The 118,308-nt window shown below is 51.3% G+C and overlaps 36 protein-coding genes across 36 annotated transcripts; 18 read left to right on the top strand and 18 right to left on the bottom strand.

The window, feature by feature from the left end:
- Nucleotides 1-8,506: 8,506 nt before the first annotated feature.
- Nucleotides 8,507-13,108, top strand: VPS10 (vacuolar protein sorting/targeting protein PEP1; the record flags this gene model as incomplete). The annotated part of the gene is made up of 4 exons (XM_049355811.1): nt 8,507-8,953; nt 9,003-9,193; nt 9,241-12,435; nt 12,487-13,108. The coding sequence occupies 4 exons, from the start codon at nt 8,507-8,509 to the stop codon at nt 13,106-13,108; spliced, it is 4,455 nt and encodes a 1,484-aa protein (XP_049209840.1).
- A 2,665-nt stretch (nt 13,109-15,773) lies between these two features.
- J4E79_006942 (uncharacterized protein) lies at nt 15,774-17,180 on the top strand (the record flags this gene model as incomplete). Its single annotated transcript, XM_049355810.1, has 1 exon — nt 15,774-17,180. The coding sequence occupies one exon, from the start codon at nt 15,774-15,776 to the stop codon at nt 17,178-17,180; it is 1,407 nt and encodes a 468-aa protein (XP_049209839.1).
- Nucleotides 17,181-19,315: 2,135 nt separating this feature from the next.
- J4E79_006941 (uncharacterized protein) lies at nt 19,316-21,174 on the top strand (the record flags this gene model as incomplete). The annotated part of the gene is made up of 3 exons (XM_049355809.1): nt 19,316-19,890; nt 19,946-20,686; nt 20,742-21,174. The coding sequence occupies 3 exons, from the start codon at nt 19,316-19,318 to the stop codon at nt 21,172-21,174; spliced, it is 1,749 nt and encodes a 582-aa protein (XP_049209838.1).
- Nucleotides 21,175-24,920: 3,746 nt separating this feature from the next.
- SDH1_2 (succinate dehydrogenase flavoprotein subunit) lies at nt 24,921-27,181 on the bottom strand (the record flags this gene model as incomplete). Its single annotated transcript, XM_049355808.1, has 4 exons — nt 24,921-26,364; nt 26,413-26,577; nt 26,635-26,927; nt 27,140-27,181. The coding sequence occupies 4 exons, from the start codon at nt 27,179-27,181 to the stop codon at nt 24,921-24,923; spliced, it is 1,944 nt and encodes a 647-aa protein (XP_049209837.1).
- A 1,290-nt stretch (nt 27,182-28,471) lies between these two features.
- On the bottom strand, nt 28,472-29,808 carry RPL3 (60S ribosomal protein L3; the record flags this gene model as incomplete). Its single annotated transcript, XM_049355807.1, has 4 exons — nt 28,472-28,727; nt 28,776-29,449; nt 29,502-29,658; nt 29,717-29,808. 4 exons carry the CDS (start codon nt 29,806-29,808, stop codon nt 28,472-28,474), a joined length of 1,179 nt encoding a protein of 392 aa, XP_049209836.1.
- A 531-nt stretch (nt 29,809-30,339) lies between these two features.
- Nucleotides 30,340-32,129, top strand: PAB1_2 (Protein phosphatase PP2A regulatory subunit B; the record flags this gene model as incomplete). The annotated part of the gene is made up of 6 exons (XM_049355806.1): nt 30,340-30,383; nt 30,492-30,532; nt 30,600-30,706; nt 30,760-31,411; nt 31,462-32,057; nt 32,106-32,129. 6 exons carry the CDS (start codon nt 30,340-30,342, stop codon nt 32,127-32,129), a joined length of 1,464 nt encoding a protein of 487 aa, XP_049209835.1.
- Nucleotides 32,130-33,353: 1,224 nt separating this feature from the next.
- Nucleotides 33,354-34,202, top strand: J4E79_006937 (uncharacterized protein; the record flags this gene model as incomplete). The annotated part of the gene is made up of 2 exons (XM_049355805.1): nt 33,354-33,545; nt 33,597-34,202. The coding sequence occupies 2 exons, from the start codon at nt 33,354-33,356 to the stop codon at nt 34,200-34,202; spliced, it is 798 nt and encodes a 265-aa protein (XP_049209834.1).
- A 594-nt stretch (nt 34,203-34,796) lies between these two features.
- Nucleotides 34,797-37,271, top strand: J4E79_006936 (uncharacterized protein; the record flags this gene model as incomplete). Its single annotated transcript, XM_049355804.1, has 3 exons — nt 34,797-35,066; nt 35,130-36,762; nt 36,856-37,271. 3 exons carry the CDS (start codon nt 34,797-34,799, stop codon nt 37,269-37,271), a joined length of 2,319 nt encoding a protein of 772 aa, XP_049209833.1.
- A 621-nt stretch (nt 37,272-37,892) lies between these two features.
- Nucleotides 37,893-39,886, bottom strand: J4E79_006935 (uncharacterized protein; the record flags this gene model as incomplete). Its single annotated transcript, XM_049355803.1, has 2 exons — nt 37,893-39,650; nt 39,716-39,886. The coding sequence occupies 2 exons, from the start codon at nt 39,884-39,886 to the stop codon at nt 37,893-37,895; spliced, it is 1,929 nt and encodes a 642-aa protein (XP_049209832.1).
- Nucleotides 39,887-40,439: 553 nt separating this feature from the next.
- On the bottom strand, nt 40,440-41,571 carry J4E79_006934 (uncharacterized protein; the record flags this gene model as incomplete). Its single annotated transcript, XM_049355802.1, has 3 exons — nt 40,440-40,899; nt 40,949-41,443; nt 41,555-41,571. The coding sequence occupies 3 exons, from the start codon at nt 41,569-41,571 to the stop codon at nt 40,440-40,442; spliced, it is 972 nt and encodes a 323-aa protein (XP_049209831.1).
- A 684-nt stretch (nt 41,572-42,255) lies between these two features.
- ADA1 (putative zinc finger protein) lies at nt 42,256-45,608 on the top strand (the record flags this gene model as incomplete). Its single annotated transcript, XM_049355801.1, has 4 exons — nt 42,256-42,265; nt 42,322-43,853; nt 43,899-45,019; nt 45,074-45,608. The coding sequence occupies 4 exons, from the start codon at nt 42,256-42,258 to the stop codon at nt 45,606-45,608; spliced, it is 3,198 nt and encodes a 1,065-aa protein (XP_049209830.1).
- Nucleotides 45,609-47,036: 1,428 nt separating this feature from the next.
- Nucleotides 47,037-48,773, top strand: J4E79_006932 (uncharacterized protein; the record flags this gene model as incomplete). The annotated part of the gene is made up of 3 exons (XM_049355800.1): nt 47,037-47,303; nt 47,366-48,462; nt 48,511-48,773. Coding segments are annotated over 3 exons (1,627 nt in total), but the record flags the coding sequence as incomplete, so codon positions are not given.
- A 1,798-nt stretch (nt 48,774-50,571) lies between these two features.
- Nucleotides 50,572-52,194, top strand: J4E79_006931 (uncharacterized protein; the record flags this gene model as incomplete). The annotated part of the gene is made up of 2 exons (XM_049355799.1): nt 50,572-50,645; nt 50,808-52,194. The coding sequence occupies 2 exons, from the start codon at nt 50,572-50,574 to the stop codon at nt 52,192-52,194; spliced, it is 1,461 nt and encodes a 486-aa protein (XP_049209828.1).
- A 2,383-nt stretch (nt 52,195-54,577) lies between these two features.
- On the bottom strand, nt 54,578-56,428 carry CCT4 (T-complex protein 1 subunit delta; the record flags this gene model as incomplete). The annotated part of the gene is made up of 6 exons (XM_049355798.1): nt 54,578-55,183; nt 55,231-56,067; nt 56,115-56,144; nt 56,197-56,219; nt 56,275-56,326; nt 56,375-56,428. The coding sequence occupies 6 exons, from the start codon at nt 56,426-56,428 to the stop codon at nt 54,578-54,580; spliced, it is 1,602 nt and encodes a 533-aa protein (XP_049209827.1).
- Nucleotides 56,429-56,751: 323 nt separating this feature from the next.
- On the top strand, nt 56,752-58,220 carry RPT1 (26S proteasome regulatory subunit 7; the record flags this gene model as incomplete). Its single annotated transcript, XM_049355797.1, has 4 exons — nt 56,752-56,846; nt 56,899-57,013; nt 57,060-58,060; nt 58,112-58,220. 4 exons carry the CDS (start codon nt 56,752-56,754, stop codon nt 58,218-58,220), a joined length of 1,320 nt encoding a protein of 439 aa, XP_049209826.1.
- Nucleotides 58,221-58,599: 379 nt separating this feature from the next.
- J4E79_006928 (uncharacterized protein) lies at nt 58,600-59,748 on the bottom strand (the record flags this gene model as incomplete). Its single annotated transcript, XM_049355796.1, has 1 exon — nt 58,600-59,748. One exon carries the CDS (start codon nt 59,746-59,748, stop codon nt 58,600-58,602), a length of 1,149 nt encoding a protein of 382 aa, XP_049209825.1.
- Nucleotides 59,749-60,548: 800 nt separating this feature from the next.
- J4E79_006927 (uncharacterized protein) lies at nt 60,549-61,590 on the top strand (the record flags this gene model as incomplete). Its single annotated transcript, XM_049355795.1, has 2 exons — nt 60,549-61,388; nt 61,447-61,590. The coding sequence occupies 2 exons, from the start codon at nt 60,549-60,551 to the stop codon at nt 61,588-61,590; spliced, it is 984 nt and encodes a 327-aa protein (XP_049209824.1).
- A 438-nt stretch (nt 61,591-62,028) lies between these two features.
- J4E79_006926 (uncharacterized protein) lies at nt 62,029-65,281 on the bottom strand (the record flags this gene model as incomplete). Its single annotated transcript, XM_049355794.1, has 2 exons — nt 62,029-64,519; nt 64,977-65,281. 2 exons carry the CDS (start codon nt 65,279-65,281, stop codon nt 62,029-62,031), a joined length of 2,796 nt encoding a protein of 931 aa, XP_049209823.1.
- A 1,274-nt stretch (nt 65,282-66,555) lies between these two features.
- Nucleotides 66,556-68,994, bottom strand: J4E79_006925 (uncharacterized protein; the record flags this gene model as incomplete). The annotated part of the gene is made up of 1 exon (XM_049355793.1): nt 66,556-68,994. One exon carries the CDS (start codon nt 68,992-68,994, stop codon nt 66,556-66,558), a length of 2,439 nt encoding a protein of 812 aa, XP_049209822.1.
- A 684-nt stretch (nt 68,995-69,678) lies between these two features.
- Nucleotides 69,679-70,392, top strand: J4E79_006924 (uncharacterized protein; the record flags this gene model as incomplete). Its single annotated transcript, XM_049355792.1, has 2 exons — nt 69,679-69,755; nt 69,816-70,392. 2 exons carry the CDS (start codon nt 69,679-69,681, stop codon nt 70,390-70,392), a joined length of 654 nt encoding a protein of 217 aa, XP_049209821.1.
- Nucleotides 70,393-70,814: 422 nt separating this feature from the next.
- J4E79_006923 (uncharacterized protein) lies at nt 70,815-72,037 on the bottom strand (the record flags this gene model as incomplete). Its single annotated transcript, XM_049355791.1, has 3 exons — nt 70,815-71,081; nt 71,496-71,882; nt 71,933-72,037. 3 exons carry the CDS (start codon nt 72,035-72,037, stop codon nt 70,815-70,817), a joined length of 759 nt encoding a protein of 252 aa, XP_049209820.1.
- Nucleotides 72,038-73,214: 1,177 nt separating this feature from the next.
- J4E79_006922 (uncharacterized protein) lies at nt 73,215-75,902 on the top strand (the record flags this gene model as incomplete). Its single annotated transcript, XM_049355790.1, has 1 exon — nt 73,215-75,902. The coding sequence occupies one exon, from the start codon at nt 73,215-73,217 to the stop codon at nt 75,900-75,902; it is 2,688 nt and encodes an 895-aa protein (XP_049209819.1).
- A 382-nt stretch (nt 75,903-76,284) lies between these two features.
- Nucleotides 76,285-76,739, top strand: LSM2 (U6 snRNA-associated Sm-like protein LSm2; the record flags this gene model as incomplete). Its single annotated transcript, XM_049355789.1, has 3 exons — nt 76,285-76,298; nt 76,353-76,500; nt 76,605-76,739. The coding sequence occupies 3 exons, from the start codon at nt 76,285-76,287 to the stop codon at nt 76,737-76,739; spliced, it is 297 nt and encodes a 98-aa protein (XP_049209818.1).
- A 1,874-nt stretch (nt 76,740-78,613) lies between these two features.
- Nucleotides 78,614-79,111, bottom strand: J4E79_006920 (uncharacterized protein; the record flags this gene model as incomplete). The annotated part of the gene is made up of 1 exon (XM_049355788.1): nt 78,614-79,111. The coding sequence occupies one exon, from the start codon at nt 79,109-79,111 to the stop codon at nt 78,614-78,616; it is 498 nt and encodes a 165-aa protein (XP_049209817.1).
- A 2,024-nt stretch (nt 79,112-81,135) lies between these two features.
- J4E79_006919 (uncharacterized protein) lies at nt 81,136-81,791 on the bottom strand (the record flags this gene model as incomplete). Its single annotated transcript, XM_049355787.1, has 2 exons — nt 81,136-81,503; nt 81,563-81,791. The coding sequence occupies 2 exons, from the start codon at nt 81,789-81,791 to the stop codon at nt 81,136-81,138; spliced, it is 597 nt and encodes a 198-aa protein (XP_049209816.1).
- Nucleotides 81,792-84,783: 2,992 nt separating this feature from the next.
- Nucleotides 84,784-87,790, top strand: J4E79_006918 (uncharacterized protein; the record flags this gene model as incomplete). Its single annotated transcript, XM_049355786.1, has 8 exons — nt 84,784-84,886; nt 84,943-84,987; nt 85,036-85,560; nt 85,610-85,942; nt 85,992-86,273; nt 86,320-86,873; nt 86,921-87,393; nt 87,445-87,790. 8 exons carry the CDS (start codon nt 84,784-84,786, stop codon nt 87,788-87,790), a joined length of 2,661 nt encoding a protein of 886 aa, XP_049209815.1.
- Nucleotides 87,791-90,642: 2,852 nt separating this feature from the next.
- J4E79_006917 (uncharacterized protein) lies at nt 90,643-92,464 on the bottom strand (the record flags this gene model as incomplete). The annotated part of the gene is made up of 2 exons (XM_049355785.1): nt 90,643-92,235; nt 92,291-92,464. 2 exons carry the CDS (start codon nt 92,462-92,464, stop codon nt 90,643-90,645), a joined length of 1,767 nt encoding a protein of 588 aa, XP_049209814.1.
- A 585-nt stretch (nt 92,465-93,049) lies between these two features.
- J4E79_006916 (uncharacterized protein) lies at nt 93,050-94,556 on the top strand (the record flags this gene model as incomplete). The annotated part of the gene is made up of 2 exons (XM_049355784.1): nt 93,050-93,532; nt 93,582-94,556. The coding sequence occupies 2 exons, from the start codon at nt 93,050-93,052 to the stop codon at nt 94,554-94,556; spliced, it is 1,458 nt and encodes a 485-aa protein (XP_049209813.1).
- Nucleotides 94,557-94,558: 2 nt separating this feature from the next.
- On the bottom strand, nt 94,559-97,290 carry J4E79_006915 (uncharacterized protein; the record flags this gene model as incomplete). Its single annotated transcript, XM_049355783.1, has 2 exons — nt 94,559-96,501; nt 97,257-97,290. The coding sequence occupies 2 exons, from the start codon at nt 97,288-97,290 to the stop codon at nt 94,559-94,561; spliced, it is 1,977 nt and encodes a 658-aa protein (XP_049209812.1).
- Nucleotide 97,291: 1 nt separating this feature from the next.
- J4E79_006914 (uncharacterized protein) lies at nt 97,292-100,374 on the top strand (the record flags this gene model as incomplete). The annotated part of the gene is made up of 5 exons (XM_049355782.1): nt 97,292-97,625; nt 97,678-98,076; nt 98,126-98,427; nt 98,787-99,746; nt 100,072-100,374. The coding sequence occupies 5 exons, from the start codon at nt 97,292-97,294 to the stop codon at nt 100,372-100,374; spliced, it is 2,298 nt and encodes a 765-aa protein (XP_049209811.1).
- A 735-nt stretch (nt 100,375-101,109) lies between these two features.
- Nucleotides 101,110-104,686, bottom strand: J4E79_006913 (uncharacterized protein; the record flags this gene model as incomplete). Its single annotated transcript, XM_049355781.1, has 3 exons — nt 101,110-101,970; nt 102,061-102,071; nt 102,124-104,686. 3 exons carry the CDS (start codon nt 104,684-104,686, stop codon nt 101,110-101,112), a joined length of 3,435 nt encoding a protein of 1,144 aa, XP_049209810.1.
- Nucleotides 104,687-106,151: 1,465 nt separating this feature from the next.
- Nucleotides 106,152-107,147, bottom strand: J4E79_006912 (uncharacterized protein; the record flags this gene model as incomplete). Its single annotated transcript, XM_049355780.1, has 3 exons — nt 106,152-106,435; nt 106,497-106,856; nt 107,144-107,147. The coding sequence occupies 3 exons, from the start codon at nt 107,145-107,147 to the stop codon at nt 106,152-106,154; spliced, it is 648 nt and encodes a 215-aa protein (XP_049209809.1).
- Nucleotides 107,148-107,215: 68 nt separating this feature from the next.
- Nucleotides 107,216-108,309, bottom strand: J4E79_006911 (uncharacterized protein; the record flags this gene model as incomplete). The annotated part of the gene is made up of 2 exons (XM_049355779.1): nt 107,216-107,969; nt 108,020-108,309. The coding sequence occupies 2 exons, from the start codon at nt 108,307-108,309 to the stop codon at nt 107,216-107,218; spliced, it is 1,044 nt and encodes a 347-aa protein (XP_049209808.1).
- A 2,146-nt stretch (nt 108,310-110,455) lies between these two features.
- J4E79_006910 (uncharacterized protein) lies at nt 110,456-111,317 on the top strand (the record flags this gene model as incomplete). The annotated part of the gene is made up of 2 exons (XM_049355778.1): nt 110,456-110,637; nt 110,687-111,317. 2 exons carry the CDS (start codon nt 110,456-110,458, stop codon nt 111,315-111,317), a joined length of 813 nt encoding a protein of 270 aa, XP_049209807.1.
- Nucleotides 111,318-112,476: 1,159 nt separating this feature from the next.
- On the bottom strand, nt 112,477-112,818 carry J4E79_006909 (uncharacterized protein; the record flags this gene model as incomplete). The annotated part of the gene is made up of 2 exons (XM_049355777.1): nt 112,477-112,633; nt 112,763-112,818. 2 exons carry the CDS (start codon nt 112,816-112,818, stop codon nt 112,477-112,479), a joined length of 213 nt encoding a protein of 70 aa, XP_049209806.1.
- Nucleotides 112,819-114,171: 1,353 nt separating this feature from the next.
- On the bottom strand, nt 114,172-117,945 carry J4E79_006908 (uncharacterized protein; the record flags this gene model as incomplete). The annotated part of the gene is made up of 5 exons (XM_049355776.1): nt 114,172-114,197; nt 114,248-116,038; nt 116,181-116,241; nt 116,320-117,636; nt 117,748-117,945. The coding sequence occupies 5 exons, from the start codon at nt 117,943-117,945 to the stop codon at nt 114,172-114,174; spliced, it is 3,393 nt and encodes a 1,130-aa protein (XP_049209805.1).
- Nucleotides 117,946-118,308: the final 363 nt, after the last annotated feature.

Genomic DNA, 118,308 nt, shown 5'->3' with positions numbered 1-118,308 from the left:
ACGCTAGTAAAAGATATACTATCTAGTTAGATATATAGAGGTTAACTCTACTAGAGAGACTAGTTACCTATAGTAAAGTCTAAGTCTCTTCTTAATACTAGTAGCCTATAACTTTAGTAGTAAAAGTAAAAGTAAAGATAGTACGTAGCCTAAGCTTATAATAATTACTATACCTAGATTTTAACCTAAGCTTTAACTATATACTTATACCTAGCTACTATTTAGTATAATCTATTTATAAGTAATTAATCTTAGATATATTATAGTATCTACCTAGCTAATTACTATATAGTCTTACGCTATTAAATAAATCTATAATAAGTAGAAACGTAAGAATAGCAGACGTTACTTAGACTAATTCTAATGTCTCTAGCTCTGCCTCTAATAGTAGAGAAGAGAGTATTCTTAATAGAATAAGTCTTAGTTATAACTTGCTTATGTCTACTACGTCTATTAGACGCTAGAGAATTGCTTTCTTCTCTAACCTAGATATCTATAGTAATCTATAGATTACGCCTAAGACTAGAAGAATATTTAAGGTCTCTATAAGTGTATATATATAGATAAGTCTTAGTTTAGTCTTACTAAATACTTACTAAGTATAGATATAGTATTAGAACTATCTTACTCTCTCTACTACTAGTAAGTCTCTACCTAATTTACTATTTACTTCTACTATATATACGCGCCTAGTAAAGACTTAGTTTAGTCTAGCTAACTAACTTAGGTAGAAGTTAATAGTGTTAAATATTAGTTTATACCTAAGAAGATAATAGACTATATTACTAACTTAAATATTAGTGTTAGTAGTAACCTAGCCTTCTATATTACTAAGGTTATATATATAAAGTTTTAACTAAGATAGAACTTAGCTTACTAGCTATTCTAGATACGTTTTATAAATACTAGAGTAGTAGCCTACTACGTAAAGAAGAAGCACGCCTAGGCTATAAGTTAGACTAATCTTAGTGTTATCTTAGATACTAACGTTACTAGTATCTAAAGACTAGATATACTTAAGCTAAGCTAGCTAAAAGTAAGACTATAGAGCTATACGCTAAAATACTATAGAGTACGTTACTTATATAAGACTTATCTAAGTATAAACTAGTCTAATAGCGCTAGATTACTATAGAGCTATTATTAAGCGCTTAGTAGGTAATTACTTAACTAAACTAGATAAGTTCTTACTTAGTAAACTTCTGCTGTATAAAAGTACAATAAGAGATATATAGGCGCCTACTACCTCTACTTCTACTACCTATATACGTACACACTAACTTTCTACGCCTATAGCTACTAACTAAGGCCTACTAGTTATACCTAATATTAATAAGAAGAATAGTGTATATATACCTAGATAAGTCTTAGTTATATCTTACTAATATATAAAATAACTATAAACGTAGATAAGACTAGAATAAAGCTTAGTATTATAGAGACTAGGTGTAGTAGATACGTAGTTACTACTAGAGGTAAAGCCTAGTTAAAACTTAGTTACATCTTATTTAACTAATAGTATATAGCCTACTCTAACGTTATTGCGCCTATTATAAACTACGTTATAGTTACTCTTCTAGACTCTACTACTATTATTATCTATTACTAAGCTTATATTACACTTTAAAATAAACCTAAGCGTAAGACTAAGAGATAAAGTTATAACTTAGTTATAACTAGTAGTAGTCTATAGACTTTAGTAATCTAATAAGTAGAATCTAAAGTATATAAGAGGCACTCTAAGCTAGTGTTAGTAGTAGAAGTAGAGTTAGCGTAGAAAACTAACTAAGTTTTAACTAATAGTACGCCTAGTATACTATTTTAATATAAAGGCCTTTCTTAATAAGGCTAATATTAGGTTTCTACTTAGTTAGATCTACTTTAAATTAAGATATAAAGTTTAACTTACTCTATTCTTATCTACTAGAAAAGCTTTATAGCTATCTAAGTCTATAATATCTATAACTAAAAGTAGTCTAAGTTATATCTCTAAGTTATACTCTTATATATCTACTAGGCTTGTATTATAAGTATTTACACAATTATTATTATAGCTAACTTAACTAGAACTACTCTTATCTACCTACTCTATATATATAGTAAGCTCTACTAGTTTATTATTACTCTTACCTATTTTATTAGACTATAGAATAAGACTAAGTATAGTCTCTTTAATTAGTAATGCATCTATATTAATAAGTAGGTTAGATATAGTAGAGTCTTTCTAGTAAATTACGTGTATAGTTAGTAGAGTAGGCGTTGTATTAACGTACTATATATCTATAAGTTACTTAAGAGTTAACTAAGACTAGACTTAGTTAGTAATATATCTTATTATCTACGCTATTACTTAGATTATTATTTAGTTTATCTAAAGTGTATAAGTTCTATACTAAAAGCTAGTCTTATCTAAAATAGACTACACTATTCTACAAGAATATAATAGGTATTAGAGTAAGAGGTAACTTACTCTAGTAAGCTACCTTTAAAGCCTTCTTATATTACGCCTAGTAGCTTATTAGAATTAGACTTAGATATGTTACTTGTAGTAGTAATATACGTAGAACCTCTTAGGCTTTTATTACTAATAGTTAACCTTTAGTTTATTTTCTAAGTAGAATTCTCTATACTAGTTAGTATAGAGTAGGTTAATACTAAGAGATAACTAATATACGCCTGTTGTATATATTACACATAAGTTACCTCTATAGAGAATAGTTACTAACTTTAGGTAAGATAACGTAACTATGTATAAACTAAGTATAGTTACCTAGTATAGATATATCTTAGAAGCACTAGCATTATTGCTAATATTTATATTATAGTAACATTAACTTTTTATATACTAGTAAAGACTAGTAATATAATTCTTTCTTAGATTAGACTAAGATTAGTCTTAATCTAGAGAGTATATACCTAGTATAGAAAAGAGTAGAAGTCTAGATAAAGTCTCTCTACTATTAACTAGTAGAAACTCTACAAACGTTAATAAAAATAGAATATTTCTAAGAGTAACCTACGTATATTATTATATAATAAAGAAATTATAGTTAGCGCTATAAGTGCGTTATAGTAGTAGTTAAGTATACTAGTTACGTCTAAGTTAAATTATAAGATAAGAATAGATAATAGCGCGTAACTAACGTAGAGAGAGAGTAGTAAGTTTTAATATTCTACTACTAAGAATTAATAATACTTGTAAATAGAGCTGCTACGTTATAGTCTAGCCTTTTTAAGTTGTAACTAAGTTATAACTTAGCTAAGACTTAGTTATAACTAAGTTATAACTTAGTTATAACTTAGTTGTAACTTAGTTATAACTTAGTTATAACTTAGTTATAACTTAGCTACGCTTTAATTATTAAATTCTATAATTATAGTATAATATAATAAATACTATAAAAGATCTATAAATTAGGCTAGGTCTAGACTCTAACTCTAAATATTAGCTAAGAGATAGAGTTTCTTCTAAGCGTCTTCTAGCTTCTATTACCTTATAGTAGCGTTCTACTCTTATAGCTATATCTTCTACTCTTTTAGTTCTATAGCTATAAGTATTATATTCTACTTAGCTAGTTAGTTTTAACTAAGAATATTCTTAGATACTATATAGTATAAACTTAGTATAGGCTTACGCTATAATAATGTAATAGATAAGGCTCTTACTATAAGTATATTAAAGAGACTATATTTATTAGTAGGTTTAATCTTAGATAGGTCTAAACTAACTTATCTTTTTCTCTACGTAAGTATGCCTCTAATACTTCTATATTAAAGTCTAGTTATAAACTAGGTAAGCTAGGCTATGTTAGCTAATATATATAGTAATAACTAAGACTAATTATACCTGCGCTTATAGCCTATTACTCTAAAGTCTTACTCTTATTTCTATTTATAACCTTAGGTCTATAGACTCTACGTTTGCTATAAACTTAACTAAGTTAAGTCTTAGAATACACTACAACTAGTTAACTACTACTCTACACTATTTAAGGCCTAATAAGTTAATAAAGTCTAAGAACTATAGAACTAGCTTCTAGGCGCTCTTATATTTCTCTTATTATCTAGAATAATACTAAGTCTATTCTAGTTACTTTTCTTTTACTTACGCTTAAGCTTATTCTAGTTATCTATATAGGTTAGTATATAGATAATACTAAGTTAAGACTAAATACTTGCGTATATTTATAATGCTCTTAAGTACCTAGTTATATATTCTAGTTCTACTATATATAGATATAATACTATAGTTGTTATAGGTACTATATATTACTCTATTAGTATAATTCTAGCGTTCTACGCTATGCACTGTGTTAGTTAGGTTATAACTTAGCTAAATCTATATATTTCTACCTTTCTATAGCTTTTAGTAGTAATAGATAGATTCTATATAAGTTAGTTCTTAAATTATTCTACTTACTTGCGTTTGTATTACGTACTATTACTCTATTCTATATCTATAGGTTTATTTAAGATTTAGCTAAGCAAAGACTAAGTGTATATAAAGATTTCTTATTTGTAATCTAACTATAAACCTTACTATTAGTAAACTAGTCTTCTACTATTAGCGCAAGACTCTACTTAGTCTACTCTAGACGTACCTATTATAGTCTAGATAAAATTATTATATATATAAGTAGTTCTATAGTAAAGAAGCTTACACAAGAGCTTATTAAAACTATAAGTATTTTAGTTACTCTAGCTAGTTATTTCTTAGACTTCTCTTATTAGGTGTATATAATAGAATATAATAATATAAGATATATAGTGCTGCTAAGTGTAGCTATCTAGATATACTAACTAGAGATACTTTCTAAACTCTACGCAAGTGTAAGTAGACTTAGATAAATTCTAGTTTATAACTATACCTAGAAGTTACTTTGTATACATATCTATAAGAATAAGTTTAATTCTAGTTTACTTCTTATAAACCTATCTAACTAGAAAGCTATTTCTATCTATTTACTTAAAAGTATTCTTAAAAACTTAGGTGTATGCGTAGGTACTCTCTACGTTAACAAATACGTAATAGAACGTATATACTATATAGTACGTTAGACAGCACTAAGATATAACTTAAGATATATATGCTTATTAGCTCTATCTATAAAACTTAAAAAGATTACCTTTTATATAGATAGATCTTAGCAATATTTAAAACTTATATTAATAAAAATTATCTAATAAGTCTTATTTATAAAAAGAATAAGTTAGAATAAGAAGAAGTAAATAGTAAGAAAATTAGTTCTATTATAGTAGAAGTGTTTAATATACTATAACACGTTAAGCAGTAAATAAACAAGTCTAATCTAAGTATATACTAACGTAATTATTAAGGTTAAGCTTATTTAGGTATTTAAGTTAGACTCTACTAATATATTAATTTATACGTATTATATATAGTAAATCTCTATAAATAATAGCGCGTATTTAATTATAGTTAGCTAGAGATAAGTAGATTTTACTAAGTGTCTTCTTTCTATATTTCTTTAGATAACTCTACAGGCGTAGATTCTCTAGAAATGTTACTACATAGGTTTAGTCTAAGTTATAACCTACGCGCTATAAATTACTTACTTAGATAAAGCTAATTATCTCTAATATTATAAATAATCTTAGCTAGATCTAAAGTAATCTACTTAGATAGCTTTATTAGAGATAGTAGAGAGTAATTATATTTATTATAAAAGACTATAGCTATGTAGAGATGCGTCTCTAAATTATCTAAAATAAATATATAAAAGTAATTATAGTATAGCCTAATCTCTAGATATAATTCTAGAAATAGTAGAAGTAGTTACTTACTTATAAAATATAGATAACTTATACCTATTTAGATTAAACTTAGTTGTATCTAGGTATTATATATAACACTTTTTCTACCTTAACCTAGTCTAGTCTACTATTACACACGTTTCTTAATATAAAGTATTCTAACTATTAGTAAAGTAGTTGCGTAGAAAGAGTATTTCTAAGTATAAACTCTCTAGTAACTTACGTATATAGTGCTAACTACGTTTACTTAGGTTACTAAGGTAGTTTTAATATAGTAAATACTATATTAGTGTATAGGCTAGTAACTATGTATATAAGTATACACTTAGTAACCTCTATATAATACACTAAGTATAGCTAGTAGAAAATGTCTTAAATAAGTCTAAACTTATATAATAATTCTACTTATAATATAAGATAGGCGTATAGGTATTTAGATTATAATTCTTACTATACATAATTTCTTTATAATAGGCCTTAATCTTACCTATATAAGTTTTAGTATACTACTTAGTATAAACTTAGAAGAGACTTAGTGTATAACTTATAAAAAGATATTATACTAAACTATTCTCTTATTATTAAATTAACGCGTCTACTATATTATACTTTGCATATATTTATTATAATAATAGTAAGATAAATCTTAAACCTTAGAACTAAGCTATTTATAAGCCTTTATACTTATATAGTTATATCTATATTTATAGTATTCTATATTACTAAGTAAAGCTACCTTAGTTATAAGTTTCTTCTTAGTATCTTTTACCTTGTTTACATTAGTCTTTTACCTCTACTAATAACTATACTACACTTTCTATAATAATATTAAGTAATAGAAGTTAAGTCTAGGTTAGTTCTCTTACTACTACGTAAGTAAGTATATCTTTATTAGTTTTTATCTTAGAAATATTAATAATATAAGTAATACTAGTCTTACTTATTTATAAGTATATTAGAATAGTTACTATCTATAGTACTATAGTTATAGTAAGAGGTTATATCTAAGTATTATCTTACGTCTACCTAGATAACTAGACTATAGTCTCTCTTCTATCTTTGTATAGAAGTACTTTATTATCTAAATTATACTTATTCTTACTATATTCTAGCCTCTCTTTGTAAGAATGCACTAAACTCTAGATATATTAAAACTTAACTAAGTTATATTTAAGTAGTGTATACTTATATTCTTATTACTAGAGTTAGAGTTATTCTAAAAAGCTATAACTAAATTAGGCTTTAGTTAATTAAGAGCTAAGCTCTTAAACTTAGCGTTTAACTCTTATTTTATATTAGAGTAGGTATAAGATTAGGCTTAGTTAAATTCTATAACACTAGTCTTATAAGACTATATTATATCTAGTGTATTCTTAATATAGTATTACTTAGATAAAGAAGACGTAACTAAGTATAATCTATTACTTTAATAATTCTAAGTAGTAGATAATACGTAAGAAGTTAGAGAATACACGCTACTCTATATAGCTAACCTATCTTAACTAAGCTAAGATAAGTCTTATGCTTAAGCTAAAGTAGTAAGAGACTACGTAAGTGCTACTTAGAAATAAGACTAATTAGAGAAAGGCTAGTTAGAGTTTAGTTAAAACTAAGCTTAATTCTAAAATATAGAAATATATATAGATAATAGAGGTAGTTTTATAACTTAACTAGTAGTAGTTAGAATAGAGAGAGTAGAGCTATAAACTAACTAATACAGCGTAGGCGTTTAGAATATACTTAGTCTTAACTTTATAAACCTAGTATTATATTCTTAAGTAGAGGTAAAATTATAGTTTAGTAAATACTACTAGTTTTCTAATACTAGTAGTGTAGTTATAACTAAGTTATAACTAAGTTATAACTAAGTTATAACTAAGTTATAACCTAGTTATAACTAAGTTATAACTAAGTTATAACTAAGTTGTAACTAAGTTATAACCTAGTTATAACTAAGTTATAACTAAACTTTAAGATAATAATAGCACGTCTATTTATATATTAGAAAATATACTAGGTATACACACTAGATATATATACTACTATATAGGCTACTAAGGCTACTAGTTAAAACTTAGATAACTCTAGTACACGCTTTAAGAAGTGCCTATCTCTAGCTATATAAATAATAGTAGCTTTTAGGCTTATACTTTATTAGCTATAAAATATATACTTTACTACGTGTATATATACATTATAAGAGGCTTAGATATAGTCTAGACTAAGTTATTCTACTATAGTATAGAGTTAGATAGAGTAAGTAGGTTCTAAGATTTATCTAAGACTAGTCTAGTAGAGTACAGACGCTAGTAGCAGAGCTATTCTTAAAATTTTTAAGGATAGCTCTACACACCTTACTTAGCTTTTATCTAAGGACAGCTAACCTAAATGCGAAGGACAGCTGAGCTATAGCGTCCGACGCGCGGGAGGGCTGCTTGTGTACGTATCTGTCCAGTTGGCAGCCCATCATCGCGCAACTGCGCCTCGCAACCCAGAATTCGTTGCATTCCCCTGCATTGTTTCCCAGCCATTTCTACGCTTTCACAGCAACGTTTGCGCGCCGGTTACGCCTACGCCACCACGGCGCATCGACTGTTTCAGACTGCCAAGCGTCATCGGGGCTGCCATTGCATAGCTCTGAGGCTGTGATTGTTCCCGCAGCCAGCTGTTCTCTCGCTTTGCGCATTCACCAGACCCCATCACACACGTTTACCCTCGCCTCTATGCAACCATGAAATACAACAAGGGCCTCCTGCTGCCCGCCCTGCTGGCACTAGCATCCACCGCCGCCGCGAAGAAAGAGGACCCGCTCGTTGCGGTGACGCCATTCAAGAATGACCTCGTCAACCTTATGTACTTTGACGATTCCGGCGTCGCCTTGCTCCAGGAACTCGAGACGGGGAGCATCTGGCGGTCGCAAGATGCCGGCAAGGGCTGGGGCAAGATCGACGAGTTGCGCGGACTGGGCATAATCAAGAGTCCGTATGACAACAAGGTCGCGCTGGTCCTGGGCGAGAAGAAGCATTGGATCACGTACGACCGGGGAGACAACTGGGACAGCTTTGAGACGGAGCTTCCGCCGTCGCCGCAAGTACCGGTCAACTGGCATGCGCAGGACAACAAGAAGATCATGATCCACGAGATTGAGAACTGCTTCACTGCGCCATGTCTTGGACGAGTATGTGTTCTATGCCCTTTGTAGCAATTCAGCGACTGACCCCAACCAGACATACTACACAACCGATGGCTTCAAGTCAGAGCCCAAGGTCCTCGTTGACGACCGCCGCATGTGCCAGTGGGCCAAGGGCGCCGAGCGCTTCCTCGAAGGCAAGGACAAGCACGACGACCGGATACTGTGCATCACAAGAGGCAAATACTCGGACAGGTCAAAGGACTTCAGGCTCCTGATATCCGACGAGTGAGTGGCGACGGGCTAGAACCGCAGGCAACAGCTAACAGGCGCAGTTACTTCAAGAACGAGGAGGAGCCCGTCATGTCCTCCGGCCGGACCGTCCAGGGCATGGCCAACATGGCTGCTGTCAAGGGCTACATCGTCGCCGCCGCCAAAGCCGAGCACTCGAGCGAACTCGCCCTCTACGTAACCCAGGACACCGAGACATGGCACCATGCCCAGTTTGGCGACCACAAGATTGAGGAAAACGCATACACTATCCTCGAATCAACCAACTACAGCATACAGGTCGACGTCACGACTTCCAAGTTCGTCGACATGGGCAACCTCTACACCAGCAATTCAAACGGAACCCACTTCACCAAAAACGTCGAACACACGAACCGCAACGAGGGTGGCTACGTCGACTTCGAGAAGATCGCCAACATACAGGGTGTCGTTCTGGTCAATACTGTGGATAACTGGAAGGAGGTGGAAAGGTCAGGCCGGGGCAAGAAGCTCAAGTCGCGCATCAGTTTTGATGACGGCAGGTCGTTCGAGAAGCTCACAGTCAAGGGCAAGGACACGGAGCTGCACCTACACTCTGTAACCAACCTGCACAACAGCGGGAGGGTCTTTTCGAGCCCAGCACCCGGTATCGTCATGGGCGTTGGAAACACTGGAGAGTACCTGGGCAAGTACACCGACGGCGATCTTTACGTCTCCGATGATGCGGGTCTCACTTGGGAGTTGGCACTTGAGGAGGCGCACAAGTACGAGTTCGGCGACCAGGGCTCCGTTCTAGTAGCCGTGTTTGACGAGGGCGACACCGACGAGATCAGGTACTCATTCAAGCACGGACGAAAGGATACCTGGCAGAAGATCAAGCTTGACTACAAGATCCGCGCACGCGAACTCACGACCCTACCTGACTCGACGAGCTTGAAGTTCATGTTGTACGCATCCAAGAAGAAGAAGGAAGGTGGCGGCCGAGAACATGTCATCATCCACCTCGACTTTACCGATATGATGAAGAAGTGCGGCGACAGCGACTTTGATGACGAATGGTCTGTGCGCAAAGATGCGGACGGTGACCCGAGCTGTGTCATGGGCCACAAGCAGTTATTCCGCAGGCGCAAGTGGGACGCCGAGTGCTTCGTTGGTGAGGTCTTCAAAGACCCTACACCAAGCTTCAAGCCATGCGATTGTGACATGTACAGGGACTACGAATGCGACTTCGGTTTCACGCCCACTGGAGAAGGCAAGGAGAAAAAGTGCGAGCCTGACAACACATTCCGCCTACCGAGCGGCGCTTGTGAGGGTGACGCGAAGACATACAAGGGTAAGTCGGGATGGAGGAAGATACCCGGCGACCAATGCAAGGGCGAAACGGACAGAGACAAGGAAGTTGAGCGCGAATGCGACGACGCAGAGAAGCCACCACCGAAGAGTGATAAGATTACCAGCGAGATCACCAGGTTCAAGGGAGGCGAATTCTTGGAGCAATACTACCTCGAGGGTAACACCCAGAGTGACCCTGAGGGTAATGACCGGGACAAGGACGAAACAGTCGTTATGTTGACCGACGAGCGAACGGCTTACATCACTCACGACCATGGAAAGAAGTGGAAGAAGGCCGTCGATGATGAGGTCGTTCGGATCTATCCTCATCAGTACGACAACAACAGGGTCTACTTCCTAACCGCCGGCAAGAAGTTCTACTACTCTACAGATCGTGGACGTCATGACAGCATCCGCTCTCACCAGGCACCCGTCATGCCCAACAAGGAAAGGCTGCAGATCATGCAGTTCCATCCCAAACAGCAGGATTGGATCATCTGGATGGGCGGAAAGAACTGCGACAAGCTTGGCGACAAAGACTGTCACACTGTAGCCTACGTCTCACAGAAGAATGGTGAAGAGGAAAGCTGGGACCCGCTTGTACCTTATGTCAAGAAGTGCGCCTTCGTATGGCGCGAGGCCGGTCGAAGTGTCAAGGAGGAGCAGGTATTCTGCGAGCAACACACAAACGAGGAGATGAGCGCCCCACTTGAACTCATTTCCAGCGAAGACTGGTTCAAGAAGAAGGATGTCAAGTTCAAGTCTGTTGTAGAATTCGCGACCATGTCCGAGTTCATCGTTGTCGCAACAAAAGCCGATGATGGCACCCTCCACCTGGATGCCAGTCTCGACGCCAACACCTTCGCCGATGCCAAGTTCCCTCCTAAGTTCTTCGACGTTCACCAGACTGCCTACACAGTTCTCGATAGCTCCACTCATGCAGTCTTCCTCCACGTGACAGTCAACCCAGCACAGGATCAGGAGTATGGCTCTATCATCAAGAGCAACAGCAATGGCACGTCTTACGTGATGAGCCTGAGCGCCGTCAACCGGAACACAGAAGGCTATGTCGATTTTGAGAAGATGCAAGGTCTCGAGGGAGTTGCTGTCGCCAACGTCATTGTCAACGTCGATGAGGTCAACAAGGGATCCAAGAAGAAGAAGCAAAGTCGTATCACACACAACGACGGCGCGGACTGGGAAGCTCTGCAAGCACCCGAGAAGGACTCAGAAGGCAAGGCATATGACTGCGACGTTTCGGATAAGAACAAGTGCGGTCTACACATCCATGGATACACCGAACGCGCCGATGCTCGGGAGATGTACTCTTCCCCGACAGCAGTTGGATTGATGCTTGCTGTCGGTAACGTGGGCTCAGAGCTGACCACCTTTGGCGAAGCCAATACGTTCATGACGACCGACGCAGGCATTACCTGGACAGAGATCAAGAAGGGCACCTACGCCTGGGAGTTTGGCGACCAAGGTTCTGTCATCGTCATTGTCCGCCGTGGAGAAGACACAGATCACGTCTACTACTCGCTTGACAGCGGTGCGAAGTGGAACCTATACCAGTTCTCCGATCACAAGATGCGTGTCGAAGCCATTACCACTGTGCCCAGCGACACCTCTTTAAACTTCCTCCTTTGGGGCAAGGATAGCAAGGAACTTGTTGCTGTCAACCTTGACTTCTCCGGTCTACCAGAGTTCAGCAAGCCTTGCGAGCTCGACGAAGAGCATCCCACAAGCGGTGATTATGACCTCTGGACCCCGCAACATCCTCTACAGCAAGAGGAGCCACAATGTCTTTTCGGCCACGTAGCGCAATACCACCGCAAAAAGAGGGACGCTAAATGCAAGAACGGCCAGCGTATCGACAAGATGCACAAGATTGCCCGAAACTGCTCCTGCACCAGACGGGACTTTGAATGGTAATACCCACTTCTCACTTTTAACAGGCGACATGAGTTAACATTCAACAGTGCATACAACTACGAACGCGATGCAAGCGGCGACTGCAAGCCTGTTGCCGGTCTCGAACTCCCTGAAGCCTCAGCCGTATGCAAAGACAAGAACGTGAAAGAGTACTACACGGACGTCCGATTCCGCAAGATCCCCCTCTCTACCTGCGAAGGCGGCCGAGAGCTCGACAAGACGGGTGACGTGCAGCCTTGCCCTGGCTTCGAAGAGGACTTCCAGAAGAAGCACGGCATCGGTGGCTTCTCGCTCTTCTTGGCTATCGTCCTTCCTTTTGCTGCCGCAGGTGGTATCGGATATTATGTGTGGAAGCACTGGGACGGCAAGTTCGGTCGCATCCGCCTCGGCGATGGCAATGGAGGTGGAGCGTTCGACTCGGACCAACCATGGGTCAAGTTTCCCATCGTCGCTGTATCAGGCCTTGTGGCTGTCGTCAGTGCGCTACCCCTACTCGTGGGCAGTGTGTGGCGATGGGCGGCAGGCAGAATGGGTGGCGGAGGTGGCTACGGGGGATACGGCAGGACGTATACTTCTAGAAGCAGTTTTGCGCGTGGCAGGGGTGACTACGCGGTTGTCGATCCCGACGAAGGAGAGCTGCTGGGCGATGAGAGTGACGAGGAAGTATAGAGGTCCTGTTATTAGATGATTAAGATGGACATGGGAGACTTGGTATTGGTCATGGTCATGGTTATGCTAGGTTGGTTGAAACGATGGGTTTGGGGAGGTGCAGGGTACGATAGGATCGAGTTTGTACATTCTTTGTATCAATCGAGCTGTTTGATGGCTATGTAAATGTAACGCGATATTCTCTTTCTAAAAAGACTGCGTGTGTTGTTGTAGTGTCAGCTGAGAGTGTGCAGAGACTCCTGCACAGGCAGAGCTGCATACCCTGCTTTGGCGGGTTCACGGGTGGCTAAAGCTTATCGCTTCGCGTCTGTCATGATGCTGTGCGTCATGAAGAGAGTTTAGTGTGCATCGCGTAGAATTCTCTACCCCAGCCGTTGGGCAGATAGAGTAACGGTGCGGTCTTCCGTGGTGCATCGACAATCTAAAGTCCGACATAGAGCACCCCAACCACGACCATGCTGCTCCACAGTAAAGATCGGAAAATTTGACATTCCCTACCAGTGTTCGCCAGAATCCACATAGTTTCTGCATCGTTGGCTGAGGTAGATTGCATCCTGTAGATCTCCATCTAGTGGCGCGATGGAAACTTCCCCATCCATCTCCAAGCGAGGGATTGGTAGTGTGGTTTCAAGCGCCGCGCCTAATCCCGACTTGTGTGGCCATGATTCAAAGACCAAGCCACGATGCGGCGCACATAGATTGAGGGTCTCAGTGGTCGTCGTCCTGCGACCAGGGCATCCAAACCAATCTGCTGGGCCTTGCTGGACGTGAGGCGCAATTGTTGTCGATGGGCCAAAAGTAGGCCGCGGATCAAACATTGTCATCTTGTTTGTTTCTGACAGCTTTATGCCTCTTTCTTTGACAGGTGAGACTGCTCCTTACAGGTCATGGTTGTTTGTGCCGCAGTTCTTGTTGTTCAGGCTGAAGTAGTCTTGTAATTGGTGGTGCGCGGGTGGTGTTTCTTATGCGTGCTATATCTGACATCTCGAAACAGACCCTCGGGTGGTACGAGTCGAGGACGAAACGTTGGGGAACTGGACGCTGTGTTCAAGGCACTACGGCAAGGGCGCACGTCGTGAAGACGCTTCTGCCAGTACTCGGGGTGTGTGGCTACTGCATGGGACGTAGTTATGCACACAGACGCGGTACAATGTGCAGTGTGAAGAGTCGTCTGTTCCCAGTTACCGGGTGTGTAACGCCATCAGTTCGTACGAGTCCCCTTAATAAACATTGAAACGCCCCATTCGGATATGTGGCTCTGGGTGTTTAGTTTCCGGATGGTGGACGGCTTGACACATTGCGGAGAGAGACCGTTGTGTCGCGTCAAACTATGCACTCTCGACGGTGGCGACTGGATGCAGAGAGAGGAAAAGCCGTTGCGATGCCGAGTGGCTCAGGCATTGACGCGTTCATAGGACGCCACGGCTCTGCTGGCGGTCGTGCATGATCTTTGGACGCGCAGACGGGCCCCTTGGCCGTGCGGACTGTTGTCTGGATTTTCTTGCGTTGAGTGCAGGTTCATGCATCATGTGGGGATTGGCCCTGGGCGCTTGCCTGGTTTGGGTTGTGACGCAGGCCCACGCTGTTTCAGAAGCGGACAGCCAATCAAGCTTGAGTCGGCTAAGGCTGCTCCTTCCCTCTGTGTCAGTCAAACTACCAACGCGGCAGGGGCGAGTGTTTGCATTCAATTTCCGCATCTCCCATTTCAGCAACTCGAAAGCCCGGGAACGGTATTGTGCGACCAACAACGGATTGGTGCGCCCAAATAAATGAATGTTGGCCATGCAATACAACGTTGGCTATTGGCCAGTCGTCGCTCTACCACGAACAATCTCCCGAGGCGCCCCAATCGTGCGTCGAGGGTCCCTAGGGCCCGCCCTACCCCTGGTTAGCGATTTGATGCAGACCGTCGCGGCTTGGCTACCGGCGCGCAGTAGTGAATTGGGCCTGGTAGCTCGCGGGAACAAGCCCACAGCCAAGCCGTTTCACATGCGGAGGCTCCAACGATGAGCTTGGTGGTTATGGCCTGGACACTTGCGAAGCGAGTACATGAGGCCGTCTCGTCCGCCTGGGCAGGTTCCCATCACTCCTTCCCAACGGTCTTGGTCCTTCTTTGCTCCTACAACCCCACATTCACTTTCCATTCATTAGGAGTGCTCTGTCTCTCTCTTCAACACTCACTTTTTTCGTCTCTCACTCACTTTGCTTCCCTTCACCACCCTCCCTTTCTTCTTTTCGCGTGCTGGCACGTCTTGGCCGATACGCCTTCCTCCTCAGACACGTCCTGCCTGATACACGACTCCGTCGCACCTGCACGTTGATGTGAGTACCCTAGCTTTTGCCAACCCAAGGCTGCCGCACATTGTGTGCCTGCCCTACCCCAATCTGCCATATACCTCGACCCCACACAGCGCTATTATAGCCCTTTTGTATGCTTGTCTCAAAAGGCGTAGCCCCAACACCGCTTATGTTCACGGTTATAAACCGACAAAGACGGTCGCTGGTCCACCGCTTCACTAGTCGTTTGTTCACAGCAGGCCTGTTACTGACTTGCTCTCCGTAGCGTTCCTTCCACATTCATTGCCAGTGACTACCAGGCTCGCCCCACCTTCGTTTCTACTCCTCCAACAACTTTTTACCGGACCGGATCCTTACCGTAATCAACATGAAGTCTTTCTTCGCTATCGCCGTCGGGCTCCTGGCCGCCAGTGCCTCCGCACTTGAGATTGGTTCTGATGGCTTTATCAACAAGTACACTCTCCCCGCAAACCACTCCACGGAGACGAAGGAGTACATCGTCACTTGGTGGCGTAACGACACGGAAGCCAGGCAGATCGAGGACTATGTGGACGCCCTGCAGCTCAGCAAGACGGACAGCGTTCAGGCTGTATCTTCAGAGAGTGTCAACCCCCAGTGGGCCGTTATCATAATGTGCGCCGAGCACGCCAAGATCTTCGCCGACATGGCAGAGATCAACGTCGTCGAAGAGAAGGCCGACGTTAAGTCCTTCGCGGAACAACAAGGCGCTCCCTGGGGTCTGCAGCGAGTCTCGAGCGCAGCCGGCGCTAAGGGATCCCCTCAGGACCAAGATTTTGTCTACTCTTTCGACGATTCAGCCCTCGGTGCCGGAGTCGATATCTATGTCATTGACACTGGTGTGCGCACTTCCCACGCTGTGTTCACCGGACGCGCTTCTGAAGGTTTCACCGCTACTGGTTCTTTCGTTGACGGTGATGGTCACGGCACTCACGTTGCTGGTACCGCAGGTGGCGCTAAGTTCGGTGTTGCTCAAGGCGCCAACATCATCGAAGTCAAGGTTCTTGGAGACGACGGCTCTGGTGCGTCTTCTGACACCATCAAGGGTATGGACTGGGTCATTGCCAACCACAACAAGCGCAAGGCACAGCCAGGCTTCGTCGGCTCCATCATGAGCATGTCCTGGGGTCTTCAGGGTACCGCCAATTCAGTCGATGAGATTATCCAAGGTGCTTCAGACGCTGGCATTCACGTTTCAGTTGCCGCTGGTAACGACGGTGTTGACGCTTGCGGCAGCACTCCTGCTCACCTTGGTGGCAAGAACTCCAACGTCGTCACTGTTGGCTCTGTCAACATCGATAACGAGATCTCCACCTTCTCCAACATCGGTCAGTGCGTAGACATCTACGCTCCCGGTGAGCAGATTCTCAGCTCATGGGCCACTGGCGACGCTGTCATCAACTTCCTCTCTGGTACCTCCATGGCTTGCCCTCACGTCACTGGTGTCATGGCCACTCTCATGACCAAAGATGTTGCTGGACTTGGTCAGAACCCTGCTGCGCTCAAGGCCAAGCTCCTCGAGACTGCCCGCCAGGGTGACGTCAAGGGTAACACTGCAGGAAGCGCAAACCTACTCCTCAGCAACGGTGTTGATGGCAACGTTGCCAGGCGTCTTACCAAGAACTATGTCGTGCCAGACCACAGCGGTCTGAACGGTAGCCCAGCTGCCCGCGCCGCCGCTGCCGTCATCGCTAAGGACATCACCCTCGACAAGCGCTTCCAGCTTCACTCCCGGGAAGCCAAGCTTCGATTCTAGAGCAAGCAAGAGAGCATCACATGAGAGCATAGCGATTGCATGATACCCCTCATCGTTGGTACTTCTTGAGAAAAGTTACCGCGGCATTTCTGTCTCATCTTTGGGCTCTTCTAGCTGCCCCATAATAATCCAATGTACCTGCTTCAGCACGGACTGGTCTCTTTTTTTGTCATCAAGTGGGGAGTGTGTCGGATCTTAATTTCGCTGTCAATACTTTTATTCATCGCATTGACCGGCTGGGGTGAAGAAGGGCATTGGGTATTGGCTGTGTACGAAGTGATCCTGCTATGAACGATCTCATGCGCAGCCGCACCGGTGGGCTTCTAGCAGTATGTACTACATAGACGAATCTAGTCATTGTACATACCAACTTTTGCAGCTTTCCCAACTTTGCATCTGAGAAATCTGTGAAGAATAGCGCATGTGGCTGTGACTACCATGATCTAACATAGTACTTCGCGCTCATCGCGCGGACAACGACAAGCGCACTTTAGCATTACAAGGCGAACTCGTGTAGATGCCTGTAGACATTGACTCCACAGCCATCTGAAGCATTTATGCACCGCCACTCTGCCAAGCTGGCGGAAAGCGTTACAGGCTGCAGATAAAATACTCGCCTACCAGGCCGCCTGTCTGACATCCCAGATGCTGGACGTTGATCATACGGCAGATTCTGATAGTGTCTTGGCCAAGTCAGTGCGGCAAATGCAAGCGATGCTGGTCCATGCGGTTGCGTGCAACCTTGCGGTCAATCAGACAGTCGCTTACTTAGAGAGTCGAAAGACTGGAACAGACATGGTCTAGACAATTCCGAGGTTCTTCTGGAAGCATATAGAGAGCGCTTTTTGAAACATCAGTAACCAGCAAAATCTGGTCAAGATCGAGCGACTTCTGGATCAGGCTCAGTGGGTCTTAAAGTGGACTAGCGCACAGTTCGAGGGCGGTTCCACAACTCCTTGTGCCCCCATCCAACCTGTATACAACATCACAGTCATGATTTGAACACAACGATCGATGTCTCAGCTCTGAACAGAGTGTGAACCACTCCTCCGTTCCGTATTCCGTATCAAAATGCCATGTCGGTGGTCTGACTTTCTCCCGATCTCGCGACGTCGCAACGGCCCGAAATGGCTAGTGGAGTCCTGCCCATTTCGAGTGCGCTTGTCCATCGCAACTCGACTGTTCATGCGGCAAGTAGGTCTCTCAGGTGAATTATCACGCCTACCCATAATATGGTCCTCGGAGACCTTGAAGATGGCACAGCTGCGCCTGAGTGTACATGCACGTTAGCGCCGACATCGCGCTTGCAGTCTTCTAGGCGCCGAAGTTCCTCAAAACACCATGCCAAGCATCCCCGGACAACGTGGAGAGCTAAAAATGGTGCACTAGTTTCGAGCTCGGGTCTCAACGCCCAGTGTGTCGAGATCCAGGCGCCAGGAACACCATTCGTCGTTTCCTCGATACCCGTTATTCGTTGCACCACTCGCCAAGCATCGTAGATCAACTGTGCCACCTTCAGGTTGAGCGTTGAAGATGCTTTACTGCGCTTTGTAGCAGACTTCATAATATTAAAGAGATGATGCTTCCTGCTGTATAGAATTCCGAGCAAGCACATCTACTCGTAATCTTCATTAGCGATTGTTAACCAGCCATGTCTTTTGAGCTAGATTCGCGATATGTTAAGACAGGTGCATGGTAGGTATCTCGATTGTAGCGCTTCGTGTCACCTCTCGATAGTTACTGACAGGACACTATAGGACAAATGTGGATGGCGGGCCCATTCTAGGAAGAACAATCACAACCGATACTCAGACCGGTAACCTCGTAGTTGCCTTACTAGCCATACTTTCAACACTCGGTAAGGTAATCAGCCCAACTACCAAATCCAAGTTCTGATAGTGACAGGTACCGCACACCTGTGGCATCTGATCGCTTTCGCGATCCATCAAATCCGAGCCAATGGCCAGGAAGCAGATCCACTCTTCAGACAGCAGCAAGCGTTACTGCGAACGCTCCCAACACCCAGCTCTGTAGTTGCGGAAGCACTAAAGCTATGGTGGGCTTGGAGAAGAAAAGCAGACCGGCCGTTCCTTCGATCAGTGTTCTTGGTACTCATTGCAGTTGTTTTCACGACCATGACAATCGCAGCCTCAGTGTTCTCCTCGCTCATAGTCGATACTGGAGCTATTGAGGTACTGGTCGACTCCCCCTTCTGTGGAAGCACGAACCTCATCGGAACGGCATGGCGGACACATGCGAACGAACTCGATATAATTGCTCCAGCGTATACACAGGACTGTTACAGTAACGGATCACTTCCTGTGACGTGTAACGTCTTCACGAAGCCTAATGTCCCACTCACAGTCGAAGATGTGCCTTGTCCATTCAACGATACCATGTGCGATACCGACGCCGTTCGTGTCGATTCTGGCCTGGTAGACGTAGGCAAAGCCTTCGGTTTAAACTTGCCCGCCAAGGATCGCGTTACCTTTCGAAAGAAGATCGAATGTACTGTCTTACCGGTTGACGGGTACTACGATGTCATTGACCTGAAAGACATGCCCATCTGGAAACCGAACTTCCGGGAGATATTTCCAGGCGAACAAGTTGCAGCTATCTTCTATGGACCCACACCCCCTCTTGATACTGGCGAGAGCTTCCTTGCCTATCTGGTCTCGTCCAACGTTAGTGGCAATCCAAAAGTTCCGCGGTAAGTCATCGCAGCAACACGCCGATCATACTGCTTACTAACCCATCTATTAAAGAGGCGGTATGTTCTATGCCGGACCAAATAACACAATCCTTCCTACCTGGTTTCCGAAAGACAGCTTCTACCCTTTGAGTGCTGAAGGACCAGAAGGCGATGTATTCTGGAAGCCCTTCTTGCCAAACTCTCTCGAGTTCGAGGAACCTGTCGACGACCCCTTATACTCAGCACATAAAGAAGTGAAGAAGGTCGATGCAGCCAATGGTGAACCCTTCTCGCAATATCTAGCTGATCATCCGATCAAGGGTGTGGGGTGTACGCAGCATGTGAGCGAACCATTCAGAGCTATGTGGAACCTATTGCTAACGATCGCTCAGCTTCAGTATTGCCACGCCAGAGACGGTCAAGAAGACTGGTGTACGCCATTTGAAGGTGTTCCCTACCACACATTCCGCGACTTCGATTTTCCAGAAGCGAACAGTGTGCAACGAGCGGTGCTGCAATTGATCGTTAAAGCGGTCTGGCTACATGCTACCGTCAACGTCATGTCGTGTAAAGTGACCACCATGATGTCTAGAGGAGACTTTGACATCCCATCTGTACCCAATGGTTTCTGGAAACAGGAAGTATTGGGATGGGAACAAGAGGTCTGGGCGGCCATGCAAATCCAAGTCTCACAGCATGCGAGTGGACCTAAATTTGGCGACCCGTTCAAAGACAACGTCTTTCTCAAACCAGAGACAGAAGGCGACAAAGCTCTTTGTGGAGCTCAGAAGATGAGAAAGTCAGGTGGATTTGTGTAAGTACACTCACTTGCTTCCGCAGCACCCGAGATTCGTTCTAACTCATGCTAGTAACATCAACGTCTTCGGTCTCTCGTTCATCATTGCCTTCTCCGTCCTTGTCGCTATCATCGACATCACACTCCTCAAATTCCTCGTCTACCTCACTCGCTTCCGCCGCGCGCTCGGTCCTCGCATCGCCCGCTGGACACAAGATGGAGTATGGCAACTGCAACGTCGAGCCTACGAGGGCGAAGGCCACCGGAATTGGACTGATCTGGAAAGCGAGATTCCGCTCATGGAGAAGGGTCATAAGCTCAAGGATCTCCCTATCATGTGGCGGCCTGGCAAGAGTCCGATGATGGCGCCGACGTCTTCGTTCGATTCAACGAATTCGACAGTATCGGAGCAGCAGTCAGTAAGCGAGTTAGCGGCAGAGGATGTAGAAACCGCGCCGGTCGTCACTGAGCCGCGGAGGGGCTGGTTTAGCTTTGCGCGACGTTGATACTTGTGATTTGGGTGCAAGCGCCCGAGGTTTATCATGATTTCATGATCAAATTGAACATTTTCCAGCTAATTACTCAAAAATACTTCTCTCCAACCTTCGGTTTCGTTACAGGTTTCGACGAAAGTGAACAATGCTTTTCCCCTTCAAACATACTACGCTCTGTAACACCCCACTGGACAGGTCGCAAGTGAGGATCGATGTCGTCTGGTGGTGGATGACATGCCGCACTCATGACTAGACTACAGGATGCCGCGAAGGGTATTCGAACCCTCATCTGTCTTCGCCCTATCCACGCTACGGATCCTACAAGGACGTAAAAGCAGAGAATCAAAGTTATAAAGCTTATTGCCGAGAACCCGATTGCAGACTGAGAATTAGCCTGCATGATCTTTCCCTCTCGGTCATAAGCGTCGATACGCACGATAAAGATGCTCTGAGATAATAGCCAATGTAGACCACCACTCACTGCAGCTAGAGGGAGGGACCAGCGATATGGTAGCTGGAGGATGTACTTCTCGCGTTGGTCCCCGACAGGACGAGTTACACGTAGGCCTTTGCGCGAGACTGCCAAGTTATTCCACTCCGCAGCTCCAGCCATAGCAGTACATTCGCTATTAATTGCGAGATAAAAGTAGGACAGCACCAATTGGGCGATATTGGCAAGCCACGCGTTCAGAAGTGTGGCCTGGGCGGACGTTTCAGTTTGGCGGAACGCGGTAAGGCTTGCGGATCCCCATCTTGGACTTGTGAGTCCTAGAGTCGAGAGTAGTATCACTAGACCGTAGAAGAGTGCACAGCCAATTGCATAGCTAGTAAGACGTTAACCTCGCGCTTTTTTAGTTAACAGTTCCAGGTGAACTTACATGGCATACGAGGTATATACTCGGTCTCTGTCGAGGGCAGTGGAGTATTGACTGCGTCGTTTGGTCCAAATATTGCCACATTTACGAATTATAATCCCAAGTGGATCTTGATCCTCTTTTGAAATGTCTGTGACAGCCCCAACTTTGGCGATGACTTCGTGTCTGGTTGATACACACATGCCCCTGGTCGTTAAGTCGGGGTACGCCAGAAATGAGGCTGCTCCATCTCCGACAGTAACAATATAGTCCAGGTTTTCCATGAATACCACCCACAACATCGTAAACAGCTTCACGACGTTACAGACGATCACAATCGCCATGAAGGTGAGACTTAGCTCGATGCGACTGGATGTTTTGACGTGATACTCTGCAAATCCGTGAGTGTAACGAGCCCAAATCTGGTTGCCGTCTTCCGTAGAGGCGGTGATTGTCGAATTAATCCTGACATACGTCCAAGTGCCATTAATGATACTTCGGTTGAGGTATAAATCGTGTTCTATTTCAAAGGGCCAGGATGCGTTTGGATTCCAAAGTACTTCTGGACCGCTAAACGGCCAGCCATTCTCACCCAGTTCTGGAAGCTCCGACTTATTTCCATGAAAGTAGCCGTCGATCGCAAGGTACAAGTCTCCATATTCATGGAAACTGGTGTCCACATGGTATGCACTGTCTATTCTGCTATTGTCGAGTGTTACATTGCGATCGTCGTTGGTGGCTGTATCAGCCTGAAGTGATAGACTCTCGTACTCAATAGAGTCTGTTGGTAGCAGGGAGATGTTGTACTTATTGTCTGCTCCGATGTAAAAGACTGCAGAGTTGTAGCTGAGACTGGTAAGCCATCAAACTGATCCGATGAAAAGTTGATATAAACCTACAATAAATGTATAGGTATAGAGGAGATTACCATGATGATGCACAGAAGCTTCCGTCGGGTTGGGATATAACTGAAGTTATGAACGCTAAGAATCCCGATATCAAGCCAATGGCGTGCAGAGTGAGCTCGATCAATATCGCTTCTTGTTGGCGAGCTCAGTACCTGCATGGTATAGTTAGAAGCAGCTAGAAGAACTGTACTGAGCGCATTGATCACGATGTGGATAGCGCTAGACCACCAAGACATGTCTTTGGCCTTTCCAGTTGACAGCACGGTAAAGTTGTCCGCAGAGCCGTGCCGTAGTGAGCCGAACACCAGGATGCCTATGTTGCAGCAAAGAACAAGCGACGAAGCAAAGGAGCCTAATAGAACACCCATACGCCAACCGTGAAACCGGCTGTTCGAAGAGACGTCTTTGAATCGGCGGCTGAGCCACTGAAACGGCCAGGTTATGTCACGAATGACTGGTAGTTTCCAGAAAGCTTTGACGACCACGTTGATCTGGTGCATTCTTTGGGTGGGCCGATCATCGTCCGCTTCTGAAGAGGATGAAGACGTGACTGACGAAAATGAAGACCTGGCATTCTGGATTTTGAGCAAGGTCTGAGTGTCTGGATTGCCTGTTCGGTATGATCTGTCTGCCTGTAAGCTCCACCGGAAGATGATGATGGTATGAACATAGCACTTACGGATAGTACGTCAGTTCAGTTCCTCCATCGAACGCCTCTGCACCGAAAGAACAGGGCGATCTTTCGGGTTCAAAGTCTTGATCATCATCTGGCAGATACGATCCTGTCGATGATGAAGTTGACCAAGAGCGAGATGTCTGGGACAACGATAATCGACGCCCTGCTAACCCAGAAGTAACAGAGGCTATGTGGTGGTCTTGGAATGGATCCATAATAGCTCAAAAGCCTTCGAATCTTTGCCTGTAATAGTATGTAAGAGTCCACGAGGTCAAAGTATTGATATCATAATAACGGTGCCGCATTCAGCGAGGAGAATAAAATGGGGGAGAGAAACAGTGTTCGCCTTTTGACATGGAACTCGAGTAACAATTTCATCGGAGAAGGCTGGGAAGTAGCCTCTAATAAGTTCAAGCCCCCCATAAATTTCTTATCGAGAAGGCTGAAGCATGGCAGACTTAGAGCCATTGTGCCGCCTGAACTCGGCTTGGTGGCGGCTGCGATAGACCTCCGGCGCAGATGGGGGCTGATGAACGTGCATGAAATCGAACCGATCTTCCCATGGTCGAATGGGTTCTTGCAGGGAGCTGAGGGCCTAGCTGCGTTCTCCCGGGACAATGCGTGACCGAAATAAGTGTGCCTGTGTGCAAGCATTTCTCCATGCATTCCGCCTTGGGGTTCACAGCTTGTAAGAACACGGGTTTTGACATAGGCTCCGCCCTAATGATGTGCCAGAGAGCGAGAAAGTCTGGAAGTCTTGTTATTGCCATGAGCGGATCCCCATCTGGCGTGGTGACAGCCACTTCAGCCACTTCAGCCCTCGGGTAACGATAGACCAGGCTAGAAGCCAGCCTTGCTTATACACGGCAGGAGCCATGTTCAGTTCGCGATGAGTGTGGGTGCACGAACGTCGAAGCGAAATCCCTGTTCCCTGTTTGGTTGAGACCGTATTCATTGCCCGGCCTTGAAGGTGCCGATGCTCGTGTTGTGGTCGAAAAGCTGATGTTGTGCTGTGCGGGTGAGTATCGCACTTGCCGAGAACGACAGCCCCCACCAAACAATACAGTCAGGCAGGGAAGGAGTCCTCCATACGCCAGGACAGACACATCATCCACTGACAGCTGTGTTTCGGAGCACAACACCAGCGAGCGCTTACACTTGTTGATACAATGGACAAAATAGACCTATATGAACTTGAATGATTCGATTCTCAATCCTAAACGGCTTTCGCTCTTAAACATGCTAAAACATGCAATCCATCATCCGATGTACATAGAATACAAAATACATCCCTCATTTCCTTTCCAAATTACCAATCCTCTAGTATGTACGCTTGAATGGTGGTACAGCCTTGCACTCAGCCTCGTCCAAAGTGGTACCAACAACCTTCCTGTAACCTAATTGAGTCTCGCCGTGTGGCTTCTTCTGCCACGACAATGTGTGCTTCATCCACTGGTCATCGTCACGGTCGGGGAAGTCCTCACGGGCGTGAGCACCTCGTGACTCTTTACGGTTGGCGGCGGATTCGGCAGTCTGTACGGCGCAGGTGAGGAGGTTGCGTAGCTCAAGGGTCTCGACAAGGTCGGAGTTCCAAATCATGCTGCGGTCCTTGATACCAACGTTGGCGAAGTCGGCGTCGACGTCGTGGATCTTCTTGACACCCTCGTCGAGCGACTCTTGGGTTCGGAAGACGGCGACATCGGTCTGCATGACCTTCTGCATCTGGAGACGGACCTCGGCAGTCGACTTGGCGCCGTCAGATGTGCGGATCTGGTCGAGGACGGAGATGGAATCGGCACCGGCATCGGCGGAGACGGGGTCAGCCTTCTGGCCGGGGCTGAAGTTGTCACGGATGGTGTGAGAAACAGCACGACCGAAAACGATAAGGTCGAGTAGGGAGTTGGCACCGAGACGGTTGGCTCCGTGGACAGAGACAGAGGCAGCCTCTCCGCAAGCGAACAGACCTGGGACGACCTGGTCGTTACCCTGAGCGTCTTGGGTGATGACCTCACCAGTGTACTTGGTGGGGATACCACCCATGTTGTAGTGCACGGTAGGAAGAACAGGGATGGGCTGCTTGGTGACATCGACACCAGCAAAAATGGCGGCAGTCTCAGAGATACCAGGTAGACGCTCGTGAAGGACCTCGGCGGGCAGATGGCTCAGCTGAAGGTAGATGTGGTCCTTCTCCGGTCCGACACCACGGCCCTCACGGATTTCCAGGGTCATAGATCGGGATACGACATCGCGGGAGGCAAGATCCTTGGCAGTGGGTGCGTAACGCTCCATGAACCGTTCACCCTCGGAGTTGAGAAGGTAACCACCCTCTCCACGGGACCCTTCAGTGATCAAGCAGCCAGCGCCGTAGATACCAGTGGGGTGGAACTGGACGAATTCTAGATCCTGGTTGGGAAGACCTGCGCGAGCAACCATAGCCATACCGTCACCAGTGCAGGTGTGGGCGGATGTGCAGCTGAAGTAGGCACGTCCGTAACCACCAGTGGCCAAGACAGTGTTCTTTGCGATGAACCGGTGGATGGTTCCGTCTTCCTGGTTGTATGCGACAACACCCTTGCAGACGCCGTCCTCCATGATCAGATCAGTGGCGAAGAACTCGATGAAGTACTTGGTGTTGTGTCGTAGCGATTGTCCGTAGAGAGTGTGGAGGAGAGCGTGACCAGTACGGTCGGCAGCAGCACAGCATCGGTATGCTTGGCCACCCTTGCCGTACTTCTGCGACTGTCCACCGAAAGCACGCTGGTAGCTGGATGATGTTAGTACTCTGCACAAATTAGAGCTGGGTTGACCCTACATCTTGCCATCGTCAGTTCGCGAGAAGGGGCAGCCATAGTTCTCAAGTTCGATGACGGATTGAGGCGCCTCTCTTGTCATGTAGTGAATAGCGTCTTGGTCACCAAGCCAATCTGATCCCTTGACTGTGTCGTACATATGCCACCGCCAGTCGTCCTCGTGCATGCTACACATATCCGTCAGCTGCTGTTATACCCATCCCATGTTTGTCCAGTCCACCTACTTTCCGAGCGCGGCGTTGATACCACCCTGTGCTGCGACTGTGTGCGATCGAGTGGGGAAAAGCTTGGATATACAGGCTGTGTTGAAACCAGCTTCAGCGAGACCGAATGCCGCGCGGAGACCAGCTCCTCCAGCGCCGACAACAATGGCATCGTATTCGTGGTCGATGACGGGGTATTTGCTCGAGATGAAGCCTGACGCTTCCTTCGCCCTCAGGTTCTCGGTAGCGAATATGCGCTGCGCTGGCCGGGTGGAAGAGAAGGCTCGTGTAGTTGGGCGGAAGCTCCTCGCGAGCTATGAGGCGAACATTAGCCATTGAACAGTCAAGACTCGTAAGAAGACGTGGAAGACCCAAGGGCATTGTCCCGCACTGCGAAAGTGTCGTGCCGACATGCGACGTTCTGCCAACGCCATGTGGGATGTGGCACACGCCTCGGTGCGGCGGATGCCGGGCTTGTCGACCGTCGACTGCGACTGCGTGGTGTGGGAGGGCTGTCAAAACTCACCTGGCTTGCAAGCTGCGTACGACGCATCCTGAGACAACTCATTTTGGCGGTAGCCGAAGAGCGGAGAGTATACGACGGGAGTGCGAAAGGTCCTGGTGGATTTGAAGTTGGAGGTCAATGATGGCAGTTGCGACCGACGGCGTTACTTACCAACTAAAATCGGAGCGCGCTAATTGGGTCGGTAGGCCTCGGCTGCATTGCCTCCCAAGTACCTGCCCTTCATTCCGGCTTTTCTTCTTGATGAACGTGATGCATCTTTGCCTCTATTGCAAGGTCACGCATGCCATATAGGCTATCAACATAGAGGCTATTGATCTGATTGCACTTTGCGCTGCAAGAACCTTCGCGGTTATAGACATGATTCTAGCTAACAAACTCATCCTACACAAAATCGTTACATGCTTGACACCCAACTTTCGGCTTTGGACGTTCGGAACAATAATGGTACTTGCGAAGCACATGGCAACTGCTGTCACTTGAGCTGACTCATGCACCTTGTCTGGGCCGACAGTTGTTGCCGCTGGCGCTCAAGATGTCGAGCCTCATTCGTCGTCGTCATAGACCTTCTCACACGATCACAACGCTGTTCCCCAGTCGTTGTACCAGGGAATTTTCTCCGCACGTTACGTTGCTAATATAGGTGTCGCTACTACCGTTAGTATACCGTTCCTTTTTACTCCAAGACCCTTTTTGTCAACCGCATCAACGTCTGGATTGCGCATATGCATACAAACTTCTTGAACCCTAGTGCACATGGGGTGACACTCGCAGTTCGACATCGTGTCGGCTTTATTATACCACCTCGTACAAGGGAAGAAAATCAACATGTACCCTTAGAAGTCTGCATTGCCGTAGGGAATATATATATATATATATTTCAACTTTTATACTGATGTAGACGGCAGAGCACCTGTTCATAATCGTTTCCATGTTTTTGATGCCCTCACCGCATAGCGCAACATTTCGCTGGGCAGGACTCTCACTACCGAACGAAGTCGCACACGGGCACGTACCGTGACTAAATTCCAGCGAGCGCCTCACACAAGAAAACTGACTAGGTCTGGAGCCTACATCAGCGTTAGATCTCCTGCTTTGCACGTTTTCATGTTGATGTAGACTGCAGACCTGTTTAATCTTTTCCTAGGTTAACCAGCGAGTGCCACTAAGACAGACGGTTTTCACGCATCACACATTGATAACACATGTTTGAATTGGGGAATCGTTGAATTTTTTGTTCAATCGCTCATGACTGGCATCCATATAGTAAACCTATCCTCTGCGCCCAAGCCCGTGAGAAGAAAGCATGCACTCCGTAGCACCATCTCGAGACTTCTAGGACGAAGTCTGGAGGTCCTTCTTGAGGACACCCTCGTATTGCCTCTTCTCCGCCGGTGTCTGGTAAGCACCGTGACCGAACTTGGAAGAGGTGTCGATCCACTTGAGCTCGACCTTCTCCAGCGCCCTCCTGCTGGTGTGGGTGAACATGGACTTGCGCAGGGTCATGACGCGCTTCTTGACACCAGGGCAGTTACCCTTGAGGAGGAGGAAGTCATTCTTAACCTCACCGTAGCGGACGAAGCCACCCATTCTGATTTGTGTTAGTAGTAATTACCGGCCAGTGTGACATGTGACTTACGGTGTGATGCGCTTCTTGGAGACGTCGAACTCGGTGGAGGCGTTACCCTCATCCTCGCCCTTGCCGAGACGGTAGATCTTGTGGTTGACAGAGGTACGGTGGTGGTAACCCATCTGACCAGCACGGGCAACAGTCCATTGGACGTGGGCCGGGTGCCAGGCACCGATACAGGCGACCTTGCGGAGACCCTTGTGTGTCTTACGCGGGAGCTTCTTGGTGCCCCATCGGGAGGTGACACCGTTGTATCCGTGACCCTTGGTGACGGCGATAACGTCGATCATCTCGTTGTCCTCGAAGATGGAGCCGATCTCGATGGGCTTCTCGAACAGGCCGTGGGCGTATGAGACCTTGTCGGCGATGCTGCCACCGTTGACCTGGATCTCCATGAGATGGGCCTTCTTCTGCTTGAGCGGGGTCTTGTGGATCTGGGTGTGGGCGAGAACGCGGATGACGGTGCAGTACTTCTTCATGCGCTCGAGCTCCTTGGTGATGGACTGGCCATTCTCCTCGGAGTGCTTCTTGGCGTACTTGGTGAAGGCCTTCTTCTTGCTCTTGTACCAGTTGCGGTAGAAGCGGCGCTTGACCTCGTCGCTCAAGTGCTCAGCCCAGACGGTGGTGAGCGAGCGGAGACCACGGGGAGTCTCGATGTAGCCGACAAGACCGACAGCGATCATCTGCGGCTGTGTCAGTAGTGCGCCAAAATCGCTCGGAATTGGCTATGCGTACGGGAGGAGTCTCGATGACGGTGCAGGCCTCGACAATCTCCTTCTTGTGCAGCTTGGCACCTGGTCGGTCGAGATCGCGGACGATTGTGGTCATACCGGCCTTGTAGCCCATGGCGGCCGTCAGGTGGACGGGCTTCTTGGGGTCATCCTTAGGGAAGCTGGCAATTGCAGTGAGCAGGCTGTCCGACAGTGGGCGGTGGTGACATGGAAATTTACCTCTTCACCTTACCCCGGTGACGGGCGGCGCGCTTTCGCGGCAAGAATGCCAGAGACCCGTGGCGGGGGGCTTCGAACTTCCTGTGCGACATGGTTCGATTCCTGTGGTTAGTTGGAGGAGTTGGAGGAGTCGTCAAGGAAAAGTCCTCTTGAATATTGAGGTTGACGGAGGAAAGTGCGAGCGGACGGCGCTAGTACAAGTTAGCGCGCCTTCCGACCTTGCTTGCCAAGACACGTCCACGGATCGCAGTTGCCCCACGTTAGAGGCAGTGAAGGTAGCAACAACACACTTGATCTCTGTAACGTGCGCTGTTGCCCCCTACGTCGTCGCCTGCCCTCGTCATTCCGCCGCCGACTCGATCCCGCCGGAGCTTCAACGATCAGCCCGCCCAACCGCCAACCCCGCCATCGGCCACGGCCAGCAGACACCGCTCCCACTACATCATTCCCAGCACTCACTCACCCACCACCCTCGACCTTGGCGGCGCTATCTCACCCGGGCCCCACGACAAGCTCAACAGCTCGCACACTGAACACCCATAGTACATTGCGTACGAACACAACAGAGCACTCGCTACCCTTGATCGCACGCCGCTGGTGTCCCGCAATCCTTGTCCAGAATCATGGTAGAAGCCGAAGGCAATCCCACGACGTGGAAATTCACCCAGTACGTACCGCATGCTACACATCTCCTTTAGGCCCCTCAGATCAGCTCGGTTGCTACTGTGCTTGCCACTAGCTCAAATCGCACTGGAAACGCCACTGACTGGAGCAGGTGCTTCGGCGACAAAGGCGATGTTGAAGACATAACCGAAGGTACGTACCGTTTCTTACCGTTGCGCTCTCTGTACATTCATTAATGCCTGCATGCAATTGCTGACAGCGAGCGCAGCCGACATCATCTCAACCGTCGAGTTCGACCAGACGGGCAACTACCTTGCAACCGGTGACAAGGGCGGTCGTGTGGTTTTGTTCGAGAGGAACGAGACGGTATGCACTTCTCTGCTATGACCTCGCGCTGGTTCAAGACTGACAAGATGCAGAAAAAAACCTGCGAATACAAGTTCCACACCGAGTTCCAATCGCACGAGCCTGAATTCGATTACCTGAAATCTCTCGAGATCGAAGAGAAGATCAACAAGATCAAGTGGTGCCGCCGGCAAAACGCTTCACACTATCTGCTCTCCACAAACGACAAGACAATCAAGCTATGGAAGGTATTTGAAAAGTCGCTGAAAGTGGTGGCGGAGAACAACCTGTCACACGAGTTGACACCTGGAGGTGGGGTTGCTGGTGGAGGCGGTCCCGTTAGGAACCCGAATGCACAGTTCCGCAGCGCCACCGATCTGAAGCTCCCACGGCTCACACATCACGACACAGTTGTCGCCGCAGTACCGCGAAAGACGTATGCCAACGCACACGCCTACCACATCAACAGCATATCAGTCAACAGCGATGGCGAAACGTTCATTAGTAGCGATGATTTGCGAATCAACCTCTGGAACCTGAACATCCAAGACCAGAGCTTCAACATCGTCGACATCAAGCCCGCCAATATGGAGGAGCTGACGGAGGTCATCACTGCTGCCGAGTTTCACCCTATCAGCTGCAACTGGTTCATGTATGCAAGCTCTAAGGGTACCATCAAGCTGGCCGACATGCGCGAGAGTGCTCTGTGCGACCAGCATGCAAAGCGTAAGTCGTCCGTCTTTTCCACCTCAGCTAATACTAACCTTGCTCCACAGAGTTCGAGCAAGAAGAAGATCCATCTTCGCGATCGTTCTTCTCTGAGATCATCTCATCCATCTCCGACGTCCGGTTTTCACACGATGGAAGATACATTCTGTCACGCGACTACTTGACTGTCAAGATCTGGGACGTAAACATGGAAAAGACTCCGGTCAAGACCATCCCAATCCATGAACATCTACGACCGAGACTCTGCGACACCTACGAGAACGACAGCATTTTCGACAAGTTTGAGGTTGTTTTCTCTGGGGATGCGAAGAATGTCATGACTGGTAGCTACAACAACAACTTCATGATATACCCGTCCGATAACGACAAAGACACCGAGGTAGTTTTGCAGGCCGACAAGTCTGCATTCAAGGCGAAGAAGGTTGGTATCCCAACACCCATGAACTCGTCGACAAGCCCGACAGGCAGCAACACAAGTAAGAAAGGTGGCTCAAGGGCCGGCAGCCCTGCTGCTGGTGCAGTCGGACAGGGCCAACGCATGAGGAAGGAGACGGACGCAGATCAGATCGACTTCAACAAGAAGATCTTACATATGAGCTGGCATCCATTCGAAGACAGCATCGCTATAGCAGCAACAAACAACGTAAGCAGGCTGATTCTCTTCACATGATCCAAGTCTAACATCCTACAGCTTTTCGTCTTCTCCGCATTGTAGGGGTATCCTTGATTCGCGAACATCGCCACAGAATACATGTATACAGGAGCATCAGCTTGTTGGGTTTCTGGTCATCTTTACTCTTCCATCTTCCTTTCAATGTTGGCAGCAGCCTGCCAGGCGGCGCTAGGATGATAGAACAGGAGCATTCTTGGCGAATCGGCGTGGGAATGCAGATGAGGAACGACGCAATGTGGTTTAACGATCGGGTAGCCGCAGAGCAGTGTAGATTGCAACACCACTATAATGACTCTGAGTGGTGCAGAGAAAGAACAAAAGAAACTCTCATCAACAAGTCTTGGTCCCACCTCTGCGGGAAACAGCCCAGGACATATCGCAGATGCTAAAAGTTTGCGACAAGCACATGACAATTCCGTATGTGCTTTGCACTGTCATATTGGACGTGAAGCACTCATATGCTCAAAATTGTTAACATCTTTCGTAAATTGTTCGCGAAGATGCCTGACGAGGCTCTGTTCTGGAAGTTTGCTTGATTCGGCAGTACCTAGGTTGATCCCGTTAGCGCCCGCCGTGAGGCTCATGACATCCCAGACTTCCACGTTGCGTTTCGTTTCTCTAGATTTATCACAACGTTCACCATATTACAGGCCATGCTTAGTACATAAAGGATTGTTTGCAATCGTACTCACTTGAGTGTTTTCTGTATGTTGCCTGTGCGATGGAACACGGTTTTCGCGGAATGCGCTATGCGATTCTGCACTTGCCAACTTACTGTCATCTAACGCTCACCTACGTCACCTTTCTGACAAGCAACAGCTCCACCAACTCTCGCTTCGAAAAGTGTACACAGCCGAGTCCCCGAACCATTGCCCAGGTAATCTGTGCCACCTCTCACGCCACGCGACTGCTATCATGGCCGCTCTTGCGCCCGTTATCAGCAGCTTTTCGCTCATCTTCGGAGGGTGTTGCGCAAATGTAAGAGATTCAGAACTGCTATGATGCCATTACTAAAGTCTGAAAGGTGTATTGTCTGGAAGCAATAGTAAAGTAAACAACGTGTATTCCCTAGCAACAGCACGAAGTCTGACACAGCCCAGGCAAGAGCCTGACAGTGGTCTACTCATTACGCTCTTCCAATTCGTGTTTACATGTCTTTCGACATTGCATTACCAGTTCGATCCAAACGGTCGTTACTTCATGCGGAGTTCGCCCGTGCCATTTCGCAAATGGTGTGTCAGCGCTGCGTTGTTCTTCACCGTCAACATGCTGAACAACTGGGCTTTCGCATTCAACATCTCAGTCCCTGTTCACATCATCCTCAGAAGCTTTGGTAGTGTGACTACTATGGCGGCTGGCTGGTTCCGTGGCAAGAAATACACACCTCTCCAGGTCTTCTCCGTTGCGATCCTGACGCTAGGTGTCATGGTGTCAGCATGGGCAGATGCACAGTCAAAGGTACAGTAGAGCGATCAACGACTTATCTATAGACGCTGACCACGGAACTAGGGCAAGAACATGGATGCTTCGAGCTCCGATGAGTCGAATTCTTCTCTACAAGCTGGTCTTCTTATCCTGCTCATCGCGCAACTACTCTCCGCATGGATGGGCGCCTATGTCGAGGACGTCTATCATGAACATGGGAAGGACTGGCAGGCCAACCTCTTCTACTCCCACTTGCTGTCCATCCCGTTCTTTGCAGGATTTGCACCGGTCTTGACGCAACAATTCAAGCGCCTGCAGGCCTCGCAATCATTCGAAGTACCACCGAAAGTCGCAGAAAATCTCCCGCCAATCGTCAACAGTATCCTGGCCTCGACATCACAGCATGTCATCTATCTTACTGCCAATGCCCTTACGCAACTACTCTGCATCACCGGCGTCAATATGCTCAGCGCCAATACTTCCGCCGTCACTGTCACGATCGTACTGAATATCAGAAAGCTGGTAAGCTTCTTGCTCAGTATCTGGATATTCGGAAACCAGATGACTGGATTGATGAAAGTCGGCGCTGCCATGGTGTTTGGTGCGGGCGCTTTGTATGGATGGGAAACATCGTATCGCATTCCGCAGCAGAAGAAGTTGGAGGCCGAGAAGGGAAAGAAGGGCCAATGATTCCAGAGTGTTACCACTCGATCCGCCTTTTAGGGCGAGGCGAACACCTCAATCAAGGAGAAAATTGAACACTCCAAAGGCTACACAAGAGCTAGATCTCCCGAACTGCCTCTATCATCCTAGTGTAGTCTTTAGACCTGCTCGGTTTGTCCTTATATGAGGTGCGAACATGACTTTGTCTTGCTTGTTGGCAGCGTTTGCAAGGTTGCAATGAGATAGGCTACGGCGGTATCTCGGGAACATGTAGAGCATGCGAAGATCACGGAGATGCCAATGCCAAGAGCGTATAGACGAATATACTTGACCAGACTTCTGTTACCCCTCGCTGGGGGGCTGTGATGATGGTGGACCAATGACCGCTAATGCAGGGGCCAAGTGCAAGCGAGAGAGCCCATTAGGGATTGGCTCCTCCGGACCCTGAACTCGCGATTAGGTGTCGTGTTCTCAGAGCGCAACTCCAACTCTCTTTCCAATTCCATCAAATTCGTTCCTTTGTTTATGGGAGGTAGGCGCATCCTCGTAGCCCACAACGTGTTGCGGCATTGGAAGCTAATGACAGAGTCAACAGGTAGCTTCATCGAGCTATAGCCCACCATGTCTTCACCAGCTGGTAGCGTCCGCCAGCGCGCAGGCAAGGACAAGAAGCGAGGAACCTCACCGAACCCCGAAGCCCTCGCCGAGAAGGTCCAGGAGAAAGTCGCCAATGTCGTCGAGAAGGCCAAACCATACAAGCCGATCCAGCAGGGCGGAGAATGGGACTACAAGCTTGCTATCGCCGTAATGACCGTTCTGGCCTTCATTACGCGGTTCTGGGGCATCAGACATCCTGATCAGGTTGTGTTCGATGAGGTGCACTTTGGAAAGGTGTGTATGCCATTGAAGACAGAAAGAGACACGATGCACGTCCAGATCGCTAATCGCACATAGTTCGCTTCCTACTACCTGCAACGAACCTACTTCTTCGATGTCCATCCTCCCCTCGGAAAGCTCCTCTTTGCCTTCGCTGGCTGGCTCGTCGGATACAAGGGCGACTTCCTGTTCGAGAACATTGGCGATTCCTACATTACCAACAAGGTCCCGTATGTCGCATACCGCGCTATGCCCGCCTCGCTCGGTGCTCTTACCGTTCCCATCGTCTTCATGATCATGTGGGAGTCTGGCTACTCGCTACCCGCCTGCATCACTGCGGCCGGTCTCATGCTCTTCGACAACGCCCACATTGGCCAGACGCGCCTGATCCTCCTCGATGCTTCGCTTATTTTCTTCATGGCGCTCTCCGTACTATCCTACATCCGCTTCTACAAGGAGCGTCACAATGCTTTCGGGCGGAAATGGTGGAAGTGGCTCCTTCTGACTGGTATCAGTCTGAGCTGCGTTATCTCCATCAAGTACGTCGGTGTCTTCACCTTCTTCTCCATTGGTGTACCGGTCATGATTGACCTCTGGGACTTGATGGACGTCAACCGACGACAGGGTGCCTTGACTTTGGCCGAATTTGGCAAGCACTTTGCTGCTCGCGCCGTGGGCTTGGTCATCGTTCCATTCTTCCTTTACCTTTTCTGGTTCCAGGTCCACTTCTCCATCCTCACACGATCCGGCCCTGGTGACGACTTCATGACCCCAGAGTTCCAGGAGACTCTGAGCGACAATGTCATGAGCCTTCAATCTGTCGGTATCAACTACTATGATTCCATCACCATCCGTCACAAGGAGACCAAAGTCTACCTTCACAGCCACCCTGACCGCTATCCTCTGCGTTACGATGATGGACGTGTTTCTTCGCAGGGACAGCAGGTTACTGGATACCCCCACAACGACACCAACAACCACTGGCAGGTCCTTCCTTCAAAGCCCCTGGACAGTGAGATTGGTCAACGCGTTAAGGTCGGCGATGTCATTCGTCTTCGCCATTTGATCACGGACACCGTTCTTCTCACACACGATGTTGCTTCTCCTTACTACCCTACCAACCAGGAATTCACTACTGTTAACAAGGACGAAGCAACCGGTGCACGCTACAACGACACTCTCTTTGAGCTCAAGGTCGACAAAGGCAAGGGCGATTTCAAGACCATGTCTACTCACTTCAAGCTTGTTCACGTGCCAACCAAGGTCGCCATGTGGACCCACACCAAGCCTCTGCCAGATTGGGCCTACAAGCAGGCTGAAATCAACGGGAACAAGGCAGTCCAGCAATCCAGCAATGTCTGGTATGTCGATGACATTCCTTCGCTTCCCGTTGAAGATGAGCGCAACAAGAAGGAACCGAAGCAGGTCAAGCACCTCGGCTTCCTCAGGAAGTGGGTTGAGCTGCAGCGTGCCATGTTCTACCACAACAATGCCTTGACCAGCTCGCATCCTTATGCATCCCAGCCCATTTCCTGGCCTTTCCTCCTTCGCGGTGTGTCTTTCTGGACTCACAACGACACTCGCCAGCAGATCTACTTCCTGGGTAACCCCATTGGATGGTGGCTCGCTTCCTCGCTTCTTGCTGTGTTTGCCGGTATCATTGGTGCCGACCAGCTGGCTCTCCGCCGTGGCATGGATGCCCTCGATGAGCGTAAGTTACCTCTCTCGTACACGAAACCCAGGTTATTCGCTTTTGTATTGGCATTTGTATTTGAAGGGGAGGTTCTAACATTCATGTCTGCAGGCACTCGCTCCCGTCTTTACAACTCCACTGGATTCTTCTTCCTCACCTGGGCTGCCCATTACATCCCCTTCTACATCATGGGTCGTCAGCTCTTCTTGCATCACTACCTTCCCGCGCATCTTGCGTCTTGTCTAGTCACTGGTGCTCTGGTAGAATTCGTGTTCTGCATTGAACCCCAGGATCCTGAAATGCCCGCCGCTGTCAAGGGCCACCGCCGCACTCACTCGAAGCCTGTCCGCGAGCGTGTCGCCTCTTCTAGCCTGATGGGCAGCTGGATCGCCATGGGTGTCATCCTCGCCGCCGCCTTCTGGTGCTTCCTCTTCTTCGCACCGCTCACATATGGTAGCCCTGGCCTTACTGTTCCCCAGGTTCAGTCGAGGAAGTGGCTCGGATACGACCTCCACTTTGCCAAATAGATGGAGCATGAGTGAAGGATTCGCTTCGAATTGGGGTTGGGGAGTCTTCTATTGGATTAACTAGGGTAAAATGCACAGCGCGGAGTGCTGATTGTGTGGATTAGGGTCTTCTATATATTTTAGTGTGTTCTCTTTTGACGAGGCCGAGTAGAGGTTACGTCTTTGAGCACGCAAATATTTCCTATGTAATAGATATAAATATGGTGGTGAACAGTTTATGGTTCGGCCATCAATTCATGAGTTCACAGATCCATAACATTGCCTTTGTAGTGCATCTCTCATACTCTTGAAGGGCTTGGGCCAAATATGGTAGCATGCAACTAGAGATTTATAGTTGTGCTCATGCGAGCCAGTGTAGGAAAACATGATATCTACATCGTAGCGATTGGCTATGCATTCCCCATGATCTAAATGCCTCCATGCAGCTTCCAAACGCAGTCCATGCCCATCTCCACAGTGCGTGTGCCAAAGCAACAGCTATCGCCCAATTCACCTTCGTCCCATTCATGTTTACGCGGCGTCTCAACTTTCCGCTGCAAAAGCCAATCATCGTAACTCTCGTCCTCGTAACGTTCAATCTCTACTTTCTCCGTGATACCGACTCCGCTATCCTCCCGTTGCTCAAAACTCAAACTCGCCTCGAAAACGCTCAACATCCATACCGGGACCCACGATATCGGAAAGATCCCTACGGCCCATCTGGCCAAACACCCTCCGTAACGTATCGTACAAGTTTGTGCTTTGGTTCTGGTGGATCATGTTGTCTAGTTGGCTGTCGGAAACACCCTCGCCGACGACTTCTCTAGCCTTCTCCTTGCCTTCGCGCTCGACGACCTTGTGCATGGCTAGCGCGCCGAGCAAGTGCTGTGCAGCTTCTGTGTAGCAACCGATGTTGATACACGACACGCCGAGGTTGTAGCGTGCGCGGACAAAGTTTGGACGGAGAGCGAGGGCGCGCGAGTAAGCGTCGATGGCTTCTTCGCTGCGGCCGGAGTTTGCAAGGGTGGCGCCGAGACGGTTCCAGAGGAGGTGGACTTGTGATGAGGAGTTTGAGACGCCGGATTCGGTGGATGCGAGGGCGGCGCCGAAACAGTCGACGGCTTTGTCGTATTCTTCTACGCCGTAGAAAAGTACGCCTAGGCCGACTTGCACATCAGGGTCCATTTGCTCGCCGGTTGGCGAGAGTTGTGCGGCTTGGATGAAGAGGTTGGTGACTTTCTCGTGGAGTACGTGGCGGTCTGTGAAGCCCATCTCGGCGTCTGAAGAGAGTGGCTCTTTGATGAGTGATGGGTACTTGGTGGCCAACCAGCGTTCCAGTGTCCGGTATGCGGTGCTCTCGTAGCCTTCGTTGGTGTATGATACAGCCAGACCCATCAGCGCCTCCAGATTCGACGGGTCCTGCTTCAGAGCATGTTCCAACGCTCTTATAGCCGGTGTTTCCTTCTCGTTCTGCGCTTGTGACTCTCCCAACCTTACCCAGGCTGCAATGTGGTTCGGGTCTTTCTGAACAGCTGCCTCAAATGCTAGGGCCGCCAGTGAGAGGTTTCCACCATCTTCCATTATCTTGACACCTTCTTCAAACGGATTCGTGACGTTCTTGAAGAGGTTTTCTTGCTCGAACAGGTAGTCGCCCATGGCCGGATCGCGGACCGAGTGTGTGTTGAGCCCGTCGAAGCCTTCCCATTGATCCATGTCGCCCATGTGTCCTTCGACGAAGTTCTCCTCGTTGGCAAGTTGCCTAGCGTATTCAGTCTCAGCTTGGATACCCTTCCAAATGGACTCGAAATCGTCGAAATCAACGGCATCTTTCTCTACTGACCTGTCCATTTCGTTCAGCTCTGCCTCCATGGCCTTGTTCGCCTCGGCGTCAAGAGCGCTCAGGTCCTGCTGGTCTGTCTGTTCGAGTTGTGCGAACTGGGCCTCCCAATCCTGATCGTCGAGTTCTACCATGCGCTCCTTGCCTTTGCCAGAGTTCTGCATGGGCTGCTGGAAGTTTTGTGGTGCGAATGGCTGCTGCATGCCCATACCGCCCATTCCCATTCCCATGCCGCCCATGCCCATGCCCATTCCGTACATGGGCCGCTGGTATCCCGTCATCGAAGGCTGAGAAGCGGTAGTCGGGCTCGCTGTCCGCGCGTTCGGGTTCATCTGCTGGAACTTTGCGAATTCGGCAGGGTTAAATCCGACTGGTCTTTCTTGCATGGCTGGCCCTCCCATCTGTGGCGCCTGCATGCCTGGATCGAACTCTGCCGCCCATGCTGGTGATCCGCTGTGCTGTGTCCGCTCCAACTCTCGTCGCATTTGCTCCATGGCGAATGGAGACGCGGGACCGGGCCCTTGTGGGAGTTGTACATTCTGGTTCATGAACTCATTCATCATCTATGAATTGCAGAGTTAGCCATGAATCCTATTTGTTCGCCCTCGTACTCCTGTTCCCGACTTACGCCATCTGAAGGGCCGCCCATCTGCTGGCTTCGCATGCCCTCCTGCATTCCTCCGGGCCCCCGCCCGACCAGGCGGTCTCTCTGTAGCGACTTGTCATCCTGCACATGCTTGGTGAACTGGCTGAGTGGGTTGGCGCCCGTCGAGCATTCTGCGCCGCCGAGAAAAGACATGGCGAAGGGTAAAAGATTATGTAAGTGTGAAGCAGCGAGTATGACGCGGTTAACAGAGAGGAGGAGGTGTATGTACAAGTCGGGCGGCGAGCGGGTGCCAGAGGCGCGTCGGCCGGTCTAATTGATCAGCATGTGGAGAAGCTACGCGGGGCGGCCGAGGTCGCAAATAACCGCCACACAGAGCGAGTGAATCCGAGCTTGTCCAGTAGAGCTCGGCGGCAGCACATGACTAAACTTTGACGTACAGCACGCACCACGATACTGATGAGTTTTTTACATTGCAAGAGTTCATTAGATCGATTTGCTTTTCTAGACCTAGACCCTATACCATGTACAAAAGAAGAGGGGAATATAACAACGCCGGACGCTCTTCCACTATGATACACAAGACCCATCTATCAACACAGCATGCAGCCAACAGGACACATGTCCCAGTCGTGCAGTCGTACAGATACGTCGACCATTTCCTCCATACATCATTCGTTGTAGAAGCGTGGGGCGGCCGTCCCGTTGCAAGTAATCACTGTCCCTAGCCTCCTTTCATCATCATCACTTAATCCTCTTGGGTGGAATCCGAGCGCTTGTTGTCGCGCTGGTTCTGTGTGCCAGACTTGCTGAAGTCGACGCGGAGTTGCCTGCCGTAGATGGTCTTCTCCTTCAGGACTTCCCTTGCCTTGGTGGCGCTAGCGACATCGATGAAGTCTGCGTGAGCAAAGCCTCTGGGCTGACCAGTCCTCCTGTCAATGGCGACACGGACATCCATGACGTTGCGAATATCACGGAAGAGGTCGTTGAGGTCCTTGTCAGACATCTCGAACGACATGTTGCCGATGAAGAGGGTCTTGGAGGGAGGGTTTTGCTCAAAGTTGCCAGAGGTGCCGCTGCGGGTCCTGGAGTTGGGCTTAGGCGCGTGGAATTGGACAACGAGGTTGCGGCCTTCGAAGACCTGCATGTCGAGGTTATCAATGGCAGCTTGGGCGTCCGCGACATTCTTGAATTCAACGTATCCGAAACTGCACGAAGGTTAGTGTTTGCTTTCCGAGACTGGGCCATCTAACATACCCTCTGCTCAAACCCCGGTTGTCGTAGACAATCTTGGTGCTCTCAAGCTCACCGAACTTGGAGAAGACACGCTTCAGCTGCTCTGCGGAAACCTCGTAGTACAGGTTGCCAATGTACAGCATGTTGTTCGGGGTAGTGTTCCTTGGGGCCCTGGGCTTTGATGACCTCTGGGCATTGTCTGCGGTCTCAGCGGCAGCCTCCAATGCATCCACGCCAACAGTAGCAGAGGCGTCGGTAGGCTCGGCCTGCACCTCCTGCTGCGCCGGCGTCAGGTTCTCTTCGACAGGTGCCTCAGCCGCTGTCTGCGCAAAGTTCTCGTCCCCCTTGGTGGCATCGTCGCTAGCGAATCGTCGCTGGAACGACGAGATTGACCATTGCTGTTGCCTCAGACGGAAAGCCGAGGGGGTTATGGTGTTGATGGATCGCGGCTTCGCAAGGAACGCCTTGGAAGGCGACGCGGTGATGGCGCGAACGGCAGTGCGGCGGAGGAGAAACCTGCATTGCCATATCAGTATCACGATTGCAATTGCAGACGAGGCGATTCTTACATTGTGGCGGTATGGGTGAAGTTGGCAAATGTGGATGCGTTGCTAAAAGTCGGAATACCGTAAATTTTTGGGCATGGATCATTGATCCGCGCTAAGCTCCTAGCACGTGAGCGGCGTTCTCAAGCCCTGGACGCTCTCGACATGTATTGCACTTCTTGGTGACGTATTGCACAGTTTGGACAGCAAGAATATAACTATGTGCCGATTTCTCTCCCACACAATACAGGTCGTTGCATTCAACATCGGACATCCTTCGCCAAGATATCAATCCCAGGACAGGTTGATTGGTGACTTTGTGGGGTATTCATGAGGGGCAATCCTGTGCCCTGTGAGGCAATGATCCCGACTATTCATCCACTCCCGTTCATGAGCACATCTTAATGAACGTATTGGCGCATCAGAGTGCATACAGCGCGCCTCACATGCAAGTGAATGTTGTTGGTGGCCCGAATGACTCTCGGAAAGGATCCCTTGACCCTGCCGATAACATCACCAGCCGAGGATGGAGGGGCTAGCCTGGTAACTTGCCCGAATGAAACGTGATTGCTTGTAGCCTCGAAGTCTTGCTCGCTATGGTTACGTACTCCTGCTGGAAGGTTATCCAGGATAAGTATGCCATAGAGTCATCGAATCCATAATTCACAAAATGGCACGGGGTCAGGCGACAGGCCGGCCGCCTCCGAGGCGCGTTCCTGGTGAGGCTCGTCTTAAAGTTTGTGTTCGCTCTAGCAACCACAACTACCATCTCTCCATAGCACCATGCTGAAAGGTAGTGCAATCCAATTCCTCCATACAAATACACGCGGAGACTGACCTGAGGAATAGGAGCCTTTTCTGCTGATGCGGACGCGTCGCCCGACTTTGGCCCTGCCCACGATGACCAGATACCCTCGTCGGAAGAGGAAGAGCTGAGCCATGACTTCTCCGAAATTGAAGCTTGCGGTAGCGGGCGCACACGACTAGACAACGGTGCGACTGCAACCGCACAGGAAAATGCTGGTACCAGCGATGAGGAAGAGGACGACAATGGCATGCTGCCCCGCGACAAACAGCGACGAACTGCCTTCTACGACTATACCGCGGAGAAGCAGATGAGCCACACAGAAGCCAAACAGTTCTACCAGCGCCATCAGCTGGAGACACAATATGGAGGCTCACAGGCGGGAGAGACATACAGCCCTGCCATGCGCGCAAAGACATTCCCCACCAACTTTGGCGGCACAGACGGTGTAGACTTGCATGGCAAGGCAGAAAGCATTCGCTCTAGGAAGAGCAATGTCACGCTCGCGAATCAAGGGCATCGGTCCAACCTGCCCATCGGGTTGTCACACACAGAACAGTCACAGGATCCGCGCCGACACATGACTCAACACGGGGCCAACACTGCAGGTACCGGCAACGAAGGCGACGCCTTTCTCCAAGCCGACCAACAAGCCCGATCACACGCGCAACACCCCGGTCTCCCTCACGAAGAAAAACCACTTCTGGCTGAAGAAGGCATCCACGGTGCGGGCGCAGGCATTGGTGTTGGCACAGGAGCAGGAGGCTTCGCAATGAACGATTCCAGTATCACCACTGAGCTTAGCTCAATCTATACGAATATCCAGAAAGTGCTAGATTTACGTCACAAGTACATCCGCTTGTCTTTGCAGCGCAACTTCGATAATCCCAAAGATGATCCAGCTTGGCGCATCTACCCCACCCCTCCTGAACCAGTATGGAACGACTCTTCCAAACAGCGTCGCAACGCAGGCGGCAGCAGCTTGCAGAACAGCGGAATCCTTGAGCCGAATGAACCAGCCAAGCCACCTCGCAAGATGGGAACAAACATTGGTGAGGACTTCCATCTGGAGGACTGTCTTCCCGTACCGGGTCCCGGAGAGATGTCGTTCCGCCTGGATAGCAGCGGTGTCTACCAAGTGTACGAGACCGCCAAGTCCGCTGAGCTGGACACGCCCATCGTATCAATCCCTACATTACGCGAATTCTACATCGATCTCGATTCCATCCTTGATATATCCTCCGACGGACCGAGCAAGAGCTTTGCTTTCCGTCGGCTTCAGTACCTCGAAGGCAAATTCAATCTTTACTACTTGTTGAATGAATACCAAGAGACAGCCGATACCAAGAAAGTGCCGCACAGAGATTTCTACAACGTCCGAAAGGTCGACACCCACGTTCATCACTCAGCATGTATGAACCAGAAGCATTTGCTGCGCTTCATCAAGTCCAAAATGAAGAAGTCTCCGGATGAAGTGGTCCTGTTCCGTGATGGTAAACATCTCACACTAAGGGAGGTCTTTGAGTCGATTAATTTGACAGCGTACGATCTAAGTATTGATACCTTAGATATGCATGTGAGTACAGACATCTGGCATCACGATATTATGCTAACATTTTAGGCTCACACGGATTCGTTCCACCGATTCGACAAGTTCAACTTGAAGTATAACCCGATCGGTGAATCACGCCTACGAACCATCTTCCTAAAGACAGACAACTTTGTCAAGGGTCGATACCTAGCAGAGATTACCAAGGAAGTCATCTCGGATCTTGAAGCGAGCAAGTACCAGTTCGTGGAATGGCGCATCTCCATCTACGGTAGAGACATTGAAGAGTGGGATAAGCTGGCAGCTTGGGTCATTGACAACAAGCTGTTCTCTCCCAACGTCCGCTGGTTGATCCAAGTACCTCGTCTGTTCGACGTCTATAAAGCAACCGGACTCATGGACAACTTCCAGCAAGTCATCGTAAACGTGTTTCAGCCATTGTTCGAGGTCACCAAAGATCCGTCCAGTCATCCTAAGCTTCACGTTTTCCTGCAGAGGGTTATTGGATTCGATAGCGTCGACGATGAGAGTAAAGTCGAGCGACGCGTGTACAGGAAGTTCCCATTCCCGAATGAATGGGCTACGAAGCAGAATCCACCGTACAGCTACTGGATGTACTACCTTTTCGCCAACATCTCATCACTCAACGTATGGAGAAAGCAGCGCGGCTTCAACACGTTCCTCCTACGTCCTCACTGCGGAGAGGCTGGTGACACCGATCATTTGGCTGCCGCAGTACTATGCTGTCACAGCATCAGTCACGGTCTTTTGCTCCGTAAGGTGCCTCTTCTGCAGTACATCTTCTACCTTGAACAGATTGGTGTCGCTATGTCGCCTCTTAGCAACAACGCACTATTCCTGGCGTACGAACGTAACCCGTTCCTGAGCTACTTTAGACGTGGCCTCAACGTCTCGCTGTCGACAGACGACCCTCTACAATTTGCCTTCACGAAGGAGCCCCTTATCGAGGAATACTCAGTCGCAGCGCAAATCTACAAACTGAGTGCTGTGGATATGTGTGAGCTAGCCAAACATTCTGTCGAGCAGAGCGGTTTTGAGCATGTCGTCAAGCAGAAGTGGTTGGGTAGCAACTACCATCTCCCTGGCGTTGCAGGCAACGACATGGCGAGGTCCAACGTGCCCAGTATTCGTGAGGCGTTCCGCCACGAGACGCTCATGGGCGAATTAGCTATGTAGGTTTCGAACAGACATCCACATCTTCGTATGGCAGTACTAACACCGTATAGGATCGACCGCTACACGCGCGCTGCGCAAGCTGGTAGTCATGATCTCACAAGCTCTAACTTGCAGTCGGAAGTGCCACAGACGCCAAAGTCACTCCAAGGAACGCATCCCACTTCTCCTACCCATGCGTCCGCGGGTGGAAACCAAGTGTTCTCCAAGCTACCTCCAGCCCAAGTCGCTCGGCTCAAGCCATCTGCCTCGACGACCGACATGGGTAGTATGCAAGGCCAACCAGCTTCACCTTCAGGTACGAAGGACGGTGCCAGCTCTAGCATGACTGTCAACCCTAGCACGATTTCTGTCGCTCAGCCGACAGAGCCTGAAGAGCCGGATCAGGGACTGACGCGCTCAACAAGCACTATTACATTGGATGGGGAGCCTAGACTGTTCCCCGGTATTGTCAGCAGCAGGAGCAGGAGACGGAGCACTAGGACTAGTCAGGCCGAGGATGGCGATATGACAAGTTCGCGTTTGAGGTTCCGTACGGGTGACCAGGAGAGTGTTGTGGAGGAGAGGGATACAGATGATGAAGATTAGACGTCACTGGGTTGTTGGATACAGTGTATGTTTAACAATGGGACAAGAATCACGAATGACACATGGTCTGATAGATGATAGAATCTTCTCTTCATTATGATGCTCGATAGAGTCTTGCTCGATGCAGCTGCTAGTAACACAAGGACGCCCGCTTTGCTAGAATGAACCAAAACAACCAGATCACCTTCTCTTCTACCGCTCATGAGTTGAGGTTCCGCGAGTAACAGTCGAGACACCATGCGTCCCCCTCTTCTCCGACTTCTACTATGCACTTCTTGCATGTCGCCTTGCTGCAGCCTACACATTGCCTCGCACAGATGAAACAGGTCCGGCCTTCGCATCTCGTGCAATCGAGGTAATTTTCCAGATCTTTCCGTCGCTTGGGCGCTTTGTTGCAGGCGTGACAGGATCGCAGGTCGGAAACGGCGTGTGATTGGGTTTGGCAGGGTGATGGGGCGTCCAAGTCAACGTCCATTAGGTGTGATGTTGACTTGACGAGAGACGCTTTCGGACTGAGGCGTTTGAGTTGCTTCACCGGCCGACGTTCTGATGTGTATTCGTGTGGCTTTGAGGGGAAGAGGGCGTATGGTAGGTTGTTGTTGTTGCTCTCGAAAGGCGGGGTATTGTGGAGATGGAGGCGGCTGGAGTCGCGACTGGGTGACGAGCGGTGCTGGCGTGACATGCTGCAGAGTTGTTAGAATTGGAGCTCTATGTTGGATGGAGTATTGGTGCATACGGTTGGGGTCCGTCGTCGCCAGCCATTCTCTTTCTCTTGCCCAGGCCGGCGGCGTGTTGATCGTGGGCCATGGTATGCCAGTAGCTGGGGGTGGTGTCGTATTGGCGCTCGTGCGGTGTATTGGGACCGAACAAGTCAGAGGTGATGTAGACCATAGTGGCGGCGACTTCGCGGTGATGGTGAGGGTGAAGCGGAGAAGCTGTTGTCGGCCTCAAAGGCGGAAGGAGCTGGAACGTGCAGCGGCGGCGTCAACACACAACAGAAAGCGGCTTGCAAAACAGGACAAAGGGTATCGAGGACGGCGCGCTAAAGCAAAGGGACGCGGATGGGCCGAAAGGAGCGCTGATGTTTAGTCGCGATGGTGCTCAGGACGGACCGGACGGCGCTTTGGATGTTGTCGGCTCGGCGACGTACCTGACTAGCCGGCCCAGGCAGCCAACAGCATGTGGGCCGGCGCACGTGAAGCGTGTCGCCAAGCAAAGGGTCGCGCGACTCAGCTAACGCGCGACGGCGCAGGACAGGGTGAAACATCGTCGACAGCAGCGACGAGCATCCCGCCCGCCAACTCCGCCGCCTCGGTCTCTGGCGCGTGTGCCATGTCTGCCCTTCCTGCGTGACTTGGGGCGAACGAACCATCTCCACATTATTCTTACCTACCCCACATCCTCCCACCCTGCGAAGAAGCTTGAGCCATGGATAGCGTCAATGTGTCGGAACTGGTTGCGCGCCTCGGCGCGGAGGAGGAGTCGGTGCGGAAGATGGCGGTCTTCAAGCTGCAGAATGCCATTGGCGACCCCTCCTTCGCCGACGTCTTCATCTACGAAGGCGGCCTGCCCAAGCTGCGCTTCCTGGCCCTGCACTCGACCGGCAACACCCTGGCCTACTGTCTGACCTCTCTCGCGCGCCTGCTGGAGTTGGACAAGGGATGGGACCATGTCACGGACGATCTGGTCGCGAGGGTAAGTCGACGACGACCTTGGAACGAGGGATTGCCTGAAGAGGTCTAACAACTATACTCCAGATCGTCGACCTCGTTGTCGCGCAACCTCTCGTCAACGTCAACCGCGGTGCCATGTCGGTTCTCGCTGCCATTGTCGGCCACCCCTCACACCGGAACTCCCAGGACGGGACCACGGGCTTCCAGCGCCTGAAGCCCGCCGTCGACTCCCAGCCCGACTTCCTACCCTCCCTCGTCGAAAAGATCACCTCGGCCGACCACGCGCTATGCGCAAACTCCCTACAGCTCATCAACGCGCTCATGCGAGACGCCATCGCAAACGACGCAGCTTTCGAATGGCCCAAGTTCATCAAGCAGCTGCAGGAGTTGGGCGTGATTAAGAGCGTATACGGGCTTATGCAGAGCTCTGCGATACAAGATCTGGCTCATCCACTCCTCGATTTCCAGTCTTTGACCAAGATACTGCTCAGGAACTGGAGGGAAGAGAAGGTTGACCTGGAGAACCCCGACCACAGGAGGGCGATCCGCGGGCTACACACAGCGAGTAATCCGGAGAAGTCAGCATCAGACCCCAAAGGTAGCAAGAAGCACAACCCGGATAAATGGAAGCGTCTGGGCTTCGAGACGGAATCACCCGCGTGGGAGTTCGATGCGACTGGCTTCCTAGGCCTCATGGACATTACAGACTTTGTCTACAAGAACGAAGACGGGTTTCAGAAGCTGTTGCTGGAGCAGTCGGCAGAGCCACTCGAGCAGCGATGCCCAATCGCTCGCGCAAGTCTGTCGGTCACCCAGACACTATACGAACATTTTGAAATAGACAAGCTCGACGATGTGGACTCCCACCGACCTACCGACTCGCGGGCCAACTTCGACCGCTCGTTCAAGCCCCTCCTGCTCCACTGGTCCAGGTTACATACAAGTGGTCTGAGTGCCTTCATCCGACTATGGAAGGTAGCCGGCGCACAAACCGAGGACTTTGAGAAGATCGAAGAGCTTGTCCGTATCTTGATCGAGCAGGTCGTGGGCCAGGCGCCACGCATGAGGGACGTAAAGGACGTGGAGGAAGATCTGGCTGAATTCGAGCTGAAACGCCTGAGAGAACTCCAAATGGAAGTACTGGAGCTGACCTACGAGGACGCATGGGGCCATCATCTCCGGTATGCAGTTTGCGTTGATGTAGTCTGTGCTCAGCTAACTCTCTACAGTCAGGTCCGTGACGAGCTCAACCATGAGGCTCTGCAGTTTGTAAAGGAGCAGCGTATAAGATGCCTGCTACAAGGCGCGTGGTTTCCAATGGGTATCGACTACGGCACGAGTGCGGGTCCGGTAACCAGCAAGACCCTGAATCGTTCTGTACCCTCATCATGGCGTTTTGTCCGATTGTCGCACAACCGGCGATATCTGCATTACGCTGACTTTGACGAGAAGACGGCGACTGAGCCGAGGTTAGACACGCTGCAGGAGAAGAGTAAGTGTAACGCGTCCACGCGTCGTTTATGATTTGCGTTACCGCAGTGGCTGACCCGCATGTACAGTCGATCTATCCATTGTCTCTTCGGTGGTGAGCAATGTCTCGGCTTCGGCGCCATCGACCGCATCGTCAGACAGTACCGTCACAACCCTGCCAGGCCACGAGCGGGCTTCGACGTCGACCAAGATCACGATCCACGGTTACCTGCCCCCGTCCAATCACGCGCGGCAGGCGTCCAGCGGCTCAGGTGCAGGGCGAAAAGAATCCGTCCTACTGCATCTGCATCCCCAGAGCCATACCCTTGCTTCCGAGTGGCTTGATGGACTGCTGATGCTACTGAACCAACAGCCAATTACCGCCGACACCAATAAGTTGGTAACCTTCATCGGCGGTTACGGGCTCAAGATCCGTCTGCTCAACGTTCGCTACGAAGATGTCGGGCTGGAGGAACCAGTGCTCCCCAGTCGTGAAGGACTGGATGACGAATACTACTGTACGTGCTTCTCCTTTATACCGTGGCACGGGCTCAATACTGACTTGATACCTTAATGCAGATGACATTGCGGGTGCCTGAAGATCCAGAAAATGCTTGTTCACGGACAGGAGTCCTGGACAACAAACATCGATCTTGTGCAGGTAATAGTGAAATTAATGGGGCCGCCAACGTCCAAGCTGCATGATGTTGGGAAGCCTAAGCCTACGCTTCCGAAAGCCTAATCTTTCTCGATGCGGCACTAGGCAACGGCGGGGTGGAAGACGTTCGCCGTCTTGTGAATAGACGTCTGTCGACGTTCAAATTGGGAACCAGGTACCGCTCTCTGGGAACCATATTAGGAACTGTGCAGGGGGCGGTAACATTTGTGTTGGCGCGGGAGCTGGATGCGCTTCTCTTGAGATACCCTTGCTTGTACCTGTGCAATACGCTGCAATTAGACAGATTGTTTGGAGCGTGCGTGCGTGTTGTCAGCCTGTCGTCGTTACGCAGCGCATGCTCGACGTTGTACAAGGCGTCTGGCAATCGACGGTGATCTGTGCGATATTAACCCGTGACACGCTGGCGCAGCCATTGAGCCGGCCAGTCGGGCGGCCTGGTAGTAACGCCATAACGCATATTCCAGAAGCAAGTATATTTGATGCGGAGGCTTAATCAGGCAAATGTGATGGAGAGCATCTGTCGACTCCGCGAGCCGGGCACGTTGGCCAGCGGTGTGTCGCACGCTAAGCATCGTGGCTCCGCTGACGGTGTGTTCCTGGCGGCCACGGGCCTGAAACAGCGGACGGCAAGGTGGAGAGAAGCGGGGAGGAGGCCTGTCTGCACGACCTGACTCAACCAACGACCGCACGCGGGCCTGGCGTGCTCTCGGATACATCAGCCACGGTTCTACTAGGGCCCAGGTGTGAGGTGGAGAGCAGAGAGTGCGTCGCTGGCGGCGCGTTAGCCTGCAGCTGCAGCATCCCGCGACACGAATATGCAGCCGCCCCAAGTGCGAGCGACAGTCGTACGCTGCTGAGCCCACTGATTGTTTCTATCCCCCAGCGGCCGTCCTGTTGGACCTCATATAATTCCTTCTTCTTCGGACTTTCGCTTGCTGCTGTTCGGATAGCCCTCCGGTCGATCCTCGAGAACAAAGTACACCAGCATTGCTCAACCAAACGTTCACGACCAAGTGCCCGCCGCACCGCCCGGCCACGGCGTCAGGGCCGCCATTCGCAGCGTCGTCCGCGCAAACCACGCCCCCATGTGCCTGAAGCCAAACGTTGCGCCATCGCCGACGTCGAGATCCGAGCCGAAGCCATGAAGAGCAAAGCCAAAGGGACTATTCTGCCTCTGCGGCAGGCCGAATTCGACGCCCTGCCGTATTCAGTCCAGTAAGTAATATTCCGCGCTCCTGAGTGGTCGGGACGTGTGATAAGGGCGCGTTATGCGCGTGCATATACCGAATCCCCCACCATGACTTTTTGTGTACCTTGCAGTAGATGAAGGGCCTGTCAATTATGCCATGATGCCAATGCTAATTCGTCCCGCTACAGGAGAAAGTACTTTTCATCCCTGGAGCGTTTGCAGATCGCCCAGCACGCCTCCGACGAGCCTACTACATCAGGCCGCTCGTCCCAGGCCAGCACCGCTTCCAAATCCCACCGGCCCTCGCTATCTCTCGGCACCGGACGACGCAGACGCAAATCCGAAAAGGCTGTGCACGCTCACGACATCTCCCACATTGACCTTGACTTCTTTCTCTCCTTGCCTGAAAAGGTACGCAAGCAGCATTTTTCCCGCGAAGAGCAGGCCCTCCTCCAAGGCAGGCACGAACAGGCGTTCCTTCCCGACGACCAGGATCCCGAGTGGGCACAACAACGCTTCAACGATTTTCACTTCGACTTCTCCCACTCCACGCTCGACCTTCCGGAACGCGGCCGTTCACGACGTCGTTCATCTTCGGCCTCTTCAACCGTCAGCCCTTCCCGCCCTACTTTCGGGCCTTCTTGTACATCAAACACGGACAAGGACCGAAACACCCATTTACTATATCTCGACACAATGGCCACGCCCATCTTCCATCGGAGGGAAACCTCAACGGCAGACATGAGACGAACCATGTCCCTCACGTCGCACCCTGTCCGCCTTGGATCTTCATACATGGCGGATCCTCCACTCTTCAATGCTCGGCCGAATCGACTTCACCAGCGTGCCCACTCTTCTTCTCTCACAGGCCACATTTCGCCATCTACGCCGCCAACTCTCATGATCGACCCCGAAGCGACACACTACCAGGATCCCGAGGCGAGGAAAAAGCTGCGCATGTATCTTGCATCTCCTCAAAAGTTCGACGAAGCGATTGAATTCGGCTTCCCATCGTCCGCTGGAAGCGACGCCGCTACACCCCACTTCCAGCTGCCACAGATCGACAATCATGCTCGCAAGTTCAGCCGAGACATGCACACCTTCCTTAGGGATGGACAGCTGTCGTTCTTCGAAGACCATCCAAAGGAGAACCAGGGACTGGAATCTGATGCCGGCTCTGTAGCCGACATGGACTCACCTGCCACGCCCTCCAGCACCGGCCTGTCTTTCCGCATGCACTCCCGCCAAATCTCGCACCGCAAGTTCTCGGTCGATTCGCCGGCTCCGTCGCCTGTCCACTCCGCCAATGGGCATTTTAATCGCGAGATGACGCTCCGTATGACCTTGACCCGGCCCGATTTACGAGCTGACGAAGATCAACTGTATGGCTGGCAAGGCTCAGGCTCAAGCTCAAGTCCCAAAACCTCGAAAGACGATCCTCTGGCACTGGAAGACCTTGTCTTCACCGACGACATGACCGGTACCAAGGGCGCCTTCTACGTTAAGCCTAAACCGCGCGGAAACCTCGTGAGCCGCCTACTGAAGCGTGCCAGCCTCAAGGCCACCAGTCGCTGATCCCCATTTCAGCCTGCATCTATTAATTCACTTCTCACATTGTACTTTTTGCCTGTCTTTCCTAATAAAGACCAACAACAGGTCTGCTGCGTTTCAGCGAGCGACTTTTATTTCCTTGTCCAGCCATTTTCTAGACATTTACGGGGGTTTACGAAAGCTCATCAGACTGTACGATTATCACGATGCACGAACCGAACGATTCAGATGCATGAATGAGGCGTTTTCCTTTCATCTCCCATGTCCAGCTACCCTGCTGGTATTTCTTCATACTTAGCTAGCCAAGAACTTCATCGAGAATGATACCCAGTCGGCAGCAACCAAAATTGGTCTGTCGCTTTGATACCACCACTTCGCCTCATCCTTGTCGATAGCATTGTTTCCGCGTATTTCCTATTACATCAAGCAACAACGGTTACTCATCGCAATTGCCGATACAGTCCAGCGTCTCAACTCACAGCACCTGACTTTTGCCGAAGGAGTGATCGCCCCCAGCGATCATGACTAGGTCCTCGTACTCTCTACCGGAGCTTTACCTACCCGTTCACACTACCCGTCTTATCTCTCCACATGTTTCGCCAAAGAACCACACTAACCATATTATCCGCAGCGGAGAGATCTATATCGCATAGATGTTAAGGGCAGGGATGGTTGTATGACGTTGCCGTTTTCATCCAGTGGCTAGGCAAAGATCAACATTACAGTACTCGTACAGTTTGCATGCAGTAGTTGATACTGGGCGTTGTATGCGTTTCGTGGTGCTGGGAGGATGTGTTTCGGTGGCGAGGACTGATGCATGAGAAAGAGGGTTATTGGGCAGCTAGGTTGAGGTTGAGTATATGTGAAAGCATTGGTCGATCCAGCGCATCAACACATCACACAACATATTCCACCAACCATCATCTTCATCTTCCCTCTTTACTCCTCCAACCATCCACATGCAGTCAACAATGACGTGCCCACTACACTTTCCGCAAAAGATACAGCGAACATCCCATCAGCCACTGGAACATGAAACAACCACTCACTCTTATCCTCCACCAGCTCCCCCAACTCCACCACCGCATTCCGGTGAAGCTCCACCTGCTCACCGGCTCTAGATTCCTAATGGGTTCCCTTGCCGAACAAGTCTGACTTACGTATACGCGGTTCCTGGTACACTAATCCACTAGATGCCGAACTGAACTGCTCCAATCTTCACGGTACGCTACGTTTCAGCTTGCGCTAGATTTTTCTTCACTCCCACAGGGCTCGATCTTGCGTTCGCAGCGGATAGCGCGCGCGTACAGTCAATCGGGTCATGTGTGTGGCGGGGTCTGGATTCATTGAGTGGATTTCTTGGGTCGGTGACGCATTTGCGTGAGGTGACGATATTGTTTACATTGTACGCTGGATTTTGCGAGTGTGGCACTGCAGGTCGTTGTTGTGGCGTTGGCTGATCGACGGGAAAAGAAAGTTAGGGAAAAAGGTACGGCATATGCATGTCATTGTCCTGTGATGCGAAAGTGAGAGGAATGCCGTTAGATTGCATACGGGCGGCTGGGAGGTGGTGTTTTCCGGGGTTCTTTACTTTTCTTGCGCCTTTGTTTATTACGCGCGCGTAGTGTAGCCGGAGTCAGACATAAGATTTATTGAAGGTGCTGATGATGGATGTCCTGCTAGTCAGCATACCTGTGTATGAGTTTCGTGGCCGCAGCTAAAAAGTGATGTTGCTGCAGGTACGCTGTCCGTCGGCGTTCCCGAGATCACGATACGCACCTTGGCTGGGTGATAAGCAGCTACAGCACGGATTACAAAAACGATCGCCTGCTTGCATTGAAACGGTTTTCATGTTGTGATATTCTGCAATGTTAGGTGCACGACAAAGTCGTTAGGCCAGGGTGCTCGCGTTATCGTGGTGAGGCATCACACACATACACTACTCATGAACACGGCACGGAAACACTGCGTCTACATGCTGACGGCCGGATAACCTATGCGGGCGAAAGATCAGCCCGAAAAGCAATTGCTTCGTCACGCGCGCGGATAGTCGCATTCGCATTTCTCCATTTTCCAAACGAGTCAAGTTGAAAACAGTGCTCATTTCAGGTGCATACCCCAGGATCAAGGTGGTCCGAATTCGGCATCTGGAAGAAGAAAAGTGATCCACGGCTTATCCTATCTGGACAGTCTGCAGAGAACGACGTGTCCCGCTACTGCAGTCCCATGCTCCCCCACGTGCAGGTTTTAATTGCACCGTTCATGCATTGAACGCAATATACGCGTAACCTTCACATGCAATGTCATGACATTCCAAACATTTATTTGGCATCAACAGTTGTTCGAATTTTTCATTACTCGTGGTATCCTGCGTCTTTCGCTGCCAAGTCAATCCATTTGCAGTTCTTTACCTCGACAAGGCGATGTCGTCGATTCGCAGAATCATCTTGACGGTCTCGGCTGCAAGCTCGATAGCGCTGGTGCTGACCAGCAGTGGCTGCAGTACGTTCTCCTCGCTGATGTCGTTCTTGACACCTCCGCTCTTGATGCTGATACCAGCATTCTTCTGCTCCTGCGCGTGCCTATGCCTTAGCTCTGTGACGACCTTGATGCTGTTCAAACCGGCGTTTTCCGCCAGTGTTGTCGGAATGACCTCCATGGCATCGGCGAAAGCTTTCCAGCAAATAGACTCAGTGCCAGAGAGCTCACGAGCTTTGAGTGACAGCTGATGCGCAATCTCAATCTCCGGGGCACCGCCACCAGCAAGTAGCGCCTTCTTCTTGACCAACGAGCGGATGGCGCAGTGAGCGTCGTGTAGAGATCGCTCGGTCTCATCCAGAATGAGGTTGTTAGCACCGCGGCAGACGATGGAGACAGTGTTGGCTGCTGACTTGACACCCGAAACCTTGACGTATCGTGCGCCCGATGCCTGTACCTCCTCGACAAGGTCTGCCGAACCGAGCTTGTCTTCTGTGAATGAATCGATATCGGCAATAGGCTTGCAGCCAGTGCTCTACTGTGCATTAGCTTCGTTACATGTGAATCACTTCTCTTACGCACCTTGCAAATGAACTCAATCTCGTCACGCTCAATGTCCTTGATGACCAGGATCTTCAGCTTAGACAAGAAGTGCAGACTGAGGTCGTTGACTGCATCTCGGAGGATTGACTTTTGAATGAAGAGAACGTTGCACTTGGCTTTCTGGATCTTCTTGACCATGTTCAGCAGATATGTTCGCTCCTCCTTGAGAATCTTGTCCATTTGCCTGTAGTCGTTGACGACAATCTGGTTCTCCATGTCCGGTTTCGGTGGGCTCAACTGGAACTGAATGAGACCTATCCGTGCCTTCTCCTTCAGTGTGGGACCACCAGCGCTCTTGACTACAGGCTGGTTGAGAACCAGTCCGTCGATCATCTCGCTGTCTTCGATGGTACCGCCTGACTTCTTGATCATCCGGATGTTCTTCAAGTCTACGTTGTCGGCAGTCTTGGGGTCGATGACCTTGAGGACTGAGTCCACAGCCATGATGGGGAGCTTGGGCTCCTGTGCGACGATCTTGGAAGAGAGTGCGGTCGTGGCGGTCTTGAGGAGCGTTTGCCTGTCCGTGAGCGAGATAGGAATGGCCATCTCGGTCAATATGGATATCGCCTCCTGCGCTGCCCGTTGGAAAGCCTCTGATATGACTGTGGGGTGGATGCCCTTGCCCAATAACCTCTCAGCAGCGCCCAACAGACTTCCAGCAATGACTACGACCGACGTTGTGCCATCTCCAGCTTCGATATCTTGGGCGTGTGCGAGGTCGACGAGCATCTTCGCGGAGGGGTGCATAACGCTCATCTGGTTCAACATGGTGGCTCCGTCGTTCGTGATGATGGTCTGGCCTTTGCTGGTTTGGATCTGGACAAGTCAGTTGTGAGGGCTAGCGATTTGCGCGTGTCTCGTACCATCTTGTCCATGCCCTTTGGTCCCAAAGACTGCCAAAAAGTTAGTATTCATCTCTTCCCCGCACCTCGTGGTGGGACATACAGTTCGGATCGCATCTGCCACAGCTGCACAATTTGAGTTAGCGAGATGCTCCTAAAAGAGAAGAAATAGGTTCTGTACCTCTTGCGGCAATGATGTTGGCGCTGCGAACAGCTCTGGGCTTCTCCTTGTCCTGGACCAATGTCAGTCAATGTTTTCAGAGCTTAGTGACGAAGCGCACCTTGAAGGCAGTGTTGCCGCCACCGGTACCGCCATTTGCAACTTGAGCAGCCATCTTTCAGTATACAGGAGAACAAAGCTAAAAGAGGGGTATCGTGGGAGTTTGGCGGGGAAGTTGTGGTGCCTGGACGCGAACTGACAATATTTCGAGAACGCGATAGACGTAGCGCACGGCCAATCCCCAAGCTCCGACTCGCCGGGCCATTGCCGCATCACAGCTACACCTTCACCCAGTCCACAACAACCAACCCCATACACTCGCCGCGCCGCCGCATCTGCTCCCACTGTCGCTCCTACCCGGACTCATTCACAACTCGACTGCACGTATAGCCCGAACCCTATCTCGGCCACACGACAGTCGCCGCCCACTCCGCAAGCATGCCTTCAGCCACAGGCCAGTCCTGGGAGAAGTACCAGAAGAACTTCGCCGACGACGAGGTCGAGGAGAAGAAGATCACACCTCTGACCGACGAGTAAGAGATGGCACGTCACAATCAGAGCGGACATGGGCTAATGATTTCACAGGGACATCCAGGTGTTGAAGACATACGGCGCGGCACCCTATGGCGCCGAACTCAAGAAGCTCGAGAAGGAGATCAAGGACAAGCAGCAGACGATAAACGAGAAGATTGGCGTCAAAGTACGAACTCCTTTCCCCTCCACCCATGCTTGACTAACGCCCCCAGGAATCAGATACCGGACTCGCACCTCCACATCTCTGGGATATCGCCGCCGACCGCCAACGAATGCAAGAAGAGCAGCCCCTCCAGGTCGCACGATGCACCAAGATAATACAAGACGAGAAGGACTCGGAGAAGAGCAAATATGTCATCAACGTCAAGCAAATCGCCAAGTTCGTCGTCAACCTCGGAGAGCGCGTCTCACCCACCGACATCGAGGAGGGCATGCGGGTGGGTGTCGACCGCAACAAGTACCAGATCTTGCTTCCCCTGCCGCCAAAGATCGACCCCTCGGTCACCATGATGACGGTTGAGGACAAGCCCGATGTCACATACGGAGATGTTGGAGGTTGCAAAGAGCAGATTGAGAAGCTGCGAGAGGTCGTTGAGATGCCCCTGCTATCACCGGAGCGTTTCGTCAACCTGGGTATCGACCCTCCGAAGGGTGCCCTTCTCTACGGCCCTCCAGGAACCGGAAAGACCCTTTGCGCCCGAGCTGTCGCCAACCGAACCGACGCCACCTTCATCCGAGTTATCGGTTCAGAGCTTGTCCAGAAATACGTCGGAGAGGGAGCCAGGATGGTGCGCGAGCTGTTTGAGATGGCACGAACAAAGAAGGCGTGTATTATCTTCTTCGACGAAATCGATGCTGTCGGCGGTGCTCGTTTCGATGACGGTGCTGGAGGCGACAACGAAGTACAGCGTACCATGTTGGAGCTGATTACACAACTGGATGGTTTTGATGCTCGCGGTAACATTAAGGTCATGTTCGCGACGAACAGGCCTTCGACTCTCGACCCAGCCCTCATGCGTCCTGGCCGTATCGACCGAAAGATCGAGTTCTCGCTACCAGACATGGAAGGCCGTGCTAACATTCTCCGTATCCACGCCAAGAGCATGAGTGTAGAGCGCGACATCCGTTGGGAGCTCATCTCTCGTCTCTGCCCCAACAGCACAGGTGCCGAGCTGAGGAGTGTAGCTACAGAAGCAGGCATGTTCGCAATCAGGTAACCACTACCCGAAATGCATGTGAGACATATACTGACTTGTACTTCTAGGGCTCGAAGGAAGGTTGCTACCGAGAAGGACTTTCTGGCTGCCGTGGACAAGGTTATCAAGGGCAACCTCAAGTTCAACTCGACCGCTACCTACATGCAATACAACTAGACGGCGCCACGTGCGTTGCGTTGAAAGTAGCTTATGTATTTACATTAGAAGGCAGCACTGGTTTTGTATGAGTACTAACGATGGTGCTTTTCTTCCACTTAGATGGACAGGACATAATGCATTATTCGAATCATTCTGTTCTATACAGTGAAGTCTTGACAAAGCATAACCCAGTTGATATGGTTTGTGATGGATATAAGTATCGTACATGTCACATTACTCGTCTAATAGATTGAACGACTTCTTGAATAGACGTCAGACTAGGCAAAAACTGAACAACCTGGAGCTTACATCACGTTAAGTCACCCACTTTGTATGTTTTCATCTTGACGTAGTCTGCAGACCTGTTTAACTGTTCTTGTATGAGGTGAACGCTCTATTAAACTACCACTGTCCCGCCAATATCGCACAAATCAACATCAACACCCCACTTCAACCCAGCTGCCTCCGCACCCTTCCGCCATCTTTCAGGCGGCTCAGTAACCGGTTCGTAGCTAGCCGAGTAGGCACCACGAAACGTGCCAAAGTGCATGCCTATACTCTTCTTACTCCTCACATCCCTATGTATAGCCAAAGAATCCTCAGGACTGGAATGTTGACCAGACAAAACAGACCTCGGCTTGAAGCAACCCACAGGCACAAGTGCCAGATCAAAAGGTCCGTACAACTCGCCTATTTCTTTGAATGCCGGACAATGCGGGTGCGGCGCGTCGTGGTGCGAGAATTGGTCGTCGGAAAGAACGTGGCAGTACCCTGTGTCTCCAGCGAAGAAGAGCTTCTTGCCAGACGAAGACGGTTCCTTCACGATCCAACTACACCACAGTGTACCATCGAAGTTCCAAGGCGTGCGCCCAGACCGATGTTGCGCAGGCGTGCATATCAACTCAACGCCTCCAGCGCCCTTCTTGAACACGGTTATGCCACCCCACCAGTCCATCTCTTCGACTTGATCGGCCTTGATGCCTGCGCCTAGCCCCGTCAGAACAGACTTGACGCCTAATCCGCAGAAGAAGCGCAAGTCACCGCCTTGTTTTGCATTCAGCTTCTTCAGCGTGTCCGAGTCGAGGTGGTCGTAGTGGTCGTGGCTGATGCATACAGCGTCGATTTCAGGCAGCTCGTCGATAGTGCATGGTGGAGGTGTGAAGCGCACAGGACCGACCATGCCGTAGGGTCCTACGCGCTCACTCCATACGGGGTCGAGGAGGATGCGCATTCCGCGTTCGTTTCCCTCTGAAGCTGTTGTTTCGATCAGGAAACTCGCGTGTCCTATCCATGTAGCCTTCAGCCCGTTCTGCGCATTGCTGAAGTCGGGCTTGCGCACGTCGACCAGGCCTAATCGGTCGGCGGGTATGGGGACGAAGTTCTTGGGTGTGCTGAATCGCGTTCGGACGGCGGCGATTATGCCGTCGTTCTTATAGGAGGGCCATGGGTTCTTGAAGCTTGTGGGTGGCTTGCCGATGTGATGGGCCGTCGTGTATGTGTCTGGCTTGTGCGGGGGTAGCGGCGTTATGGAGGATGAAGGAGGCATTCTCGCTGTTTGGTAGTGCCTAAAAAACAGCGCGAGGATGCAAAGGGCTTGATGTGGGCGCGCATGGCTGGTTGTCGTGTAGAGGAGACTATGACGACGAATGGCGGGTGTGGAGGCGGCGATAGGCAGCGCTCGTCGGAAGCCACGTTCGTCCGGTTCACCGTTGGAGGCGCGTTTGGGATTCGTGGGTCGCGTAGGGCTAGGAAACTTTCGAGACGTTCATCGATGACTTCACTGCCCTTAAAGCAATGGCGATGCAGCTGTTGAGTTTGTGCGTCTGGTCGCAGAGCGTCATCGAGCAGGTCCGACCCAGCAAGACCCTGTCACCTATCGCGCAACCCACGTTCTGCCACAGCCATCCTTCTAGACGTAATCCCCAACTGTTTTTGCACAGCGAACAAAAGCCGTAATTGTGGCTGGCCCTACCCACCAATCTCACATCCCAACGCGCATCTCCAGCATCATGGCCTCGGAGACAGCTCAAGTGGGTACAGCACCATGGCGCGGCTTGCGTAGCCTTGTTCTCTTATCATCCAATGGGACCGACACGTGAGCCCGTCTAGCTTACGATTGTACATGCAGGTACTGTTCGTCTGTCGCTCATCGCCGCCGCCGGAGCTCTTACCAGGAGTCTGGAAGATGTACCTTCTGCATGTGGTAAGGACTGGCTGGGGCTGCAGCGGCCTGGGTACGCCGTGGCCAAAAATTTGTGAGCTTTATAGATGCTGGGTTCCCAGCGTTGTTGAACTCGTAGTATACCTTTGCGTCAATCAATCTTTTATCTTTACAGTCAAGACAAGATGAAGGGTACCTTTTCCAAAGCCGGCACTGCGGCTCTACTGGCCACAACGGCAAATGCACAACTCTACCCGAACCAGAGCCCATTAAACCATACCTGCCAGCTACAAGAACCACTTCTGTCGTGCCCATCGCAAGATCCCTCCAAGGTCGACTCCTGCTGTGTCGAGACATTCGGTGGACTTGTTCTGAGCACTCAATTCTGGAACACATACACCGGTCGCGAGTCTGAAGGCCAGCTTCTTCCTACCGACACATGGACGCTCCACGGGCTCTGGCCCGACTTCTGTAACGGCAGCTACACACAATATTGTGATCTGAGCCGCCAATACGACCCCATACCCGGACCGAACACCACAAACGGGCTACCAAACGGCACGTTCGTCCCACCCTACAATGGGTCCAACATCGGTACCTTTCTCGAGCCATTTGGCCGCTACGACCTCTTGGAGTACATGAACACCTACTGGATCGCATGGCAACAAGATAACCCCGGTTTCTGGGGCCACGAGTTCTCCAAGCATGCCACCTGCTTCTCCACCTTCAACGTCCCTTGCTACGGCCCGCAGTACCGCGAGCACGAAGATGTTGTTGACTTCTTCGAGACAGCTGTCAAGTACTACAAGAGGTTCCCTACTTTCGATTGGCTGGCCGCTGAGGGCATCACACCCTCCAACTCAACCACGTACTCGTACTCCGATCTTGTAGATGTTCTGTACGAGCAGCACGGCGGTATTCCTTTCTTGGGTTGCTCGGGACCCAGGTTCAATGCTACTGATGCTGGCAAGAACACAACTGATCGAGGCTACACTATCTTGAGCGAGGTTTGGTACTACGAGCACGTAAGTATCCGCTAAGTGTGCCCAGTATGCGAATAGATAGGTGCTAACATGCGATTAGGTCTACGGCCGCCCTCAGGAAGGCAATGCCATCCCCGTTAATGCTTCTGCTACCTACCTCACCAATTGCGCTACTTCCGAGGGCGCAATTCACTACCCGGAAAGGACCAATGGGTCGGAAAAGGCCCCAACTGTCCCTTTCTAGAAAGACATAGTCGCGTTTCGAATGTAGTGTAATGATCAATATCAATCACTTCGTGAACACAAACGAAGTTACTTTTCATGTCCACCTTGTTCAAGGAAAAAACTAAACACCCTAGAGCCTACATTGACATAGCAAGATAGAATGTGTTTAACCTAACGTTAACGTAGAGCCTACTTTAACATAGTAAGATGCAAAGTGTGTAACCTAACGTTAATGTAGAGCCTACATTGACATAGAAAGATGCAAAATATGTGATCTAACGTTCACGTAGGCTCTAGGGTCACTAACATTCAAGTGAATCAATGCAGAAATATGAAATTCCTTCGTATCAATTGCCACTATTGATAGTCTATCAAGTACTAATACAAAACAAAAGGGTTACTTGTTCTTTACCCTCACATAACGATGCACCCCAGTCTTCGGATCGAATCTGCGCTCCTAGTTAAATTTACGCGGTTTTCCAGCTGCCTCATCTTCCGGACTAGTTTGTGAGGCAGCTCTCGTGCCGCGTTCTTCCTGCATATTCATATCCTGAGTCTGGTCTTCGGGATCTACGCCGCCTTCCTCAGGCGTCTGCCGCTCGTCGTCTGCGTGATCTTCCCCTGTATCCATGTCCACATCTGTTTCCTGCACCCGTGGACTCTGTGTTTCGGAGATTCGGTTCCGCTCAACCTGCTCCCTCTTGATCTGGACTGCCGCCTTTGTTGCGGGGGCGTGGTTCTGCGACCGTGGGTGAACGGTATGATCGGTGTTTTCTTCAAAGACTTGACGAGTGTAGTCTTGTTGTTTCCGTGCTGCGTCGACACCAGCGGGAAACATCTTGCCCATTATCGCATTGTGCTTATCGCTCGCGCTTGGGTCCGCTGCGTAGCCGCTTGGACTCGGCGTGTCCGGTGCATTGCCCGAGGTCGCATATTGCTGGTTGGTAGGCGTGAAGCCAGTGGGTGAGTGGCTTGCTTCGCCTTCGTTGCGTGAATGCACCTTGCGGAGGTTAGCCGCTGAGGATTGTGAGCGCATGTCGGGACGCCCGTCTTTGCGAATCAAGACTCCATCTGCATTCCTAATAGGTTTGGTGCGCGTCTTTTTTGCCGATCCAAACATGTCACCCGGCGATCCGAAGCTCATGGCAGCTGTCACACCTTGTAGACCTAGACTGCTAGCACGGTCGCTGGTTGGGTAACCGCCACGACCACCCCCACCCCCACTGCCTCGCCGCGCAATGCCTCCTCGTCCTGGCTGCGGGACGTGTTGGTAGTATCCGGACGGACTGATCTGAGAATCGGGAACACCTTGCCAATCAGGCCTTTCCCAATCAGGGGTTCCGAGTGTACCGTGGGCTGGCATACTCTTCCTAACTCTGCCACCCCGACTTCCAGGACCTCCGCCACGACGCGCACGCGGTCGATGCTCGATCATACGCTGGGACTCGGGTTGCCAGCTGGCGTCTGAAGGGCCATCTTGTGTGGCGTAAGGAGCGTAGGAAGACTGTTGCGATTGCGATCCGAGAACAGATTCAGGTACAGTTTGTTGGGACGGTATCGTAGGCGTTTGGAAACGATGGTCTGTCATGGGAGTTTGTTGCGAGGCCGTGTAACCCGAAGGACCATCATCAGCAAGCCTTGGCCTCTTGGGCGAACCGGGTGCTTGAGTGTTGGCTTCCTGAGGATTCCCAACGCCGTTCTGATGTGTTCGTTTCACTCCCGCGTTGATCGTAGCCCATCCGCCAGCCTGACTTCCAGTGGGACCGACACTCGTGGGATTCGGCGCGCTCATAGGTGTCGCCGTAGTGGAGGGAGCGACGAACGACAATTGTTGTGGCTGGCCATTGGTTACTGGTTGGGGTGCTCTGGTGCTCGGCGTCATCGTTGGTGTACTCTGATGCGAGTGAGGTGGGTGTGCCATTGATGCTTGCGGTGCCTGATACGTATATGGCGGTGCTTGTGAGGGCTCAGGTCCGGCGCGCTCTTCGAGTCGATAGATTTTGCCCTTCATGATCTCAATAGTAGTACTGAGAAGATCTACATCACTCGCCTTATGCGACAAAACGTTCATCTGCTGCGCCATTTGCTCTAATGCTGCATTCTGCGCCGCGAAAGATGGAGCGGCATGGGGCGTAGCCGAAGCTCCTGATTGCCTCTCCATCCTAATCGCATATAACTCACGATTCATGTTCTCCATGGCTTGGCGCATGCCATGCATATCATTTTGTAATCTTTCGGCCAGCGCCTCCACCTTTTTGATATGCTCATTTTGTTGAAGAAACTTGAACTGGTATTCTTGACGCAGTGTCTCTGCTGTTTGGTCCATCTTTTCCTGGTGAAGCCTAATGTCGCGGGTATGCGCAGCTAAGGCGCCACTGTTGTGGGACATTTGCGTCTGTATACGCGCCATAGCGTCTATGCTAACGTCTTCTGGTGAACGAGGATAGTGATGGCCATTGGTCTGAGGGATCGTTGTTGGCACTTCAGGTGGACCGCTCATTGACTCAATGCCAGGCCCTTGGTGAGACTGAGGAGGTTCTTGAGGATAGGAAGAATTCGACTGCGGTGTAGTGCTCAGCGCGTCTTGAGCAAAAGCGTGTGGGGAGTTCCGTATCGAAGACTGCTTCGATGATGGTGCTGGTAACGACGATGTGCTGTCTCCGACAGGATGCAACGACTGCTGCTGCTGTTGTAAATTACGGTCTTGGGATGGCTCGTACCGCCCGCGAGTGTGATCTGGGTGATCTACAGATGGCGCACGCGAGTCAATCTCCATAGCTTCAGCCGAGGACGCTTTTGGTGTTGCTCTCGACGAGGGAGGACTTGGGGTGTCTTCGTTCGCTAGCAGGTCTTGTGAGGCATCCACTTCAGGTTCGACTACAATGGTATGATTTGGTGCTGTCTCGCATTGCAGTTCTATGCGACCCAGCTTGAAGAAATCTCGACCACTGTCACAGGTCAGCCATCATGCAAGGACTTGGAAGGCCATGGGAGAAGTTACTTACCGAAAGGATCCCTTTCCTGCAGGTGCGGTGACAACAGTGAATCCGATAGCTGTCTTTACGCAAGCCGGATCGGGGCACGATAAAGGCTGAATTGTACTGGTGTTGAGTTAGTCCCAAGATTATTGTGCGAACGGAAGGATAGCAATAAGGAATGCGGGACGTAAAATGCGGGCGTACACGTCTAATAGATGTTAATCTATAGTGTGGAAAGATTTGGTGCAGGCTAGCGTCGGTGCGTCTAGAGGAAGAAACTTAAAATACCATGTAACCATCGGCAGCCGGGATACGCCAACTCGTGTGTTGGGGTTTGTTGATAGCCAGCCAAGGCTATAAGAGGGAAAGGTGCGACAAACAATTGTAAAGGGAGAAGGGACCAATGTCATGTCTGGGTTCAGCTTACCATCCTGCTAATTCGGTGCCTTTTGACGCCGCTTTTAGTTTGCCCATGGGCTGTAAGGTAGAACTGTAAGAGCCGAGCATCGCGGGAACAAAGTAGCTGCCGGTGACCTTGTACCAGGAGTTGTAGAAATCTCCAATGCACTTCTGACAATTCTTGCAGTATGCTTTAGTTGCACGGTTGGTGGGCGGGGAAGGTGGAGAGGCCTCATCAGCACTCTCCACAACCTCTGGTGGTGATGGCTGAAGTTCATGTGTATTCATGTCTGACTCCACCTCGCCAATTCCGGATCGCCTGGAGCCCGCCATTGATGCAGCCCATTGACACAACAGTGCCTAGGCGATAGCTGCAAGTGAGCGGAGAGGCTGCACGAAAAGTGCTAGATAGCAACAAATAAAAGTTGGATGAAAGAGGGTGGGCCTAAGCAAGCTGAACTACCGGTCTCGGGTACGCGACGACGCGTCTCAGTCCAGGATAGCGTTTCAGCAAGCGCAGTGAGATTGGAAGCGAAGAGGAAAAAATGGTAGGCCCCAACAAGAATAGGCGGTTGCGGCGGAGACTGGAAGGAACCCTGAAAGACGAGAGCTAATTCAGAGGAGGGAAAGGGCAAGTGAAATAATTAGCAGGAGTTATTCCATGATTAGCCATGCATGAGTCCGAGTGGGGTTAGCGCGCCTCGCTATCAATTTAGATGCGCTCTATTGCGAAAAAGCCCTGAAGCCGTCTCGTGTCGCAAGCGCAACACGCTAGCTGTTCCATCTCGCGCAACAGCCAGATCTCTTCAGCTGTAATTTCGTCCGTTTATCGAATGCGAGCAGTTCCCTACCGTCCGAGGTACGCATGTGTCGACGTGCACAGGTATGAACTCGTGTCACAGCATCCCAACACCTGATCGGTAGTCACTATCGTTATGGGGCAGTTTACTCATCCCGGGACCAAGCGCCGGCTATCTTTATTACCATCAAATTGCGACGATTACAGGTTGCCAAGTTTGATCCGCGACATGGGCCAATTAGCATAACATGTCGATGCAGGATGATAGCTATATGTCCGAATTTACATTTGCAGCTATATCTGGGCCAGACTACTCGATTCTGGCTTTTATCCATGCCATTTTCCATGTCGTCGTCAGCAGCATTGTCCCAACTGGTACCCGCCTCCCATCATGACGGAATGATCGTCGCTGAGGGCACTGCTGTACCGTGGCCGCGGTCTCACACAGGCAAAGATGGGATTATGGTTTTACAGAGTTGAATTTGCGCAATCTTCGCCCACTGTGAGGCGGCGAAAAGCTTTGCGCTAATTTAACTCCAGGTAAGGGGAAAGTGGACAGGGATGTTGATTGATGTCATGCAGTACTTGTGCCCTTGGCACGATAGTTATTCGCGTTTAATCCTTTCTACCGATAATTGCAAAACACAACGCATGTTCTAGAAAGCATTCAGCCTCTCAGCCTATGCATCCCGATTATCCGTTCATACGCCACGACCGAGAGTGTCAGTCAAGCGATATGCGCTTGGACACCTTGTACTACGACACGTTGCGTTGCACGTAGCACGCGCGAGGTACGAATACTCGTACTTTACTTGACAACAATAAAGCCAACGCCGTTGCGAGCTTCTTGACAGGCTTTCGAAAGAGCCTGCACCTCCGTATCCGTCCATTTGACGCTGAGGTTGTCCCAATTCTTGGTAGCGTATTCACGGCGATACTGCTGTTGCATTGCTTGCAAGCGACGTATTTCTCGAGGGTCGCCTGTCCCACTGTACACAATAAAGGCCGTGCAGCGTGGCAAAGCGTCGTATATCTGCCCGATACGTTCAATGGTCTTGGAGACGGCATCGCCGAGCTCAGGTCCGTGAACCTCAACATCTGTATCCTCGCCGTCCTTCAGAAGACCCAGTCGTTGCAAGGCATTCTGTCGAATGAGCTCGACGTCGGCCGTCTTGGCGTCGTCCCACCAGCCTCTTGCAAGCTCCAGCTCGCGCAAACGTCCCCAGACAAAGTCGATCTTGTCAGTAGTGCCATCCTTGCCTTCAGCTTGACCCTTTACTGTACGCTCAATAGCTTCCACTACTTCCTCATCGGTCTTGCAGCCTATGGAGACTCGAGCTTGGCCACCGTGACCTCTGTTCGGGTCGCCCCAGTCGATGACAGCTCCGGCACGATGCACTTCGTTTGATTTTGGTCGTACAGAACGATCCATTCTCTTGAAAATAGACTCCGCGTTTGTGTCGCCCGACCCCCAGCGCGGGCCCTTTTCACACTTTTGTTTGACTAGATCGAGACATGTCCGAGCATCTTCCACACTGTCGTGACCTGCTGAGCCCTTTTGCACTTCGCGCTTGAGATATTTCTGCGCAAGCCACTTCAGCGACTGCTTGTATGGTGGCCCACGAGGGTGCGGGTAGAGGATACCAGTGTCGATGATGAAGGGGTGGGTCAACTTGAGTGCGTTGAGATCAGAGTTTAGCGAGTGTCCCACAAGGATTGTACGCGGTGTGATGAGTTCCAATAGCTCCTTCTGTATGTCCGCTAGAGTAGTTGTGACGTCTTGGAGCATGGCCGCTGTAATACCGGACCATTGGGTCAGGTAGTCCTTGATGGCGACATCCGGCTTGACAAGCTTGTCGAGGGCCGTAGTGCCGTCCCAGTTCAATAGACTGATGCGAGTGAGTACAAGCTGGTCATTCTCAGCTTTGCACATCTCACAGTCGACGGATATAATGTGTCTTCCAGCAGTCAGACTGCCTTGTTCAATCTCCATCTCGGGTACTTCTGCATCTTCCAAGGTAGCGACATTGGTGTCGACCCAACCGTCATCAGCACTCTGATGAGCAAGCTTCCTTCTCTCGTTATTGGCCTCCTTGGATTCCGAAGTGGTGAACATAGCTGGATGTAGCACATATTCGTTCTCTTGCTGTTCCATTAGACTGGCGATGTATTCGGTGATGCGTGTGCGCTTGTTTTCCCAGTTCTTCGAGTTCTGCGGCAAGGGGCCTTTGTGGTTCCCCGTCTTCTTCATCTGCTTCTCTTCTTGCGTCTTGGGTATTTGTGAGGTTAGCATCGTATGTATGGGCGAATGCACCCTCATGTACTGGTTGTTGCGATGTTCGCCTATAGCCTTGATGGGCCAGACATGCTCAAAGATTTCAGCGAGGGGTTTCAGCGATGCAGGTAGTTTTTCGGCCTTGAGACTAGCCGGATAAAAGTCATCACGCGAAATGTTTAACCGCTTGGGCTTTGCTGCCTGTGCATCCTTTACAGCCTTTGCAGCCGTGAGCGCAGCATCAGTCTGCGCATCTGTTGTCTCTGCTCCAACAGAAGGGTTCGACTGAGGCGCGGCGTCTAGAGCAACATCGCCGTTGAACATACCCAGGTCCAACCCCGGAACCATAAGCATGACGACCTGTTGGATATTGGCACGACTGCGTACAGAAACCCACTGCGGCGCATTACCGTCAGCAAGCAAGTAGAGCACCAGTGACTGGAGGTCTGTGATCTTCACGTGCGAGTTCAGGCGGGCATGATGTGAATGCTCAATGGCTGGGTAGCTCCTCTGCAGCTTGCGCTCTTTCCTGCGCTCCTCCCTGGTCATGTTCTCGCTTGACTGCTCAGAGCCAGCTTTGTATGTGACGAATGGGTTGTCGGTGGAGGAAAGGCGATTTCCTAGTTGGGCGTCTTTGCCTGCGAATGGGTTGTCGGAAGTTGCATCTTGCTGCGGCGGTGGCGATCGTGCCTTGCGCTTGCCCTGCCCATCTGTGTCGCGCGAATGGCCAGGACTGCGAGCTGGCGAAGGCGAGTTCGAGGCGCGGCGCCCGTTGTGCTCAGAGTGCGATCCGCGTTCCTTCCGTCTCCTTTTCGAGCCGCTGACTACTGTCCAGCCCTCTTCGTCTCCGTTAGTCGTGGTGGTTGCCGCATTGTCGGATTGCGCTTCGCCGCGCATGTGCGCCAGTGTCGCACCGAGTCCCATATCGGCAGGAGGTGGCTCGTCGCGAGCGCCGCGCTTTCGTTTGGCCATATCAGAGCTCATGCGACCCGCGTGAGTCGATTTGATGGGCGCGAGGTGTTGTTGTGGAGAAGCTCAAGAAAATGTTCGGGGTTCCGGCGCATGGGTACGCGCTAGCCATGGCCCACAGGAATCCACTACTCTTGTCATATGTCTGTATTCACTTCACTTCGCAACACGCAATAAATTCTTTATTCTATAATGAGGATCGCGTTACAATCTCGAATAGTCCAGTTTGAATAGTCTTCGTCGTCTTTGTGGTCTTCGCTGCATAGTTCACTATCTTCATACCCGCCGACGTCATCATCGTCACAGCTGCGCTCATACATGAACCAAGTGAAAACCTCGAGGAGATACATTCAGACCCATTCCACAATCTGGGGTTGCTTAAGAGCCTATCATGGAGAAACCATCGCAAGAAGCAATAGATTGTCGCTTCCGGATACACAGCTAGACTGAAACCGGAAACTCAGCAGTGGAGTATGTCGAGCAATACGCGAATCGCGGAGAGGGTGAACGGTGAAGTGAATCCAAGAGTGGATATTCGAGTGATGAAAGTGATGCGATCTCATGCCGGCTCCGCGCATACTATGATACTCCTTCTTTCAACTGCACAAGACCTCTTCCTTAGACTCTACCTCACCGTCGAACCTCTGTCTACATCTGCATCTGTTTCAGCGCAATCCTACAGCAAGAATGCTAACCAAAGACCAGTTCGTTCAGGGTCTAGAGCCACTCAGATGTGGTATCTGTCTGGACGACTACAGTACCGAGTAAGTAACGTTGGATGACCCTTGTTATCACAACACACTGACTTGGATACCCTCTGTCAGGCACGTCCCTGTACAACTTCCGTGTGGTCACATCTTCGGAGACCACTGCATCGTCAAGCAAGTCGAGGCTGAAATGCCCAACAACAATCGATGCCCACTATGTCGCCAAGAGCTTTTTCACCAGGAAGATACACATGTATACATCAGCGACGAGTCGGAATTTGACGATGCCGATGACGAAAACGAGGAGGAAGAATGGGAGTTCGATGAAGAGAGGTATCAGGAGACCCTCGCTGGGCTTCTTCATGACAGTGAGCCAGGTATGGCACACTTCGCCTCCTCAGATCTGGAGATGCTTACGGACTCAGGGGAAGAGACATATGGTCTAGCACCCAGTGCACTTCACGCTGAGACCATCGCCACGACAAGGAGGGAGCGCCTCAATCGCCAGCGGGAGTTCAGAATGCATGCTGGGCGGGGGCGGGATGGGGGCAGGGCAACCGTCCCGAAGCTACCCGGACGTACACGCACCTACAATCAGATTGAAGCATCTGATGTAGAGACAGATGCAGACTGGTCTGGATCTGAGTATGAGCCAGAGGAGGACAACGACCCAGCCGATGAATGTGAGGAGTGATTTGGCGTCGATGTAGATACCACGGTACGGTTTTGTGCGGCACTTGACTTGAGCCAGGATATATGTAGTAGCCAGGATAACCTTTGGCGAGGCAGTTGCTGGGTTCTGAGGGAAATGTAGCCTCCACGCTCTCCTATTGCAAGTGATAAGCTAGGCTCCGAAAGTGATGTAGCCTCCACGGCCCTCTTTGTGATATCATGCGGAAAGAATACCAGCCCTGTCGATGACATCTGCCAAATCTGCTATCTTTGTGGATATGAACACCAACAGGTGACCATGGGCATAGAATTTAGCCGGCAGGTTGTGTAACATTGCATCGACGCATGTCAGCACCTACATGGTAAGCTTCTTCGCATTTCTATTTGTACATACGCTCATCTACAGTCATTGTCATAATTCGTCGGTCTGTATCGTTATCCTTCCTATAGTTTTCCTCTCCTGCTATCGACCGCTTCCCTGAGCTTCTTGATAACGTCTCCAGGGTCCGAAGCGCCGAAAACAGCACTGCCAGCAACGATGACATTAGCGCCAGCATCAGCAGCTTGGTCAATGGTCTTCTCGCTTAGACCTCCGTCGACCTCGATCTGTAGCTCTGGGTACTTTTGTCGAAGCGCGGTGACTTTGGGAAGCTCGGACGCCATGAATGACTGGCCACCGAAGCCGGGCTCTACAGTCATGATCAATATCATCTGTGGATGTTAGCATGAAATCTGCACCGAACGTGACGTGGCCTAACGCGGGCCTTGAATTGAGGTTATTGATCCTGCGGGAGCAGCCAGCGGCGTGGGCGGGTAGGTACCGATGTCAACTTTGGGGATTACTGAATTGACAGGTGGCCAATGGATGGACAGTCGGTTGGGCAGCATGCGGCAGGCTTCTCGAAAGAACGCACAGGTCAAGACTGATTGACAGTGGGCTTACGCAGGCTGGTATGCCTAAGCGCCAGCGCGTGCCGCCCACGCCCCAACAGGGTCAGCCCTACCCAGCCTCGCTTTGCCCGACCACTTCCGAGGCCTCTCTAACCACCATATAGCGCGTGCGGCCCTTTCGTGATATCGATTGTGATGATGGAAAGCATGGCAGTGCAGGGGTGATGAACTCACATCCGGAACCTCGTCCTTGTTTGGGTTCTCCAATATCTCCCACAGCACATCGACTGGTGTGCTCGGTTTGATCGCAATTCCAGCCTGCATGCCCTCGCCATGTATGAACTTGACCAGCTCTTTGGGAGACGTCTTCTGGTCCGACTTCCCACTAGGTGAGTCTGCCGCGGTTGACGAGACGGCGGCTTCGTAGTGGAAGCAGTACAGGTCGCAGCCAGCCTTCTTGAAGTCGCGCACCCATCGCTTGGGCTCGGCGATCATCATGTGACAGTCGAATGTTCCCTTGCCGTGTGCGGTGGTCGGTCGGTCGACGTGTGAGCGGATCTTGGTGACAACAGGCGCGCCAAAGGTCATGTTGGGCACGAAGTGGCCGTCCATGATGTCGACCTGCACGTGTCAGTCGCGTGCGCTCCAGCCCGAAACTCAGCATCGCGTACATGGAGCCAGTCGGCGCCCTGGGAGATTGTGTCTGAACAGGCCTTGCCCAGCGCTCCGAAGTCTGCCGACAGAATCGACGGCGCGATGATGGCAGGCGGTGACATGACGGGCGGTTCTAGTGCGGTTTCGGTGTGTATAGGTGATCTAGAGAAGCGCCAATGGGGGGTATGGGGAGATTGTGGAAATTGCTAGTGTGACGGAGCTCACGATAGCTTTTTGGTGTTGACGGCATCAGCGTCACGCCTGCCCCTCCATCCATGCCCCGCTGCAGGCCTTGGCACGCCTCACCTCTGTTCTTGTTCATGCAGACTGCGCAGCTCACCACCTCACGTTTCGAATCAACTATGTTTGCTAAATGGGGCCGTCAATGCTCTAAATCGACTGAAACCTTCTCTATTGTTATATCTTGGTGATCGGCAACCGCATGGCTGGTCGCGTGTTTGTACTGCCGAGATGGCTGCGACGGGTCTCGGCACCTGGTCTTTCCCTCTCACATGGCACGGGATGGCTACATGACAGCCTTGAGGACAGCCACAACCACCGCCTCGCGTCCAACTCGAGGCCGTGAGACAATATCCAGCCCCGCAGCAAGAATCGATTTCGCGGAGGCACTATTGGGCGAGTATGCTGTCCAACGCCGCTGTGTCTCGTCATTGGACAAGCGTGCAGAACGCGAGCGCTGCAAATAGCACAGCCCGGCGCTTACAACCAAACACCCAACCACGCCGTGCAGCGCAACGCTCCTCTAGCCCAAAGTTTCTAGCGCATGGTATTGACCTTGCTCACCATAAACTTACACTGGCCAATCATGCCGTCTTCACCCTCTTTGCCATGTCGTGGCCGACCTTGAGCCGCTACTGCCTCTCCACCCAGACTCGGCCCTCTATGCGAGTGGACGGCCAACTGGCAGTGTAGCTCGGACGAATGCCACAGTAACACTAGCCCGCAGTCACTCGACGAGTAGGCGTCTACGCGCGATATATCCTCTGATCATCGCGCTCGCGCCGCATCTACTCTCTTTTGCCATTCACTTCTAGTCCTCTTCCGAGCCCCTTCTTCCGTCAAGTCTTCGTTGATCGAAGCAATTCCATTTTTACCAGTAAGCTGTTGACCAGCGCAGTTTTGGGCTATAGCTCATCTTAATATCGCCTCTATTTGGTCCCCTGTACTTCTGTATTTGGACCCCTACCACCCTCGCCGCACTCCCGCCTACTCGGATTTTCATAGGTATCTTTAGTAATATTAGCACAAGGCGGTGCTCACGTCACCGCAATATACAACATGCCTGAGATGCTGGAACCTGCAGTATACCATCCTGCGACCTTCGGCCCCATGGCCAACTCTCATCAAGCCATGTCTCCGCTGGATCAGAGACAGGCACTTAATGCCACCGACGACGAGTCCTCAATTCCCACCTACTACTTCGGAGCAAGATATTCGACCTCGTCGATATACCTACCCAGTCCCGCGTCACCAGCCAGCATTGACGACGACTTCCCTACCCCCAAGGCACGCTTATTCGATATGACCCCGCAGCCGTCGCCGCGCTTTCCTGTTCACTCGGCTACATATCCCCCAGTAAACCGGGCGAGTCGTGCTGACAGTGACTTCGACTCCCTCTACGACATCACCGACGATGAGGCTGAGGTGCCTCTCCATGCATCCGCATCAGTCAAGAAGCTTGCGACCCAGCCTAGACAGAGACGCTACCCATCCATCGTCATCCCTTCGCCTTCCGCATGGCCAACCATTGAGAAGTTGAAGAGTGCAAACTCGGCGATGCCCGTTACTCCATCGTTGCTACTGACCCCATCGCGTCGCTTCCTTGAGATGATCGACTCTCACAACCTGCATGTGCCTGAGCACTCAGCAGCCCCTTCCCTGGACGGCAGCCTCACATCAGAAGAGATGGACAAGCTCAGTTGCCCTGCCACCCCAGTCTCGCAACGTAGACGCGGATCCATGTCCAGCGTTGACTCGTGGGGACCTGTGCAATTGGACCTACAAGCTATGGAGACACTTCAGCATCTCGGAAACTCGCCATCTGCTGAGCAGTACGAGGAACCAGAGCAACAGGAGTTTCAAGTGGTTGAGGCTAGAGGTGAGATGCAAGAAGTCTCCCGACCAAGTCTCGGCTTAAGCATCCCTTCAACAGCATTCGGAAACGGTTCCTCTGGTAGCACACCGATTTCCGCGCTCTCTGTCCCTTCTCCCGGTGGTTTCTTCTCATCGCTTCAATCCACTGCTCGTCACACCTGGAGTATCCCCAAGCGCGATGAGTCAATCCCAAACACTTCAACTGCTGAGAGGTTTTACAACCTTCCATGGCAGAAGGAGAACCGAAGGAACACTTCCCCACACCCCGTGCCAGCTGTACCTGCTGTGCCAGTTTTCCCGGTACGCAACTCGACTCTTGCCGGATCCACTCTCGATGGACACGATGAGCCTCTGGCGACATCGCGCCCAGTCCTCCTCAGCAGCCCAACCGATGAGAACGTGGAGATCAAGGAGATCAACCCTAGCAAGACCATCTTTCAGTATGATGAGAACTACAACGCCGGACTTCAAAAGGTGTCTACTGCTAACCTCGAGATGACCGGCCGATGGTTGGAGGAACAAGATGAGTTACAGGCCGCTCTTCGTGACATGAGCGACATTACCTCTCCCAGCCTCTCCAGCGGAACCCACAGCCGCGGCAACTCGATCGAGAAGACTGTGGTCAAGAAGTCGGTCAAGTTCGCGGATGAGCCGGCCAAGTCTCCAGTTAAGGAGTCGGCGGATGAGCCCATCACCACCTACGTCCAAGGCCTTGAGTACCTTCACTCTCGGTGCCAAAAGAAGGATACGTTCATCCACCGTCAGACACGCGCTGAGGCTATGCACGTACAGCGACGCTGCAATCCTCTCGCACATCGCGATCAGCTCCTGGGAAAGTTCGAGCTTTGCCAGCCAGAGCGCCCAGCGCCACCGCGACCTGTGTCTGAGTTCTTCGTCAATGACCCAACTGTACTAAAGGAGAGGATTGCGCGCGCACAGACGGAGCGTCAAGCGCTCGACCAGATGCTGCCCATCCACTGGGTCTTGCAGGCTCAGAAGCAACTCAACGGTGGCAAGCTTCTCAGCAAACCTGCCGCGCGATGCATCACACGCGCTAGTGCTCCACGCATCCTCGACGTTGGTGGCGTCGCTACCAACGATTGGGCGTGGGATGTTGCCTACGACTACCCATACGCTACAGTGACTACTGTCTACACTGCGGGTAACAACATGTCATCTAACGTCAAGGGCCCCGACAACCACAAACACCTCACCGTTCCCAACCTGTGGACTCTTCCCTTCCCATCTGGTCACTTTGACGTCGTTTCAGCACGCACACTTTACGAGCTCCTGAAGACAAACAAGCCTGTCGGCAAGTCATCAGACGAGTACGACCTGTGCTTGAAGGAGTGCTACCGATGCCTCAAGCCCGGTGGTATTCTTGACTTCAGCGTCATGGATGCCGATGTTGTCCATGCTGGCCACAATGCTCAGGCCATGGGTGTCGAGTTCGGCTTCAACCTCAAGACCCGCGGCTACGATGCGCAGCCTACTAAGACATTCCTTCCGCGCGTCTCCAAGGCGGGCTTCAAGGACGTTCAGAGGGCGTGGATGCTCCTTCCCATGGGAAAGACGGCAGCGAACTGGAAGGACACACTTGCCGTTGGCGCCGAGCCAAAGCACCAAGAGCGTCGCATCACAGAAGACGGCGAGATTGAGCTCGAGGACGCGCCAGTCTTTGGTACCACCATGGACGCGGCGATGTTGACAGGTGTGGTTGGAAGCTGGGCATGGGAGAGGTGGCTGCTCAGGTTGCAAATGGAGATGGGCAAGGATGAGGAGAAGCTATTGGAGGGAGTTGTCAACGTGCTAGAGGAGGGCGCGACAGGCCACGCTGGATGGAGGACATTGTCCGGCTGGGCGAGGAAGTAATGGCAACGGGATTGAACATTATGTGATACAGTTACGATGGATTTGGGTAGACGGTGTTGGATAGGCTGGACTGGACTGGACTAGGTTGATACCACAATAGCGAATTTCTTTTGTAGATGAATTGAAGACAGTGTCTATCACAGTCGTCACATTTGGTTGTCTGAGTGCCTGCCTATCAATGTGATGGTGATGCTGGAGTGAGAGACACGGCGAGGCGGCAGATCAGCCTCGCTCGCAGCGGCGCGAACCCCACGCGGTCCATGCGCAGCGCATAACCTCGTCACTGTGCCATGTGCACCGCAAGTCGCGACCACTCGACCCAACTTGCGCTTAGCTGTTTCTCCGACGTCTCTACCCCAATCCTTCCTCTCACATATACACAATGCTCTTCTTCAGGTTAGTCCCCGGTCCACGTCGATAATGACGCAACAGCAACTGACAACGCAATAGCTTCTTCAAAACGCTCGTCGAGCACGAAATCACCGTCGAACTCAAGAACGAAGTCCAGATCCGCGGAACACTCAAGAGCGTGGACCAGTACCTGAACATCAAGCTGGACAATGCAGAGGCGGTGGATGAGCTGAGGTGGCCGCATTTGGTACGTTCGTGCATCGCGACTCTCTTCTGCGTACGGACCAGACAATGTACCAGAGAGATGGCGAAGTAGACTATGGGAAGACATTGAAGCTAACTTCACAATAGTGCTCGACAAAAGACATGTTCATCCGCGGTTCCGTCGTCCGATACGTACACCTTCCTTCCGGCGCTGTCGACACCGCACTACTCGAAGACGCGACAAGGAGAGAGGCCGAGGCGGCGAAGAACAAGGCGAAATGAGAAAGGAAGGACATCAGGTGCTAGGACAACGCGTGATGAAGCGACCGTTCGTGCGGCAACATGAGGAGGGCAAGACGCGCGTGCGCGGACGCAATGTGACATGACAACCCACGGTATATCAGAGCGTGGCAAAGCGCAAGAGCTGGAATTCTGGACCGGGAATAAGCGCAGAGGTTGCGCAAGCACGAAGAATACTTGCAGAGCTGGTGATGTGAATATACCCTTGAAGAGAGCGAGGTGATATCCTCACCCGTCTTTGTTCTCGCTACACATCTCTTCTTACTGTTCAATGGTTCTACACGCCCTGCTTCGACTTTTTCCTAGCTCACGCGACATGAACATTGCCCCTTCAAGCACATATCTGACATGGTCATCCAAGTCAACTTGCTCTTCCACATACGTGCGTTCCTCCTTCATGTTACCTACCCACAACTATGGCATCAAACTTTCGACATCACGAACAAGCCTTTTCTTTTGTCGTCCGCGTCGCTTTCCCTGTGCTTATTTCCTCGTACAGTCTCCAACCCCAAGAGACGAATCACTGCGGTGTGTGCGATTTGATATTTTGGTTGTCATCCACTCCATCCACTGGTACTACGATAAGGCAGGGCGACGACGAGCCACTCAAGACTCGCGCAATACATCACCATCCCATACACAAAGGTACTCCTCAAATGAGGGAGATCGCAATTATCCGACCCCAAGAGACGAGGCCGCTCGTGTCCCCCTTCCCTTTCACCTTTTTTCGTAGCAAACGAAACATGTCGCGTAGAAATTACGCTCACCCACACTCCTCTCCACTGGCAAATTGCGCATCCATATGACTCCGTCTAACCCCAAACAACACCAACACCACAACCGCTCTTCCGTTGGTTGACGACGTCCACGCACACACTTTCAAAAGTTTTCAAATCAGTCCCTTCGAAACAACACACCACGCAACGAGTATACTCGCAAAGGCGACGAGTCCACGCAAACACTTTCAAAAGCCCCCAAATCAGTCCCTTCGAAACAACACGCCACGCAACGAGTATACTCGCGAAAGCGACGACCCCCTCAACAATCATGGCGCCCACCTCCTACCCATCTTCCACTCCCCCAGCCACCCCAGCGCCTCATCTAGTCACTCGCTCCACACTCTCAGCCTTGTCCTCCGAAACCCTCACCCCAACAGCCATCGGCCTCATATGCGTAGTCGGCACCATCGGCATCACCATCTACATCATCAGCGCCATCATCTATTTCCGCACCAAACCAATCAGCCTGCCCAGACTGTTCCGCAAGCGTGCGCACACCGACGAAGAGAGCAACACGGACGGCAAGAAGACAGCCATATCGATATGGGAGCGGGGCGTACCACTATATGATCGAAGTGGTGTTACGACGACGGCCAATTCGGCGTTTGGAGATGCGTATCCTTCTGAGGGTGTTGCGGTGAATGCTGGGCTTGAGAGGGAGATTTTGCAGATTCTGGAGGCGGAGGCGGAGGTTAGGGCTATGTCGAGGGTTGTGGGGAGGTATTGAGTGGGTGGAGAGGGGGGTGTTGGTCATGGGAGGGTGTTGGATAGTTTCGGAGATGATGGGCACGAGCGTGAAGAAGTGAGTGTTGAGCTGGTTGTGTCATGTGTTTGGATTTGAGCGACGGGGGTTGAAGTTGTGCTTGGATATACGTTGCTCGAGTGTTCAATATTTTCTGCTCGCTACTTTTTGTGCTTCCGGTGTCTACCTAGGTACCAAATGGGAACTACGATGAGATGGGAAGAAACAGACGGGGGAAGTTGTCAGTAACAGTTGTCACACCCAAATATCGTCTACAACCCTGCCTTCTTGTACACACTCAGAAGATCAATCGTACCTTTTCCATCCCTCGGCATCTAGACCCAAGGATCTTCCCTCACAACAACCTCAATAGTCTCTTTCCTACCGCCAAGCATTTCATTCCTCTTCGGTTTGAACTTCTGCATCAACCGCTTCCTCAGCGACTTCTCATCCCGCCTCTCCTTCTTCTCCTTAACAAGCTTCTGCTTCACTGTCTCAACATCCTCATCAGACGAGGAAGAGCTCCAATGAAGAGTCGGCGCAGTGTTGACGCGCCATGCCTGAATGCGCTCTTCGCACAAGGGTGAGACGTTGCGTCTCTTGCGCAGAACGTTTCTGGTATGCGGCTGCGTGGTCTCTAGAGATCGGAGCAGTGAGGTCGCTGCTGTTGTGGTGAGGACGAGTGTTGCGACGAAGATGAGTGCTGCTTTGGCGACTATGCTCAGGCCGCGCTCGTTGTGTGATGTGAGGAGTGCGGTGAGGAAGCGGGTGAGGAGGAGGGAGAGGAGCATGCATGGGAGTAGGAGCCACGCGGACGGCTGGGGTTGCGACATGGTGGAGAGAAGTGAGGTGTTGGTGTGCAGCAACAAGGCACCTGAATCGAGAGTTGGCGTATGAGAAGGCTCATAAGCTCCAAGGTCACTGCGTTAGTCTTGCGGGTTGGTAGAAATCGGATTGGGCGGGGCTAACGGCGGGAGTGTTTGGCTTCTGGTTCATTCACTTCTTAGTATCGACTACTTTGGTATCTAGGGAATGAACAACGCTCATTTACTTTTCACATGTTGCCATTTTCTTTCTCACTTCGCTTCAAACTTTTGCAATTAGGCAGGTTACCTAGGTACTTTTCAACCCATTTATTCGCATTTGTTGCATCTGTTTCACCTTTTACTTCGCACCCATTCTGTTCCAAGTCTTCCAGCTTTCTGTTAAGCGCCATACGTGAATTATGACGTCGCTGGATGGAGTAGACGCGCGATTACCGTTTGCCTCGAGGCCTCCAAGGCTGCCGCAAAAAAGAGGGTGGAGACGTTTGTGACCCTGGTGCATCTGCCATACGATGAACCAGAAGTTCACCGATATTATAGCATGGATGAACCAGTAGAGGATCTCACTCAGAGCTGGTACGAGCATGTTGAGAGTTTTTTTTGGGTTTGCAAGGAGTCGCGTGTAAGAAATCTGTTTTTTAGGAGGGTTGTATAGGAAGACTACACTGTGAAATCATCGGTTGTGGTTACACTACCTAGATAAAGCAGTAATATGGAGCATACAGCGGTTGCCTGTAAATCAGATTTTGCTGAGCTGAAGTGAGTGCAGCGGCAAGTGCATACACACTGCTCCCGTGCGCTATCAGGGTCGTCGTTTACTTCTTCGTACCTAGATCAAGACAAGACGCACACCATCACGTCTATATTCAAAGATTCTTGCCAGCTGCTCACTAGCTGTCATCATGGAACTTCACACGCCAATCACTGTCTCGAAATACACCCTTACTCTCGTGGCCTCCATGGCCATTTCTGCCCTCAATTACAGCGGCCTCATGAAAGTTCCACGCATCGTCACTCTTCTTGCGAGTCCAGCGATACTACTGCTTCATTCACTCTGCGAATACGCACAACTCTGAGAGTTGCAAAGCAAACAGAGGAGCTGAGGGCAAGGGCCAGACGTTACAGAACGCTGAAGATCGCATTGGAAATCGCAATCGAGGAATTATGCGACGGATTTGACGACCTGGATAATGAGTCGAAGATTTTGGCGATCGAAGAGACGATTAAGATGCTGCAGGAATTTGCAGATAGGACTGGAATATCGGAGGACTAGGAAGGAGGGCGGGCAGTTGGGAAAAGTGGTTGGGGGGTGGGAGAGGGCGCAGAGACATCACATTATCCATGGAACAGATTTCTATAATGCCTGTTCAGATCTGTAGACGCTTTGCGTATGCTGCATCGATTGCTATCTGCGCCTGAATATATCTCTTGAGGACCAGAAACATGTGTGGTACCATTAGCCACGTCATACAAGAATTGCATACGCAATCTCAGACTGTTCATAAGACTTCTACACATCTGTGTCTGCCCCTAATCCTACTCGCCTCATAACCTCCAAGGCTGCAGAATGTGCTCGCGGCTAAATCACCGGATGTTACTGTGAAGGCACATCATCCTGCGTACCAATTCGGGCATCTTGGCCATCGAAACTTGTTTTCGCCTGGACGGACAGCGAAATCACACCCTCCACCAGCGATGCATCTGTGGTGAGGTCGGAATTGACTTTGTGTACGACATTAGCCTGCAGGAACATGCTATATCCAACACGACGCTAATGATCGACGCAGGGATGGGGTACGCGCCGCATGCATGTGCGGTTTGCATATTGCCGGACAACATCAATATTGTGAACAGCCGAGGCTTTCCTCCTTGGGCGACTACTCATCCCGGTGTCCGTCGGAGGGATGATGCCATGTTTGTAGGAATACGGTGTACGGTGTGCGGGTGTGGCGGAGATGATGTCTTGGTGACGCCGATGTAAGAAGAGCCGATATCGTGATATGGTCCCGTCTAGACAAACCATGACGGAGATTCTACTCGCATGTAGAGAGCATCTTCTTCAGCACGCCCATCAGGGTGCCGTTCTCGAGGGCAGCGGCGACGCGCTCCTTGTCGCCGAGCTGCTTGTTGACCTGCTCGTCGGTGCTGTGGGTGCCCTTCTTGATGCGGACATCGACGCGGAAGCGCGGAGGTAGTGCCTGTTCGAGACGGACGCGCACGCCCAGGCCGATGACGGTGGCCAGAGAGCAGTGGGTGATGGTCGGCGTGATCTCGACGACGACGGTGCTGATGCTCGAGAGCGGTGAAGAGGGGGGCAGAATGTGGATGTCTGGCAGGTTGACGACGCTCAGCGAGCCGAGGGACAGCGGGTGTTCAGGGTCGCAGATGGTGGAAATGAGGTCTGTCATGCGCGGGGTCAGCCAAACGTTAACGCCATCGAGGGCCCGCGGGCGCGCCTACCGTAGATTTCCTGCTCGTCAATGTCCTCACGTGCGTCGTCGCTGTCTGAATCGCCGGCTGAGACGCTGTCGTCGAAGGGGTCGCTGAGGTAGTTGTAGCGCGGTATCAGGTTGTCGAACAGGCCGGTCCCGCCGTCATCGCGCCTCTTTGCCGTGCTGTCGCTGCGGCGGGAGGGCAGATCCGAGGGATTTAGGATGGTCGGGTTGGCGTTGTCCTTGTCGAGCTCCATGGCGGCGGTTGGCAGGGGTCGCAGCGTCGTGGTGTGATGGTGGCGGAGGGAAGGAGCCGTCGTGGGCTCCTGCCTCTCCAGCAAATCTGCGAGGAAGGCGCGCCCGGGCCAGCAGCAGCCCCTCCTCGGTGTTCGTCATCTAGCATGTGCTAGCCAGCCAGACACTCGGAACATGTCACCCGCCTTCACCTTCACCCTCACCACCACCTCCACCACCGCCGCCCCCGGCCATGCCCGCCGCCTTAGCAATTGCTCTGTAAGCCCTCAATTTCCCGCAGATTATCCGCGACATACAGGGGACACTTGTGTGGGGTGCACCGTTCACACCACAGCACCAGGGCACCCGTGTGTTTGACTAGTGTCTGCAGCTTCGTGTCATTCCATCACGCCGCCGGGGTATACAGTTCGTGGCCTCCTGCCTGCTGCCGTTCTGCTCGGCCAGCCTCGGCAAATCCCCAGTGCGCATCCAGAAGGTGAGAAACAGCGCGGCTGGCGACTGCCCTTGGGCTTCAACCCCATCGGCAGCCGACGCTTCCGGCTGATCCACCACCTGCTCACCTCCCAAGCTCGCGCGCCCATGGTGATCGTGTTGACGACATGTTTCTCACTAATCACTCCCAATGGCAGTCTCGTCCCAACCACCTGTGTCGGCTCCTCCCGCACTTGTGCCTTCATAACGGAAGTGCTGCCTCATCCGGCGTACGACTGACCGCGCTGCTGGATTGTCCCTGCTTTGCTTGCCGTGTTCCTGAGCTGCAGGGAGATCAACGGCAGTGATCAGCGCAGCATGACTGATGAGGTCAGTATCGTGTTATCTTACCACGCGCCACGGAAACCACTGCTTCTATCGATCTTCCAAAGGTCGACGGTAGCCTGGCGCCAGCACCTGTCAGTCATGGCACCATCCCGTCTTGCTCCATACAAAGCACCCCTTGGCAACGCCCGTCGTGTCTCTGCGTGATCGAAGCTAGCACTCGTAACCTGACTGCGCCTTGACTGCCATCGCCATCACCATCATACCACCTGCGTGGTGGGGAACTAATCTTTCAGCTGCCTTGTCGCCTGCCGCGCGAGAGAGAACGCGACCCGGCAACATGGTTGACAGATTACAACAGCCCTTAAAGAAAGGGATTTTCGACCCTAACTTTAGCTCTCCATGCAATCTTCGGTCGTTCTTCATGTCATGCAATCGCCAGTGGCGGACGAAAATACGATCCATGCGCCGGATCGAAGCCCTCGACAAGTCTCCTCAGCTACGTTTCGCTTCGCGGCCGCAATATCTCGTATTCGGCTCATGCAAATGCTATGCCGTCTGTCTGTGCATGCTACCTACATATTCGAGAATCTTGTTAGCCCAACTGAGGGTAGCATCTGGAGTAATATTGTTTCATGCGGGCTACGCTGATGGTGATGCGTCTGCCGTTAGAACCTTGCCTGCACATGGCCCTACCAAGCTTCCGCACGAATCAATTCGCCGATGTGTCGTGCTCAACGACACACACCGGTTCTGCCGTAGCCTTTGCGGCATGCGACGGGATCCCGTCTGCCCAACCCATGCAAAGTCTCGAGTGAACGTCGAGTCTGCGGCCATGGAGATGCCACCGATCAGAGCGGCACATCAACGAGGCCAAAGCGCGTCGAGTAGTGGACGCCTATCCTCATGCTGCCTCCAGCCAAGTCTCTTCCGCGACTATGTGGACAAGACTTGTTTCGCTTTAGCTCCTGGCAGGTTGTGCAGCGTCCTACCAGAGCCATCTGTGTACCCCTATCTAGCCAGCTATAGTCGTACACCTGCTGTATTATATGTCGGCTAAAGCATAATATTCGTCATCGAGGCTAGCAGCCGGAGATCACTTTCTAGAAGGCCCACCTGTCATTGCGGTGACACTGCCAGACCATGTCTCAAACATTCAGGCACCTAAGGCTGTGCGAGATGAGAAACTAGGTACGACTATGAACCGACTAAATGCATGCGCAAGGTTTTCGACATTGTCCAGCCCTATCACGGCCAGGTCCGGGCTGCTGCAGTCTACTGGTCACGTCTGATCTTCTTTTTCTGGGCAATCCAGCAAATGCAGCCGCCACCAGAGCCTCGCAACAGCTTGCGTACTCGGTCCGCTGAAGTTTTTTACTTTGCCTTGAAGTCTGCTGAGTGAGAATGCCGCCATGTACCACCGTCTTCTCAGCTGTCAGACTTTGCCCCCGCTGATTTTATAGCAATCGTTCCCGGCCCATGGCAGTGCTTCGAGGAGGTCCACACTACCCGTCGTTCTACGTGTTACGATTCAGGCCGTCTCCAACGGGCACCACAATCCCTGCTGCCCATTGCCTCACACCCCCACAGCACGGCAGTTCCCTGTGCCCGCAGCATCTTGGTAGCGGACGCTTGCGCTCACGCGCGTGCAGCTTGGGCGCCCATACCAAAGGCGCTACTTGTGCAGCAGTGCGGCTCCTGGATCCTGCACGCTTAAGTCGCATATCGTCTACCCCTCGCCCGCCTATCGACCCCTTCATACACGGCCAACCGCCTAGGACCACAATACTCTCGCCTTTCAGGAGATCCATACACTGCGACGCCACTATTGTGCGCGTGAGCCACGCTGCGAGCCCGCTGCCAGTGCGTCTTCGAAACCCCGGTATGCCAGACATCGTCTCCACCTACCATCCCTATGCGCCTTCTGCCCTGATCTGCCGTATAACCTAACGACGCCGCGGCGTCGCGGAGATTTCCCTTGCGCTATAGCATTCTACAGTGCATCTGTTCTCGATTTCGCTTTCTTTGTGTATAGTTTTGGCCATTCCGCGATTTCTTCCGTCCGCCGACCCTCAGGACATTCTGGACCGTCATCGCGCGCCGCTACCATTGGCTGCACACCGACCACCGCACACAACCTCATCGACTTAGTGGATAGCCGACAACCCCGCTGCTTGCAACCATTGCGCAAGGCCTTGCGCTGTCACTCCGGACCGGCTCGTGGTAGCTATTAACGTTATGCCCCCGGAGACCACTGGACGGCCACTGCTGCCACAAACGGCGCAAATGCAGAGCTTCACCTTTGCGCCGCCCACGCTGGCACCGCGCGAAAACCAGCGCAGTGAGTCCACACGCCGCTCAGCGTCTTGGGGACAAGGCAGCTGACAACATCTCCAGATTATGTATTCGTAGACGAACACAATAGACACAAACGACTGAAAGGTATGAAGGCACATTTTGACTTGACATGCAGATGCTAATGCAGAGCAGTAATGAGAGCATGCGAAGGATGTCGTAGACGCAAAATCAAGTGCGACGCGGCAACAACGAATGCATGGCCCTGTGCTGCTTGCATTCGTCTGAAGCTTAACTGTGTGCCGCCCACAGTCAGCTATGACAAGGACTACAACGGTTCGCAAACCTTTGACCTGGAGCCCAAACCGCTGGAGTATGCCCCGGACCCATCTCCACAACATGACTATCAGCGCCATCCATCCATGTCGCAGGCCATGTCTCACCAGATGCCGCCTTCCATGCCGACTACCCAAGGCATGTACCAACCTTCGCCCTACGTGGATCAACAGTCCCAGGAGTCGTGCCATTATCAGCCCATGTCTCAGCCCCAGGTCATCCAGCAAACCATGAGCTACGCGCCTCAGCACGGCTACTCACAACAATCCGCTGGCCCGCCTGCGATCCTGACTCCACCGGAATCGGAACCCCATTGGCGAAGTGACTCTGTATCTAGTCTATCCGAGGCACTGGGTGAACTCAAGATCGACCATACAGCCATTGGTGAGCTCCATGGCACCTTGCTGCAAAAATATCAAGCTAATCAGTCTAGCCCCATACATCACTAACATGAAGAAGGCGCTGGCCGAAACACCCGCGCAAGAGGAGTACGAGGTCGTACTACCAGCTTCTGTAAGCCTCGATCATACGGTCCGCATACCACCGGAGATGATGCCTGATGATGATCGGGCAATGCATTACTTTGACTACTTTTTCGCCAACGTTCACCCATATTGCCCCGTCATCAACAAGGCCTACTTCTACCAGCAATGGCACAGCGCTCCGGACTCCATCTCTCCACTCATGCTAGAGTCCATCTTTGCTTGTTCTTCGTTGATGCTGGGTGACTCAGAGGAGGGCAACAAATGGCTGGCCCTTGCCACAAGTCAGTAGCGCCCTGTAATGACAAAACAACGATTACTGACATGTTACAGAGCACGAAGAGAGCTTCAAAGACGTGTCCCGCTTGAGTACAATGCAGGCAATGATTCTATTGCTGAAAGCTCGTGAAGCTTCACCAAAGCGAGGATACTTCTGGCGTTCTTGGATGGCGACTGTCAGCCTTGTAGCCATGGCGAAGGACCTCGAATTACACGAACATTACGACACCCATCAGATGGGCAAATCATGCGGATCGACAGTACACGACTGTGTTGCCAAAACGAGGGTATGGCAGATGTGCATGGTCTTCGAGGTCATGATTGGCGGTCCTCAAGGTATGTTGGTTTTGTAGAAGGTACTTGGAGATGCTGACTTCTATAGGACGCTATGACTTTGGTGTTACCACTGATACCGTAGACTTGGAGATGCCCAGACACATCGCAGGACAGGATCCTTCCGAGCTTCAGATTGCGCGTCAGTTCGTACAGTACGCCCGTATTGTTAAGAACGTTCACCATTCGGCCCTCGTGTACGGAAGACTCAGGAAGAAGAACCCGGACTGGGCACTGGATCCAGCTTTTGTTGGCCACAACACCGACTTTTCCCTCTGGTTACGAGAGCTTCCGGAGGACATGCAGATTGTCTACCCCCAGGATGGCTCTGCTCCTTGGATCCCGTCCCATCAGCTGGCGAATATGCACGCCTATCACTGTTTGGCCATCATTATGCACTTCCGCCCGCAGCTACATGCCGTATCAGAGTCATATGATGGTATATGGAAGCAGCATATGCTCACATGTTACTCGGCCGCCAAAAACCTATGCAAACTTCAAGAGGCGATTCTTAAGACCTACGGCATGCCTGGATTACTTTGCATGATGCGAGGCATAAGTTTCCACATCTACGCCGTGTTGACCTGCACCATGCTGCACCTGGTATGTCATATCCATTGTACAGTAAAGCATCTGACTAACAGCCGTAGGTTGCGGTGACATGCCCGGACCCAGATATCAACCATGATGCCAGGAACTTCTTCGTACGCCACATGCGTGTCCTGGAAACCATGTCTCCCTCGTTCCCGATGCCTGAGATGCAACAGCAAGTCAACAGCCTGCGTCAAGCGTTCTCGGCCGATTGTTCAAAAGCTTTTGAACTGAAACCGACATTCCCATTCGGAAGCCCACAAGTAGCTCCACAAACAAGCCCTATGGGTCACCAGGGATCGTACCGACCTCGTCACCCGAGCCATCCCTCGCCCTTGGAACAACCAGGTCAGGTCAACTACCATGCACTCCCCATTACTCCACCAATTTCGGCATCCGACCGCGGATCCAAGGCTGACTCTCCAGTAGCTCAGTCTTTGGTCATGATGGCGTCTGGTCACCGTGCAGCTCAGCCACCTTCTGGTATGCAAATGCCGGAGAACGCCCAATGGAACCCACAACGCATCTTTGAGTAAGTTCAATCATCACGTTCTCATTCAAACAACAAACTAATACAATACAGTCAATGGAATGTAGCCTTTGGTACGCCCCCTCCTACTAGCGCGTCCTCTCAGGCTTCTCCGCCGCTAAGACCCCATCCTCCAGGAACCAATTACGATATGCGGCCAGCGCAGGAGGCTATGCAACCAGGCTACCAAATATCGAACACATCGCCCCAGTCCAGCAATGTCCATGCAGTCCCAGGCCAGATGCCACCAGCCTCGACATATGGAAACACTGCACCCGTATACGTTACCCCTTCGATGTGGCAGGAAGCAGTTGCCAGCTCTTTACCGGATGGGCTCAAGCGCCGGTGGGACGACAACGCTTCCATGGGCGACCAGTCAATGTACAAACGCGCGCGTTGAGGCATGACGTCAACCCCGATCAAGATTACACCGCTTGTGCAATGCACTTCGCAGGAACCACAGTGAGCGGAGAAGTGTGGAGAGTGGCAAGCGCATGACCATCACATTGTCTGACCTTGGTCACGGCGAGATGACGGCATGACACGCTTCGGCGTCATTCACATTGCTGTCCAAACCACTCTTTGATGGATGAAGGTGCGCCCGCTTGGAAAAGAAGGTCGATTGAGAAGACAGTTCAGCTGTACCACCACCGTGAGACGGGAGTCCCCAAAAAAGCGCTGCAACAAGCGCGCCTGTACAATACGCTGATCTTGCGATACCTGCAAGCACGACCGCAATGACGATTACGCGCCGCTAGCGATGTTATCTAGCGTAAACACCATCACTGTAATAATACTCTGAACAAAGACACTGTACCCTCATTATCGCAACGTATATTAATGACCTTCCTCATTCATGACGGATACGGGGCACGGTACCCACTTGTCGTGTGCCAGCCTACGAATGATAACCTCAACAACAAAGCCAACGTACCCAGCCGCTCTATCAAACGTTCGAAGGCCCAGTTGTTCCAAGAACAGTCTTGAGTTTCAACATTGGCATCTTGAAGTTACATCATAAGCGCGCCAGCTATCCCCACTCAATCTATTCACCCTGCTTCAGTCCCACCGGTGCCGTCCGACACCTTAGATTATACCAAAGCAGAAAGTGATCGTACATTAACATACACGCGTCATATGCATCTTTCTTGAGATCACCACTCAAAAGCATCCCAGCCACCAGGCTTTACTAATTCGATGAAGCCAGAACGTTCAAACGGGCCGGTTTAGCAAAAGCACCAATCGCCATGTCGCACGTGGGGATGGCCTACCGTCCGTCTCGACCTTCCATCCTTCTACCCGCTTCTCGTACCGTTTGTAAAAAGCAGTTAGCCGTTGTTCCTGATCGTCGAGCAAGTCAATGCGATGCGACGTTGACGACGTTGATCTTGTAACAGTTTGGGAAACCGGACCGCACCATGCGTGCAACTTTAGTACACAGATGCAACCGGGTCCCTTCCAACCTGGTTTGTCAATAGTATAGACAATAAATCCAACGGTCTTTTCAATCCGGGTTTCGCGGCTCCAAGGGTCAATATCGAGGCACACGCCCTCCCACCCGCCAGCCTGGAAAGATCCCGAGGTAAAAACCGCTCGAGCGTCCTCGTCCCCTGAGCTTTTCGGCATGTGAAAAAAATAAAAAGCCAACCTTGCAACGCACGGCCCCCTGCAGTAAGCCGCCCTGCCAGCCTGGCTCGAATGGAACGCTTTTCATGATTGTGGAGAAGACGCTAGAGATCAATGGGATCTGACATGGGAGCGAAGGAAGGGGGATAAGCGTGGAAAAAACGTACGCTACTGCATCATGTCACAACGCGGCGGGCAATATGTAACGTGAACATGCAGCTTTTGCATACCGCAGATACATCAAACCTTCTTTCCAGATGTCACACTTTCTCTGCCGCGTGTGCGTGCTCTAAACAAGACTACTACGCACACTTTACGGCACTTTCCATCAGCCACCACTACGACGACGACAGCAGACTAACACTAACCCGGGCGGAATAGTCGCCGACCACCAGAACCCCAGCAAACCGCCCCCTGACCCCTGGTTTCATCGTAATGTTCCCCCAAGCGACTTACCCACAGTGCGTTTTGTTCCCAATCCCAGTGAACGAACCCACCCATCACCCAGTTGCTGTCCCATGTGTCTTGGCCAAGCAAGTTTCCAACGTCTACGCTCCCTGACTAATGCATCCGACTCGTCAACTTGCTTGGCGAGTCATGCTTTGCTACAATGCTAAAAAGTGGATTGTACGAGGTCACTCACCGATCTGAACGATTGCGCGAGCGCGCGTTGTTTGATACGCATGCAATGCATTGATGATCAGCGTTCGGGAACAGGGTCGTGAGAACCAAGAGGGCAGGGGCAGCGGGAGAAGAAGCGGGAGAATTGGTCGTTGGGGACTAGGAAAGGACCGGTTTGGCGAGTACTGCGTGTATTGTTACTATGTATTCTTTCTCGGTCGGTCTACTCCGAGGTGGAGAGGTAATGATAATTTTGGCACAGCCTCGTTTTCAAAAATATCATCATCAATGCCATGAATCACCATCGTAATCTCCAAAACTCCTATCGTTGGCCATGTCAGGTCAAAACCCACTTCGAGGGAAAACTCGCATTTCCACTCTCCGCTTCATTATCTCCACTTTCGCCTTGCTGCGATATTTTACCTGCCGTCCGCCGATGTAACTCGGCAGGGCAGCCGAGAATTCCTAGCCTTGAAGATCTTCACAGACCAACCTCCCCCATTCTTGCAAGTGATGTTCGATTCGGCTAAGCCCTTACCCACACCGCATCGTCGTTGGTATCCGCATTTCTGCCGCGCGCCGAAGACTATTCGAAACCACATACCACTTCCACGCGAGGCCACTATGAAACTTGGATGTGCTTTGTGATGGGGCGGTTGTGGGGTCGGGAGGCCGACGAGGAATGTGGAAAAGGACCGAATAGAGTGGCATGTTGGTCGCGTGTTAAGTGGGATGTTAAGGCATATATTGGATGCCTGGATGGTTAGGCAGAAGGTAGAGCGAGGCTGATGGCAGGATGGAATATGGAAGTCCTCTCCGCAGGTAGCAAGTTATCATCTCCAGAGACAGACGTCGCTTCAATAAGCGATGAAAATCATTGTGCGACAGCAGCGGTACCGAGACACCGCCGTATGCATACAAGATCGTTCACATAAAGACGAATACACAAACAAAACCAACACGCCATGACTCGGGAAAAAGCCTCTTAATATCTGTGATATATGTCTAATCCTCACGTTGCCCTATCCTAGGATGTTTCTGTTCATCACCGTATCCTACCATCGGCGCCGCGCTTTTGTCCTTCGGCAGTACAGCGTTCAAGAATATACCAACAATAGCAGCAATGACAAACGGAGTCTCCACAGCAAGGTTGATGCCCTGCTCGAATCCTACCAGATTCTCATTCGGCCCATCGTACGATAAAACCTGTGAAAACCAGTCGGGTTGACATATGTCCATGAACCCAATGCCCAGGGAGACTGCGAGGATGAAGCGATCGCGGCGGGTCCATGGGATGAGTGCGAGGACACGGATACCGGCCACAGCAATGGTGCTGTAAAGGAAGACTTGCATACCGCCGAGGACAGACGGCGGCATAGAAGCGAAGACAGCACCGAACTTCGCAATGACCCCCATGAGGACCAGGAAGCCACTTGCTGCCCATCCTGCCCGGCGAGATGCACAACCGGTGAGAACAATAACGCCGTTGTTGCCTGCCTGGCTGACCATCGGTGGGCCCGTAGCCAGTGCACTGAAGAAGCTTCCGAGTCCGTCGCACAGAATGCCGCCTTGGATCCTGCTGTTGAACTCCGTTCCCTCGATGTCAACACCTGATAGCTCTGCAGTGGCCAAGATATCGGGAATGCAAGACACGGCTTGACAGGCAAACATGATTATCATAGGCAGTACTAGCGCGCCATCAACGGAGAGCTTGAACGTGTGTACCCAAAGAAAGGTTCCGCCGGGTGCTTGGTTGAGCTGCTCCGTCGACCAGTAGCCTGTTGCGCCTGAGATGGCACATCCTACAGCTAGACCAATGATGACCGAAGCCGAACGCATGAGCGGCGCACCGACGGCTTCGACCAAGATGATAGTAGCAAACACACTGAACCCTAAGCCGATCAGCTTCGGATGTCCCCATATGAGCGGTCGCGGCGCAGTGATATCCGGACAAAGAGCGTAGAAACCCTCTCCTCCATGGCAGTTCGAAGATCCGCCCCAGTTCTGCAGTCCGTTACCAACGAGGTAGACTCCAATGAGGGTTAGAAGTGATCCAGTGATGAGCTTGGGAAAGATCTTGTTGAGCATCTTGGGCGGTACAAAAGCCATTGCTATCTGGATCCAGACACAGCACAGCATAGTGCCTAGGCATGCACCCCACGCATCAGGACATGGCCCTTGAGTTCCGTCTTCAAGAACTGGACAAGAGCCGGACTTGTATCGTAAAGCGGCGTAGTTGAAGACAATGGGTAGGATGTCGAATGTTGGTCCCACGACGCTCAAGAGCCCTGTGCCGATGAAGAATGGCGTCTTCATGATATGCAGCCGAGTAACTTGCAGGGCTGTCGCAATGCCTGTGGTGATGAAGGCTGTCGAGACCAGATACGTTGTCATAGCGGGCTCGAAGTTGAACGCCCCAGAGGCGATTGCGAGTGGTGGTGACACAATGGACCCGATCATGGTGAGTGCATGCTGAAGGCCGAGGAGTAGTGTCAAAAGAACGGGTACGCGGTCGTTGAGTCCGTAGAATGGCGCTTGATAGTCTTTGTACCTTCTGTTCAAGGGCCAGATGTTGGGAGTGATCAAGTAGACGTAGTCCTGGGGTTGTCAGCTACCTATGGCAGATAGTCGGGTAGGTTAAGGATTGACATACGTAGTCGCCGATCCATCCATCTTTCGTCGTAAAAGCATACTTGATCTCCGCCAGCGTATTGTGCCACTTCGTGGTCACTGTACCTATCTCTTGACTCTCGGCGGACGAGTATTGACCCGTTTCTTCAGCGTACTTGGACTTCGGCTTCATCTCGCTCCGGGAGTCGATGACCATGATTAATCCTACTCAACCCAGTGGGATTCCAGTATGCTGGCTGATTTCTCGCGGCAGATGCGTTTCAAAATTGAGCTGCATGGTTATATATCAACCTATTAGCCATTGTTGTCTCGTGGTTCTGGATCGGCAGGAGCCATTCCCACGATAGGCGTTTCTGCGCTTGTAAACCCCGCGATAACCAGCCCATCGGAATCCGGCTATTGTTTGTACCTGATAACACTGCGATGATACTTGTGCGTATGCCGTGAGATGTGCGACGGGTGACAGAATACGTGAGCTAGATAAGAGGGGAGATATCGCTAGCGTCGGCCGCCCCATGTCACCTTAGCGAAGGCGCGAAAGCGGAGAGCGGCGGAGGCGACTGTCAGCGCACGCCTATGGGAAGTCGCGACCATGCAAATAGGATGATGAGAGTAATCGCGTGAAGTAATCATTCGCCTAGATTCCCAAGTTCATTGATGAGATTAGGGATGGATGAGATCTCCTAGAAACTTGAACCTACACCTTCACAAAACCCTCCAACGCCGTATCTAGCATCCTCGTAGATCTCAGCCAGCAGTATCAGCATCACTTCGAAATAATATGGAAAGATCAAATCAAACGCCGCTGCGCCTCTTGACGAATGCGACCATCGTCACTGTCAATAAGAGCCGGGAAATCATACTCGATGGCGCAATCCTCGTTGAAAACGGCCGCATCACAGCACTCGGAGAGACTTCTGAACTCATCGATCAAGTCAACCGGAGCGAGGACAGAGGTCTTGATATCATCGACTGCAAGAACAAGATCATCATACCGGGCTTGATTAACACACATGCCCATCTCGCGCAATCACTGCTCCGTGGACTAGCCGAAGATCTCCCATTGCACAACTGGTTATGTGATGCCATCTGGCCATTGGAGGCCAACTACGCTGCAGACGATGGCTATGTGGCTTCAATGCTGACGATTGCGGAGATGCTGAAGACGGGGACGACATGTTTTCTTGAGGCTATGCTTACGCATAGGAGCGGCCTTGAGAACGTCGTCACAGCAGTAGAAGAAACTGGCATTCGTGCGTGCTTGGTGAGTTCTTCGAAGCACTATCAATGCGATGAGCTGACTTAGCTGCTAGGGCAAATTGATCAAAGTTGGCGAGACAAACTCAGACCTCAACATGAAAGATGCCAGAGATCGGGACGTGGACTCAATGTCTGTGGAAGTTGCACTATCAGCGCACAGGAAGTACCATGGCTCTTCCGACGACCGTCTACACATGTGGTTCGCAGCGGGCACCCCTCGAGGCTCACCGATGGCGGTCCATGCTACGATCGGCGAAGCAGCGCGAGCACACGACATCGGACTCACTATGCATTGCGCAGAAGCTCCTAAAGACCTACCCATCTACCGACAGTATTACCAACGCAGCCCTTTCGAATTCTGCCGAGATACGCACTTGACGGGCCCGAAGTCAGTATTCGCCCACTGCGTACATCCGGATGCAGCAGCTGGAGATTTCGATATCTTGCGCGAAAGTAAAAGTACTGTCTCGCACAACCCCACAAGTAACCTCAAGCTTGGGTCTGGTGTGGCACCGATACCAGACATGGTGGCCAGCGGTGTGAATGTAGCTCTGGGGACCGATGGTGCACCGTGTAATAATACGTACGACATGTTTCGGGAGATGCATCTAGCCTCCATTCTACACGGCGGTGTCAGGCAAAATGCCGGGGTCCTCAGCGCGTACGACGTCTTGGAGTTCGCGACGATCAACGGCGCAAGAGCGCTAGGACTGGAAGATGAGATTGGGAGCCTGGAGGTTGGGAAGAAAGCGGATATCGTCGTTGTTGAGCCAAAAGGCGTATCTTGTGCTCCCTGGGATCCAAACGAGCAGACTTCCGGTGGCATTGATCCTGTCACAGTGCTGATCCATTCCTCTGGTGCCGATGTCCATACAGTTCTTGTAGATGGTCAGTTGCTTGTCAGTAACGGCAAGTTGTTGCGCATTGATGAGGATACGATCATACAGAAAGCAAGGAAGTCAGTGGCAGATATAAGGAAAAGGAGCGATGTAGGTGCGCGAAACCACATGTCGTTAAAGTATGTATGAGCTTAAAACTGAAATGAAAGCAAGTCATCGAATAGACTTTGCCCCCCAAATCCTGTTTGCGGCGGTAGCAAGTTCATGAAAGAGTTCCATGAAGTATCTCCCACGCTTACAGGAACATCTTCGGTCGATGATGACGTGGGAGTTGTTACCTGCAAGTCTTGGGCTACGTCGCTGATAAAGGTCTCCACATTAAATCTACGGGCTCGCTTGCCCGATGACGACGAGATCCCAAGACCTTCCGCAGGTCGTGCACGCTTCTTGCTGTTCGTGTTTCCACACTGGAGTTCGCGCTGCAGTCCAGACAGCAACCGCACGCCGCGCGAGGCAATCTTGCTATGTTCGAAGCTACTCAAGTAAGCGATTGCGTCAGCAACAAGTCGGATATGTTCGTCGAACTCCCTGTCACTGGCTGATCGATGAAGGGCATCAAGACTAAGAATGATCCCCGCTGCTACTGAGAAGGCTTGCTCGATCCATAGTATCGGGCCCTGCTCATCGCTGCCCGATAGCGCCTCTTTCAATATGGTTTTGGAAGCTGCAATACAGGTACGCCGGGTGAAGGAAAATGCGGAATTCGTGAAGGAAAGGCCGATGAATTTCCGATGTATCATGATGATCTTGTGTGAAGCACATATAGCCAGTGAGCGTCTAGCCCAGCCAACGTAGATAGGCCAATCGGTCGCTACTGGTGCATTTGTTGATAGGAATGTTGGTATAAATGCGGTAGCAAGCTTCCGCATCTTCTCGTCGTAATGCAGTACTTGTTCATACTTTGTGAAAAGCGTGTTGCATCCTGCCATTGATTCTAGGAGTTGCGGCATGAGTGCCGCAATATCATAGCGATAATTGCAATAGCTCGCTTGGGTGGGTATGCTCAATGAATGCGGTACCATGTCGTCGTCATTGCAGTTCAACGGCTTAACGGTCGTAAAGAAGCGAGGGTTCAGCGTATATGACTCGGAGAACGGAATCTGGAACCAATCTTGCGTGCAAAGCTGATTGAACACCCGCCGACCGGCTTCACGTTGACGCAGCTGCTCCTTCGAGGTGACTGAGGCTGCACTCTCTGGGCCAAGCCGGTGCAACCCAAGACTTTGAGCAATACGACCAGCTGATGCAAGCAGTATTGACTGACTGTTCGACTTGCCAAGGATATGAGCCGCAATGGTCAACGTTGCGATGGCTTGAACAGAGTAGATGGTATGAGCCTCGATGTAGCCAGCGATTTCGAGACACGTCACAGTCGCTTCGTACCATCTTTGTGACAAGACCTTCCTCTCTTCTGATGAGAATCCCCAAGACTGATATACAGATGGCGGCGCACATGTGATACTGCCTGTTATGATGGCAAACAGTAAACTGAGCCATTGCAGATTCAAGCCTTGGTGCCGGACGTCGCCTTCGTAGTCTCCAAGAAAGATGTCCAGGTCGTCCTTGAATATAGCTGAGGAGTAAGACCCATGGTACCATAGGATGGTAGTACTGTGGTACTCCACAAGCTGGACGATATGAGTCTTGTTCGGAAGAAGCGCTTCAAGTACGTCAAGCTGTGCATCTTTGCTGTTTTCACATAGGATACCGGATGCAACCGCTTCATCCTCATCCCTGATACTCAGTCGCCTTGGCCCGCTGTTCTGCTCTGGTGATGTCCCGTAGTCGATGTCTTTCTTACGGCCCCATGCGAGAAACTCCAACACGGTAGCTGCATCATCAGTGTCCACAGATTGTGATGCGTTATTGTTGAGAGGTGAAGTGATCGCTGGATTATGAACTGGACTCGCTGGTGTATCAGAGATTTCCAGAGGCAAGGGTGCTTCGCTCGAGGCTATATCACATTGTTCCTGTAGCTTGGCTTCAAGCTGACTTACGCGGTCGAGTAGAGCGCGCACTAGATCGTCAGATGCTGTCGCTGCACCTTGAGTTTGGTAGGCGGGTGGTGGTGGTACTGAGGATGTCACAGCCGCGTCTTCTCTCGTACAGAAGCTTGCATATCCCCTGCTTTACTTAGCATGAGATGGTTCGAGCAGCTTGCGCAGTACCAAGAAGCTCTGGGCTCCCGGCGAAAAGCAATCCACAGTCGCGCAGGCTCAGTCTTTGTCGAAGACTCGCGGATACTAGACTGCCTTGGAAACGGAGGAGCTGACCTTCGAATACATGTGCTGCAAGGCACATTTTTATCACATTTGATCTTCCTTCTATAGCACTCTGTACATGTCAGACGGGGTCTCGGCCCTTTCGAGGTGCTGCTGTCGTCCATGGTAATGTTGACCGTGTCGGTCGTGGACTAGGTGTCGCGATCGAGGACATCTCGATGCGATGAGACCGTCTTTCTCAGCATCGCGTTCCCGGTGATTGGCAAGGCGCGTTAGCTATCAGTTGGCTATCGGCGTGCAGTTGCGGTGGGGAAGGAAGATGAACAGGGTGCGGCCGACAACGCGGAACCTTCCACAATCTGGCCTCGGCCCCACTTCATCTCGACCGCGACTTCCGTCTCGCAGGCTGCAGGTGCCTATCTAGGTATCTAGGCAGCACGACACACGTGTTGGTGATGGCGGCCGATGTGAGCGGCCGCCCTGGCCGCGTCGGCTTTGGCACGCCTGAACGCATATTGCGACACCACATGCGTAGAAGCAAAGATGACCGAACATAAGAATAGGTACAGTTTGCCCTCAAGACACTACGGTCATATATCAAACTCACCAACGTCAATCAGTCCGAATATCGACCCTCTCATTATGGCACCGACGAAGTATGTTGATCGCCCTGTGCCGACAATCTCCCTCCGCGACTTCGATGCGCGCATCGATGTGATTACACAGGAACTTGTCGATGCTGCAGAGAACCACGGCTTCTTCTGCATCGTGGACCACGGCATAACACGCGACGCTGTCGACGGCATCTTCAATCAGTCAGCGCGTTTCTTCGACCAGCCCGATCCTGTGAAATCGCAAGTGCCATTCTCCCCTCAACACAACGCCGGATGGGAGAAGAATGCTCAAATTCGGCCATCTACTGGTGCAGTCGACCGCAAAGAGTCTTATCAAATGCAATTTGGCGAAGGCATGAACGGTGAGCTGGTTTCTTTCCTCTTATGTGTATGGCCGTGCTGATCGTTGAATAGGTCGATGGCTGAGTGACCAGACCCTTCCGGGGTTCCGAGCAGAGACTTTGGAGTTCATGCACAGAGTACAGGCAGTCAGCGAGAGGCTCATGAGGTGCTTTGCGCGAGGGCTGAACTTCGAGGAAGATTACTTCGTCAAAGCTCACGATGTCAGCCGACCAGAGTCTCAGACTGTCTGCCGATTACTGCATTATTTTGAGACTCCGCAGGTACCGAATCCAACAGGAGAGGTGCATCATCGAGCGGGTGCACATGCGGACTGGGATTTCTTGACTTTGCTGTTCCAGAAGGCAGGGCAGTCCGGTCTTGAGATCTGTCCGGGGCGGGAAGTATCGACTTCGTTCGGGTACGGGGATGCGTGGACCAAGGTTGAGCCGGACGCAGACAAGAACGCAATCGGTATGTTGATGTGCTATGTCGACCTGAAACCCTTACTCATGCACCACAGTCTGCAATGTCGGTGACCTCCTTATGTCGTGGTCTGACGACCGCTTCAAGTCGACATTCCATCGTGTCAAGGCTCCATGTGAGCCTGATGACTTCTACGGCGAGCGCTACAGCATCGCCTTCTTCAATCAGCCGTGCAAAGACGCCAAGATTCAGGGTCCACTGAAGAAGTATCCAATGGTGACGGGTGAGGAGTTTACGAGGAATGCCATGAGCCGGAACTATCAGGCTATACAAGATAAACTGAAGAAGGAGAAGGAGCCGGCGGTAGCGGTTGTCGAAGTGAGCGCGACGGTAGCTGAGGTAAGTGCTACGTGAAGTCTGTCTGTGGAATAGTAATCGATTTCTTCAAGTATCCACTAAGATCTTTCATCAATCGGAAATAGCCCTGAAGTGCAGAATGACGCAATCTCGATTGTGACTTCAGGGTCTTCGCGTTCTTTCATTTCCGTGCCCAGGTGGTTTCTCGCAGATCCTAGCGCAGATGCCTAGTCGACCCGCTTATTCCTCGCACCTGCCCCAACGTTTAGCCTTCTATCCTTTGCTCATTGTATTTCCTCAAACCAAGTTCGGCCGTCTAAAACCCCACAATCGACACGACAAGCGCAATACCCTTAATGAATCCAACGACTCTGCCCTTGGTAGATACTTCGCCTATCGAGAAGCTGCCCGCCGAGTTACTAGAGTGCATACTGCTGGAAGTTGCGAAGCATGCTGTACTGCCAGTTACCGAAGACAAAGACAGTGGATCTGTTGTCTATCGATACGCCCAGGAAGGGGAGCAAGCGTGTTCGCTCGCATTTCGCCTCACCAGCCGTCGCTTCCGTAATTGTTCATGGAAGGCTTTCGGTGCTTACCTGGGCGAAACGATATTCGATCTGAGATCGGGTCAGAGTATATCCAACCTTAATGCGGTGTCTACATGCGAGCATCTGGCTCCTTGGGTTACAAAACTTATCATAGCCTGCGCTGAAGTGCCCCCGGGGTACCCACTTGAGCATGGGGCAGATACGATGCAGATGGAGCAGGCAGAGTGGGATCAACTACGCCAAGACTCTTACTCAGATCTACTTCAAATCAAATTGGCTGAAGACTCTTGGTACCCCCGCATCTGGAAGCAGAAGGGCTACGGATCTCCAATGACGGGTAGCGGCATTCCTACTTCCGCAACGCCTCCACGTCTTGCTAGAGCCTGCAACTCTATGAGTATCATCCAGGAGGCCGCGATGAGGGCCCTCCAAGAGGTCTTAGTCCAGGCCTTGTTCTGCTTCAAGAACATCGACCATATCGGATTCTATCACCAGCCTCGTACCCGACCCGGGCGATATCATAACCTATTCCGGAAGTTTCGAAGTATCTCACGCTACCGCGAAGAAGAGGATATGAGGAATGCTGGTAATATAGCTCATCTTGGCCTTCACATTCTCATTTATGCCATGGTAGCATCGAAGATCACAGTCCGTACGATGACTCTGGCCGTCGATCTCGATGAACATCACGCGTTCATCACCAACATCCCCTCTGTAATCTTCGCGAAAGCCAGTCAAAAGGTAGAAACACTTGTCCTAAGAGACATGTACTGCCCCTACTACCAAACACCATTATATAGAAAGAAGGGTAAAGTAGCCGCTACGAATAGCTCTTAAGATATCTTGCTAACTTGTTACTAGTATGTATCTCCTATGCTATGCTTTGGCAACGCAGTTCTGAGACATCCTATTATTCGTGCTAACAGCTTGATAGGGCAGACTGTCGATCACGAGAAGTCTCTTTCCTCGCCTTCGCTCGTTGGTGGTCGATCATAGCCAACATAGCGAATTCATCAATCCTTGGCCGATCATCCCGCTTCCTTCCCCTTCTGACACGCCTACTCTTGACAAATTGACTGTGAGGAATACTAGGATGAATGCCGAGAACTTGCACTCATTTCTACAATGTTATGGGCAGCAGGCTCGGTGCATCTCATTCGAGAGCCCGGCAGATTGGGAATACCGCTCCGCGTTGGAGTCCGTGCGCAATCTTCACGTCGAGACACTTGAGATTGAGCATCGTTACGGGGAGGAGGCCTTCTGGAAGTCGATCAACAGCGAAGAAGCGGGTTATGAACCGGAAGATACAGAGATATTACATCTTGAGGAGTTCCCGGAAAATCTTGCGAAAACAGTCAAATTGCACCCGCCTTCGTTCAAAGTTGCACTAGAACGATACTGGCTCAAATATCCTGAAGGACAGTCAGGTGGCGATGAGTGAACGGCAATGGAAGAGCGAAGCTGCTGAGAACTTCGATCATTGCCCAGAGTAGCTCCATGAAAAGTGCGCGGATGGTGAGGTGGCTTGTATACCCTGGTACACATGCAAAGGTAGTCAATGAAAAGTATTAAGATCTTAATTCCTTCTTACAGAAAATCCATGCCGTTGAAAGATAACATGGCTATAAGTGACATCTGGCACAGCACATGGGGAACTCAAACCGTATCCTGTCTCTCCACGACAATCACCGCTTCATCCGCGCCCTCATTTCCCCTCGCAACATGCTGCCTACCCAACATGTACGAATGGCTCCTTCGTCCCGAGATTTCCCTCTCCGAGTTCGTTACCCAGAAAATGCGTGCCATCACCCATAGAAAAGCGACCACCACGATCAACAGAAAAACCATGACATTATCGGCTGCTTTGGTGCCCAAGAAGCCGTAGGAGTATACGCCGTAGCCGAATGTTGCGTCGACGTAGACCGACATGATGAGGGCAAGGCATACAAGAAGAGCTGCGTATGGAAGTCCGAATCGCCTGTGGAGTTTGAAGATTGGGGAGTGGCGAACAAGGTCGACTCCGTAGGCGTGTACGAGATGCTCGAGGCGGTCGGCGGGTCCATGAGTCTCGTGTGCGCTGGTACTGTCTGAGTAGGGGCTGGCCATTGATTGATACATCTTGGTGTTGGTTGTGGTGGTAGGGGTTGTTGGGGTATGGTGGAAGCCAGGGGGAAGTTTATATGTCGAGGTCGATAGTCCAGCCTTTTGTTTCACCCCATACCGCCGCGTTCACTAGCACGGAACTCGTCCCTCCTTGTTTCTTATTGATGCTAAGGACTTTCCCGTCATCTGGCAGTACCTTCACTCTTTCGTTCCCACCTCTCGCCCCAGACCACTGCATCTCCACAGCACCTCTCCCTTCGTGCACATGCCCAAAACAGTGCAATCTTGGTTTCACTCTCTTTACTGCATCGCCTAGCATTTTGCATCCGCAACTCTCTCCTTTCACATTGACATCGAGACCGTAGCCGAGTTCGTCAGTGAATGAAGGCGGTCCATGTGTCATCAAGATGTCGATGTCCTCGGGTATGTTGCTGAATCGATCTTCGTCTTTTCCGTACGCAAATGCATACCCGTTGAACTCCGGCGTATACGGACTCGCCCAGACACTGAAGCTTCTCCCATCCTTCAGCTTGAACTCGTGTCTGCCCTCTTCCAGGTAGTATACACCCTCTTTCTCGTGCGCCTTCATGATACTGACACATTTCCTACTGTCCTCTATATCTTCTTCCTCTTCTCCATCTTCAGCGTTCTTGCGCACCCACTCTTCATCGAGATCGAGGTCATGGTTGCCGGCGATGACGAGTTTCAGCTCTGCGTCGACGGTCTGAATGTCTTGCATAGCCTTTTTGTATGCGGGAAGACCGCCGACTTGTGTGAGATCGCCACAGTGGATGAGGATGTCGCATGGAGGTGCAGGGCAGTCTGGGGTGTAGGGCCAAGTAGAGTGAGTATCGGAAATGACGAGGAGGCGGATGATTGACGACATGGCGAAAGCGAACTTGGGTATATCGTAGATGAGTGTGTCGAGTAGACGCTAGAGAACCAATATCAATATATAGTGAGACTGAGTAATGTTGAAAGATCATTGGCATTGGCGTGAAGCCAAGGTTGGTAGAGTCGCTACCAAATCATAGACTTGGGTCCACTATTGCAATGCGCATGCCAATCAAATCTCACTATGACCAACCCTCTCCATCTTCACCCAGTTTAAACAGCCCGTTCTTTTTCTTGTCCGCCGCCCATCTGTCGCACCAGGCCTTCATCTTCTCTCTGCTCTTTGCGCTGCCCACGTTGACTGTCGGGATGATCTTGTCGATGCGCAAAGCGCAGCAAAACATAGTAAGCTCTCTGAAGCTGCTATGCTCACTGTACGGCACACCGAAGCAGCTTGCCCGACTTCCACTCCCGGCTTGCGGCGTCAGTTCTTTCATCGAGAAGGTACTTCTCCAATTATCGGAATGCAAGACGGTCTGTACTTGGGGTGACTCGGTAAAGCGACCTTTTGGTGGACGATAGTTCCAGCCCGAGGGTCTAAAGCCGACAACGCGCGTAAAAGTGTCGGCATAATCGCGCAGGTAGTCGTCCAATGTCTCCGCGCGGATCTCAAACAACGGCGTCATGTGTACTTGAGCTGCCCGAGGATCTGTCGTAAGTAGTGCATCCAGTTCAGGGTCCTCAAGCGCTTTGCAGATGCGCTGTTTGTTGGCAGGCGCGAAGATCTTGCTTCCCAAGGCCTTCGCAATTCCAGTGCAAATGCGCTCCTTCCCAATGCTGTATGTGCCTACCACAACCAGAAGTCGCCCTCGTGCAGGGCTTTTGGGCTCGCCCGTAGCGTCGGTATTAGAGTCTTTCCGAACGAACTTGACCATGCCTTGGCCTGCGCGGTCTCGCTTCATCTGCTCCCATCCATCGGAGTCGTCCGCGCGGACTTTGCTGAGACTTACGCACATGTCCGCGCAAGCTTGGATGACCTGCTTCTGAGGCGGAAAAGCGTATTTGGGGTTCAGGTAGGTGGTGTCAAGGTAGCAAGCGTCTAGCTTTTGCTGCCGATTCTTTCCACTCACAGCATCTAGGACGTCTGGGCGTAATAGCGGGTGTTCGATGTGCGCTTGACACGCACGGAAATCTCCACAGTGTAGCACTCGTTGCAGCTTCGGGTTATTGCCCTTGCTAAGTGCCTTTTCGAACAGGAACAGAGAGCTGCCAGGGCAATGATTCGCAGAGATCATTGTGACGTGGACGCCTTCCGTTCCTGGTACTTCTGTCTTTTTCTCAAAATCCAGATCGACCACCCACTTGGGGTCCACACGAAGCTGTTGGCGTACCAAGTTGCCAGTGACTTTGCTACAGTATATCGGTCCATGCTTCCATGAGGAAGTAAGCCCGATGTAATGATCGCTATGGAAATGACTCAGGAAGTAGGCATTCTGACCTTTGACAGCTCCATATCGAAACGCATCTACAGCGATGAACAAGCCTGGCATTATTTTGTAGAATGGGCAGGTGCGTTGGTATGCAGGCTTGCCGCGAGACTTGTTGTTCTCGGCTGCAGCAGATGCCCACGCAGCATCTTCAGCATGGCCGGCCATAAGCTTCGAAAAGGCTGAACTTGGCTGAGCGCTGGGCTTCGCAAGCTGGAACGGATTGGCTTGGCCAGGTTTGGCTGGCCTGTCCGGCTTTTTGAAAACTTTCGCTTTACTCGTCATGGTCGGCTTGCTCTCCTCCTCAGACTTCACTACAGGTAAGGGGAGTGGATTGCCGTCTAGGCACGCATTGACGTGTACGGATACGTCTTGTTCTGACAGGCCTGGGAGATTGTTGCCGCATATCGGACAGGAAGGTATGTCATTGGTACGTGGCTCTTCGTGTTTGACTTCGGTATCATCGCTTTCGGGGAAGAGAGGTGGCGCGTCGAAATCGTCCGGGTCGCCCTCAAAGCCTGCCTCTTCCATCTCGAGCTTCTGTTGTTCCTTCATCCATCGCCTTTCATCGTATTCTTCGCCTTCGAGCAGATCGTCGTCTTCCAGATCTTCGTATTCCTCCAACTCTTCGCCCCCATGTTGAGATGTCGATTCGGACTTTATGGGTGTGGTATCGTGGGATTTGGAGTGTTCGGCACTATCCGGGGGTAACAGGTCCTCCGTTGGTTTAGTCATTGGCGATTCCTCATTATGGCTTCGTATGGTCATACCTGGAGTTGTAGCAGGCATTTCCACTTCGTCGTCTTCGGAGTCTGAGTCGTCCACGAAGGGTCCAGACTTCTTCCGCAGTTTGGGCGCTTCCTTAGAAACGTCGGCTGCCAATGCATCCAGAGCGTTGCTCTCAACATCAGCCGGCGGGGGTGGTGAACAGGCCGGCACGGGCGCTACCGCCTCCTCGCTGACTTTGCGCCTCTTGTTGCTCCCACCATTCTCGTTGTACCGCTCATCGCTGTTGTCTGTAGTCATGACGCCATTGCTCTTCTCGTCACTCCAACCCACGTCGTCCTCGTCGCCGTCAAGCACTATCGTTGGATTTGACCCTCGTTCCTGTAGGAATATACGGCTGTTGATCTCCTCGGCTTTCTTGAAGAACGCCATGATGTTGCCGTTCGGTGTGCCAGCCGGCTTCTGCTTCTTGCCATTGCCAGCAGGCGACTTCTTAGCAAAGTCGGCTGGCGTCAAAGTGGTCTGAACGCTGGTTTTCTTCGGTGGGGGAGCTTTCGTGCTCGGCTTGGGCGCAGCCTTCTTCGTTGCGGTTTTGGCAGCCATGGCTACTCGAGACGATGAGCGGGGTGGCGATGGAGCCCGGCCGGTAGAGGGTATTAATCGGGACGATTCGGGCAAGGAGCGGTTTTCTCTAGGATTTCTAAACATTGAGGAAGTAATTGCGCATGGCTGAGTAGTGTTGTGGTGCTCGTGTGCTGTGCAATGTGCGAGTGAACCAGTGGCGACCGAGCGGCTTCACGCGCGCCAAGACAAACGCGTCGACACGTGCGGAGACGCGATCTCAAAGTGCCGGCTGCTTAATCACGGCATCTTCTTGCGGTCATAAAGTTCCTCGTGTCTTTCACGAGACATAACACTCATGATATCCATGGTCATGCATCTCGCATACTCCTCTATTGTATGCGCCCCCCAGCCTGCGAGCCTGTTAAGGTTGCTGGCGAATTCGGAGAGCGATTACGTCAGCGAACGCGCTTGTGCCCGCCGCAATGTCTTCCAGCAAACCGACATCCACGAGCAGTTGTCTGCGAGCAACTAAGCTTCTCAATTCTCATGCCGTAAGCATTGAAACTTCATCTCCGATTCGATTCGCACTGTTCAGCGCATTGTACCCTCACTGTCCATGGCCGGTCTGAAATCCCCAGGGGTCTTTTCATCATGTCTGTTCTTCCTGAACGGGCCCTCCGCCTGCATAGCCACTGCTATAAACAGATAGGTAGCAGGATGGCACGCTCATCCGGCCTAGTATTGGCATGAGGACACGCCCTCGTGGGCCAATTGTCGACAAGCTGACGCGGCCACTGCAAGCTGCTGAACGCCATGTCACGTGGCTTTGACGCCCCCGCGATGACTGCGCTTCACCTCGTCATAGGCGTTATCAACAACTTGATCGTTGTGGTACGATGCTATTCCCTTCGTGTGCACAATCGCTCGGTTGGCGCGGAATCGCATCCCCACAATTCAATGGCCGTGCTGCCCAGCTAAGATCAGCATCAAACATCACCTCGTATCCCAAAACGGAAGCCCAGCCTCGAGACGATCAAAATAGCAGCACCTCAGAAGTACCATATCTTGAACGCCCTGAGGCATCGAGAATTGTCTCACTCACACGCGATGAAGCGCAGACCCGACGGCCTCTTCCTACTTTTCTTTCGTGTCATGTACCTCACTATCTTCACAGGGTTCACGTGTTTTACCATTCTGGGCTTTGCGGCTATTGGAACTGGCATTGGCATTGCAGCAACAGTTGTAGTTGCTATTGGGTCTGAGGTTGCCTTTGTGCTAGCTCAGAAAGAGGAGGCAGAGAAGCGGAGACAGGAGCGATATCTGGTATGAAAAGAATGTACGGCATGACAATTTCAAAAGGCTCGGGAAAAGAAGAGGTTCAGGCAGAAGGCCACTCATGGAAGAAAGAATTCGCCAAAAGGGAGGATCCCACAACACATATTCCCACACCTTCCGCATCGGCATCGCCGGCGCAACCCATCATTTCGACCAGTTCCGGAGCAACTCAGTTGCCTTTCCATACAGCGGGTCCAGGCGCAGTGTAGCTCGTAGCGATCGGATAATACGACCACCTCAGCCCAGGATCGTTTGCATTGTATGCTCCAGGGAACGCAACCAGAGGCCCAGGCTGTCCATTACCACCCCCGGTAATTTCGACCTGCGCACAAGACAAATACATCTGCGCGCCGCCGACTGACTGAGCTTGGTGGAGAGCGATGGATTCTACACGGACAAGATACTTCCCACTCGGCACGTTCTTAGGGATCTGGAACTGTACTTGCGACTTTCCTGCCCTAACGTTAGCAACTGAAGGCGAAAGGAAGCTACAAGGAGGGGTATGAAGACGTACCATACGCAGGCCATGTGCTCTCCCCACTCGTCAAGGGATTTCCCACCGCGCTGATACTCGCCGCCTTGAACCAAACGTTACCCGCCGGCTCCCACGTATTGACATTCGCACTATCTGGTACTTTCGCCATATAGAACTGCACTGGTCCGAAGTGCGTAATCGATGTCTCAGCAACGAAGCCGAGGTTATCACCAGCAGCGACAACGGCAGTACCCGTTCCAGGACGGTTTTGGAAACAGCGCATGTCGGGACTAGTCACGGACGTAACACCCGAGTTGGTTTGGTAGTTCTTCGTTTGTCTGATTGAAGTCCACTCCGCCGATTCGGGCACGCCATTCAGGATGAGCTTGGAGAAGCGGTCTTTTGAGAGTCAGTTCAACTCTTCCGATTACACTGTAGTGAACTTGCAATGAGCTTGCGCCGTTGCAGCGAGGGCGGAGAGGGCTAGCAGGAGATGCATTTTAGGCTGTCCAGTCGAGAAGCTATTTCGTGAATACCCACTCAAAGAATTGTAGCGATCCGAATGATATATATATGAACTCACTCTGGTCATGCGTCGTTCCTTCAAGGAGCACTAAGATGTTTATATTGTTTTCGGCAACTGAGGCTGCACAGGCGAGATGCATTTAGATTACTATCATGCATACCCATATTGTGCCAAGCATGTAGATGAAGTGCGTACAATGAAAGCACACATGATCATACCACACTACACCAATTTACTTGACTATCTCCACCTCAGTTTCGCCTTCTTTCCTACTCAGTAGGGAATAAACCCTTCCTTTGACAACGCCCAGACAATAGTCTCTATACTCAGCACGTTCTGTGACCCATCTATGCTGGACTGCCCCCACAGAGACATAGACCTTCTGAATACCATGACTTCTTCCAATGTAGGCACGGGCGCCTCTGTGATGAGATCCACTTACAGGCACGACCGTGTGACTGCGCTCCCATTCGTGATCGAACCACATCGTATTAATAGCCCGTTTCTGGGCAGCCGCTCGCTCGCGGAACCAATCCTTCATTGTCATCTCGTCCTGGAAAGAGAACTCGTTCAACTCATACGGGATAAAGCGAGTCTCGTGATAAATTTGGCGACAAACAACCTGTAGTAGAGTCATGCAATCCTTGGTCGCGGTGATAACCCGTTCGGCCTCGTCTCTCATGATCCAAGGAGGGCCTCCAGTGTATGGGCGCGATTGGTACTGCCGGAAACGATAATAAGACTGCCAGTCGATTGGGAACACACAGTTATGGAACTGTCGCGCTCGCGCACTAGACACCGTCTGGTTGGTAGGACGTAGCTCTGCGCCGAAACGAGCTGGTCCGGGGAGATCAACAGAAACGTCCGGGTCGTAGTCGTCAGTGAGGATGTGTACATGCTGGTGGCCAAGAGCGTATTCGAAGATCACGCAACGAATCTCTGCTGGAAGAGATAGCAGAGGTGATCGCAAGCTGTTTCGTTTGACACTGCAATCTCGTTAGCCGAGAAAGGTTTCTTGGGAAGGTTGGGTGCATACATCTCACTGCGTGGATCATCCGCCGAGAGTTGTGCGTTGAGCTGACTGCCCCGATAGAGGGCGGGTTTATGGCCGTCTCGAAGCTCATCTGACCCAGCCATAGCTTCCCTGATCATGGTATCCGCCGAAGAGGTGGACTCGCCATACTCCAGTCGCTGCCTCTTTCGCGCATGCGCGGCTTCTTCGAGTTTCTGGCTTTTGGCGCTGACCGCGGCGGTATCTAGATCATGGAAAACTTGGGCCTGGGATCGGTCTTCGGGTTTCGCAAGGCGAACAGAGCGGCGAACCATGGTGATGTTGGAGATTTGTCTCGCTGACGTGTTGAGTGTGAGAAAGAGCGAGTAACAGCTTGAGCAGGCCTTCAGCTCAAGGCAGGTGCAGTGGACCAGTGTGGGTCACCTGGGCAACGGCTGACTTAACCCTTGCACGTGCTTTAGGCTTCACTGATGCAGCAGTCATCGAGCACCTAGGGTGATGAGATCCAACAATAGGAGACTATCAGCTAGTGCAGTACGTACCTACGAGTTCGGCTGCATCCGACTGCACCCTTAGAAGATCGGGCACATTAGTATATGTCACCTGTACCTTACGCAATCGCTAATGGCTGAAGGCGGAGGATCTTCTTAATACCAGAACTTTAGCAATGCCTTGTGCTATTACGACTGTATTGGACAACGGCTTCACTGCAAACAGCTACCCAAATACAAGCGGAGAAAGTACGCCAGAGTGTAAAGGCCTAGCGTGTCGTTAGCGTGCCTTCCGCACACTCACATCTATGGATCGCTTGCTATTCGCCTAAACCCGCAGCACTCTCACCGTCCGGCGTAGCCTTTTTGCGGAGCTTCTACCCAGGTACACCCCTCTCCCCGTTATCCGACACAACCACGCCCGTTATGAGTCCACATCCGCCCATTATGCGCCTTTGTAAAGAGGGCGACACACTGGAGAGCCATGTACGGCTGGGTCTCACAGAACATGGTCTCCTCAACACAAGCAAATTGGCTGTCTGCCCTATGTGAGCTACGAACGATGCGCCCGCGGTGACACAAACTAACTCACGGAAGTGCTGAGAGAAACAGGAGCGCGTCGCCACTTCTTCGTTTGCCGGCAGAACTGCGAAATGCGGTCTTCACCATGGTTCTGCAGAAGCCATGTCTGCAGATACGCGATTTTGTTGTCCTCACCCTGACTGCGGATATCATCTTGAGAACAACACTCTGCTACGGGGGACTGAACAAGGCGCTTGTAGAAGATGAAGAAGCGGAATCGTACCCGTTGCTATCGCTTGTCTGCAGACAGATGTACGACGAGACTTGTTTGTTACCATACGCCCTGAACTCCTTCGGCTTCACGTCAATGAACGCCCTGAGAATCTGGACATCAAGCCGCCTCCCCATACAGTCACGGCAAATCAAGGTGCTAAAGACTCCAATATCTTTTGAACGAGCATACTTCGAGCAGTCATCCTGCAGATTCACAGACCTGTTCCCACACCTTGAAGTGCTTTACGTCGACCTATGGAACGCCCGGTTTTCTTGCGAAATGAATGGTTGGTCGGCCGACCAGATTGAGCAGGACATTCAGGAGAGGACTAAAGTACTGTTGCAAAGGGAGAGGAGTGGCCTGAAGATTGTCGTTACTGAGTACACACATGTCGGTGTTGCTGGGACAAATATCCTCCATGGGGTCTGAAAGAATTGGACACGGCGATGACTGCCAAAAGGGGGTTACAAATGAGATGTGGTTACAGCACAACGTATTTGTCGTTACTGTATTTTATGGACATGGTCGGATTCTGCCCAGGTGCGGAGGTGAGAGAAAGTAAGTTCTCTGACGTCATCTTGATACAGAAATGGCTAGACTACATTTGAAGATGCCTCCACCGAAGTCTTTTCAACCGCTCAATTATGGTTCTTCAATCTCAAGCCTTGCATAACATCCCGTTTGGGTACCCCGGAGATTTATTGCAGAGAGTTTCACGGCACGGTGGATGAACTGTCCCTCACTGACCTTAGCGCAAAGAGTCGTGGTGTCCATTACATTCATAGGTCGCAGATGAGGATGTCGACACTGTTTACGCACGCAGCATAACTCGCATTATTCCCTGATGTAAAATCAGGTAGTTGTGTCACCGGCAATCACTGTGCCAGATACCTTCGAGTTGCCGTGAGGTTCCTAGATAAGCGTTAGTTACCCGCGCCCGCAGCCTTCGCTGCTCTCACCATCACTTTTCATATTGGTCGGCATACGGGCTTCACCAGTCTCAAAACGGATACTTCATCTCGATCAATCTTCGCACATGTCTCATCTTTCATCGTTCATTTCATCGCCCATTATGCGGACGTCTTCGGTCTTGCAGTTATCGAGCTCTCTTGAGCCTACTCTCCTTCAACCACACACTCTCTTTACACCCAACAAGACCATAGAGCCTCAAGTATGGGCTCACCCAGACTGCCCGCTCGCTCTGCGGCGCCGAAAGATCACACGCTTTCCTCGAAACGTACAAAGGTCATCAAGAAGAAAGGCCCCACAGTCCGCAAGCCCAAACAACCTGGTCGCAGGTACCTGAACGGGTTGATGAAAGCCGAGATTCCTGCTCGCTCAGAATTGATGAAGATGTAGATGCGACTCCACGATCTACCTCCTATGAAAGCTGACGCACAACAGCGCCAAAGCCAACTCCATCCAGTCTCCGCTCCTCAGTCTTCCGGCAGAAATCCGCAACAAAATCTGGCAGTATGCTGTTGGCTATCATCAAGTCGACATCCATGATTACTCGTGCGTTCGAAGATGGGATATCAGGCTCACGCATGTTACGCACCCTTTGACCAAAGGCCCGAATACTTCGTCCAGCTTTGTCCAACCCACTTTTGCGGTCCCCAAAGTATGCCGCCAGATGTACGTTGAGTCATCGGCAATGGTCTACAGCTTGAACAACTTCGGATTCGATAATCTGGACACTTGCGACCGATGGATCCTGGGCCGCCCACTCGGTCAGAGACGTCTCATTGTCTCAGTGGACATGCCGTTCGGGTACTACAGCCTCTACAAGGACGGTTTCCGCAAATTGCTCCGACAGACGTTCCCGGGTATTGTGAGAGTAAACCTGCACACCAAGATGGCTGAGATGAGCCAACGTATCGTTACTAGCACTTGGTTTCACACAGTACCTACCAGGGAGCCTCTCAACGACACTAAGCAGAGGTTCGTTGACCAGGTTAAGAAGAAGGAGGGTGATGGAATTGAGGTCGACTGGTACAGTGGGGCCGCCAACTCCCTGGTTTACCTGCACTATTGAGAACGTTCGGTATGTTGTGGCGGTTTCTTATGCAGCGAGTCGTTGTTCAAGAGTTTGTTGGGGATGTTGGGGAACGAGGCCTTTGCTGGGAGCCGATACACGACACTTTGCGGTAAGTGTCCTTTTGTGAACTGCCTACGAGATATACACTGACTAGGTGGACCTGCATCTAGTGCATACGACCTTTCGCGAAAAATGCCTGGCAGAGCTCACTTGCATATCAACCACACCGGTTTGACATCTGGAGACACATGGTCCATCTGGCCATTTTGCGCTCAGGTTCCTGGTGCCAAACACCCATTCGAAAAGAGACGATCATCACGGTACGACTGCAACCAGACGAAACGAGAAAATCGAATGGGTAAGTATCTTCTTCCATTTATCAGCACTTGTTGCAGCATTTTCTTCAGCGTTTCTTCCAGCGTTTGTTTGTTTTATTTGGGCGTTCACCCAATCTAATACGATCCGATCTTGTGTTTTTTTGTGGAGGGCGCAAACCTTTGCGCAGAGTAAGTCTCTGGCTATAGATCGGGAGAAAGGTTGTCGAGTGGCGAGAAAGAGGGTAGAACATGATATCAGGGCTTTGAGGAGGGTGGAGGTGGCTACAAGAAATTAGAATCTTCAACACGAAGGTGCTTGCGCTGTCGCACATGATTCACCGAACCTCGACCAGCGATGAGATCTGGAGCTCCCGATGACTACGAACGAGATGCAGCTAACAAAACCCTGGGCTTATCTCTCTTCATGCAGAGTAATTCCATCAAAAGACATGGACACGACCAACTTCGGCCATCATACATAAACAACGGGCTCGAATTGGACCTGCCTCTACAGACCACACAAGCCGTAGATTGAATACGATAAGAAAGACCAGAAGTGGTCAGGTATACTCAAAAACAAAAGGAAAACGACAAGAGTTCATGCCCATACCGTCACAACCAATCGCATATTCCCCATGCGCACCTTCAACTCGATGCCAGTGCCGACCTATCGAGCCCATACAGCTACCCCCCCTTATCCGTCTAACAGCACTCCGCCGCACACTCGCAGCAATCAGCGCAGCACTCGCAACCCTCTTCGCACACAAAACAACAGCACAGTGTCGCCAGACTAGTCTTCCGTTAGCCAAAGTTCAACCCTCGAGTATATCGTGCCGAACTTACCAAGCCGCCAAGCATCCTCTATCCTTCTTCTGCTTTGGTTGTGGTGGTGCCTGTTGGTATTGTCCTTGCGGGGGACCGTAGTACATCTGCTGTTGTGGTGGTGGAGCGCCGTATTGTTGGGGTTGGCCGTAGCCGCCGCCTGGGGGACCGTAGCTGTGATGAAGTTAGCACTTGTTCACTCTACCACTACGTATGTGTCTTTTGCGATCGCAGGGGAGATTGGGTGTGCGCGCGGCTTTGCGCGATATCGCTCGTGCTTGTAGACGGTCGTGGGAAGCGTACCTTTGCTGTGGGTACTGAGGCTGAGGCCCGCCTTGGTAGTAGCCTTGGTTCGACATGTTGATCTAAAACGACCTTTGAGATGTACGTAAGAATGGGAAGTGCGGATCAGAAGTCGCGCTCGTGTTTAATTCGATGTGCGCACGATAATCGCTCGTTCGTTGGTCGATGATGGAGGTAAGACAAAGGCAGCCGGTAACGGTGAATCAGGCAAGCAGCAGTCGCGCAACCGAGTCTCGTATCCCCAAACCAAGCTTTCGCCGAGAAGCCGTCCGAATCTTAATTTCTCGCTTGCAAAAAACCCGCGTCACCGTTCAAAGTCGTTGCGCAACGGTCAAAGTAAAGTCAGGAGTAGGTTGAGTATACGGCTGGAGGAAATACAGTGGACCCTTCTTACAGTCCGGGGAGGGGATGCGCCGCCTTTAATCTGCAGCGCGCTCGTTCGCGCCCTCCTTCTCACGCGGACAGGGCAACGCATCACTCGGCCGGTCTATTGGGCTAGTTAGCCTGAGCCACATTCGCTGCCCGGCTGTGCGCCGGGCTATTGGCGCAAATAAGCCGGGGGCGCGAGACATGCTATGGGCTTTCGTCATCGCCACAGATGCTTGTCATGCTTTTTGACAGTGCCAACGCGATATCGGGGGATGTCAAGGCGTGGCTGAGTTATGGCCGAAGCTGCGATGATAATGTAGTTGGCCGACGTCTATCCACGTACTTTACGGTGAGTGCAAGGTCTGGCATCACTCGACGAGCAGAGCCACAGACGCGTGCGCGGTTTTGCGTGGATACGACATCGAATCGGCCTGTTAGCTAGCCAGCCACACATGCATCGCAGGGATATCGTGCCACCTGATGTGTCAGGCTAAGCTTTACTTGGCAAAGGCTTGGTCTCGCATCTGCCTCGCGCCAAGGGTGAACGACAGCTCGAGAACAGGGGTGATTCGTCCTGCACATGTAACGTGTGCAATGTCTGTTATCGCAATGCCTCGTTAGAAGTATTCCAAGGTTGATTGACGTGCAAAAGTTCACGTATTTTCGAGACATCATCTCCCAGCCAATCCTCACTGAGCAACTCAGCCACGCATGTCAGCCGCAGTCTAGACCACACAATTGCCGGACCGATAGTACCACGTCAACATCTGAACTAAAGATTCACTCAATTTGAAGAGATGACCGTAGAGGGCAAGATGCTAGCAATGAGGGCAAAACGAAGCTGGTAATTCGGAGTGTTACGTGCACGCAAATGCTATGTGGCTTGATGAAGAATGCTATCGAGCCTTGCGAACCCACTCCGCCAAACAACAAACAGGCACGGTAGAACTTATATACATATACAGTATCAGGGTAATTAAGTGGATGCCCCATAGGTAAGCAAAGGGGTGCGAAAGAACGAACAGCCACCGCGAGCGAGATTAGAAGCCGAACGGATTTTGGGGTGCTGGTCAACGGTTAGAAAGGTTTTGCATAGATACTTTTTCGAACACTTACTGGCATTGGCAAGGTTCGCCCTCCCCGTCGGCTGGGGCGTTAGCTTCTTTGCGGGCTGTACACCAAACTTGATGGTCGGTGGTGGGCCAGTCTTCTGGGGCACCAAAGGCTGCGCCTGGGGCATTGGCGGCATGAGAGGGACAGGCGGCGGGCTTTGGTTCGACATGTAGCCAGTCGGCTGTGGCGCAAGGGCCGGGGGCAGGAAGCGATTGACGCCAGTCGCCTGGGGGTTAAGTGGCGATGGCTGGAACGAGTTGTACCCCGTAGGCTGAGCCTGGAGTGGCTGGAAAGGTGCCCGTGGTGGGTCGGCAAAAGGGCTGCCATTCCCGAAGCCTTGTGTGAAGTGTGGCTGCTGCTGGAAACCTGTCTGCATGGGCTGCTGGAAGCCGGTCGGCTGCTGTTGTTGGTATTGGGCGAAGCCAGTCTGCATAGGCTGCTGCTGGGGTGGGGACATGGGGTTGTAGCCTGTGGGTTGCGGCATCATGCCGTTCTGCTGGAATCCGAAACCGCCATTTTGCTGTGGGAAGCCTGTCATTTGCTGTTGCATTGGTGGCATACCCTGCATGCCTTGGCCCTGTCCAGAGTTTTGACCCATGAGGTTGGGGTTGTATCCTGTGAGCTGAGGTTGTAGGGGTGGTGGGGGACCGAAAGCACTTTGTTGTGGGTTCTGAGGGGCAGAGGAAGAACGCTGCGGCGGTGGAGCAATGAGACCTCCAGGACCCTGCTGCTGGGGAGCTTGTGGGCGCATGCGCGGTGGGGCCATGTTGTGAGGTTGGGTAAGGGCCTTGATAGCTGCAACCTGCTCGAAAAGGGTAGGAGTAGCGCCTGTTGGCTGCGGTCGCTGAGCGGGTGCTGGAGGCTGTTGAGCAGGTGCTTGTGCTGGCTGAGGTGCTGGAGCAGGAGGCGTTGGCTGCGCGATCTCGTCAGGCTTGAGTGCAGGCATGTCTAGGAGAGACAGATCGTTCATGGATCCAGTCAGCTGGGGCGGTTTAGCGGCAGGGGCTTGTGCTGCGGGTGGAGATGCTGTCTTGTCAGGTGTTGACTTGGATGGCTTGACATCCCACGCATTGTCGTCAAATCCATTCGCTGTCTTGTCAGATGTCGCTGCTGACGTCCCGTCTGCGGGCTTCTGAACGGTGTCATCGGACTTCGGTTCAAACGCCTTTGGATCAACGACATCGTTCGTCTCAACCGGTGGTGCAGGACGTCCCTTTCGGGTGTTATTTCTCAGTGCACCTCCTGGACCTGAGAACAGTCCACCAGAAGCTCCCTCTCCTCCCTCTTCAGCAAAGCTAACACTTCGCTTATCTCTTCCGAACTGCGCGTCCAAGTGCTTGGTCACACGGAGAATGTCACCTTCCTTGAGACCCAATGTACGTAGAAGCCCAGGAGTGATGTCTGGGATATTTTCTTCCGTCATTTCGTCCTTGGTAAATGCCCTGGCGTATCGTTCGCAGATCTGTGGGTTAACACCACACTTGAGGAAGAAGTCGAACCAGTCGTATTCCGGCTTCTTCTCGACGGAAATACCGGTTGGGCCTGAGTCCTTCCCGCGAGGCTGTTGCATGCTCCTCCTCTTCAGATCCGATAAGGGTTTGTCGTCATCTAGAGACTCGCCTGTGACGCGTTCGACGTACTCGAGGTCTTCTACTGACATCTTTGTGACAGGTACAGCGATCTTGACGCCATTGACTTTGTGTAGGTGGATCTTGCCATCCTTGATGAGGATGAACTCTGCCTCGACCTTGAACGATCCGGATCGGTCGGTCCAAGTGCGTACCTTGGCGGAATCTAAGAAATTTGGTCAGCATCCTTGCACACAATGCGTGTTCTGTTGTCCCACTAGGTAGATGTTCAGCGCCCACGAACGGCGCAGAACCCTTTTCGGTAGACAGATCAAGAAACTCAAGTAGTGAAATTGCTGTATACTGACTTGGTTTGGAGCCGGACTTTGAACTCGAGTCCTTTGCGGAGCTTTCGCGCTTGCTTGATCTCTGTGAAGTACGACGATGGTCAACGTTTGTTTGCATAAGACTAGAGTTACGCGAAGGCAAGTGCAGGCCAGGGCCTACCTGATCGTTCCTTGCCTCACTTTCTGGCTTCTTCCGTCTCGCAGCCTGACGAGCAAGCTCTTCCTCCTCCCGCCTATTCTGTTCGACGACGGATCGGCCAGCGTTGGTTCCCGATCGAGCGATGGCAGCTGCGGGAGCGTGTATGGGGACGGTTTCTGTGACCTCAACGTAATTAGCTGGTACCACACCCTCTTTGCCATTTTTCAGCCGCCTGACTTTCCACCACTCGTCACTTGCGGAATCGTCGAGGACTAAGATCTCGTCGCCGAGACCAACGGTAACTTCGTCATCACCCTGTGCCATGAAGTCAAAAAGCATAACTCCCTTCTTCTGCACATTGGAGTTTCCGGAGCCAGCAGCGAGTACTTCGCGAAGTCCTGCGCTCTTAGCCGCTCCTGCAAGCTCACCAAGGGCGAGCATGATCTCCGATGCGGTGTCTTTAGCACCACAGTGAAAGTCGACGCTCTTGCTTGGCTGCTTCAGCTCCATGAATATGTGTTTGCCTTCTTGCGAGTAGTACTCCATCTTGTCAGCGCTCCATTCCTGTTGCGGCCCGTCGCGAGACTTCTCGGGTGCGATCATGATCATTCCTTTCGGGATGTTGACGCCCAGGGTGATTGGCATTTTCTTATTCTTGCCCGGCTGTGTAATGTACTCGTAGATGTTGTACAGATGGTATCCCGACCCCGACATGGGCGTCGCGGGCTGCTCGTCCCTGCTCGGAGGATCATATTGGTCGAACGTGACGCTTCGGGGCGGTGGCGATCTGACTGGGGGCGATGGGGATCGCGCGTGTGCGTATTGGGTAGGCGGCGGTGAGTAGACTTCGGACTCGGGTCGCTGGGGAAGACGGGGTGCTGGCACTTCTTCGTCCGACTCTTCCGGGGTAAATTGCACGCGTCGTTGCTGTCGCGGAGGCGCGCTTACGTTGGGCGGAGGAGAAATAGTCGATCGCGGTGCTGCCTCTTGCGACTTCTTCTGTATGATGCCAGCCAGAGCCGCAGCGGGACTCGGTTGTGGAGGCGTGTCTGGAGTAGGCGGCTGATCGTCGTCGAAAGAGTCGGTCGCTGGTGGCATGGGCGGGCGACTAGGCAGCGCGGGAGATGGCGCAGCTGGTGCTCCTGCCGCTGCTCCCTCTTCAGTGAGCTCGATGTAGTTCGCGGGCGCAAAGCCATAGTCGTCTGCGACTCCCACCAGTGTCCAGTCCGGGTCGGTGGTATCGTAAACGTCTAGGACGGCGTCCTCTTTGAACGAGAGCTCCTCGTCCGTCTGGCGGTCGTAATCGAAGAGGGCTTTGGCTTGTGCGACTGGGGCGGCCTATACATATCATCAGTCTCTATGCTGCAGCATTCCACACAATGCCTGGTGCAGCGTTGGGCATGGTTTGCGACGCGGATTGGGCTGTCATCGGGGTGAGGCGCAGCATACCTCTTCAATGTAATTGTTCGGGATCAAGCCCTCGGGCTCTTCCTCGTCGCCGTCGCGCCCCTTCTTCTTTGCTTTCCACCAGGCGTCGATGGTCGACTTCTCCAGCACCATCAAGATGTCGCCCTCGTTCAGGGCGATCTCATTGTCGCTCTGGGGCTCATAGTCGTAGATGGCGCGATATATGCCGAGGAACACCATTGTGGCGGCTACACGTGCGGCGCAGTCTCAAAAAGCGTGTATGGTGTGGTGAAGTAGATTACTGAATGTGTGTACGGCCGGCGTCGATGCGCATAAGCTCGGCGGAGGGCCACGGGGGTGCTGTTGCCCGGTCGAGGGGCCAGCTGGACAGGGGGAAGCTGCGTGACGCTACCAAGTCGGCGCCAGCAGCTGGAGACGCAGAAAACAGCGAGATTCAAATAGAACGGGTTGCTTGGGGCGGTAGGCCGGAACTGCGGGATCGCTCGTGCTGTAGCAGCGGAAGTGGTGAGGCAGCTGCGAGTTGGGTCGACGATGCAAGTGAGGACTCAGCACGAGCCAACTGTCCCATACGGTCGTCCCCAC

This window comes from Alternaria viburni (genome assembly GCF_023758015.1).
Source record: "Alternaria viburni strain BMP 2772 chromosome Unknown scaffold_14, whole genome shotgun sequence".
In the NCBI taxonomy this organism is placed as follows: Eukaryota; Fungi; Ascomycota; class Dothideomycetes; order Pleosporales; family Pleosporaceae; genus Alternaria; species Alternaria viburni.
The sequence above is the reverse complement of the archived record's forward strand: the minus strand, read 5'-3'. Positions and strand labels throughout refer to the sequence as shown.